This window comes from Ipomoea nil, unplaced genomic scaffold (genome assembly GCF_001879475.1).
Source record: "Ipomoea nil cultivar Tokyo-kokei standard unplaced genomic scaffold, Asagao_1.1 scaffold1576, whole genome shotgun sequence".
NCBI lineage: Eukaryota > Viridiplantae > Streptophyta > Magnoliopsida > Solanales > Convolvulaceae > Ipomoea > Ipomoea nil.
The window spans coordinates 5,029,747-5,137,597 of record NW_017618004.1 but is presented as its reverse complement, the minus strand read 5'-3'; the positions used below and the strand labels follow the sequence as shown (position 1 = coordinate 5,137,597).

At 34.6% G+C, this 107,851-nt stretch overlaps 15 protein-coding genes across 22 annotated transcripts; 10 read left to right on the top strand and 5 right to left on the bottom strand.

Moving 5' to 3' along the window:
- Positions 1–12,947: 12,947 nt before the first annotated feature.
- Positions 12,948–18,051, top strand: LOC109190674. Of its 2 annotated transcripts, XM_019341227.1 has the most exons (9): positions 12,949–13,128; positions 13,368–14,795; positions 15,296–15,414; positions 15,909–15,951; positions 16,033–16,514; positions 16,618–16,921; positions 17,163–17,328; positions 17,448–17,547; positions 17,666–18,051. In XM_019341227.1, exons 2-9 carry the CDS (start codon positions 13,653–13,655, stop codon positions 17,781–17,783), a joined length of 2,475 nt encoding a protein of 824 aa, XP_019196772.1. In that variant the 5' UTR covers positions 12,949–13,128; positions 13,368–13,652; the 3' UTR covers positions 17,784–18,051. The 2 variants fall into 2 exon arrangements, with proteins under 2 accessions (XP_019196771.1, XP_019196772.1); XM_019341226.1 differs by having other exon boundaries at positions 12,948–13,128; positions 15,909–16,514.
- Positions 18,052–19,472: 1,421 nt separating this feature from the next.
- Positions 19,473–22,323, top strand: LOC109190835 (SEC12-like protein 1). Its single transcript, XM_019341461.1, has 10 exons — positions 19,473–19,811; positions 19,932–20,026; positions 20,331–20,463; positions 20,562–20,653; positions 20,758–20,857; positions 20,952–21,024; positions 21,119–21,239; positions 21,408–21,527; positions 21,770–21,840; positions 21,937–22,323. The coding sequence occupies exons 1-10, from the start codon at positions 19,650–19,652 to the stop codon at positions 22,128–22,130; spliced, it is 1,161 nt and encodes a 386-aa protein (XP_019197006.1). The 5' UTR covers positions 19,473–19,649; the 3' UTR covers positions 22,131–22,323.
- Positions 22,324–29,446: 7,123 nt separating this feature from the next.
- LOC109190757 (phosphoglucan phosphatase DSP4, amyloplastic-like) lies at positions 29,447–34,882 on the top strand. Of its 2 annotated transcripts, none has more exons than XM_019341343.1 (14): positions 29,447–29,661; positions 29,768–29,849; positions 29,971–30,015; positions 30,481–30,619; positions 30,872–30,948; positions 31,023–31,099; positions 31,556–31,636; positions 31,816–31,948; positions 32,132–32,191; positions 32,299–32,355; positions 32,773–32,868; positions 33,788–33,847; positions 34,059–34,166; positions 34,471–34,882. In XM_019341343.1, exons 1-14 carry the CDS (start codon positions 29,624–29,626, stop codon positions 34,603–34,605), a joined length of 1,188 nt encoding a protein of 395 aa, XP_019196888.1. In that variant the 5' UTR covers positions 29,447–29,623; the 3' UTR covers positions 34,606–34,882. The 2 variants fall into 2 exon arrangements, with proteins under 2 accessions (XP_019196888.1, XP_019196890.1); XM_019341345.1 differs by lacking the exon at positions 34,471–34,882 and adding an exon at positions 34,238–34,275 and having other exon boundaries at positions 29,545–29,661; positions 34,059–34,203.
- Positions 34,883–35,230: 348 nt separating this feature from the next.
- On the top strand, positions 35,231–36,979 carry LOC109190759 (non-symbiotic hemoglobin 2). Its single transcript, XM_019341347.1, has 4 exons — positions 35,231–35,369; positions 35,460–35,574; positions 36,504–36,620; positions 36,743–36,979. The coding sequence occupies exons 1-4, from the start codon at positions 35,275–35,277 to the stop codon at positions 36,908–36,910; spliced, it is 495 nt and encodes a 164-aa protein (XP_019196892.1). The 5' UTR covers positions 35,231–35,274; the 3' UTR covers positions 36,911–36,979.
- A 1,044-nt stretch (positions 36,980–38,023) lies between these two features.
- LOC109190758 (probable phytol kinase 1, chloroplastic) lies at positions 38,024–40,589 on the top strand. The gene is made up of 6 exons (XM_019341346.1): positions 38,024–38,577; positions 39,448–39,515; positions 39,645–39,776; positions 39,877–39,992; positions 40,073–40,187; positions 40,277–40,589. Exons 1-6 carry the CDS (start codon positions 38,278–38,280, stop codon positions 40,461–40,463), a joined length of 918 nt encoding a protein of 305 aa, XP_019196891.1. The 5' UTR covers positions 38,024–38,277; the 3' UTR covers positions 40,464–40,589.
- Positions 40,590–52,564: 11,975 nt separating this feature from the next.
- LOC109190703 (glycosyltransferase family protein 64 protein C5-like) lies at positions 52,565–56,293 on the top strand. Its single transcript, XM_019341265.1, has 4 exons — positions 52,565–53,133; positions 53,434–53,553; positions 54,092–54,259; positions 54,352–56,293. Exons 1-4 carry the CDS (start codon positions 52,840–52,842, stop codon positions 56,032–56,034), a joined length of 2,265 nt encoding a protein of 754 aa, XP_019196810.1. The 5' UTR covers positions 52,565–52,839; the 3' UTR covers positions 56,035–56,293.
- Positions 56,294–58,386: 2,093 nt separating this feature from the next.
- Positions 58,387–62,838, top strand: LOC109190841 (protein ACCELERATED CELL DEATH 6-like). 4 transcript variants are annotated; one of them, XM_019341472.1, is made up of 7 exons: positions 58,387–58,672; positions 58,821–60,105; positions 60,178–60,327; positions 60,554–60,685; positions 61,167–61,214; positions 61,297–61,730; positions 61,991–62,838. In XM_019341472.1, the coding sequence occupies exons 2-7, from the start codon at positions 59,475–59,477 to the stop codon at positions 62,603–62,605; spliced, it is 2,010 nt and encodes a 669-aa protein (XP_019197017.1). In that variant the 5' UTR covers positions 58,387–58,672; positions 58,821–59,474; the 3' UTR covers positions 62,606–62,838. The 4 variants fall into 4 exon arrangements, with proteins under 4 accessions (XP_019197017.1, XP_019197019.1, XP_019197020.1 ...); XM_019341474.1 differs by having other exon boundaries at positions 58,448–58,672; positions 59,410–60,105; XM_019341475.1 differs by having other exon boundaries at positions 58,448–58,672; positions 59,406–60,105.
- A 169-nt stretch (positions 62,839–63,007) lies between these two features.
- LOC109190714 (ankyrin repeat-containing protein ITN1-like) lies at positions 63,008–66,482 on the bottom strand. 2 transcript variants are annotated; one of them, XM_019341277.1, is made up of 5 exons: positions 66,393–66,482; positions 65,158–65,957; positions 64,840–64,989; positions 64,171–64,604; positions 63,008–63,953 (listed from the first exon to the last, which is right to left on the bottom strand). In XM_019341277.1, exons 2-5 carry the CDS (start codon positions 65,693–65,695, stop codon positions 63,330–63,332), a joined length of 1,746 nt encoding a protein of 581 aa, XP_019196822.1. In that variant the 5' UTR covers positions 65,696–65,957; positions 66,393–66,482; the 3' UTR covers positions 63,008–63,329. The 2 variants fall into 2 exon arrangements, with proteins under 2 accessions (XP_019196822.1, XP_019196820.1); XM_019341275.1 differs by having other exon boundaries at positions 66,326–66,465.
- Positions 66,483–68,126: 1,644 nt separating this feature from the next.
- Positions 68,127–72,312, top strand: LOC109190713. Its single transcript, XM_019341274.1, has 12 exons — positions 68,127–68,554; positions 68,694–68,846; positions 68,949–69,161; positions 69,238–69,327; positions 69,548–69,664; positions 70,065–70,334; positions 70,432–70,588; positions 70,732–70,809; positions 70,927–71,201; positions 71,318–71,392; positions 71,653–71,760; positions 71,884–72,312. Exons 1-12 carry the CDS (start codon positions 68,165–68,167, stop codon positions 72,217–72,219), a joined length of 2,262 nt encoding a protein of 753 aa, XP_019196819.1. The 5' UTR covers positions 68,127–68,164; the 3' UTR covers positions 72,220–72,312.
- A 30-nt stretch (positions 72,313–72,342) lies between these two features.
- Positions 72,343–74,470, bottom strand: LOC109190355 (protein LAZ1 homolog 2). The gene is made up of 8 exons (XM_019340820.1): positions 74,363–74,470; positions 74,187–74,243; positions 73,966–74,074; positions 73,452–73,636; positions 73,279–73,367; positions 72,923–73,172; positions 72,588–72,830; positions 72,343–72,472 (listed from the first exon to the last, which is right to left on the bottom strand). Exons 1-8 carry the CDS (start codon positions 74,468–74,470, stop codon positions 72,359–72,361), a joined length of 1,155 nt encoding a protein of 384 aa, XP_019196365.1. The 3' UTR covers positions 72,343–72,358.
- Positions 74,471–75,404: 934 nt separating this feature from the next.
- Positions 75,405–77,596, bottom strand: LOC109190715. Its single transcript, XM_019341278.1, has 3 exons — positions 77,151–77,596; positions 76,084–76,205; positions 75,405–75,901 (listed from the first exon to the last, which is right to left on the bottom strand). The coding sequence occupies exons 1-3, from the start codon at positions 77,275–77,277 to the stop codon at positions 75,569–75,571; spliced, it is 582 nt and encodes a 193-aa protein (XP_019196823.1). The 5' UTR covers positions 77,278–77,596; the 3' UTR covers positions 75,405–75,568.
- A 501-nt stretch (positions 77,597–78,097) lies between these two features.
- Positions 78,098–81,244, bottom strand: LOC109190214 (ubiquinone biosynthesis protein COQ9, mitochondrial-like). Of its 2 annotated transcripts, none has more exons than XM_019340664.1 (6): positions 80,855–81,244; positions 80,328–80,435; positions 79,684–79,845; positions 79,369–79,540; positions 78,736–78,809; positions 78,098–78,600 (listed from the first exon to the last, which is right to left on the bottom strand). In XM_019340664.1, the coding sequence occupies exons 1-6, from the start codon at positions 81,191–81,193 to the stop codon at positions 78,520–78,522; spliced, it is 936 nt and encodes a 311-aa protein (XP_019196209.1). In that variant the 5' UTR covers positions 81,194–81,244; the 3' UTR covers positions 78,098–78,519. The 2 variants fall into 2 exon arrangements, with proteins under 2 accessions (XP_019196209.1, XP_019196210.1); XM_019340665.1 differs by having other exon boundaries at positions 80,328–80,463; positions 80,855–80,947.
- A 631-nt stretch (positions 81,245–81,875) lies between these two features.
- LOC109190270 (pollen receptor-like kinase 3) lies at positions 81,876–84,900 on the bottom strand. Its single transcript, XM_019340746.1, has 3 exons — positions 84,063–84,900; positions 83,062–83,713; positions 81,876–82,770 (listed from the first exon to the last, which is right to left on the bottom strand). Exons 1-3 carry the CDS (start codon positions 84,726–84,728, stop codon positions 82,157–82,159), a joined length of 1,932 nt encoding a protein of 643 aa, XP_019196291.1. The 5' UTR covers positions 84,729–84,900; the 3' UTR covers positions 81,876–82,156.
- Positions 84,901–86,639: 1,739 nt separating this feature from the next.
- Positions 86,640–89,309, top strand: LOC109190242 (probable polygalacturonase). The gene is made up of 4 exons (XM_019340705.1): positions 86,640–87,319; positions 87,622–87,991; positions 88,099–88,252; positions 88,528–89,309. Exons 1-4 carry the CDS (start codon positions 86,894–86,896, stop codon positions 89,051–89,053), a joined length of 1,476 nt encoding a protein of 491 aa, XP_019196250.1. The 5' UTR covers positions 86,640–86,893; the 3' UTR covers positions 89,054–89,309.
- Positions 89,310–103,326: 14,017 nt separating this feature from the next.
- On the top strand, positions 103,327–104,848 carry LOC109190550 (protein TIFY 10A-like). Its single transcript, XM_019341053.1, has 5 exons — positions 103,327–103,591; positions 103,787–103,907; positions 104,024–104,250; positions 104,345–104,402; positions 104,514–104,848. Exons 1-5 carry the CDS (start codon positions 103,441–103,443, stop codon positions 104,647–104,649), a joined length of 693 nt encoding a protein of 230 aa, XP_019196598.1. The 5' UTR covers positions 103,327–103,440; the 3' UTR covers positions 104,650–104,848.
- Positions 104,849–107,851: the final 3,003 nt, after the last annotated feature.

The following is a 107,851-nucleotide window of genomic DNA, read 5'->3' as shown; positions in this document are numbered from 1 at the left end:
ATAATATTGCATTGATATACTTTGAAATACTTATTTAAAAATAAATATTGGGCATTATCCTAGCGCATAGAAAATATATATATATATATATATATATATATATATATATATACACTTTAAGAAAATATTTAATATATAAGTACAAAACAATGTAACAATGTACACAGTTTAGTAAGAAAGTATGGGAAGAAATCAGAATAAGAATAATATTGAATAAAGGGAAGAATTTACACTGATTTTTAATTCACGGTAATCCTGATTCTTAGGAGGATTTGGAATCACAAATTATTAAAAAGCTGTACACGGTGATTACCATATTTAATAATCTATATATTATAAACTAATTAATTAATTAATTACCTTAATATTCTGGCTTTCCATAACTAATTAGTTATACATGAAATATATATAGAGTATAATAATTATATATACACGATTATGTATATATAATTTCTATAATTAATTTAATTTTATAATATTCTTTATTTCCATAACTAATTAGTCAAACACAAAATATTTATAAAATATATATAGAGTAATTATATACACATGGTTTTGAATATATAATTTATATAATTAATTAAATTTTAGTCAACTAAACTTCACACATAATAAATTTTATTAACTAATTGATTAATTACCATAAACAAATATGTAATATGTATGGTAACACGTTAAAATTGATTTTATTCAATTGAGTAATTAGTTTGAATTACACAATCTGTACACAGTAATTACCATATTTAATTTAATTATTATAGTAATACATAATTTTCTATATCTCTTGCATGGAATATGTATGAAATATGTTAGGAATATTCCATTTTATATATCGACGTAATAGAAATTTCATACAAAATAAATTGTAGGAGTAAAAATAATAAAAAATAACATAACAAACATAAATTGTTGACATATTTGTCGTTTTTCATCCTTAAGGAGAATCCTCATTATCCAAATTTCTAACCGGAGGTTCAGCCACCTATCCATCCAGAGAAACGTGAAAGTTAGGAAAATTGAAATACGTTAATAACGCCAACAACGCTGCTGCTGCCACCACTGTCGGAGCCTACTGCTGCTACGGTGAATGCTGCCGACATACGGCTAATGAAATGTTTTGTGGATGCCGGATATTACCACGCCGTGAACTCTGCCTCGGTAGGAGCAGTACTGTTAGATGCCGACGGAGGGTACGTTGCGGCGTACAGTGCCCCTTTACCGAGTTGTTTCTCTCCATTCATGGCCAAGGCGTTCGCGTACAAAGAAGCTTTATCTTGGCTACAAGAGCGTGGTGAACAGGCCATCCAGATTTACACGGATTGTCATACGTTACAGTGCTATCTATCTTCATCAGGGGTCCCGCCCAGATCATATATTGGTTATGCTATTGATGCCTGCAAGACCTGCATGTCTACTTTTAATTTCTGCTCAGTTAATTTTATTCCTAGATCACAGAATTTATTAGCCCACAATTTAGCTTCTACAGTACAGTTTCAGAACATTCCACAACTATGTATTGGGACTCTGTTCCCTCCTAACTCTATTTCAGTGTATCTCTAAATATAACCACATTGGTTACTTTTAAAAAAAGAAATACGTTAATAAAGTTATATATATAAAAAAAAACAATGTAAGTAAGCAATAGACCACCTCTTCAGCAAAATCGTAATCTTCTCTGTCATAAACATGTGTTGGGAAATCTGCACCTCAAATCTATTGATTCGATAAACTTTGCCTTCTTTAAATTTGTTGAACCACTATTGAACATACAATCGTGGAATATGCATATGTATAGAAGTTTCCTGAAACTACAAAAATAAAAAATAAAAAATATAATATGCATCAACTAAAATTTTAGAAATACAAAATATAAAAATTAATATTACACTAAAAAAAATTACATCTACATCATGTACTACACACTCTATAGAATTAATTACCAACAATCTCAGAGTCCAGTTCAGCTGCCATTGAGAATCGGTGTAAAAAGGAAAGTACAAAAGCAGAAATACATTTGTAGGTGACAACTTTGCGTTTAGCAGAATGGTGGGTTTAAATAGCAAATCCTTAATTATTACTATATTTAATTATTTAAGTATTACACTACTACCTAATTTATAATTCATATAAAAATTATTATTATTGATATATATTGTTATTGATATTATTATTAATATCAATATATACATCTAAATATATATATAATATCACACGGAGGAAATTGTTAATAATATCACACGAAATATTTATTAATGACCTAATTATTCTTTCTATAAACAGAATATATATATATATATATATATATATATATATATATATATATATATATATATATATATATATATATCACGTTGTTCTTACCCACTTTTTTTTTTCTGATATATTTTGATTGTTTTGAAAAGCAACTTTAGGCCTCATCAAGATCTTGTGCGTTCATCATCAATTCATCATATCATTGTTTGAGTGGGAAAATGAAGATGATGGTGAGATTGTGTTGAGACGGCGTGGTTTTGATTAGATTACTTAGGTGTTTTAAGTTTGAAGAAACGTACGTACACCAAATAATTTGATGGAAAAAGACGAGGAAAAACAAATTGAGCAGTGCGTCCCAAGGGGAACACACGTAACATGTCCCCTTCACGTGAAATTAACATTCCAAACATATAAAATTTGGATTTACACAATTGTACTTTACGCTTTCTTGGGATCTAAATCAGCCCCACATTAAAAAAAAATATTAATTTCTTTTGCCTTTATGATAATAAAATTAAAATATAATATATTTTTTTAGTTATTGTATTTATAGTAGTATTGTATACTTAGTGGTGAAGTTATATTATATTATGTGTTTTGTTAGTGATATAATAGAAGGAGAGCATAACTTTGATGAATACAATTAATTAAATTGGTGAATACAAATGGGTAATTATATTAATCTCATAGTAGCCATGATTAGATTTAAATATTTAATTATTCGTAGTGTATAGTAAATTTAGTTTTTTTTTTTTTTAAAAAAAAAAAAAAAAGCAAAGTAGCATATTGATCTTAGTCTTGTATTAGGCTTTGATAAAATCCTAAGCACCAGATTTGTCACTTTTAATAAAAATTTATAGTATAACAACAACTAAACCATTAAAAGTACGTGTCAAAGACCATCCATCATATATATAATTCACAATTCTTCACAAATCAATAATACTATACACTTCAATTTGTTGTTTTTACTTAAGTCGCTAATAGTGAATTAAAATCTCCTTATATCCAATAGATCAAACTAACAATATAATCATATTCTTTCAACTGAACCACTAAAAGTGCAAATGCCATCGATCATATATGTCACATTATATTTCTTCACAAATCAATACTGTACAATATACACTTCAATTTGACATTACTTAAACCGCTAATAGTACAATAAATTAAAATAAATATCCTTCTAACTAATAGATCAAGCTAACAGTATCATATCTGATCCTTTCCGCTAAACCACTACTAAAAGTGACAACACCATCAAATCATCAATCATGTATGTCACATTATATTTTTTTCACAAATAAATACTATACATCACTTGAATTTGATATTACTTGACCCGCTATCCGAAAAATCTCCTTAGCTTATAACCAATATATCATATTTTTTCAATTGAACCGCTAAAAGTGCCAACGACACCATGATCATATATGTCCCATTATATTTCTTCACAAGTCAATACTATACACTTGATCGATTGATATTATATTACTTGAACCGCTAGCTGAAAAACTCCTTCTAACCAATATATATATATCTGCAGGCTAATAGTATCATATTCTTTCAGCTAAACCACTAATAGTGCCAATACCATATTGATCATGTATGTCACGTTAATTATATTTCTCCACAAATAAATATTATACACTTGAATTTGATATATTATTTGCACCACTATCCGAATAATCTCCTTCTAACCAATAGATTAGAGATAACAACATCATATTCTTTCTCTTGGTACTTGACATTTGCTAACTGCTAAAATTATTGAATAGCATATATCAAATCCATGAACAGACCCCCTCGTCTTCTTGAAAACTCTTATCAACAACATTGGATCCCGATCTTGCATGACTCTTGGATCACATATCTTTTTATCCCTCCATGCAAGCTAAGGTAGATCAATAATTATGATAATTGTTTCCACTGAAATAACCATCTTCTTATTGGCTTCTTGGGGATGGAGTTTTGCTAAAACCCTAGCAGATTATATTATGTGCACGGTATAGTGGGGGACAGGGACAACACTACCCACCATGGTGAATTGGTGATGATGAAGAAATTAAATTGAGTTTGATGATCTGACTACCAACTCAACATGACTGCACTATTTTCATTCTCCATCCCAAAGCATTTGTCTACAAGGTAAAGGACACACAGACCATACATTTCAACTTATGCTCAATCTAATCCTCCATTACTACTTTTCTTTTTCATCTTTCCATTTTAATGTTTATCGATAGTTGGCTACACCTAGTCATGAATTATATTCATCAAATTGACTCACACAAATATATGCTAGCTAGTGTTGGAAGTATCTAATATTTTATAATTCATATCAATGATAGATTTATGAAATCTAACCATATATAGAGCACAAAGCAATCGTGACAAAAGATTTTTCAAATTTCTCTATGATTATTTTATATCCAAAACTATAGATTTCTGACCATTTTTAATAACTAGAAATCTCAAATTTTCAACTGTGAATTTAAACAACGTTTGGTTGGAAGGAATTGCAATTTCGCGAAATTAAAATTCTCTCATTTTCAATGAATTAGAATCCCATGTCCCCCGTTGGTATTTCAATTCCATGAATTTTAGGAAGAAAAAATATAACTTTGAGATAAAATTACCCTCTCTTTTTTTAAAATTAAAATTGATGTTTGACATATCTCTTTCGATTATAGTGTTCTTCTTCCACTCTCAACACAGAACACTCAATAAGTAGTCTTACCTAAATCAAACATGTTTTCTCAAAACTCTCTTATCTATTTTATTGCTTTTGTTATGCAATTCTAAGGTTTATTTACAACGTGTTAAATAAAATTTCAAAACAAATTTTGAATTTGGCCATTTAGGAATAATAATAATAATAATAATAATAATAATAATAATAATAATAATAATAATAATAATTTGGCCATTGCTGTTGTTATTGTTGTTTTTATTATTATTATTATTATTAGCATTTTGGCATTTATACTACTTATTCCTTTTTAATTTCCATATATACTAAACATTGGAATTGAAATTCTCAGTAATTCTATTCTTACAAACCAAACATTGAAATTTAAATTACCACTCTATTCCATATAATTGTTCTCCTATGAAATTGCAATTCTTTTTCCACCTAATTCCCTCCCTACAACCAAATGTCATGTTATATAATATAATAGGAACCCAATTTCTTCAACTCCAACCATAAAAAAAAAAATTATAAATAATCATTCTTGCTACTATTCATATATGTGACCATAATATTAGAACATGTAAAGTTAAACTATTTTGTTATCTTCACATGGTGTCTAAATAAAATATAAGCAGTCTAACCTCCACCATGGGACTCCATTCTATACCCATACGATAATAGATTTATATGGAGTGTAAACAAGATGATGATGAACTAATATGGCCCTGCCCCTCTAAAAGATTGAAATAAAATTGAAGAACAAATTACATAATTTCATTTTTTTTATTTGGAAAGTTTTATAAATATCGATTATCAAGAATATAATGTTGATTATTATAAATAAATAATGATGAAATATTTTTTGTAAAATTATTATTTATTTTTTAAAAATTATTTCATTCATATATTTATAATATGATCGACATTCTTATATTTAACATTCCATCTTAATAAATAAAACGAATTTTAATGCAAACATTTCACCTATTTGTTTTATTATTATTATTATTATTATTATTATTATTATTATTATTTTTTTTTTTTTTGAGAGGGGTGGGTTGGGGGGCGAGGGTCAATCATATCACTATAGGTTTGGATAGTATTGATGTGAAGACACTAGTGTTTTATCGTACAATTTCTATTTGTCAAATGAATTGGATATGTCCTCCTGGCAAGGAAATCTTGTGTTATTAATTTTAGAAAACAAAAAGTGCAATCTTGCGAGGAAAGCTGACAACCTTAATCATCAAATTTATATACTTAAACATCATTATATTATTTATATTTTAGCTTCTTTCCTTTTCTTTTTGGTCGGAAACTGCTCATCATTTGAAACAATTTTATAGTATAGGCCAACGGCAAGTGTTAATCCACGCTATCTCCTCCATTCCAACCAATTATTACATTTTTTTTTTTTTTGCTACTTAATTATATATACTTTCCTGACTTTGAGAAAAAGGCTACCATATATAAATTAACCAAAAAATAATCTTTGCTTAATTATCTCATCAAATGGACAATGTTATTAGTTGTACTTAATTTTGTTAACAATTTTTTATATAATGTTTTATTTAATTACTTCATAATGAATTAACTTGTTGATCGAGTATTTAATCCATTGAATATGGCCCATCAAGTTTGGTCTGACAAATTATTATGTGGACCCTTGCAAGGTAGACTCCGGTATAAAGATACACAATTTATATACTAAATGTACACACTTTACCTTTTAAAAATTCACAATTTGTAATGACTTTGTAACAATTTCAATACTAAAAATACATAATTTATAATCATGGTCTATCTTGCAAGGTGGACCTTGATCCATAGTATAACTATAAGAACATGTTTGGTCTGGCAACGTGTGACACTTGGTGCACTTGGTTTATAATGATCTAACTCACGCAAGAGGTAAATTTTTGTGTGTAGCATAAAAAAATACATTTTTAATATACTAAAAGTATATTATTACTTTAAGCTTCAGAATGCAACCATGAAAGAGTTATAGTTCGATGACCTGCATACTTTTTTTTTTTTTTTTAGTACTTTCTTAATTTACTGAAACACAAAAAAACAATGCCTCCATTGAAATTTAAACCTATGACCTCTCATTTAAAAAAATAACAGTTATATCGCTTGACTAAAAGGTATTTCACAATGACATGCATACTATGGAGTCTTGAGATTTACTACTTTGGCGGCCTTAGGTGCTCTAGTTGTCCAACCTATTTAATTAGCTTGTGAGCCAGTACAATACGACCAAATTGAGGTCTAGTTTCTTCTAGACCTATGTGCCATTATCATGCCTAGCAAACATACAACCTAACCTTGTTAGTTTGTGGCATCGCTCTAATGCTATAAATCTAATCACTTATCTATCACATCAATTTGTTAGGGTAAATTGACAAGTTCTATAACTAGACATTTTTTTTTTGTTGCTATAAATAACAATTTACAAGTTTACGGGTCGAGAGGATTTTTGACAGCTAGACAACAACTCAAATCGAGTTGATCCCAATCTCTTTTATAAGAACATTAACCTTATATTTAGCTATCTCTAGAGATTTAGTTTTGTACTTACACCCTTGTAATTTAGTTACTTGGCTAATAATAATACTAAGATGCCTCTTATCTCTTCCACATATGTGGTGATAATTGCCCCCATTCACTTTATATTACTTAACTAGTTACAAACACGTATAATGTGTGACAGAAAAATACTCACTAAATAAAAATGAAAGTGAAATTATATAATCAAAATAAATATAAACGTATATGGATCTAGAAAAAAAATATAGAAGTATAAAGAGAAAAAAGATAATAAAATAATGAATACATTATATAAAGAAAGAAATATAAAATTGAAAAAAAAAAAAGAAGAGAAGAGAATAAGTGTAGAAGAAAATAAGTGTAATATACAAGTTATTATATTTATTAGTGTTAAAAACTTATAAAGGGGGGAAAAAGAAAAGAAGAATTAAAACAACATTGAAAAAATAAAAAGTTGTGAGTGTAAAAAAATAAAGTACAATATTCAAATTAACACAATATAAGATTACACCAACACATTTTCTATATATTTTCGGTAAAACCTTACCATAAATGAGTTCTATATAATTTTAACATAAGATATTGCATAACATTGATCTAGGACATTGGGCTGACTAACACAACTAATTTAAAGGTAGTTAATGAATATGAACTTGTTATGATTTTCATTTCTTTTTTTTTTTTTTTTTTTTTTTGGGTTGAAATATCATTTTCTCATTAGATTCTTTTTTGCTTCTTCTTCCTTTTTTTTTTTTTAGTTTGAAAAGACAAGAAAAAAACAAAAAGCTTCAAAGTTCTAATATATGTATTTTTTTAAAAATGTAATTGTATTTTGGTTTATATCAATTGAATTGATAAAAATAAAAGGGATAAGGGTCAAATAGGCCATTCTTCTCTAAATAATTAGCCTCATAAATTAACAAAAGCTCCAATTAGGCCTTTCATCTCTTTATTTGTATGCAATTAAGTCCATAACTTCTTAAACTTGTGCAATTAGCTCAATTTGCAGGTAAACATAAGGTAATAGCAGGTAATTTTTATTTTTTATTTTTTTGAACTGGCTGGATGACCTTCTTCTCCGTCCAACTGGACGAAGAAACCAGGTCGGCTTCTCCGTCCAACTGAGCGGAGAAGCCAGCCAGTGGCTTTATATATATATATATATATATATATATATATATATATATATATATATATATATATATATATATATATATATATATATATAAATTTATTTGAATTAAAAATATTTTTTTATTTTAATTCTTTTTTAAATTGTTTTTTTTAAAGAATTTACTGTAACTTAGATGTAACCCGTTAATTAATTTAATTGCATAAAAGTGAAAAGATGAAGGGTCTAATTGGAACTTTTGGTAGTTTAAAGGGCTAATTGTATTTTGTCCTATAGTTGAAGGGTCTATTTGACCCTTATCCCAGAATAAAATAAAACAGAAGTAAGTGACAACTATTTTATTTTATACGAAACTATTGTAAAAAGATGTATTATGAATGCTCTCATATCTAGACCCAATAAAGTTAGACCTAAATGAGAACTAAAAAATGTCCGTCTAATTATCCATTCACTCCGTCAGTGTAAACTTTAATAACGGAATATTCTGATTTCCGTTAACTAGTTATTATTCTTAACTTATTGATTTTCATAAGGAAGGTCTTATGTTCGAACACCATCTCAATCAAAGTTAGCATAATTGTTGAACATATACTCTGAATATGTTAGAGTGTATTAAAAATACAATATAAAATTTAACATGATTTTTTGTCAATTAATTAGCCAGACTATAAGAAACCTTGAAATTTATTTTCTTACATTTTTTTTTAAAAAAATCTATGTTAAAACTATGTAAATTTGCATTGATATACTTTAAATACTTATTTAAATATAAACATTGTGAATTAGCCATCTACACAATGCGTGCTTAAAACTAGTATATACACAAGAAGTAGTAAATAAAATAACTTGAAGAAGATGTTAGATGTGAACATATATACTGGTAAATTCTTTGCTTGGACTTATAAAAGCTAGACACAATTTGAACAAACCATATGCTGGTGGCACCAACCATTACAACTTTGTGTATATAAGATGATAACAGAAATTTGTTTCAACAAGAAATGTGTCATGTTAGGGTAGACACAGCCCTCATTGCACTCCCCAATTAGGCATAGGAGTAAGACAAGGGCCTGATTTCCCTCTCTTCCTCCATGCCCAAATCAAGAAATATCATCTCAATCATATCCTTTATATATCCATGATGCCAATTCACAAATAACAACACTCAAATTTACCACTTTTTACCTTTTATTGCAATTTTACTGCTGATGACACACATTTATTATCTTATATGTAAAAAAAAAAAAACATTTTTAGTTCTTACTAGCCGTTTTAGTCCATAACTTTTTATTATTGTAATATACATCTCTAATTCTTCAAAATAGAGTTTAATAGTTTTGTTACTTCAGGGATTAAAATTATTACTTTTTGAAAAGTTAAGGATGTATATTGTAACGGTAAAAAGTTATACTAAAGCAACTAGTAAGGAACAATTGAGGGATTAAAAATTCATTTTTTCTAATTTATATTAATTGTTAATGAAATTTGAAAAGAAAAAAAAAACAATGTTATTATTCATGACAGATTTACACAAGCTAAATTAAATTGACGAAGGATAATTCGATTGTCTTGTTTGACATGCACATGTGCTGTTTTTTTAATGGATGACAATAATTTTTATTGTAGATTATAAGACAGAAGTATGAATACACTCTACTCAAAATGAGTGAGTATATAGTCTACTTATTAGAATTACACTTAAAATATCAATTATTTAACGAATACTTTCGATACAATCAACAAATTATGCACTATAATAACTAATCACAATATTACAATATCTTAAAAGAATAAAATACCAACCACTTTATACATAAAAACTAATATATAACTCACTAGCGATTGGTTTCGGTAAGATTAAAAAAAAAATTATTATTATTATTATTATTATTATTATTATTATTATTATTATTATTATTATTATTATTATTATTATTATTATGCATCTTAGATTTAATAAATATTGTATATTAAAATGTTTCAAAAAAAATATTGTATATTAAAGTAGTAAAATTTTGAATTTGCTAAAATTAAGGGGGTATATATATATATATATATATATATATATATATATATATATATATATATATATATATATATATATATATATATATATATATATATATATATATATGATACTTTTCAATTGTAATTTTTCTGAAACACTCAATTATTTATAATGTAGTAACTGTTTTATACTTTCTCAATCTATTCTAGTCTAAAGAATCAATGCCCCCACCACTCATTAACAATCATAATTAATTAAATTAAAAAAAAAAATCATGTTGTAAACTTAATTTTTGACATTTGTTTTTGGAACCTTAACTAATATTTTTGTTTAAAGATAAAAATTTTAAAGTAAATCTCCTGGAATTTATTTAAATTATTTTCATAATAATCAAGTGGTTGACATAGATTGTTTACACAATATTAGTAAATAATTTGAATAATTATTGATGATATTAAGGAAGTTGCCTCCGCAATGCACGGAGTTGATTTCTGTTTTGTGAAGCGATTTGTGAATCGTGTTGTCCACTCTGTTGCTCGGGAAGCCGTTTTTGTATTAGGTTGCGGTGAGTGATTTGATGACCCTCTTCATTATCTTGTTGATTGCCTACTATTTGATTCAATGAATTAATTCTTTTCTCTCAAAATAAAAGATGTTGAGCCTCTTTAAATTACCCATCAAATATACGTTTGAAAATACTTTCCAAACAATATAGTAATATTCATAATTATTTTTGAAAGTTAATTTTTAAAGTGAATTAATTTTCAAAAATTCCAAGGATATATGATATTTAGAAAATTATAATAATAATTACTCCGTATTATTTGACTAAAAGTTATCATATCTTTGGTATATCCTTCAAACAAAAATATAATACTATATCATAAAAATATTGACAAAGTTGTCAATTAACATATCGACTAATTTGATCTTATATTAACTATCTTTTTATAAAAGTATCATTATACTATTATTTGCATATCTTGATTAATATGGTTTTACATTAATTACTTATATTTTTTATATGGCGATAAATTTGGTGTGATTTTTTTAATATTTAAAATTTATTTATCAATATAAAAAATTAATTAGATCGATATGTGGCTAAACTAACTCCTGAAAACAATAAAATTGACAAAAACAAGTGAATGGAGGCAGCACTAATTTCACATAATAATGTAGTGTGATATAATGATTCAAGAAGGATATTTTTAGCTTCAATGATTGGACCACCAACCTAATCGAATAAGGAAAATAAAACGAGAAAATGTATAGAAAGCGATACTCCCCTAGGCCCCTACCCTAAACAACATAAAGAAATGTCGAAGACGTTATGGTCAAATGGTTTGACTGTGATTCTCCTAAATAGAAATTTACATATTTAACTTTTAATGATACATTAACTTTTTATGCTTCAATAGTCAATATTACATTCTAGCATAGTCATATTACTAAAAGAACAATACAAAAAAATAAAATACTATTCTTAATGTGACAACATATTAGTAGTAATTGTGGATATCTAACATTTTTTTCACTTTAGTTTAATTAGTATAAACATGTGATAAAAATATTACTTTCTAAACTGGTATAAATATCTTTTGAAAATAAATTATACTTTATTTGCCTCATTTTATGTGTATGGTTTCATTAATAAGGTTTGACTGCGTTATTTTTACTTTAATTTTTTGAAATATTAAATTTAGTATTACTATATAAAATTTATATATTTAAAAATTAAATTAAAAGTATTATTATTAAAAAAAATAAAAGTACTATTAGATATAAATAATTAAATTTAAAAAATTCTAAAAAAACAAATATAAATGAATTAATTTCACTAATGAATATTAAATATGAAATAAAATGAACAAAGATAAGCAAAATTTAATATTATGTAATTCTTTTTAGTACTATTGACTCTATTACAATGTAGTATCTGAGATAAAGAGTCAATACATCTCACTACGGCTTTAACCCATTACCTCCCATTTGAGAGAGTCACTCCAGGTCACTAGATTCGTATTATGTATAAACTAACATTTTTATTTAAAAAAATAAAAGAAAATACAAAAGAGACGTTGTTACAAGGAAAGAAGTATGAACATAAATATAAGCGTAAATAATGACGTGTCAACTTTAAAATTAGACCGCCGCTCCTAAATATTTCTTTTCGAACAAAAAAAATAGAAAAAGAACTCGCGGTACTTTTAAAATCCAATAAAAAATAAAAAAAATTTTATTTCGTAAAACAGGAAAAAGAAAAAAAAGAAAAAAAAAAGCAAAAAACTCCACTCTTCTCTCTCTCTGCTTCGTTAATAAATTCAGACCTTCACTTCATCGTTCTCTCTCTTCCAGTCGATTTCCCATATTTCTCTACCTTCTATTGCTTCTATATCTATTTATATAAGACATTTGTGTGCATATAAACAAAAGATAATATTATTGTTTCGGAAAATAGATTAGGGTTTTGATTCACACACTTCACAGGTACGTCTCGTGCTTCATCAGCATTCAATTCTGTAAATTTTCAATTTTGACCTAGTTTTTTTTTTCTCTGTTAATTTCTCTGTTTTTTCCAATTTCACGTTGTAATTCACCTCTTTCATGGATCTTATTTGTGTTGATTTTATGTTTTTTTTTTTTTTTTTTTTCAATTTTAATTTGTGGATAATTTGATTGTATTGATGAAATTTAGGTTTGCTGTTTACTTTTTATAATTTGATCAGGTGATGTGTCCAACGAGTGATTCGATTGTATCGAAAAAGCACCGCTTATGTCGTAATTTGATGATATTTGATGATGTTAAATTATGTTTAGGTTTTCAGTTAGCTTTAGGTTTTTCCCTTTATTTCTTTTTTATTTTCTTAATCAATGGAGTTACATGTGAAAAATCTCCATCTCAGTAATGGAGGAGTGTGAATTCTTCTGTAGTTAAGGTAGTCTATTTTTAGGTTCATTTAGTGGTGGTGATGTTTGCTGAGTGTTAGGTTTTGGGATAGTCGATTTAAGAAATGGCAGATGTTCAGCAACAGCTTCAACAGAAGCCCGAGAGCACGGCTGATAATGCACGTGTTGAATTTGAGAGGGGGCTCGAGGAGCTGATGCGTGGCCATTTGGATGGATGTATGTCATATGAGTCATGCAGTTCTGCTAGGAACACGGAGGATGATGATGATGAGGGTGAGCAACTTGTCAGGAGGAGGAGGAGGTCCGACTTAGAAGGTGATGATCTGGCTGAGTCATCTGCAGCCAGGAGGCGCCACTCGCGGATTTTAAGCAGGTGGGCTGCTAGGCAAGCACAGGAGATGATAACAACAATGGAAAGGAGAAATCGTGAGTCAGAGTTGATGGCACTTGCTGGCTTGCACACAGTTTCCATGCTTGATTCATCATTCTTGAGAGAATCACAGTCTCCTACTTCAAGGCACCAGGGTGGTGTTGAGAGAATAAGCAGTCGGGCATCAAGCATCCTGCGGATGTGGCGGGAATTGGAGGATGAGCATGGCTTGAACCGTGCCCGAGAGAGAGTGAGGGGAAGACTGACACAGCAAAGGAGTGTGGATTCTAATACAAATGTCTCCAGTGTAAACATGTCTGAAAGCAGAGAAAGTGATAATCAGGGTAGTTTGGGGGATGCTAGTGAGAGTGAGAATGACTATGGAAATTGGACTCATGATCCTATTAGACAACAAAATGAAAGTAGGGAGCATAACAATTCTAGCCGGGAACAATCTCCTGATCTAGGTGAAGTTGAGAGGGAGAGAGTGAGGCAAATTGTACGGGGATGGATGGAAAGTGGCATCACTGACCCATCATCTAATGTTGCTGAGAGGAATGGTGTTCAAAGAGGGGAATGGCTTGGGGAAACTGAGCGTGAAAGGGTTAGGATTGTGAGGGAGTGGGTGCAAATGACCAGTCAACAGAGAGGATCACGTGCTCAAGTTGGTGCTCAAGTTGATCGGGTTCGCGAAGGGTCTGCTATTCACCATGAGGAAGGTCAGCCAGAGCATATTCGCAGGGACATGTTGAGACTGCGTGGAAGACAGGCTCTAATAGATTTACTTGTGAGGATTGAGAGGGAACGGCAGAGGGAATTAGAAGGACTGTTGGAGCACCGTGCTGTTTCGGACTTTGCTCACCGCAATCGTATTCAGGTTAGTTTGATATCATTTATGCTTGTGTGCTCATCTAGATGTTTGTTTGCTTTCGTATGGTACTTGGCCTTCTGAGTAATTTATCTGATTTTTCATATGCTTGCCTTCAATACTTTCTTTTCTTGGAAGTTGGCTCCACTTTTTAGTTTGAGCGCTGTTTTTTATGAAATTATACTTAAGTGTTTATCTGTTGCTAGAGCTATGCCAATGATATTTTGGATGTGAATTCTGGTATTGGATATTTTAGCCACTGCACCTGATTTGTTATTTGACATGCAATGATGAGAGAAGCAGCATTCTTTCTTTGCCCTTTTGTGTATTGGCAGGGCTATCCCATTACAATATTAAGACTTCCACAGCCCCTAAAATAGTGTTTCCATTTAGTTCAGTTCTTTTGCAAAGTTAAAGCTTGAGAATGTCTTTTGCAGCACTCTTTTTGTCTTACAGATATCATTATGATTTTAAATATACTTCTATTTTTATTTTATTTTATTTTCCAGTCATTACTCAGAGGTAGATTCTTGCGGAATGAAACGCCTGTTGAGGAGGAGAGACAACCGTCAATGGCAGCAAGTGAACTGATTCAACTAAGGCAACGTCACACTGTTTCTGGATTAAGGTATTTGACAAGTCATTTTGCAATGCATCATATGCTCTGGTTCTACTTGTTGATATTTGTGCACATTGACCTTTGTTCTTTGTTTGGTTTTCCTTTCTTTCCCTCCCCCCTGGTTTTGAAGTGTTCTTTCGTGTGATAGTTTTATCCCCTTATCATTATTAGGGGGTCCTTAAAAAATGATTTTTTAAAATATTACCATCTGAAGGATTAGATGATTTTTTTTGCATGCTTGCTATGCCAATTATTCAATTACAATACCTGAAAATTTCTCATATTCAATTATCATTTGATTTATGAAGAGTTGCTGAGTTTGTCTCAAAATTTACCTGCTGGAACATGTGATGGTTTAGGATGTATGGGTTGTGATTCTGTAAAATTTTGACTATAGCTTTGCCTGTCATGCATGTGAATTCATTTTCTGCATAATTTTGTTATCCGGATTTCCTTTTATTTTTATATACTAAATCAAGTTGGTAAACTTTCATCTCAAGCAGGGATGGATTCCGCTCCAGGTTAGAAACCATAGTTCGTGGTCAAGTAAGCAGCCACTTTGAATCTTCATCTCACAGTACGAACAATGATTCTAGAAATAACCAGACTCATGCAAATGCTTCACAGGAGGTTCAAAATGAAAATCTTGAGCAGCCACAGATGAGGGATCAGGAAGATAACGCTCATCAGTTGCATGAACACAGAGAAAGTTTCAATGTTAGCACAGCTGATCAAAGTACGAGTCAGCAGATCCCTCACAATCAGGGAACAGATCGGGTAGTGCCGGTTGCTGAAGCTGAGGCAGGAAATCAAGGGAATTCAACTTCTGATGAAACTGCTGAAAACACAAGTAGAAATTGGCAAGTCAATTCAGTAACTACTCGGCCCCTTGAAACAGCAGGGGATGCAGTTACAGATGAACAACCTGTGCGTGAAACTGAAGAAGTTTGGCGTGAGGATGGTTCACGAGAAGCCGTGGAGAATTGGTCAGTGGGGCCTTCTGATCCTCCTAGAATGCGGCGATCTGTTCCAGTTCGGAGATTGAATAGATTTCACCCCCCTGAGGATGATAATGTGTACAGTATGGAACTCCGGGAACTTCTAAGCAGGTCAAAAAAAGATCTTTTTATTTGATAGCTTAGTTTTCACTCTATGGTTCTGAATATTTCTATTCTCTATAGTATTTTTTTGAAAAATTTCAGTTTATTGCAGGAGGAGTGTTTCCAATCTTCTTCGAAGTGGCTTCCGGGAGAGTTTGGATCAATTAATTCAATCATACGTAGAAAGGCAAAGCCGTGCGCCCATTGACTGGGATCTGCATAGAAACTTGCCTATCCCCACTTCACCGGATAGGGGTCAGGATCAGCAGAATGAACAAAATGAGGATCAGCATGATGGTATTGTCAGACCTTCACTTGTATTGCCGTCTCCTCCAGTGCCTCCACCACAACCGCTTTGGCATCAGGATTTGCATCAGTCTGGCTGGTCTCGTCATAGTGTCCATCGCTCTGAACTAGTAAGCTCACATGTTTTTCACATGTCAGGCTTTCAGCACTATATTCTGTTATATTAAATCAGTGATGTACTGATGCTAAGAATGTTTTGTATCTTAAAAGGTCGCTTAGTTATCTCCTCTTTCTTCTAAAGTGCTTAAGTTTGATATTATGGCCTGCTAGTACTAGCGAACTATGGATATCTATGCATCATTTCGTTTGCTAGTTTGAATTGATGACCATATGCATTCTTTTATGGAGCAGGAGTGGGAGATGATAAATGATCTGAGAACAGACATGGCCAGATTACAGCAAGGTATGAACCATATGCAGAGGATGCTGGAAGCCTGCATGGATATGCAGCTGGAGTTACAGCGCTCTGTCAAGCAGGAAGTTTCAGCAGCTTTGAATCGATCAGCCGGTGGTCAAGGTTTGTCTCCCATTTCATGTGCAGTGTAATTGATAAAATGAAATGTTAGTGGTGTTCTTGAGCAGCAAACGTCACCCTACGTGTTTCAATTGGGTTAGCTGACTCAAATATGTTGTCAGGGGTTGCAGAGACCTCCGTGGATGGGTCTAAATGGGGCCACGTGAAAAAGGGTACCTGCTGTGTTTGTTGTGATAACCAAATCGATTCCCTCCTGTACAGGTATCTTACCCAGCTTAGCATGCCTTGAAAAACAAAAAAAAAAAAAAGAAGAAAATATTATGCTAGTATCAAATATTGAGTTAACCAGAGGAGGAACTGATTATTTGGTGATTTGCAGATGCGGACACATGTGCACCTGTTCAAAATGTGCAAATGAATTGGTCCGAACCGGAGGGAAGTGTCCACTGTGCCGGGCACCCATTGTTGAGGTGATCCGAGCTTACTCCATACTGTAGAGAGTGATGACTGAAAACCATATTATATATATTATAAGTTGATAAGAATGGTAAGAGTGGGGAGTAACGGAAGTCAGTGTTATCTTATATATATATATTCACTGCTATGCTGTGCTCCTCAGAATGTAGTGTAGAGTATTTACTTTGCCGATGTTCTTCTGATTATTTGCAGAATGCTTTGCATTTGTATAGTTGGAAAAACAAGTGGCCCCTTTTGCTTCATAATTCGTTCGTAAATAAAAGATCAATTCTTTGTCATTGTTTGAAATGTGTGTTGTTATTAATAATCCTTCATTCTTTTGGTACTTTGATTGGAGATTTTGCAATTTTTAATTCAAAGTTCTAGTTGGACATTAAAGGTCAGTTAGGAAATTTAGAAAATGATTTTCCAAAATTATTTTATTTTATTTTTGTGTTTGGCGATTTCAAGAAAAAATAGTCAAATTGAAAATATTCATTCTGACCAAAAAAGGAAAAAAATAATCTTTTATTCAGAAGACTTTGTATAATATGATTATTTGAAAAATAAATTAAACAGAAATTATTGTTTGGTTCAATTATAGTGGCAATTATGTTCATAAATAATTATTATTTTGGTACATTAATTTTGGTCAATTAGTACATAGAATTAATTTTTTAATTATAATAATATTATATCTTAAAGGAAAGTGTAAGTAAGACAATTATATCAGGCAATTATGTTAATGAATAATTATTATTTTGGTACATGAGTTTTGGCTCGTATGTAAATATATTATATATATTAATCTAGGATTATCTATTTTTTTGATACCTAATATTTTATGAGAATCGTAATATAAATAGAATTTTTTTGAAAAACGTGAGATCTATAATATAAATAGAACTGTAAATATATTATATATATTAAAATGTATAACTTTGCACTGTAAGGTATTATATATATTAAAATGTATAACTTTGTACTGTAAGGTGCATAACTTGCACATTTGAGTGCACAGAGTTTAGCCTATGAGTGTATAAATTTTCATTATTAGGTACATAATATTGTTGCCTTAGTGTGCATAACTTTAACCCTTCAAGTGCATAACTTTGAACTTATGAGTGCATAACTTCAAATTTTCAAGTGCATAACTTTAAATCTTATTGTTTCAAAAAAAAAAAAAACTTTAAATCTTATGATGCATAACTTTAACCTTTCAAGTGCATAACTTTAAATCTTATGGTGCATAATTTTAAACCTTATGCTGCATAACTCCACACTTTAATGGGGTACGTAATTTTAAACGCACAAGTGCGTAACTTTAAAAAAATATTATTGTTGCCATGCCATGCATTTGTGCTCCAAAGTCATCAATCTTTTTTTTTTTTTTTAAATTTTCTTTTATTAGACTAGTTAATTTGAACTAGATCAATAATTAAGATCTCATGCCATATTTTATTTAAAAATTCCTTCCTATGTATATATATAATAAAAGTCAATTTAGTAGCTACTAGCTAGTATATATTTGAAGGAATGCATATATATATCATATATGGGTAATGGTATATGTGAAGGGAATATCCGGCGAGGTTGTTCGGAATGGGGAGCAAAGTTGCGTTGACCTCTCTACTTGGTTCCTTGCGGACCCCACCCGGCACATTGACATTTGACGTGGGGTCCACTCCCAATTCTCCAAATCCGATGAAAATATCCAAACCCGATGAAAGATAAAGCCTACAGAGTCCTAAAATAAGTGTGAATAAATCCTCAAGGAACAATCTTTTTCTTCTCCTTCTCTGTCTCTGTGGAAATTCCCAATATTTGCTGCTTTGCTTCTGAGTTCTGTCGTATAGACATAATATCTGATACTTGGGTATTGGGGAGTTCAACCGACGACGGGGGAGATGGCCGGCGGAGATGCGTCGGAGCAAGGGACGGTGACGTGTGCGTCGTGGATCAGACGCCCCGAGAACGCGCATCTCTTGGTGGTCGGCAAGTCAAGGCCTTCCTCGCTCGAGGTTTTCTCATTCGATCCCAACACCACTTCTCTTTCTCCATCTCCCAAGGTTTTGTTTTTCTTGCTCTGATTATTTTCAGAAAATAAACATAATAATAAAGCAGTGTCCTTTATTCATTTGCTCTAAGTTTACTCGCCATACTGAAATTCTTGGGAACTGGGTTTTTAGGCCAAGTATTTGTTTGAGGAAGGAGGTGATCCTGTGAGCATTGCAGTGCACCCCAGTGGAGACGACGTCGTTTGCTCAACCACCTCTGGCTGCAAGTCAGTACCCTCTCTATCTCCCCTGATAAAAATGCTCACTGTTTGGTGGTTTTGATTTTTTATTACCAAAGCTGATGTCTTTTCGGGTTTCAACTCCCTCACTTTTTGGAGATTGTCTAAAAAGTTCTAAACTTTTTTTTTTTTTTTTAATAAATAAATCTGATTAAGCTTGCCACTGGGATAAGATGAGGAATGCATTCTTGATCTTTAATTATGGAGTAGTTCTTACTTCTTATGCTGTTATGCATTTATGTTTCCACTGTGGTCTACTCAATCTGTTAAAAGTATGCCCTTCTGTACACAGATTGTTCGAGTTGTGTGGTCTGGAAGATAACCTAAGACTTGTGTGCAAAGAACTGGTTCCTCTTCAAGATGTTGGTCCTCAAAAGTGCTTGGGGTTTAGTGTTGATGGATCTAGGTTGGCTTCCGGTGGAGCTGTAAGCATTCTTGTGATTACTAAAAGGGTCTTGAATAATGAATTCTCGTATTTGAATGCTTTATCTATTGTCGTATGTTTCCCGCTTTATACTTGAAGGATGGACATTTTAGACTGTTTGAGTGGCCAAACATGCGGAGTATTGTAGATGAACCAAGGGCTCACAAGTCGTTCCAAGATATGGATTTTAGGTAGACTTAACTGTAGTTTTAAGGGCATCTTCTTCACATGTCTTTCTACTACACCTTGGAACAAAACTGAAACCTTTTATCCCTCGTGTTTTGCTGTACTTCAGCTTAGATTCGGAGTTCTTAGCATCCACATCCACTGATGGTATGGCGAGAATATGGAAGACCAGTGATGGTGTTCCTGTGACAACTCTTACTCGAAGCCCTGTATGTCTAATATGGACTAACAACTCCTTATATGTAGTACTTACCGTTATACTTTTCAAGGTTTTGATCCCGTATCCTGCCTTTTCTACCACAGGATGAGAAGATTGAACTTTGCCGCTTTTCTAAAGATGGGACAAAGCCTTTCTTGTTTTGCATTGTTCAAAAGGGTAGGCTAACAGGTTGATTGTAGTTTATGAAGTTTACCCTTCCTTCTGTTTGTTTAAATAGTTGAATCTGAATCTTTTTTTCCCCAATAAACAGGCAATAAGACATTGATTGCTGTTTGGGACATTAGTGAGTGGAAGAAAATTGGACACAAAAGTCTAGTTAAAAAGCCAGCTTCCATTATGTCAATTAGTTTGGATGGGAAATATCTTGCTGTGTAAGTCTTCTTTCTTAAATATCACCTCAAATAAACTATGCAGCACCAGTGCTAGTCAATAGGGAATTTTCACTGATTTCTAATGATAGGAGGACATATTTACACTCATGATGGGTTTTTTGGGATGTGTATGTGTTTAATTGCCACCTATTTCTCATGAAAATGCAGGGGAAGCAACGATGGTGATGTTTGCATTATTGAAGTGAAAAAGATGGAGGTTTCCCACTATAGTAGAAGACTCCACTCAGGCTCAAAAATCACGTCTTTGGAGTTTTGTCCGAGTGAAAGGTATGGCTGCTCTTCTATAGTTCCATAGGCTAAGAAAGCTTATCAAATCTCAACACATTGTGTAGCTTCTCAATAAAGCAGATATCAAATTGAAGAATGTGTTCTGTCTCAACTAAAAGTTTAACCTATTAGCGAGACTGCGTGTTTATTGTTTTGTATCTGTTATGCTCAACACTATCTTCTGTGAACAGTTTTGGAACTTACAACTTCATTCCATCATCTTATAGTTGTTACATCTGCAGGGTTGTTCTTACCACGTCTGCTGAATGGGGACTAATGGTGACCAAGTTGAACGTTGCAGCAGATTGGAAAGGTATCCCTCCCTCTCTACGTGTTAATTGTTTGCGTCTTTCAATTCCTGCGTTTCAGAATCTGAGATCGAGTTTCTTTTTCCTTTTGCCCGTTTCAGAATGGCAGATATATCTGTTACTGCTGGGATTGTTTTTAGCATCAGCTGTGGCGTTTTACGTATTCTTCGAGAATTCTGATTCCTTCTGGAACTTTCCCGATCCATCCACGAGACCAAAGATCGACTCTGTACTTGGAGACTCAGCATCTGATGACCAAAGTGTGTGGGGAAGTTTTGGACCATTAGATATGTAATGATCTGTTAAGCCTTCTCCAAGAACCAATGATTGTTTAAATGTTAAGTATTTGGGAGTAGTTGAATGCAGCAATGATCAGAAGCCAAATTCCTTGTAGCTCTGCAATATTCCACTCTAGTTTTGGACTGATGAGGTGATTGACCTTCTAGTTTACTCTCTTGGACAAAACAAAATATAATGTTTGGTTTACATATTTTGCATCTCATTTCAATTTCTTTTTGGGCGCATATAACACCTGGTAGCCATCCCCTTCTAATACTCCATCCCCTTCTAATATTTTGATGAGGAGGAAAATTGTAACCACTAGTAAATCAATTTAGGTTGCTTATAGCTTATTAGTTGAAACTACGATAGTCATGGTCCCTCCTACTCAAAGTCGGTTGCCTAGTTGGTTGGCTAAATCCATGAAAATTTGTAGCAATAGAGTGATTAATTTGGCTGAATTGTCGTAATACTTTTAATAATCTTCTTCCTTACTCTCCTCGTTCAAATTATAATACCTCTTTAGAAATGAATCACTGAAGTGGGGTTTGAATAATGGGTGAAGTGGGGTTTGAATAGCGTTAAGGGTTGTTCTGCCTTAGACACTAAGGTCTGGCTGAGTTAAGCACGCCGACTCGATTTAGTTTGGGGAGCCTGTCGCTAGTTTTAGACTTGATTATGGGGAGCCTGTCGCTAGTCTTGGACTTGACTATGAAGGGAACCGATGTGATTCGAATGGCACAATTGGTTAGAAGCTATTGTCACTTCCCTGATGAGCCTATGACAGGACGAAACCAGTATGGCACGTATGAGGGTAAGGCTGGTCCGCGGGGTATGAGGGGCCCGCGACGTCTCACGGGTGTTGTGCGCTGCGCCGGATTCTATACCCCTGACAAAGTGGTATCAGAGTGGGACATACTTATACTGCTCCGCTTTATGGTGGGGTCCTAGAGGTAGGACTATGTGAGCACGGTGGCGCAGAGTGGCACACGTGCTGATGACGGCTCCACCCCAGTGGTCCGCAAGGGGCGGAGGGGTCCTAGCGTTGAAAGGGGACTCGGGTGGCCGCCAGTTTAGTTGGACTGCTTTGTGAGAGTGGTCCATGCGATTGTTGTGCGTATGCAATATTTAGTATGTTGATCTTTGGGCAGAGGCCTTCTCCCCTACGTCAGAGTCAAAGGCAACATGGGAACACAAAGAGGATTTATGACAATTCTAAGACGTTTGGAGGCATACAAAGCGACGAGGCCGTCACCGAATTAGGTGGGGAGGACGTAACACGCGGGGCACATTGTTACACATATCCGATGTTTGCTACGCCACTCTAGAATTTTCTACCATTTGTACATATCATTTAATACTTGGTAGAATATTCTAGAAGCATATACATTACACTAGGGGTAGTAGAAATATATAGAATGTTCTAGAACATTAGAGAACCCTTAGTTTGTGTAGAGATTTAGAGAATGTTCTAGAGCTAGATTATTAGCCATTAGATCAAGTAAATCTCCACCATCCATTGAGGAGGTGGAATGGTTATAAATACCCTTATGAGGCTCATTTGTATCCATCCATGAGTTCAAGTAATCCAAGTTCATTACAAAGCTTTTGAGTTCTTTCCTAAGCTTCTTTGTGAGATTCTTGTTGTAGTCACTTTCTTAGCCATCCCATCATTCAATTAGCATCACCTTCAATGGTTGAGCTAGGCTAGCTTAGCTATTGTGAGAGAAAGAGCAGCTAAGGCAGCGCACTTTTTAAATTATGGGTCTACAACCACACTGTAATTTGAAATTTGGTTGTATTGTGATTAATTGTTATATCGCGAATTAATATTCATTATGAACATTATGAACTCAGTCAAGTATTGTGAACCCTAGTCTAAATTATATACGGAGTATATGCAAGGGAAATTGACTGAAATGTGAAACTAGTTTCGGATAATTCTCAAAATATGATGATGCTGAAAATTGGACGAAATTATGAAAAAAATGTTTGGGAAATGCATTTTTCTTGTCTTCTCCGGCTAAGGACCAGCAGGGAAGCCCAAGAAGAAGATGAAGATAGCACCTCGATATAACATAGAGACTAGCAGAGGGACTCGATACAGCAGAAGACACGTGACCAACAGATGATATAACATAGAGACTAGCAGAGGGACTCGATACAGCAGAAGACACGTGACGCTTGACACTATACTGACCCTGTAAATACATGGATGCTAATACTGACCCTGTATCTAGTAAACCAACATAAATTTCAATATTTTTGGATTTAGGACCCTGTAAATACATGGATGCTAATACTGACCCTGTATCTAGTAAACCAACCTGAATTTCGACATTTTTGGATTTGGGATTATAGGATTATGGAACTGTGACATGGAATGATTTGGTAGAATATTTGAATAAAAATGGACACCAAGAAGCCCAGGAAGAAGATAAAAAAAAAAAAACGCATTTCCCAAACCTTTCCCAAACCTTTTTTTCATAATTTCGTCCAATGTTCGGGGCCTCATATTTTGAGAATTGTAGGGAGCTAGTTTCACATTTCAGTCAATTTCCGGTATATGCAATTAATAAACTTTTAATTATATGGAGAAGTGTCGCATTAAATCCGTGAATTTATGTATTCAATTTCAACTTCTTAAAAAGTTTAATTTTATATAAATTACATTGATGTTGTAATTAAATATTAATGGTGGCCATTATTTTGTAACGTTTGTAACAGACATATTAATGTATCATTATGTATGCCATTATTATTCTATATTATATATGTGTGTAATCCTTTTGTAAGAGGAAGCCATGGAAATGAAATCATATCACTCCCTTCTCTTTGTCTATTACTTCTTAGTGTTGATTCAATCCTGAAACTCACCGGTTAGGAGCTATAGGCCAACGGGCACAAACAACAACATTACAACACGTTATCAGCCGCTCAATCCCGGTGAACGGTACTTTTATGAGTTTTCTAAGCCTTATTAGAGATGCCTCAAAATTGCATATATTTGCATAATTATATTCCATTTATATGCTTTTGGATATTATTTGATATGGAATATGTTTATGCCTAATATATATTCAAATTCTACCAGTTTTATATATATAATGGGATGCACCATATATGTTTTCTGTATGCATTCCAGAGATAAATTCATGATTTTTTTTGCAAACATTATCTTCAAGACTTGTATTATACAGTTCAGTTTTTCTGTAATACCTCAAGGCTTTTACCAAAAACAAAACAAAGATTGTTTTTGTCGTTTCATCTGCTGAGCTATCGCTTTTGTCGTTGCAAATACAGTTCAATTTCATGGCCATTATTCACCGTGGCCGTGGCGCAACTGAGCTATCGCTGGAATCTGGTAGATTCTCGGTGGAGCACCCCATCGAAACAAATAATCAAGGGCTTTGATCAGAACTGATCTTGATAGCTTTGAAAATCAGAACAATTGTATTTAAACTCGCAAAAATGTTTTTGGACTACGTCTAATGATCGAAAAATTTCAAAAATTGCGACTAGTATACAATAATATTTGTATATTTTTCGAACAAAAATCAAAATCAAAAACCTGTTTTGGCCGTCGATCTACGTCCGGTAGTAGGCGGCGACGGCGGCCCGCGATCGCACGGCGCTCCGGCAGAGGGCTGGTGGAGATTGCGGCTCTGGTTTGAGCCGGAGTTTTCTTCTCGCTTCTATGGCGCTGTGGTGGCGAGCTTTCTGAGTCTTTGAGATGAGAGCTCTGCTATTTCAGATGTGTAGAAGCCAGGGATGTGGGTTCGATAATGATTGATGTGTGTCTCGGGCGATGGCGGTAAGAGGCGCTGCTTCCCCTCGGCCGACGACCTTCCTCTCTCCATGCGGTCTGCTTTCTCTCTCCCTCTCTCTCCCTCTACATCCCTTGCGTTTGGATGTAGGTTAAAAATATTTGATAAGGGATGAACAATTTGATTGTGTTTTTGACAGAATGAATCCCTAATTTTTGGGGTAGAGGGATGACTGATGATGAGGCTACGTTTTCCTCTTTCTCTTCCCATTTGCCATTTACATTTTTCTTAATTTTGGTATTTGATATCTATAAAGAGTTTTTGTTGAAAATATGCTCCAGTTATCCCAGAAAATTTTGTAAAGTAATTTTCTGCCTGGCGCAGTGTTGAAAAATTTTGGGAAAAATACTTCCACGCCTTGGATTGACATGAAATTTTTATATACTTTCAAGACTTGCTGAATTTCATATTTGCAAAATTTGGTGTACAAATGTGATAAGGTTTTTTCCTAAAAAAATTTTTTGCAATCTGAATGCTCCGTATAATTTATCGGTAAAGTATGCATATTATTGATTCACAAGAAAATATGTTTAGTATCACCCATGTCATGCATCCAAATTGATGCTTAATTGTTTTTTTTTAGAAAGCATGATAAATAGACAAAATTATGATATGTTATCTTGATGAGTTCACTCCATTGCATGTTGAGTACTCTACTTGTTTCTCTAATTGTCATGAAACACTTAATTAAGATACACAATATCATATTTTTTTTAACTAAAGCTCTAATTCTTAATAGAGCTTTGTTTGAAAAGTAATTTATGCAATTTTGGAGGAAATATGTTTTTTTGGGGACCTTCAAAAATTGAATAACCAATATCTTGATCCACTACATATCACATACGCTAGTACATGATGCATTTCCCTATCTGCGTTTAATTTTTTTTAATATGCAACCCTTATAGCTATATCTCATCATGAGAAATCAACAATGATGTTGGTTGCATTATAAGATCTTTTCTCGGCATTAGGGGGAGATTTGAAATTTCTAATTAATTAATGCCGAGAAATTGATAAAAATCTTCAAACCCATGTACTAGCCTTATAGAACCAGAAGTTCAGACATTGAACAAATTATCTGCTAGAAATCTCAAAGAGTGACTAAGTCCATAAAAAATATTTCATATATATTAAGAGTTGAAATCCCCAACTAGGACTAAATATTTCTACCATTATGCAAGAAGCATATATTGGTTTAAGAATTTACAAAACTAGATCTAGTATAGAAATTTCGTCACTCCAGAAATATAGAAATTTTATCCTGAAGATATTCGTCTAGAAGGCGAAAACCCCCAGTAAAATTATAGGTGCACCAAACAACTAAAATACTGGGGAAGCGGAACAACCAAATTCAAATAATCTTTGGAAATGCCATATATTTGGTTGATACAAAATTGCCATGTGTATAAAAGATATCTACAAAGTTGTTACAATTGTCGACAACATATTTTGCCTCTAATGCTCATAAATACTTAAGTCTGGATCCAGAAATGAAAATAGTAGTATAACGCCTGCAGCGTGCTAACTGTTTTCATAGAAAATAGCAATTAAGGCATACAAATCAGAATTCGCTAATAAAAGGCGAGTGGAGGGTTTTCGCAGAGACCCAATATTAGTTATGGCTTTATATTCCGCTATTCAATAAAACTAGCAGTAAATAAATTAGATATGTAGCTAATAGTTATAGTTATCACATATTTATATGGGTAACTTGTTACTTATATTTAAAATCCTTGATGGATTTTCTCAAAATGTGATGAATGAAAATCACAAAATAAGAAGTATAAAAGTTAGTAAGTTACTAACTATGATTTTTCTTATAGTCAATAAATTGATTAAAAGTATTTTCTCCCCCAGAACAAAGTATGAAAATACATTATCATCAACATGCCTAGTAATGTTATATGTGATTGGGAAACTCAAATATCGTTTCCTCTTGAAAATATCCTAAATATATCCTCTAGTTTATCTTGAAAATCCCTAATGGATTTATAATTCCCGAAATGATGATTTATTTAAAGTGCCATTATTTACTTTTTAAAGAGTTGCGAATGGGGTTATTATCCTCATATAGAAGGAATAATATGTACCATTATGTGCTCAATAAAGAGTTGATAATGGACTTATTTATTATCTCAGTCAATATTTATGGTGTAAACATCAATGAAATATATAAAGAGTTTAATGATGTTAAGTTATGAGATGAGATAACGAATAGCAAATCAAGGTACAAATACTCGTATTGATGCTTTTTGGCATGAAGTCATCATACTTGTTACAGATAAAAACGTATATAGTTTTTCATGATATAAAATACCTTGATCCACATGAACTCCAGAAGAGTGATAAAATATTTGTTCAGAAGGTTTGCTCTAGTGACAAGTTAGCAAATGTATACCTACAAATATTCATAAGATTGATATGTGTAGGTAAAGAAAAATTATTATATTTAGGGGGAGCAACAAAATATAAACTATAAATAATTTTATTGGTCCAGATGATCATGAGAAAATATGATAAATTCTAATGACAATCTTGAAGATTGTACCATATCCCTTCTCTACACCCTTTAGAAACAATGATTTTACAGGCAATGTAGAATTTGAAGATTGTTATCTTCAGGGGGAGACATGAAGTACATTCACTCGAGTCAATCCCGTAGATTGGGTTTTAAAATGACTAATAGTTATACCTTTTGCAGCATATACATACCATGTGGTTTTTTTTAATGAGGTATGAGTATGATATATTAATGGGGAAGTTGTATATAAAGACTTAAGTAAACAAACCCCAAATATCCTGAAGATTATGCCTTGAAGGCTTATAATTGTGCTCTTTTTCCCATTAACTAAGCTTTTCCCACGAGGTTTTCTTAAGTTAAGGTTTTTAACGAGGCAATCAGTACAATATATGAGTTTACAAATATCATGTACTCTTTTCTTCAAACTAGGTTTTTCCCATGGGGTTTTCCTAGTGAAGTTTTTAACGAGGCATGAATATATTTAAATATATTATACCTTGTACTCTTTTCTTGTATAGGTTTTTCCCACAGGGTTTTCCTAGCAAGTTTTTAACTAGGCAAGATTATGGACAAATAATGTCCAAGGGGGAGTGTTGTAATTAAATATTAATGGTGGCCATTATTTTGTAACGATTGTAACACACATATTAATGTATCATTATGTATGTCATTATTATTCTATATTATATATGTGTGTAATCCTTTTGTAAGAGGAAGCCATGGAAATGAAATCATATCACTCCCTTCTCTTTGTCTATTACTTCTTAGTGTTGATTCAATCCTGAAACTCACCGGTTAGGAGCTATAGGCCAACGGGCACAAACAACAACATTACAACAATTGACTTATTTTACCCATTCTTCTTACCTATTTAATTTAGATTTTTGTCTTTTAACTCAACATAGAACATCTCCTAATTTTATCTTTACACCTGATATTTTTTTAAATATAAAAATCTGCTTTGAAGTTAGTTTTTTTAGTAAGTGGACTGTGTTTGGCATCATGCTTGTGAAAAAAAAAAAAAAGGCGATCCCCTTTCCAGTTCCCATACATAAAATATCAGTGCTCACTGTAAAAGCTCCACTTTTCTCACGCACAAAATCCCAGTAAAAGATTTCCAGAATCAGATTCATCGTTCTTTGTATCCAATAACTTCCAAAGATGAATTGCCTTCACTATCCAATAACTTCAAGAATCAGGTCTGCACGAATCCACTCTCTTTCTTACTCATTTGTTGTTCATTTTACGGAGGGGATTGATTAGTTCTTGGGATTTGTTACGCCAAATTTCACTGAATTTTCTCAGATTTCATGCTTCACGGCTGCAAAGCTTCAAGGCCAGCACTTCCAGAACACCTTCATTACCACCCTCTGTCAACACCACTCTTGTAATATCGCTATATAAATATCGCGTCACCATCCAAGAACGCTTTATTTTTATTTCTATTTTTCTCTTAATTAAAACTGTTTTTGTTTTTGTTTTTAATTATGCATAAAATTTCAATCCAGGGTGTGGTGACAGCTACTGATCATCGCCTGAGGATTGTGGCACAGGTAGAAACAGAATCCATAGATTAAAGGCTCATTAAGTTCTTGCAAAAGTTCCAAATTTTAAGTCATCAATATGCATTTATGCATATTTACAAGTTAAATTTAGCATCAGTTGGTTGATGCATTGAGCTTTTAGTGAAAATCTTTCTTCTCAAGTTTGATCACTGTAATTGAAATGCAGGCTTTTGTTTTTGAAGTTGAGACCCCAAGTACCATGAAATCTTTCTTTCAGCCCTTTGAGGGTAAAGAAAGTGACTTCGATTTTCATTAATGTCTAAGTTCTTCGATTTAGTTGTACTCCATAATTAACTAATTATTCCATTGAGAGGTAAAATAAACTGAACATCAAAGCAAACCACTTGATTCCCCCCTGCTTGCTTACGATTATCAGTGATTTTTTATTCTGTCCTAACTAAATTTGTTTCACAATTAGGGATCTTTAATGCTTCTTCACCATTTTTCTTTCAGGCAATATATGGTTCTAAATCTGATATAGGAAAGGAAGATACTGCAATGGAGGAAAAATCTGATATAGGAGAGGAAGAGACTGAAGTGGAGGAAAAATCTGAAACGTATAGTCACGATATGACTAAAGCAATGGGAGCTGGTGAGTCAATTGCCAACTAAATAAAAAATAACAGTGATTCATAGACATCTTTTGCTGTATAAATTGTCAACTGTTAGCTGCTAACTCATTGTACTTGAAGTGGACATTCTTTTGTTGGGATGAAATCTGGATAATTATTAGCCTAATGAAGAATCTTTTCATGTATTAATCAATACACCTGCTTCATGCTTCAGCTTAGCATTTATATCTTGACTAGCTGCCAATCATTCTCTTTCTAACTTTATTTTACAGTCTTGACCTATAGGCACGAGTTGGGAATGAACTACAACTTTATCCGTCCAGATTTGATTGTTGGGTCATGCCTACAGGTGATGCACACTTCCTTGTGCCATTATTTCCAGAAATATATTCTGTCTAATTTTTATAATCCCTCCAATAACAGACGACTGAGGATGTGGACAAGCTTCGCAAGATTGGAGTGAAAACTATTTTTTGTTTGCAACAAAATTCTGATCTTGAGTATCCAAAAGATTACAGTAGTTCTGATCTTCAAACACTTGCCAGACAATTTTATCGAGTTAATACCATCTAGGGTCCTTCGAGTATAGTGGTTTTGCCACGTTTAGTCCTAAACTTTCAAATTACCACCTATGGTCCTCCGAATTTCAAATTTTTACCATCCGTGGTCGAAGTTAACCACACAAGGTCCTTCAACTATCAAATTTTAACCACACATGGTCCTTCTAGGAGGACCGCGACTGGTTAAATTTTAAAAGTCGAAGGATCATAGGTGGTTAACTTGGACTACAGATGGTAACAATTTGAAACTCGAAGGACCATAGGTGGTAATTTGAAAATTTAGGACTAAACGTGGCAAAACCACTATACTCGGAGGACCCTAGATGGTATTAACTCCAATTTTATATATTTCAATGCTCTGCCATTTTATTCAAGTCCTTAATTTGTCGTCTTTAGATACTTTGGGGTTGATATCAGTGCCATTATTGAGTATGCAACCAAATGTGGTGACATTCAACATGTGCGTGCTGAAATAAGGTTGGTAATAGAATATGGTAATTGTTTGAATTGTTTCGTGATGGTAGGCATCATATGAAATTGTATAAAGTGCAGTTTCTTAATCCCACTTTCCCCAGCAACTTTGTTTATTGAAAAGGAATAAATACTTAGAAGAGACCTGGCAATAATGCAAGATTATCAATAACTTGATGAAGCAGGGATTTTGATGCATTTGATTTGAGGATTCGGCTCCCAGCTGTGGTTAGCAAATTGCATAAGGCCATCAATAAAAACGGCGGTATAGCTTACATACACTGCACTGCTGGACTTGGAAGAGCACCTGCAGTTGCGGTATCTGTTTCTTTCTTACCTCAAGGAATGCAATATCTTTTGTGAACTAATCACGTGATACAAATGATGGATATTTTTTTCTGTGAACTTTAAATAGACTGATTATATGAACATCTTTAATTTATTTGACATGCAAAGAAGTCAGATCGCACTAATTCTTTTATCTGATTATTTGAACTGCAGTTGGCGTACATGTTCTGGGTTCAAGGATATAGACTTAGCGAAGCTTACAATTTGCTTATGGTAAGTGTTTCTCTTTCTCTCTCGCTCTCTCTATCCTCATTTGATTATGTATTGGAATACTTTGTGTTTGCTTGTGTTAGTATATCTAAAATCCGTCTCTCTTACAGAGCAGACGTTCATGCTTTCCAAAGTTGGATGCCATAAAGAGTGCCACTGCTGATATTGTGAGTCCGAATTTGCTTTCAGTTTCTCCTCATTTTCATCACCTTCCTTGCCTGTGTAGGACTGGTTCTTTGTCTTTGTTTCGATACAGTTTCTCTATCTATCATTTCTCTTCTCCATCTAATAAGAAATAAATTCTTTATTTTCACCGTACTTTTAGTTTTATTGTCACAAGATCACAGTGCCTACCTCCCAAACTGCAAAAACTGTCACTTTGAGGCTGTGCTAAACTTTAGCATAAAAGATCCACATAGAGAATGAAAAAAAAAAATGCAAAATTAATTAAAAGGACACCCTTTAAAATTTAGATTCTGTTTCCCGTTTGGTGGCATACTACTTCTCACTGACACCCTGATCGCAAAAATTCTAACAATCGTATCTTTGATCATTCTTGAAAAGAAGTATCTTTTTGGCTATAGCTTACAGGTCTGAAGAAGAGTCCTATAACATTGACATGGTATGGTGAGGATTGTTCCAATGTAGAAATCTCTGGACTTGATATCGGTTGGGGCCAGGTAATGCTCAAGTTTCCCTGGTGGCAAACATGGTTCATTTTTTGCAAAGTCACAGTCTGATTTCTCCATGTCCATTATACTCCGTGTGTGTGTATTTGACGCGTGGGGTGGGTTTGTACCGTGCATTCATGTAGTAATCTTCGGAGTTAATACCTCCAATGGTCCTCCGAGTATTAACGATTTACCAGCTGTGGTCATCCGAGTTTTAAATGACCTCCCATGGTCTTCTATGTTTTAAAAAATAACCACCCGTGGTCATTTTAAACTCGGGTTTTTTTAAGAATTAGGACCACGGGTGATTATTTTTTAAAACATGGAAGACCATTGGAGGTCATTTAAAACTCGAATGACCACAACCGGTAAATTGCTAATACTCGGAGGACAATTGGAGATATTAATTCTAATCTTCATGCAATCATGTAGAACATACCGTGCATTCATGTAGTAATCTTCGTGCAATCATTTAGAACTTACCGTGCATTCATGTAGTAGATGATGTGGTTCATTGATGAAGAACTTACCGTGCATTCATGTAGTAGATGATGTGGTTCATTGATGAAGAACTTACCGTGCATTACTGAAGAAGTCCGCATGTTATCACGTTAAGAGGTGTTCTCACCCTAACGGGACCCTATATATATATATATATATATATATATATATATATATATATATATATATATATATTCTTATTCAAGATGTGGTCTCTTTTAGCATTTGATGTGGCATGAATATAAGTAATCTGGGTTCAGTCTGATGTTAAAGATGGATAGAACATTGACTTTGGATGAGTATGTTCAAATAGAAATACATTTTTGCAACTGCCACAAATTTATGGTTTTTATTGTAATTTACATTTGATCTTATCCAGAACACTGAGCAAGAATGTTATAAATACTCCTTTTGAAATTATTTTCAGAGAGTACCTCTGGGATTTGATGAAGAACGAGGTTCGTGGACTCTCCATAGGAAATTGCCAGTAAGTATAAAGTATTTTCTATTATAATTAATGATGCTTATATTTATTAAACTGTTTTTTCCTTCTCCCAAATTAATGGTATGTAAATATCTGCTATTTTGCTTATGCAGTTTGACATACTGATATATCAAAGATTCTATTTTGCTATTTCTTATGGTAGAAGCTCAATATATTTTCATTGTCAATATTCCTCGACTTAATTTTTTAACAGGAAGGAAGTTACGAGTACAAGTACATCGTTGATGGTGAGTGGGTGTGCAATAGCTTTGAGCCCGTTACTTCTCCAAACAAAGATGGGCATGTCAACAACTACGTGAAAGTGAGGCTCGATTTAATTTATTTCCCGTTACAGATAATTGATGCATATATGCTTATCAAAAGATGCATATCTTGTTCTTCGGTTCTTCCCATAGTCTATTTGTGCCTATATCTTGCCATAGCGAGAGCCATTAACAAAAAATGGTTTTTCTCTAATGAGCATTATATTAGGATTAAGTACTTGAGCCTTTGCGGTATATATAATAATTCCTTTCAACATCCATTACTTCATAAAACATACATACGCTTTGTCAATCCATCCTATCTCTTGTTATTGTTAACCGTCTTTATATATTTATATATAGGTTGTCGACATTAACACTGATAGCACAAGTAGTGCTGCAATCCGGGAAAGGCTGTCAGGCGATGATCCTGACCTCACTCAAACGGAACGTGCTACAATTAGACAGTTCCTCGATGCATTTCCAGTTGAAGAGTAGCATGTTGGATGTAACAAATTAAAGCTGTTGCTAACTTCTTGTGCTATACAACATATATATATATATACATACCGTTAAGTTGTAGATGTGCCCCTAGCTAGGCCATATATATATAGTTGTTGATGTTCTTAGATTCGGTTGCAGCCGTTACCTTAAATGTGCCATTTCCTAGTACATCATATCCATCAGCAGATGTAGCAGAAGTATATGTTATAGCTTACTGCTCCCTTTATAGGAATAATAATGTGAAATAAAATATCTTTATGTAGTAGAAATATATGACCCAAAATTAGCATCCAGAGTTCTACATTGATAAAATAAGAGAGATCATATGCTTTTAAAAGATTATGAGTTAGATTAACTAATTTATTAGATTCAATTTTGGTTTGACCCATGTGTATTATAGTCCAATTAAGTAACTCTAGTCCAATTTTAATTTAACATACGGAACCCAATACAAAACACTCACATGTCAACAATAGTAGAGGGATGTAACACTCACATGTCAAGATACTTTATACATATATTTTATATACACAGGAGAGAGGAAAAGTCTTGTTTGTCCTCGGGATTGAGTACAAATATATAAGAAGAAGAAGAAAGAGAGAGAGAGAGAGAGAGAGAGAGAGATAGGAATTGGTGAGAAAAAGGAAAGAAAAGGAAAGATAGATGGGGTTCTCAGAGAAGCAAGAGGGTCTGGTTAAGGATTCATGGCAAGAAATGAAGAACAACATTCCTCAACTCAGTTTTCGTTTCTTCAGTCTGTTAGTATCATCATATTTATTTTCTACGAAGTATTATTTCTTTATTTATTTATTTAATTGGAGTATATACATACATATATACATATATAGAATCCTGGAGATAGCACCAGCGGCAAAGGATATGTTCTCGTTCCTGAAGGACAGTGATGAAGTTCCTGAGAACAATCCGAAGCTCAAATCCCATGCTATCATAGTCTTCAAGTTGGTCAGTTCAATTCATCTCTTTCTTATATTTTCCTGCAACAATAATAATATTTTCTTCAAATAATAATAATACTATCTTGCTATTTCTAAAAATAGTAACTAGTATGTATATACATAGTAAGTTTAATATAATATTATAGACAAATTTCACTAGCACTGAAAATTAAAGATATATCCTAATTAAACTATTAATGGAAAGAGATAGTGATAGTGATATTTCCGGAAATGCTGCTCCATTATTAATTTTGTTGATAAGGAACGTGGCGTTCAGATGAAACTTGAAATTAAAGCATTCATTGGAACTATATATGTATGTATATATCTTCATTTATTTATTTTTGGATAATGTTGTACATTTATCTGGCCTGCTTTCATTTTATTTCTCTATCTCATTTTATTTGTGATATAATTAATTATTCACTTATTTTATTTAACATATTGTATTTACTACTTATTGTATGTATAACAAAATCTTTATTAATATATAAATTAAATTTGATTCAATAATAAAAATAATTATATATACTCCCTCCGTCTCATTTTATGTGTCTGGTTCGATTAACGAGACTTGACTAAAGTTATTTTTAATTTAATTTTTTACAATATTAAGTTTAGTAATAATATACAAAATTTATATATTTAGAAACTACACTAAAAATATTATTAAAAAAAAAAAAAATCAATGAATAGTAAAGTTTGACCAATGAATAGTAAGTATGACAAACAAAATGTCGACCAATAAATAGTAAAGTTAAATTGTAAGTAACAATTTTTGTGTAACATATAAATATAAATTAGGGTGGAGGAGACCGGGAGTGAGATATCCCAATTCAGGGTCGGCATAATTTGTTGAGCATATACTATAAATTGGTTAAATTGTATTATTAAAAAAAAAAAAAAAAAAAAAAAAAACGTTTTGGTTGAGTGCAGACGTGTGATTCAGCGGTTCAGCTGCGAGAGAAGGGTGAAGTTGTGGTTAGTGGCACAACTCTGAAGCATCTGGGAGCCGTTCATCTTCAAAAGGGAGTCATTCAACCTCACTTTCAGGTACTAATCTTAATTCTCAAATTTGTAAGATCGATCTATCGTCCAATTCAATTCTCTGCATTATATGCATATTGAATAATATAATTAAGATGATGATGAATTGATGGTACATATGTATGTAGGTTGTAAAAGAAGCTCTACTAAGAACAGTGGAAGAGGCAATGGGGGAGAAATGGAGTGAAGAGATGAAACAAGCTTGGGCTGAAGCCTATGATCAGTTGGCTGCAGCTATCAAAGCTGAGATGAAGGCCCAAACTCACCTTTCTTCCCAACCCTCTGCTCCGGCCTAAAGTTTTATTATTATTATTTTTTCTGTTTTCCATAAATTGAAGGACATGTTCTGTTTTGATTGCACATTATATATATATATATATATATATATATGGGATGAGATCTTAGCAGAAAAAAGACTGATGAATCTGGAGCGCGAAGCTAACGCGATAGAGCTAACCAGAGAGTCTTAGCTTCATCTAGAGAAGCTGCCATTCTTTCCTACTTGGAGAAAATCACTAGCCAAAAGATCACCCAGCAGCTTCCAACTTTCCCCTAAACACCCTCCATTATAAATTGACTAAAAGAAAGAAAAGAAAAGTGGAGTAACATCAAGAAAAATGATAGAAAGCTCACACAAATTAAAGTTGGTAGTTACTTGATAGAGTAAATTGTTTTGGGTCGAGGTGAATGTGATTGGGAAATCAATGAGAAGATTGAATGATGTGGTTGGGAAACTAGATAGCGATATGATCATATGAAGTTGGGAAACTTTGAGTCATGTGGTAGGTGGGATGGAAATGTCAATAGTCCCCCCCCTTCTGCACATTTAATGAAGCTTCCAAGTTTCAATATCGGAGCTATTTCAAATAAATTCAACGTTGTTCCCAACATAAAATAAAGGATGGTGTGTTACTTTCTGCAGGCGTTTGATTCACGGAATGTTATATTACTTTAGGAAATGTTAAATTATTGAGAATAACTAATGTATGTAAATAAGACAACGATAACAAGACAAATTGATTAAAATGCCAAAAGTTCAAAATTAGTAGTAAGACAATGGAATGTCAGATTATCTAAAAAAAATTGGAGGGTATTTCACCTTCTTTTTCAATAGCTAAAAACTTAATATAAAGGTTATGTAACATTCTTGGGAAAAATTACATAAATGAACTAAACTTGAGAATCTTATATTCACAATCAAATATAACATTAATTATCTTATATAACTTGAACCAATAGTCCAGAGACTTGAATGAGGCGCATCTTTAAGCATAAGGTAAGGTAAAGGGATGTAGTACCCACTCCCCTCCATTCTACCAATCATATACGTATGCGTCTCATTTTAATGGATAATAATGTTCCTCTACCTATTTATAATTTTATATTACGTGGTCACAATTCTTGTCCCTTTTACTTCCAACATTATATTCATTTTTTTCTTATTTTTTATATTAATAAGGTCGCTCGTGAAATGGATTTGGAATAGATTCGCTATTTATTATTGTAGTTTGTTTTTTTTAACCACTCTATTGCGATGTAACATATGTTCTATATAATTTACAGTATTAATTAACAAGGATGACAATAAATTTGGTTAAGTTTATCTATTTGGGAGGGAGCCTAGCAGCCTCCAGAGGAAGAAGTGATAATAATAATAAAAGAAATGCAGACCGGCTATCTGACGGCAACGCCCGCCGCCGTCTTATTGCACTCCGACATCCGCCGGCGATGCCACATCGGCTCTTCAAAGTTCCCCCTCCCCTTGACCACACCTAAATTACAGTTACAGCCGCTTCACACTTCCCGCGGCTCCGTATGGACCGCCGGCGCCGCCGCTTTTGACGTTATGCGTGATTATGGCTCGGCGTTTCAGGACGCCGGAGCGACGGCGTTCACAATCGCCGGAGCATACGCTCTCGTCTCCACTTTCGACGGCTTAACGCAGCGCAATCTCATTCCGCAGGTTCTCTCTATCTCTTCACCGTAGACAATTGAATATTGATCTGAATCTGAATGCGCATATATATAGATATATATATATCTGCATGTGAATGATTGATTGTTGGCCGCCCAGCTAGCTAGGTTTCACATTTTTGGTATCAATTACAGGTTATATCTATCTAGACTATGGCACTACTTAGCAGATGCTTTCCATATATGGACATAATTGAATTTTTGGTCCTTCAAATTTTCTGAATTTTCATTCTTCTGAACCCAAAATCAAAACGCCACTCGCTGATTTTTTTGGTCTTCCTTTTAAAGTTATTATGCTGTTCCATTCTCATAATTTTGATGGATTGATTCAATATGTGGTCACTTTGCAAGGGTGCAAAACTTTTCCTTAATTTTCAAATCTCAATAGTGATATTGCAGAATTGCACTTTTTAAGAATTTGCAGAATCGTTTTTTAAAAAATAATAATAATAAAATAAAAAAATAATTGCAGAATCCAAAGTGGGATTCACTGTACGTATTGGGCCTCCCTCCAACTGTCGTACTACTGTACTAGGATTTTTTTAATGTAGCAGTAAAAGCTGGCAGCTAGGCTGTCTCCTTTTTTTTTTTTTTTTTAAAAAAAATAATAATTGTTTACTCTAGACTGGGGGCGATAATACATTTTTTTTCTGCTCTTTTTGCTAAATCGGGAGAAAGTATACAGCTTTTCTTTTTTTTAGGGGACAAAAGTGTTATTTTCCTTTCTTGATATATATAATGCAATGTTTATCTCATCAACAAAATAGTTGGCAGTGAGATGCATTTATTCAATTCATTACCTTTTTAGTTTTGGGAATTTATGTTGTTTTGCAATGTTGCTCCATTTTTTTCAAAACAGAGTTTAAGCAGGAAGCTGGTCCATATACTATCTGGGCTGCTTTTCATGGCATGCTGGCCTATTTTCAGGTATCAACTGTGTTTTCAAAAGATGGTTATATAAAATGTAAACTATGTATTTATACTATCAGCTTAAGTTTTTAGTTGAAATATAATATATCCTTCAATTGTCTACTAACGATTTAGAGCTTAGGTTAGCACGTCAAAAGGGGCTCGCTACTTTGCTTCCATTGTCCCCATCCTAAACTGCCTTAGGCTGCTTGTCAATGGCCTTCGGTTCGCTGATGATGAAGGACTCATTAAGTCTGTCACTCGGGAAGGAAATCCAGAGTAACTTCAATCTATCTTTTACGGTCAAATTGAAAGTCGTCCCTTGTAAATACATGTTAAAGGGCACATGTTGAAATGTTTTCACTCCTTACATTTGCAGAGAACTGCTTCGGGGCCCGTTGTACTATGTCATGGTACTGATTTTATGTGCAGTCGTCTTCTGGCGCGAATCTCCAGTTGGAGTGGTTTCACTAGCAATGATGTGTGGTGGAGATGGTAAGATCAAGATTAGGCTCTCGATTCGTGTACTTATTTGAACTGCTCGGGTAATTTTCTTTTCACCTTGGCATTTACAGGTGTTGCTGATATCGTTGGAAGAAGATTTGGGTCGGTGAAAATTCCTTACAATCAACAAAAGAGTTGGGCTGGTAGTATCTCCATGTTTGTTTTCGGTTTCTTGATATCACTCGGGTACTGTTAAACATATAGTCTCATGCATTACTTATCTTTTAGTCAAGACCAAACATCCTAACACATTCCCTTTTTTTGTGTGGTTTAAGGATGCTGTGTTACTTCTCGGCCCTCGGATACTTTCACTTGGATTGGATCCCGACGGTTGAAAGAGTGGTGGTGGTTTCGTTGGTGGCAACCGTGGTGGAGTCTCTCCCGACCAACGGAGCTGTGGACGACAACATCTCGGTTCCTCTAGTAAGCATGATAACTGCTTCTTTGAGTTTTGGTTTGTAGAGTAGGGATTCAATGCCAGAACTGAACCTCCATGATTAATGAATTGAACCAGTGAGAATGTCTTTGGTCTTCATGTGCTGTCTCTACAAGCTAATTAAGGTTCCCATAAAACCAGTTTTTAAGGAATATGTTTCACTAACTACTTAGAATGCAAGATATAATTTGACAAAGTTAGAAAGTCTAAGTTATTCAAGAAAGAATGGCATGTTTAGTAGGGAGGAATTTCCTTTCCACTAAATTTCAAGAAGTGAAAACTTCCAGAATTTAGTTGGGATAAATTGCAATTCTATAGAATTATAATTCCTCAAATTTGAGGAATTGCAATTTCATAATACATAGGAATACAGGTTTGTGGTCAGATTGCCGTAAGAAATACATTGTAGTCCACTGGCACCAAGTTGCTCCCTTATAGTGGGGGCGGTATTCACTCAAGGAAAAATCCAAATTACCTTCCAAATAATCGGACATCTTTCCATAGAAATTACAATCACATAAGCATTTTGATTTTTATACTACTTAGTACTTATTTCCTTTCAATTACTATATACATCAAACACTATAATTAAAATTTTGAATAATTCTATTCATGTCTATTAAAAATAAAAGGAATAAGTGTCAAATAGACTAGGACAAACCATTATTTGGGGCTAAAGTGTCTCTTTCATTTCTAAATGTTTAACTGTTACACACGTGTTTAAAAAAAAAAACTGTTACACACGTACACGGTACGCAAGTACATAACACATGACCTGTCTTTCTCTATCTCCACTCAAATAAAATCCGGAATCCAAACAATCCAAAATATCAATTTGTAAAAGTCTTACATTACAATAATTACCAATGCGTCATGAATCATGACTCTGAGTTTTTTATCCTTGTAAATTGTAATAGCACTTTCTTTTATCTTGTTTGTCTTTTAAGAGCATCCACATTAGTGAATTCATTGGTGATGTGAAGAAGTGAGGGATGAGAGAGAAATTTAGGAATGTCATGCAATGGGTATTTTTTGTGGGATTCGTAGGAGAGAGAAAAATAAAAAAGAGGTGCTTAGTTTTTGTGCGTTGAAAAATACTTGATGTACTTTCAAAACTTTACTCCGAACTTTTACTTTCACTTGTGTCTAAATTTGATTGAAGGATGAAACAAAGAAATGGATAAACATCATGGCCCCTATAAAATTGAGCAATCAAAGCATGTCAAATCATAGGGAGTACAAAATGGGAGTATGAATTGGGAGTACATGTAGAACTACTCTTGTGCGTTTTGCGCACAGACATTGCCCAGTCGGGTGCTGCAGTGCACGCGCCGACTGGCGCATCGAGAGGCTTGCTTCTTCTTCTTCGTTTCTGCAATGCGTCAGATTTTTTTATTTTTTTTATTTTTCCTTCTTCTCTCCCTCCTCTCTAACGTAATTGACATCTCAAAAACCACTACTATTGAGGATGCCATAAGCATAACGAAATTTCGTCCTACCAAATGATTCTTTTTTAAATTCACACCACACATACAATTTGCATACTTTCACCAAAATTTATTACCATTATAAAGTATTTGATTTTCATTCTGATTCTGATTTGCACATGTGCGAACCAAATACACCCTAAGTTTTTAAGGTTTCAATTTGTACATTGCAAATGAAACAAGCGTTGGAAAACTTTTATAATTAAGTTTAACAATATTTGAATTTTTTTTTTTTTAAAAAAAAAATCTGAACAAGATAACTTAGAAATGTAAGTACTATGCACAACTCTCTGCACACAAGGGGGCCAAATCAATTTTTATGTAAAATCTTTTCAAGACTATGTGATGAATCATTGAACAATCACAACCCCTCTCATGCTGAATTTTAATTACTTAAAGTCTAATGTAATTATGAGATATGAAGAGAGTCAAAAATAATAATCCATGTGTCAATATTTTAAATTCACGTGATTTACCTTACAGCACGTTTGGTTCACGAAATAAATGTTGAGGTAATAGGAATGCTTTACATAAGGAATGGAATAGGCAAGCAATAGAATATGAATTGTATTCTATTGTTTGGTTCGCGGAAGGAATAGATTTTAGGATTTATATTACAGTGTTTGGTCGGTTTAAGGAATAGAAATGGAATATGTTTTAAAAGACATAAATACCCTTATAAAAATATGTGGTGGTGGTGGTGGCTATGGTGGTAGTGTTGGTAGCTGTGGTAGCGGTGGTGGTGGCGGCGGCGGCGGTGGTGAAATAGAAAATAAATTTAATTGAGAGATAAAATAAGAAATAACAACTTTAGGCTATTCCTAAGAACTCATGAATAGCCTAATACCAGGGGGCCTCTAGGAATCTCTATTCCCCTTGCAAGGGGAATATGTCATTCTCAGGAACAGACAATGTTCCTGGGAATAGATGTTTTTACCAAACAAAGGAATAGACCTATTGGAAATGCTATTCCATTCCACACCTATTCCGCGAACCAAACATGTCATTAGTGTTTAAAATTGATTTGTTGACTTAATGAAAATGAAAGTAGGAGCATGGCTATGTTTGACAAATCTAGCTGAAAAGGTAGCTAAAAGTTTAAAAGGAGTTGAAAGCTGAAAAGCTATAAGGTAGGAACTGAAAACTGAAGAGTTGTTACTAAAAATAGAAAAAATCATAAGATGGACCAAAAGTGTCCAAAAAACGATAGCATGAGATGTAAAATGACAAAAAAAAAATAGTCTGAGACTAAATTTGGAATTGCCACCAAAGACAAGGGACCTCTGGTGGAATTAACTCTATTAAAAGTTGACATTTTGTCTTTAAAAAAATGACATTTTGAAATAAAATTATTAGCATAATCATGATCTAGCATCCCATAATGAAGTAGCAGTATTGTTGCGAATCTCTTTCATCTCATAATAATAATAATAATAATAATAATTATTATTATTATTATTATATTAATTATAATTATAATTGCGGTGAAAGTTGCGGAGAAAGGAGATGAGAAAAAAATTTAATTGGGAAAGATAAAGGATGTCATTTTTTTTTAAAATAATAAGGATAAAGATGAAAAAAAAAAAAAGTTAGGAAGCTACTAGTTTATTTTGAAACGCTATCTAAGGTAACGTTCAAAAATAAGCTCTTATTTTAAGCTACGAGTTTAACTATTCCCACCTTCTTTATCCCACACATGGTTCTGTTTGGCAGAGCTTATTTAAGAACTTATATCTTATTTTAAGTTATTAATAAGCTATAAGCTCTGTTTAATAATGTTTCTAATTTCTAAAGAAAATAGGAATAGTTAAATAGCCAAAATATCATTTCTTTGCACGCCAATTAAGAATCCTTAGAAACAAAAAAAAAAAAAAAAACAAAAAAAAACAAAAAACAAAAAACAAAAACTTAATAGTTAATCCGACATGTGACTTTCCTTCTTTGTAAATGTACACTTTTGTTCTGATGATGTCTTTTCCAATGCATTTTTGTATTTTTGCAAAGTGGACCAGGGTCATAAACGGCGTATAAATTGTGTATTTTTAATATTGGAATTGTGAACTTTTAAAATATAAATTGTGTTTCTAAGTTAACATACGTAACAATTGTAGAATGGAATTTGTGAATACAATATATGGTCATCAAATCCTAATATGTTAATATTGTGTGACTGCAGTATTTAAAAGAAATTTATGAATACAAAACAAGGTAATCAATTACATATATATTAATATTGTGTGTTCGTAATATATTTTAAAAGGTAAATTGTGAACATTTGGACCCGAATCGACTGAATAATTTGCGTTAAAACTAAGCAATTATTGGGCCAAAATGGAATGCCATCATCCCAAAATTATACATCTATATGTTTATTATTGTAAGAATTTTTTTAAAAAATATTTTTTATCTTATAAATTATATTTCACTATTAGTATGGAGTATAAGACTATAAAATTTGTTATTATAATTGCATGACTTGTTTCTGGGTGACGAGAAAATTTTGCAATCACGAAATATGCACTAAATAAACCCTTTTATATGTAATTGCTTGCAAAGTACTAAATTCATGGATTGATTTGCAATAACTCACACTCATAATGAAGCATTGGAATGGGATTGGTTAGGGAGGCAATTGGGTCATCATTTGAATATTTAATTGTACAATGCCATTACATTCACGCCACCAATATTATTTGCCCAAGTACTTGCATTTTAGCCCAATGATACCCTCTTTACACTCAACCCACTAAAATAATACCATATGGACCATATGGTATTCTACCTAAAACCCCTAATATAATAACTTATTTTATATTCTTGTTAGTTGTTAATTAATGGAAAATAAAAGGGCACTCCCTAAATTGTACTTAGAGATGTTCTATTCATTCTTTCAGTTAATTTCAAATTAATTAAAAATTCATTTAAAATATTTTACGTAAGAAAGTTCTCTACATTTTATTAGTTAGTTGTTTAATCTTTTGATTAAGCCATTAATCAATAAAAAAAAATGTCGTGTAAAATTAAAATCATTTCAAAGGAACTCATAATTTTGACATGAATTACAATGTCTATTGTCTTTGCCCAAACACTTGGAATTAGTTGATTCATACTTATGTGAGGGGAGTTCGTTCCACTAGTTTAACAAAAAATTTAAATACACCAAACTAATAAATGTATTATCATACGTTTGTTTAGGTATATTAGTTTTAGTATTTTATTATTATTATTATTATGATTTCGTGTCTTAGTAAATATAATAAATGAGTTTACGACGTTTTATTTAGTTTATATATATGCATACCTACTCTTGAAGTATAGACTAGTGGTTGAAAGGACGAATAAGTATAATAATTTATACGACTGCTAATTACAGAGTGAAGATTTCAAACCTCAATATAGGTATTAGACTTTTATGCGTGCAATATTTAGATCATCTACTGATTCACTAGCACATATTTCTCAATTTTTTTCTTTAATTCGTCTTTGTACTTGACACACCCGCTTTATCGATTTTTTTACAGCATCATCATCTTCGTGGTCTTATCATAAAAATCATCCATATTCAATTATTCATTATGCATTCCAATGATACAAAATACAATAAAGAAAACAATGATGCCAAAAATTAAAAACGATGATTGTTAAGAAGAAACAATGTGTTGAATTAGTTATGCTTAGGATGCTGATATGATATATACAATGCCAATAGGGGGACAAGGGATAGGCCAACGCCCAATTATATATATGGCTTTCTATTATTTATTACAGTTTATACTTTATATTAATTTATTTATTCCACCACCTGATATGATGGGAAGCTAATGAAAGAGTAGAAAATGCAAAAAAATTCACTAATTACTTTTTAATGACTATATATCCCAACAATAATTAAGTTATACCGATGGAATAAATAAGTGTGGTAGTTAATTCGCGATCACCTTACTTCTTCTTTTCCTATTAGGAGCATCATCATCAGCTATGCATTTCGCAGAATTTTTAAAGTGCCATTAAGAAAAAAAGAGGAAAGGAAAAAAAAATGACAAACTTCATTTTAAAAAATATGTCTCTAAACGCGCCCAACGTAACATGGCGTGTGCATTGCGAAGAGTTCCTCTGACCGCACCTCCTGTGCGTTACTTTGGTCAACCAGCGGGCCCCACAAAAAACATACTATGTAATTTGCAGGACCCTTCCCCCTCCCCCCCCCCCAAAAAAAAAAAAAAAAAAAAAAACTTATCTTCCTATTTGTTAAAAACCCCTCTTTGGTTTTTCCTCAGTAAAAATTCCCCAAAAATATATTGTTGTAAATGCTCTAAGTGGTTTGACAAAGACTTCTAAAAATTTCAAATTAAAAATCTTGCTCAACCAGTGGAATGTATAGATACTCAAACTAATTTATCCAAAACATTAACTGAATTTTAGCAATCACATCAATCAATATTCAAGAACATAACTACAAGAAAAGAATCTTTATCTCATTTACAAGGGTAAGTTAGCCACCCCTTGACTTTTCCAAAAGCTCCATTTGTACGCATATCTAATAGAAAAATTTTACAAATCATTTTTACTTTTTCCTAAAAGTATAATTATCAAAAATCTAATTTCTAGATGATGATTTTTTAATTTCAACTTGATTATTAATTAAATTAAAGAAAGTGATGTTTCCAATATATCCTTACTTTCTAATATTAAACAAATAAAGTTAAAAACTTTACGAATATAATTTATTATTGTTAAAAAGTCATTTTTTAACTATCATTTTTATCACTTAAAAGTGGACGAAAATTTTTAAAATTTCTTTAAGTTTTCTATTATAAATAATAAAAATCTTAATTTAAAGAAATTTGTTCTAGTGTTACTTTTCCAAATCTAATATTTGATGTGTACGGATGAATACAATAGTTTTCGTATATTACATGATTTTTTTTAGTACTACTGACTCTGTTGACCACAAGGTCTTTCATGTTAGATAATTATATTATTAAACTTTTTAGTAACAACTAACAATAATAGTTCATCAACATTTAAGAGTACTTGATTTTCTTACTTGAAAAAAATGTGTACTTTTGTAATGCTTTAAAATGAAGTTTGGTATGATAGTTGCTTTCACGAATGAAATAAAGAAACTTATGAATCAACCCAAACACATGATGAACAAAGAAAAATGAAGATAAAAAAGTACTTGGTATATAGTAGGAAATGATGTTTGATAATATAGCAAGTTTTAAAGGAAGAAAGTGGTACAATTATGTTGGATTGTTATAAGGGAGTTAAATGTTGGATGGAAATAAATTGGATTGAATCGATTATTTAAGTAACTCAATATAGTATATGTCAAGTTAAATAGAATATTTGTACGATATTAAATAAGAAGTGTGTAAAATTGCTTTAATTTATTGCTACAAGTTCACTTGCCAAATTGGTACACCATTACCAATCACTTGTACGAAGGAAACCTCTAGCACACATCATGTCACAAAATTGCATATAGTCATTGAATAAAAGCTTTATAGTGACGAATAATAGTACAAATTTAGAGGGTAGTAAATTATATATTTAGAGAAGAGTGACTTAGCCGCATAAGTTTCCTTGGATTAGTACAATATCTTTTTTTTTTTTGGATAATATATATTTGTTGACTTCGTCGAACTATATAGTATATATCGTGAATTCACGAACCTGTCCCTAGGTCCATAAGAATATAAATTGACTCAAAACCAAACTATACACTTATGTACCCAACGAACCTTACCCAAATTCAAATTCCAATGTTTGTGGCAGAAATCAAAATCTACCATGTAATTGGAAGCAAGTATTAAGTAATATTTCTCATCCACTACGGGTAAATTGGTATAGAAGTTAAATCAAACGGAAAAAAAAAAAAAAAAAACTAATGTAAAAACTAATCTTAAAAATGAATAAGAGATTAATTTCATTTTTAAATTTAAAATTTTAAAATTACATACAAATTTTTTTAAAAAAAAAAATTGTTTTTTTTTTTTTGTTTTTTTGTTGGATTGAAAAAGATGTGAACCACTACTTAAATAAGAGACTACTCGATACTTGATTGAATAAGTTAAGTAGAGTTTTATAAATTAGGTAACATTCAAACCAAACAAGCAAGGAAATAGTATAGTATAGTAGGTTGAGGATAGTGATGAGGGAGAGGACCATCTATCTCCCATTCTCCCGGCCTCCATATTTAATGTCAACAAATATAGCTGCAATGCATATTTAATTATACAATGGGGATCATATCATGTCATTTCATATCCAAAACTGGCATTCCACTTATATTGACACCTTTTACCATTAAGATTTTACAATGTTAAATAGTAAAAATATGTAATAAAAAAATAGTATCAATTTTTTTTTATATAAATAATGAAAGTAAACTAATTATTGTATTTGTAAAAATATTGTTAACTTTTTTATTTATAGTAATATGCAATTTAACTATTCAAAATTTTTAATTCAGTTCTTTCTATTTATAACCAAAAGTAGTACATATCAAATTTGTGAATGTCATGTATTAAGATGTTAAGTGTCATATTAATTTTAATAAAACATATGAATAGTTTATGTATTATGACAATACGAAGTATGTGTGTAAATATTAGATTTTTTACTCACCACAAAAGTAATAGATATATATAATGGATATGAATGGTAAAGACTAAGGACAGGGAATTTGATAATGATCAAGACATCAAGTAGCTCATATCATTCAAATTTTTTAATTTGAATTTATACTTTTATCAATAGATAATACAAAACCTTTAATCTATTACATAATAGCTTGATTTCATATATAGAGATGTCATATAATGATAAATCATAAATTCATAACAAATTTTTATTCTACTACCAAAAGCTAAGCTATGAGATTTGGAATGTACCAAACTACCACCCCATGTCCATGGACGGAACCCGTATCCGGCAGCTACTCCCCTCTCGCATCCCATCTCACCCCTTATATATAGAGAACCCTTATATATATATATATATATATATATATATATAGAGAGAGAGAGAGAGGGAGAGAGAGAGAGAGAGAGTAAATGTTTAGATATAAGTAAATAATATAGATATAATTATATAAATTACTTAAAGATGGTTTTCAAAAAAAAAAAATACTTAAAGATGAAGTAGTTTAGGTAGTTAAGTATGTACTATGTGCTATAGTAGAATTCAAGAGGTCAAATCTCTTTATTGATTAATATTTTTCTTTCAAAATATCTCATTTATTTTAATACTATGCAAATACGCATTATATGTGAAATTTCTACAATCCGTAATAGGTGACTTTTATGTATTGTAGGATCATCGTCACAATAGGTAATTTTTCTCAACGATTTGAAACCTAGAGGAGAGGAGAGAAATAATAAGGCCCTGCTTGATCAAATATTAGCCTATTAGTCAATTTTGACTTATTTGATCACACTATTAATTGTTTGACTTGGTTAAACAATCAATATTAGTGTTTGATTAATTAGCTTTTGTAACAACTTATTGTTCTAAAATGCTAAAATTCAGAAAGCTGGTCAAAGTAACTCTTTCTATATGTAATAATCAACTAACAACTAACAAATAGCTCATTTACCAAATACTTGTATACAATCAGCTAATGCTATCTAGTCAAACCCGATAACCAATCAACTAACAACTAATAATTATTTACCAAACACCCTTAAATGTTTTTATGCTAAATACTTGATTTTGCACAATTTTTAGGAAAAACATATAATCGTGGGTTTGACTAATATGGACGTCAATTGATGATAACTCGAACTTTTATACTTTTAAAATTTTTTCCTATTCCAACTAACATTGCAATAAATTTAACAAAAGGTTAAAAACGCACCAAAATCTTCAAATCATTTGATGCTCTAAAATGTAAATACTCCGTAATCTATAGTTTTATATTTTTAGGATTAATCAATCACGCAATAAAAAAAAGAATGTTGTTCAGAGGAATAATTGTAGAAACTGATGAGTAGTACTGGAATAATTGTAATTATGAATATGGAATTAAGGAAGTTTCGAAAGAAAACAACAACCTCAAACAAGTCGAGACGCCAAAAAAAAAAAAAAAAAAGTCTTCCCGCGGCGGCGCTTGAAAATTGAATGTTCAAAGTCGTTAGCCCAAATTTGAAGGCAAACCCACTCCGCCCTGCTCCGCGGAGCGCGGCACGCCGGCACGTGAACCGATGGCTACGTGCTCTCCCCTGCGGGGCCCACCTTCACAAAACCACTCGCCAGTCGCGAGTGCCCCCCACGCTCATATCTCCGCCAATGGGATTCACTGAATCTTCATTAGCAGACTTTATTATTACTCCGTTTTTTTTTTTTTTTTTATAATATTATTATTATCGAAATCAGCAGACGTTGTATTAAACGTTTTTTTTTAATAAATAAATTTTGAATGTTGACAATGTCTTCGGCAATCCAATTCTGACCATTGACAATTGGAGATGTGATATCTTCTACATATTTAATCACAAAGGATTATATTATATTATATTATATTATTAACCCAAAGTCCAACCTTAATGGCAAGTGTAATTTGACTTGTGTTTCTTAGTCATTCAAAATTCATATCGCAACATTAATAGCTTCGCCTCCAAGGTAATTCACAACACAATATAATGGATAATCTTCATTCGATTGCTATCCACACCAACTTTTATATAAAATTTGATGCGATATAATTCCTTTTTAGTATATTTAACGAGTTGATGATGTGAGAATCTAACATAATTGATCGAGTAGTGTCTTGGTAACCACATGATTTTAAATTTAATTTTCAGTTTGAGCCATTCACAAAAAGGATCAGAAGTTTCATCTAAAAATGTTGTAAAAATCCCGCCTAAGCACCGATTAATCGGCGTCTAGGCGCTGGCCAATGACCTAGCGTATCACCATAATCAGTGGTCTAGGTGGCTGGCCGGCTAGGCGGTTGACTAGGCTACCTAAGCGCCACCTAGGCCTCCTAGACATCGACCAGGTCGCCTAGCCGACCGATTAGCTATTGTTCTTTTCGTTTTCAAATGGCTTATTTCATTCACAGTGATATCGTTTTGAGCGAAATAATCATAAATTGTTCAAATTCTAGATGTTTTAAATTAATATTTAATATTTTAGTATTAACTATTAAAGTATTAAATAATTTATAATTATCAAATTTTAAAAAATTAAAAAATTTTAAACAAATTTATAAAAAAATAAAAAATAATAAAAAAATACACCAAACACCTAAGCACCGATTAATCGCCACCTAAGTCCCCGAACGCCGGATAAGTGCCTAATAATTTTTTCAACCACTATAATACACCCGATATATCACCAAAAAAAGTTGATGATTGAACTTGATGTCTTAGTGTGTGATATATTGATTGGTTGAGAAAATTATGATTTATGAAGTTGTGTATTAAAACACATATAATCTAATATTTTTAACATTGAAATAAATTATTTTAATAATGTAATTTAGAGAATGAATAAAGAATGATCTGAATGGTTTTCTAGAATAACACAGGGTGTCTACAGCCTAGTCATAGTGGAATATGCAATGACAACATGGCCTACCTAGCCAACAAAAGCTGCCCACTAGAGATTTGATAATATTAACTTGTAATAAATTAATATATTAAAATTATTTTGCATTCTCTTCATTCAATTTAATTGGCACACAATATTAAGTCTAAGGAAGTATTCTCAAACACATAATATAGATTTTAATACTTAACTTTGTGCTTCATCTTCATCAAATTGTGAGATGTGTGTATGTGTGATGTTACTTCTGAAATGCGTATTTTTAAAATTTTGAATTTTAAATATTGAAAGTATTGATAAGATTTTGTTAATTGAATACTGCAAATGGAACTTATGTAATAATTACTTTTTATTTTACAGAAATGTTTATTTTTTAAATTTTAAAAGATATAACTTTATTAAATACTATATAATACGTTGTGACATTTAAGACTTCATACTTTTTAAGATTCATGATATATAAGTAAAAAAAGAAAGAAAATTTAGACTAGTTTTTTTATTATCAAAAGACTTAGTTTGTAATAAATTAATGTCACATTCTAGGCATTTATTAATTACTTGTATGTTAATTAATATCAAAACATTCCATTTACTATACCATAAATTTCAACGTATAGTAGTCAATCCATCCAAAATGGTATTTTCATTATGCTAACTTATTCAGTTTAGTCATATGTTATACAGAGTACTAAATTGAGAAAATTTTATATAAGTGATAAATAAATTGATAGCCGAGTATCAAATTGAAAATATTATAATATTATAGTAATAGATATTTTATTTTTGTTGGGTAACGAAAGGAACATGTAGTTACTAATTGATGGTATACACTTCAGTAAATAGTCCGCATTAAAAAGATTAGGTGCGATAAACTCGACAAATGTTCAAAACTTGACAACAACAATGTAAGAATTTTAGTCACACTGACTTTGTATACTGAATTACTATAATTTACATTATCTCAGATACTCTGTTGGTGAGAGTGTGAACATATATGGGCAAAACATTGAAACAAACGAATTGGAAATGCAAAAAGACAATTTACATAGGAAGTTTCAAAATCAAAGGAGTAACAAACAAAGCATTGCAAGTCTACTTCCATCGCGGAATCTTCTCTAAAACCCCCTACCCACTACGACTTCTCTCGTCTTCGTCTTTGTCTTGACTAATCTCATTTCTTTCTTAGGAGCAGATATGTTATATGTATATAGAGGTCGGGAGGTGGACACATGTATAATTCATATAATGCTTTCTGCAAACTCACCTCCAACTCAGCACAACCGGTGAGAGACTTTTTTTTTTCCGGCGAAAATTGTCTTCCATTCCATTTCCCCTCCGACATCCCATCATTTTCTGGGTAATGGGTTCTAACCCAATTCCGACATCCTCCGCCCACGGCGGCGCCGGCGGGTGGAGAAATAAAAGCGGCAGCAGCAGTAACAATAACAGCGATTCTCGAGCTCTCCCATCCCCTTTGGCTTTCTTCTTTTTCTCGTTTGTGCTGTTGGGCTCAATTGCGGGCCTCTATGCTTGCCTCCTACTCACACCTAACGTCCATGCCTCCACCTCCGGCTGCCACGAGGATAATGAGGGATCATGGGCCATCGGTGTTTTCTATGGCGACTCTCCTTTCTCTCTCAAACCCATTGAAGATGTAAGCTCCGCATTCTGAAATTTTCTTCTTTGTTTCGCTTGTTTTCAGTCAAAGGTTTCATTTTTGATAATTCCCAGATTTCATTCTTCTTCAGTTTGAACTTTCACACTGTTTTAGATTCCCTGATTTATACTTCACATTGCAGTTTGCTCAATTTATAATTTCTGGGAATTATTGACTTTGCTAAACCATGGTGATTTGTGGGTTGATTCCCCCTTTGATGGTTTAAGGTTTTTTTTTGAGTTTTGTTGGAATTTATGTTGTTGTTGACTTCTGAGTGTGGTGGAAATGGATTTGCAGATGAATGAAGAGAGGCCTAAGGCTGCAGCATGGCCAGTTGCCAACCCAGTTGTGACATGTGCTTCTGCTTCTCAGGCTGTTCCCAGTAATTTTGTTGCTGATCCATTTCTTTATGTTAAGGTAATTTTTTCTCGCCTTATTTGGTAATTCCAATCACTTGTTTTAAAGCTTAAATATAGTATGGTTTATATAAAATTGTGCAGTGATTTGGATTATGCTTAGTCAGGATGATGTTAAATTGTTAACTGTTCTGCTATTCATATATTCAAGTTGGGCAATACATAATTAGGCAGCGAGTATTAATAATGTAAGGACGCATCATGGAGGGATTCGTGAGCAAGTTTACTAATATTCTGTTTTTGGTATCTGCATTATTAAATCGACAGATGAGGTCAGGGGATTTGTAATTAACGTATCCAGTTGGTAAACATAACTAGAGAGCTTTTAGTTTATGGCAAGTGGTATTAAATAGGAAGGGAAAAGGTAGATTAGTTCATTTCTTAAAGATATTGCCTTGGCTCTTTCCTAGCGTTCGTTTCACCGTGCTATAGTATTGCCTATACATCAGAAGCGCATCTGATTATAGTTTTTATGTTCGAAATTTGAAAACTTTAGTGACTTAGGATGTAGTGTCTGATTTTTGTTCGAACGTTTCCAGGGAGACGATCTTTTCCTGTTCTTTGAAACGAAGAATGCGATCACGATGCAAGGGGATATTGGTGTTGCTAGAAGTACTGATAAGGGAGCGACATGGGAACAGTTGGGCATTGCTTTGGATGAAGATTGGCATCTCTCTTATCCATATGTCTTCGACTACAACGGGAATGTAAGATATGAATTCGATTATGTGACTCTGAATCAAAGTGACAAAGTCTACTTTTGATTGCATCGTTGATTCTATTGTATTGTTTTTTGCAGACATATATGATGCCTGAGGGGAGTGCAAAAGGGGACCTTCGTGTATACCGGGCTGTAAATTTTCCCACCGAGTGGACACTGGAGAGGGTGATAATCAAGAAGCCGTTGGTAGATTCTTTTGTGATTCCACACGATGGGAAGTACTGGCTTTTTGGTTCAGATCACAGTGGTATTGGCACGCAAAAGAACGGACAATTGGAGATCTGGTATAGTACCACTCCGCTTGGTCCTTGGAAGCCACATAAGAAGAACCCCATTTATAACACCGATAAAAGCATGGGAGCTCGAAATGGCGGTAGACCATTTGTGTATAATGGGAACATTTATCGTGCTGGTCAAGACTGTGGTAGCACATATGGACGGCGAGTGCGCCTTTTCAAGATAGAGGCTCTTACAACTCACGAGTTTAAAGAAACCGAGGTTTCGTTGGGCATCAAGGAGTCTCTTAAGGGACAGAATGCCTGGAACGGTGCTCGAAGCCATCACCTCGATGCTCAGCAACTGAGCACGGGAGAGTGGATTGCTGTTATGGATGGCGATCGTGTGCCTTCGGGAGACGTAAACCGTCGGTTTGTTCTGGGATGCACCGCGATTATTGGCGTTGCTGCACTTGTTATGCTGTTGGGAATGCTCCTCGGGGCTGTGAAATCTATTGTGCCCTTAAGTTGGTGCCCCCACAATGTGGGAAAGAGAAGCGATGTTTTATTGACTTGGGAAAAGCCAAACTCGTTATCTTCAAATCTGAGACTGTTTTGCAGTCGGTTGAACCGTGCCAGTTTGTCTCTCCGTGCCATAACAAAATCGAACAGCTGTACCGGGAGGTTAGTTATCGCTTGTACATTTGTAGTGGCAGCTGTACTAATGTGTTTGGGAGTTAATTACATCTATGGAGGCAACGGTGCTCAGGAACCATATCCGTTGATCGGTCAGTACTCTCAATTCACTTTACTAACAATGACCTATGATGCTCGGATGTGGAATTTGAAGATGTACATTAAGCATTACTCGAGATGTTCTTCGGTCCGTGAGATTGTCGTAGTGTGGAACAAGGGGACACCTCCCGAGTTGAGCGAATTCGACTCGGCTGTGCCCGTGAGAGTAAGAGTGGAGGAAAAGAACTCGCTCAACAATCGGTTCAAGGTGGACCCGTTGATCAAGACTCGAGGTGTTCTCGAGCTCGACGACGACATTATGATGAGTTGTGATGATGTGGAACGGGGGTTCAAGGTGTGGCGTGAGCATCCCGACCGGATCGTAGGGTTCTACCCCCGACTTGCCAATGGGGCCCCGTTGAAGTACCGGGCTGAGAAACACGCCCGCAAACACAACGGATACAATGTGATCCTGACCGGTGCAGCCTTCGTTGACAGTCACCTGGCTTTTGAGAGGTACTGGAGCGAGGCAGCCAAGCCCGGGAGGGAGGCCGTGGACGAGGTATTTAACTGCGAGGACGTGCTGTTGAACTACTTGTACGCAAACGCAACCTCTTCCACCACGGTCGAGTACGTGAAGCCTGCGTGGGCAGTCGATACATCAAAGCTTTCTGGCGTCGCGATCAGCAGGAACACACAGGCTCACTATGGCGTCAGAAGCAACTGCCTGCAGAAATTTTCGGAGATTTATGGGAGTATAACACACCGGAAATCAGTATTCGGTAGCCGGACTGATGGCTGGGACGTATAGCCGGTAAAGAATTCTAACATTCGGGTCGAAAATTTTTCATTTCTCTTGATTAATACTCCTGTTAAGGTTTATGTTGGTATAGGTTTTGCTCTTCTGTTTTTTTGGTTTGTCATTTTACCTGCTGTTGTGAATACAATAGGTAGTTGTAGACTTGTAGTGAGTGGGAAATGTAAAATGTACATTGTCTTTAATTTGATAAAAAAACATGTATTTAAGGTTCTTTGGCATCCTATGTTGTCAATCAATACTAGAACACCAACACCCACTCTTCTATTTTCCTTTTTATAGCATATTCCGAGAAATATTATAATGTTGTACGTAAAAATATTATGTTTTTGAAATAAGGAATAAGGGTCAAATAGGCCATCCAACTGCACCCGTTAAAATAATTAGGTCACTAAATTAAAAAAATCAACAATTAGGTCCCTAAAGGCCTAAACTAATCAATTTCAAACAATTTTTTCAATTTGAAGGTTTCCAACCGGTTAACAGGTCATCCTTCCAAATTAATTATTTTTTAAAATTTAAATTTTAAAAATTAATTAGTTTTAAATTAAACTTTAAAAACAAAAAAACTGGTTCCGGCCGGAGACGAAGAAACTCTTCGTCTCCATGGCCGGAGACGAAGATACTCTTTGTCTCCGGCATGGAGAACGAAACCTTCTTCGTCTCCACTGCCGGAGAGTTTCTTCGTCTCCGGCCATGGAGACGAAGTTTAATTAATTTTAAATTAAACTTAAAAAAAAAAAAAAAAAAAAAAAACTGAAATCCAGCCGGAGACGGTAGTCTCCGGCTGGATTTCAGTTTTTTTTTTTTTTAAAGTTTAATTTAAAATTAATTAATTTTTAAAATTTATTTTTTAAAAAATACTTAATTTGGGAGATGACCTGTTGACCTGTTGGAAACCTTCAAATTGAAAGAATTATTTGAAATTGATTAGTTTAGGGACCTAATTGTTAATTTTTTAGGTTCAGTGGCCTAATTATTTTATCGTGTGCAGTTCGATGGCCTATTTGACCCTTATTCTTTGAAATAAAAGTGAAATACGATATCTTTACATATAGTATTAAAGATATTGTAAAATTGTTGATATTGTCAATTTCTACTTTTAACGTTTTAATTCAAGTCTGGGGAATAAAAATTATAGACACAATATATATAAGAGTATGTATATTCAACTCCAAATATCAATGTAAAACCATGCGGGTACAAATCTCTTATTCTTTATTTTAATATCTTAATCTTCAATAGAAGAGTGTGGAGATATTTAAAATAGATATTGATAGGGAATATATGCACGTGATCCGCACTTGACCGCATCGTACAACAGTTCGACATACACGAGCGGATCGCTGAAGGCAATCACTATCGGCTATCAGTCAATTTAGAACAACTCGGACTGACCTCCAACGAAGTGCCGACCTGAGATAAGATAATTATCTTAATTCCCATAACTCGGATCCTTTCCCGATCTATTTAGGTCGGGAAAGGAGAGATGACCTGACTTCCATCACTCCGACGATGGGCCAACAATTGCACTAGCCTAATCCTAGGGCACGTGGAAAAATCTGCATGGCCTTTGGTTTGCCCCTTGCATGAAGAGCACGCGTCACACATGCTGAGCTTTCGGCATGTGTTCCCTTCAACTCCCCTATAAATAACGCATTAAATACAAATGGAGAGGTACTTTTTGGCACTAGCTACATACATATCTTTAGCTCGGGAATCTCTGACCCACTGTTACGTAATCAAACTTAAAGACTTAAACCAACAAGCATACTGCTATACTAAAAGTCTTGAACAGGATCTCCATACGATCCAATCCTTATACTTCACATTTCGCATATTTGTAGGAATCCCCGTATTTACTACCTAAGATATTCTGGTAAAATTTTGGAAAAATTCAACATGATTACATGAATTTCTCCCTGTTGTCCAATTATTCAAATGAAGACAATGGCGAAAAATAAAAGAATTGTAAGTTACCTTTTGTTCAAATTTTACCAATTCTCTCTAGATCAAGCATGTTATACATGTTTTTATAATATAATTTACATATCTTGTCTTATATAGTTTGTAGACTATTATACAAGATTGAGATTTACTACATACACACATTTAAATAGTAATTGCAAATTCTATTGTCATGAAAAAAATAAAAATTTCATCAAAAAAATAATCGAGATAAAATAGGAACCTTCAAAAGTAAAAAGTTTAATTTTTTTACTAATACTTTCTATCAAAACAATTAATTCAATAATCAAACTTCAAATGAGATCTAAAAAAAAAAGAGGCAAAATTAATTAGAACTCAATATACGGACTATGGAGGTATGGTGAACGGTATTTTTTTGAGAACATGTTGACTAACATGTTCCCTCAGCATTTATTTTCTTGTCCCTTCCTTAACCAACCATTTTTTTGTTCTCTTCCTTTTCCTATTTCTTCTTCGTATTTCAATTTCTAGTTTCCAATAACAATCTTCATTCACACCGAACTAACTGGTCAGTGTCATTCAAGAATGATGTCTAAATCAATTGGGATTTATGCCACCAAACAGTTGATAAAATCTCTGAAATGGCTTGAAGTAGAAGGAGAGTGACACAGATCAATCAATCCCATGTATAAATACAGAAACAGTAAGTACTCACTTCAATGATTCTACTTCCTTTGTGATTCCCTAATGATAATCTGCACTGGGTTTCTTCAATTTAATCCCCTTTTCTTCTTCTTCAATACCTTAATTACAACACTTGTTTATTAAGGGTTTCTTTGGCATCTTCTCAGTTTTCTTCATGTTATGTCGGTTGCCTCTGGTGGTTCCTGCAGCACAGTAAGAATTAAGAAAGGAGAATGTTACTAGTAGTGTGTCATTTCACTGGTAGCAAATGGATATGTAAGATTTTGGCATCTGGCTTAGTCATATTAGATGGCTAGATGGTGTAAAATTTAGTACAAATTTCATTTTTTTGGGAAGAAAAATGGAAAATGTCTCTTTGCAGATGATAAAAGAAAGACTTGCCAGCAAGGCTAGCTCAGTTTAGTTTGACCAATCACCTTAAAAAGTCTCGTTTCAGCGACAGTGTGGGAAGATCACCCTTGTGGTTCGAATCTCATGGGAATCTTGAGGGTCATTAGGAGATCTTAACTCATCAAAGGTGATGAAGACCCTTGTGGTTTGAATCTTGGGGTCATTGGGAGACCTTAACTGATCAGAGGTGATGAAGACTCCTTGTGCGTAGAGTGTACAGGCAAGGGTGGGGACTGAACCTACTGAAGGTAGACTAAGGCTCGAACTCACAACCTCCCATATAGGAGAGCAACTTGGTGTCACTGGACCACAAGGTCATTGGTTGTTCTGATTACTTGTAGCCAGTTTTGGAATAGGAAAAAGTGGCATTGTTAAGAGATAGTTGAGGAAGGATTTAGCCAAGATACAGAATGGCTGGCTCTTCATCACAGCCTGAGTTGGGTGACAATGTAAAAAAGGAGCCAGGACCATTGATGAGACTCATCCTACAAGCTGGGAGAGACAAAAGCGTGGTGAGTCAAGGTTTAATGGAGCCAGTGGAGAAAAAGGAACCAGAGAAGGACCTCAACTGGTACCTTCCATTGTACAAGGCAGCACTAAGAGGTGACTGGGAGAGTGCCAAAAATTTCTTCGACCAAGACCCTGAGGCCATCACTGCTAAGATCACTAAAGTCTCCGAGACAGCGTTACACATTGCTGTTGGGACACAAAGGGCGACAAGTTTTGTAAAGGAATTGTTGGAGTTGATACCAACCGAGGCTTTGGTAACTCTAAAGGATCAAGCTGGTCAGACGGCCCTCCACTATGCTGCCATATATGGAAACGTTGAGGCAGCCGAGCTTCTGGTGACTAAAAGTCCTGAGTTGACTAACTTATGGAGTGGCTCAGGATTACTGCCTATTCATTTGGCTGCTGGCTATGCCAACAAGGATATGATTTCGTACCTCTTAACTGTCACCAGAGATGATGTAGAGCCCAGCCCATTTGCTGACAGATCTGGTGTAGAGCTTCTAAATCTTGTAATATCTGCCGAATTTTATGGTAATGATTTTAGTTTGAAAAGAACTATGAATTGCAGTCTAGTTATTCACATTATCTTCTCTAAATGTGCAGATTTGGCTTTATATCTGATCCAGCTTTATCCAAAGCTGGCAACATTGCGATCACCTGCTGGTAATACTGCTTTACGTGTGATTGCTGGAAAGCCTTCTGCATTTCCAAGTGGAATTAGACTCAATGTTTGGCAGCGGTTCATTTATTCATGTTCGTTTATCATCTCCATCTCTCATTTTATGTCGCACTTTCCCTTGCGTAGAGTCCCTTGCGTAGGCCCTTGACTTAAAAAATAGCTTAATGCACAAAAAACATCCTGGAGTCTTTCGTTTCTGAAAGAAACCTTGCCTATGAACATAATTTAGATTCTTTAATGATCATAATTGGTTGGGATAATTTTAATGTTGTAGTCCTGATAGTTACTCTTGTTGTGAAGGTGTTCCTGTGAAGTTTGGGAATGTGTATAGTCCTGCTAAAATTGGAGACATGGAAAATCCAGCTGCGGGGAACCAAAGGTCCATGCTTATATGCCGCTGGGTTCATTTCTTCCGGGAATTTGGCTCTTCTGGTTTGTCCATTAACATGAATTATATTTCTTGGAGTCTGCATTTGTTATGGCCTAGAATGTTTTTCAGAGAATGTTTTCTTTGAACAATTGATTCCCCTAGCAATTTTCTGGTGTCATATATTGGCCCTGTTTGGTAAATGACTGTTAACTGATTGGGTTAATTAGACGGTATAATTAGTTGATAACATTAGCTAAAATATAGAAAGGTGTTTGGTAAATTAGCTGTTAGCTGATAGCTGTTTGATATAATTTCCTTTCTCAAAAAGCTAATTGAAAAAGTAGCTTTGGGCAGCTTTTTGATTTTTAGCATTTTGGAGTTTCAAAAAGCTAATTAACCAAACACTTATATTGATTTTTTAACCAAATCAAAAAGCTAATAGTGGTCAAATAAGCCAAAATTGGTCTATAGGCTAACTATTTTACCAAACAGGGTCATTATATATAGTAGTTTGGTACATCTTAATCTTCACCTGTATGGCAGGGTGCAAGAAATGTCATGAAGCAACTTGGGAATTCATTGAATGGTTAGGTATGAAATGAAATTTAATCATCTACGGGCACGTGGGACTTGCATAAAGACGTATAATAACCGATTTGATTTTCAATCGCAGTGCCATACTTTAAAAGTGTAAGGGACACCAGATTGATGCATCGGCAGACTCTTCAACTCATCAAGCGCCTATGTGCAGAAGTTGCAGGACTAGATTACTCATCAGCTGCATCAATATTCGACGGTCCAATCCTTTTGGCCGCAGTTTCAGGAATCAGTGAACTCGTTGAGGAGATTCTGGAATCATTTCCCCCGGCAATTTGGTCAAGGAACCAAGAGGGGCATAACATATTCCTACTGGCAGTTGAAAATCGCCGAGAGAATATCTTCAACATCCTGTACCAGATGAGTGAGCACAAACAGTTAGCCACACAGCTTCGAGATGTAAAGAGGAATAACATTTTGCATCTGGCTGGCAAACTGGCACCTCCGCCTCGACTGAGTCTTGTTTCTGGTGCAGCTCTGCAGATGCAGAGAGAGTTACAGTGGTACAAGGTAATTATAAGTGATACCAAATTGAAGCATGTGCTCCATCTCAACTAAAAGCTTAAGCAACACGTGGACCGTAGTCGCTTATCGGGTGACGTATAAATTCAAACCCATGACCTTTGGTCTGGCTCTGATACCAAATTGAAGCATGTACTCCATCTCAACAAAAAGCCTAAGCTGATAGTTGGATTGCACATTAATGGTTATATGCTAAATAAGTATTTAAATTATTGTGTCTTGTCAATCTCTGAGCATCTCATTTGCAGGAAGTCGAGAAATATGTGCTTCCTGACTCTAAAGACACTAGAAACTCGAATGGGAGAACGCCAGCAGTAGAGTTCTCGGTGGAACACAAAGATTTGGTTAAAGAAGGGGAGAAATGGATGAAAGACACGGCAAATTCTTGTACGGTATCTGCAACTCTCATTGCAACGATAGGATTTGCAGCATCGATTACAGTGCCCGGGGGCAATAACAGCGATAGTGGCTTCCCCATTTTCCACAAAAACATGGCGTTTACTATCTTTGCTATTTTCGACGCCCTTTCCTTGTTTTCATCTACAGCTTCTCTACTGATGTTCCTGTCCATCCTCACTGCACGCTATGCAGAAAACGATTTTCTGTACTCCCTCCCAAGGAGGCTAATAATCGGCCTTACGATGCTGTTTCTCTCCATAACATCAATGATGGTAGCTTTCAGTGCCACTATCTACCTTGTATTTGGGGAAAAGAAGGCGTGGACTCTCGTACCAGTGGCCGGATTGGCATGTCTACCAGTGACTTTGTTCGTGACGTTGCAATATCCCCTTCTAAAGGATATGATAACTTCCACTTACTGCCCTCGCATTTTTGGTAAGCGCAGTAATCGCCTCCTCTTTTAGCTTAATCAAGCCTGCTAGTAGCCATTATAGTATGGAAGCTGCTTTTAGGGTACATTCTTAGGCTTTCAGGGTACATTCTTTATGCTTAAATACAGACTTTTGTATGGATTTGTAATATCTGATTGCTCAACATTGAACTTTCATCCAAAGAATGGCCTTTTTTGTACTTGGGTTGTCTTCAATCCTTTGTAAAACTTTGTTTATATAGTGGAAGTTGTGATTTCAAACTTTGATGGCATTGTTGGATTGCACATTTATATTTATATATTATATATATGCTCAACACTCCCTCTTACGCATCCTGACATTTGGCATAAGGTTGGTTTGATACCAAATTAAAGCATGTGTTTCATCTCAACTAAAAGGCTAAGCTGATAGTTGGATTGCACATTTATGTTTATATATTATATATATGCTCAACAGTACTCTTTACATAATAGTGCAAACTAGGATACCTAATGTACAACAAAGAATAGTCAAGAGAGAAAAGATTACTAATGTACAAGAATTCTTTTTTTTTTTTTGGGATGACAAGAGAAACTCGTAGCTATTACTGGAAGATGTGCATGGGGTAAACCCCAGATTGTGACCCTAGCCGGCAAATGATCAAAAGAAGGTAAACCAACTTAGGTTACTCTTAGCAGACTGGTTCAAACCAAGAAGGCCAATAGGCCGCTCCCACTGAAGTATATGTCTATCTTATGAAGTAACACACCGTAGGCCTTCATTTTGTCACAGTCCAGAAATAAGATCTCTGTTGCTTGTAGAAAATGCCCGGGCCGTATGTTGATTTGATCATCTCTATAAGGAGGGGAAGTTGCAATGATGCAAACAATCCCACTGGAAGACAGGCAAATGCAAGTGGCAGAATAATCCAAGACTTCTTATGCCCAAAAACGATATAAATTGCAGAACTAAAGGCTACCATCATGAACATTATGGAGAGGAATAAGTTAACAAGGCCAATGATCAACTTATTTGGCAAGGAGTGGAGAAAATCTGCTTCTGCAAATCGCGTGTTCAGAATCAACAAGAACATCAACACTGAAGTCGTAGAAGAAAACAGAGAAAGGGTGTTTGAAATGGCAAAGATTGTAAATGGCGTCTCGCTGTTAAAGATTGGGTATCCATTGTCACCATTGCTACCACCTGGCACGGTTATGGCTGCAGCAAAAACTACGGTTGCAATGAGGACCGCGACCAGTGTGCATGAATTTGCCGTGTCTTTGAACCATTGTTCTCCTTCTGCAATCAAGTCTTTGTGCTCCTCAGTAAACACCATTGCAGGCGTTTTTCCACTAGAATTCTCCTTCACTTTGTATCCCGGAGTTACAAACTTCTCCACTTCCTGTACAGGAAAAAAAATTCTGTAATATAAAGATAATGGCATGCTCAAATGGTGAATAACAAATATCTGATCCTGACTGTTAAGAATCCTACATTGAAAAAATATGAGAGAATATATTAGTTTATAAGGCCATGGGTTATACTAACTAATTGAGTATGGTTTGACCAATGTGCATTATGTCTATAACATGGTATCAGAGCCTGTATTTCAATCTTACCTTGTACCATTGTAACTCGTGTTGCATCTGCAAAGCTGCACCTGTGACAAGATTAAGCCGGTGGGGAGGTGCCAACTTTCCAGCCAAATGTAAGATAGTATTACCATTCGTGTCAATGTTTTGAGTTACCAAATGCGTATGCTCATCCAGTTCACGTAAGAGATTGAATATATTTTCACGTCTGTTCATCACTGCTATTTGGAACAAATCATGGTGTTCCCTGTCCAACGACCAGATTGCACTGGGAAATGTCTTTAAAATCTCTTCTACAATCTCATAAATGCCTAAAGTAGCTCCCAAAATAATAGCCGGTTTATATATCAAGGCAGACTTTAAGTTATTCGTGTTTATGACTTCAGTACATAACGCTCTGACAAGTTCCATTGCTTGGCAGTGCATCAGTTTTTCTTCACGCAAAGACTTCACAAGAGGCACTGCAATAAGAATCTTCTCATGCATAAAATAACTTTAAAGAAAAACTGGAATGAGAAAGGGTAACTTGCACAGAGATCATTCATTCTTTGATAATACTATAGTTAACAAAGACGGAACCTTAAGAATACAAAAGATGCCACTCAACAAAGATAACTAGTCACGAATTGACAATTTTGCAGAACAAGGCAAAATTCAGATTGCTAAGGGTGAAGTTCAAGGTTTCAAGAAACTCACAGGAGTATATAAGCTTTTGCCAGAAATTTAAGCAACTTCCACTTGGAAACGAAGAGGGCTTTTGAGCAATAATGCTCAATGAAGTATTCCCACCGGGTGATACAGTTGAAGCCAACTGGGGATGATGCAGAAGCAGATCCAGTGCCACATCTGTGAATGCACATTGACATGGTATAAAAGTACGGAGAGAAATAAATGTGAGCGCATATAACCATTAATGTGCAATCCAACTATCAGCTTAGGCTTTTAGTTGAGATGTAGCACATGCTTCAATTTGGTATCAGAGCCATGTCAAAGGTCTGAAAATTTATTGCTCACCATAAAATCCAGAATGCACAAGAAGCATCATAAGAGTGATCCCGGGCTTATCAGCAAACGGATTAGGTCTCACGTGTTCTCCAGTAACAGTTAATAGATATATAACCATCTCTTTGTGGCCAAAGAGAGCAGCCGAATGTAGAGGCAAACAATTCGAATCATTCCAAATCGAAGGCAGACCAGGATCTTGGGACACTAACAGCTTTGCTGCCTCAACATTACCGAATTTAGCAGCAAAATGAAGAGCTGTTTCGTGAAATCTATTTGTCGTACGTAATGCATCAGAAGGCATCACTTCCAGTAGCTTACTTACAAAATAAATCGCCTTGCTTCGAGCAACTGCTACATGGAGGACTGTCTCCGAATCCTTGGTGATCTTAGCTGTGACTGCATCTCGATCACGATCAAAGAACCTCCTCGCACCTTCCCAATCACCCCTAATAGCAGCTTTATAAAGGGGCAAGTAGAAATTCATATCCTTCCCTGCCTCGACTCCTCTGCCAATGTTTAGTCCCGACTGTGAAGAAGACGAGGCCATTCTTTCTAGAGCAAACTGGCAGCCTTATGCACTCATACAGCTTGCCAAAAGTGACCACGTTTTTACAATTTCGACTTCCAACAGGAGCGGCCTATTAGCCTTCTTCTTGGTTTTAGCCGGTCAGCTATGAACAACCCAGACTGATTTACCTCCTTCCTTGCAGTTCTTTCAGAAGACAAGATTTATCCAGTGCACACCTCGGGTAGTGGGTGCGGGTTTCCTCAAAAGTGACCAGCTATTTGCCCTTTAGATCGACTAAAGTCTGCAATTTTAGGGTTCCATTTACAAATTCTCTCACAGTATTTAACATAAAAGAGCAAAAATAACTAAAACTACCCACAAACTACTACAAGGTCGCCTATCTACTAACAGCAAATCATCAAAAAAAGTTCCCATCTTGGCCATCTACAGATACAGTATAGCAAATCTTCAAAACCCAGTTTCTTAAACATATGCAAAAGCCACAAGTACATCAACAACAATATACATAAATGATGATAACTACTTTAACTTCAGGAACATCAAACATCTTCTACATTAAAATAAAACAGTAAAATTACACGAAGAAACATAGAATGGCATATCTTTCAAGAGCATCATTAAACAAGCAGACAAATAGTAATGCCTTACTGGTTGACAGAAAGTAGCTGCCTGCAAACTATGAAGAAAGGCAAATGAGTTCTTGAACAAAACTTACCATTTCTAGTGGCTTCAACTTGCATGAATTTGCAGAAATTGAAAAGATAAAATGCTAATCGACTTGATTTACTGTGTTTAAAAATAAAATAAAATTAAGGAGACTAAGACACAGAAATGGAGACAAAAGAAACAATGTTTCATACTTTTATATTATCCCTTCCCTATCCCTCTTGGTTGATATGAATTGTCAACCTTGCCCCTGCTCAGTGGATATTAAAAATTAGCCATTTAAAGAGCCAAAATAGTTATTTATAAAGATTATATTTTTGGTCCCAATAAATCACTAGATGACGAAAATAATTACTTTTGTGGCCAATTAAAAATCATATTTATTGCCAAGACCTTGTGGTCTAATGGCACCCGGATTTGACTACCAAATGAGAGATTGTGACTTATGAGTTAAAAAATTATATTTACTCCTCAAAAAAAAAGGGTCATATTTACAATACCTTTTTTTTAAAAAAATATATATAATGTGGGAATTAAAATTATAATTTAATTTTTATAAAATTTAAGGAAAGTGCTATGTTCCTTCACCTTATTTTTATTTTAAAATACAACATGTGAAATCTTTTAAAATTTATTTATTTATAAAAAGGTTACTAAGAACATTGATTATTTTTATTTCAAAAATAATAAAACAGTCGTCAATGATAAAAATATGAGTAAATACCCAAAATAGTCCCTCGACTATAGCTAAATTCACAAATTGGTCTTCGACTTTCAATTTCAACTAATTAAGTCTTTAACTTTGCAATTTTAACACAATTTGGTCCTCCGTTTATTTAACAGTTTGTTGACCGTGATCTTTGAAGATATATATGTAATTTCACGATTCTGCATCATTCGTCGTGATTCTGCATCATCACCAGCGGCTGCGCCGTCATCGACGGTCTCCAGAAGAACCTGCAGCTCTCGTCGGAGCACATGGAGGCCTCCAGGATGACGTTGCACCGTTTCGGAAACACGTCGTCTTCTTTGCTCTGGTACGAACTCAACTAAAGTGCGGTCGAAAATGCAACCGGAACCTTAAAAAACCGACGATGGACCATGAAATTACATATATATCCTCAAAAATCACAGTCAACAAACGGTCAAATAGACGAAGGATCAAATCGTGTTAAAATTGCAAAGTTAAGGACTTAATTGGTTGAAATTGAAAGTCGAGGACCAATTTGTGAATTTAGCTATAGTCAAGGAACCATTTTGAGTATTTTACTCTAAAAATATCGTTTATAATAATGTATTATGATTTTTATGATAGCAATTACCCTTGACATAATTAGGGTACAGAGTATATTATATTTGGTTATACTTACGGACAATTGAGGTGTCAAGAATATTCATAGAATTAAATATATAATATTTAATTTTATACATGATATTATTGGCATCGTAAAAATAAAAAATTAAAAAAAAATAGTATGAGTTACTATAATAATTTAATTCACTCCATGGCTAATTGATAAGAAGCTCCATTTAAGACTTGCTTATAAATAGAAGTGTATAATTTGATATTAAGTAGTTGATAAAATTGAAAAATTAAGTTATTATTATTACTAAAATATTAAATGTGACCAAAGTTGTGGAAGTATTCTGAAATGCCGGCACCCGGTAGCTTACGCGTCAGGATACCAACAGCTGTCCGTTTTAAACAACGGATACTTTTTATGAATCAAAATCCACTCCCTCTTCCCCATTTTCTAACGTTCATAACAAGAAGAAGAAGAACAACAAAAATCCCATCCACCCTTTCATCTTTGTTAATTCATGGCGGAAGAGTTCGTGAGAGCAGTGGAGGACGGCCTCCGGCTGTCGAGGCGGGTATACTTAGGGAAAGACCGGGCGGTGGCGCCGCCGAGGCCCATGTCCGCTATGGAGAAGGCTACTCACTCCTATCTTCCCACGGCTCCAATGCTATACGCCGTGATTGAGAATCCGGCCATCGTCGATAACCCGGACATTCCCAGCTACCAGCCTCACGTGCACGGCAGATGTGATCCTCCCTCTCTGATTCCGCTCCAGATGAACTCCTCTTCTCTCGACGCCGACTGTTATCTCGACACCGCCTTCCTCACCTTCACTGGATCGTGGCGAGTGCACTGCGTCAAGGGGAGCAAGTGCTGCGATTGCCGTATTGCGATTCCGATGGGCGAACAGGTGAATACTAAATATGAACAACCAATTTTAGTGTTCTTAAATTCATTTATTTTCCCGATCCTAAATGGTTCCCCTGTTTAGGTTTTGTGATTAACAGTTAATTTTTGTTCTCAACTGGAACAATTTTGCTCACTAACAGGGTTCAATCCGAAGTGTCGAGGTTGAGGTACCTGGGGGACTTTACCGTACTCAACTGCTTGCCATTGATGACAAAACAGAATCCGAAAAGGCAGCACAATTTGAGGACGGAAGCTATTTGAAGCCTCATATCTTTACACTCAAAATACCTCAGGTAATACTTGAAAGATTTGTACAATTCATTTCAAACAGAACATGGTTTAGTAGAAGTTTAATCTGTTCATTTTAACAATATTATGTGAAATTCCCTTTTCAGATTGACGGGGGAACCAATCTATTAGTCACTATCAGCTGGTCTCAGAAGTTATCCTACAATGATGGGCAATTCAGCCTGAAGATTCCATTCAGTTTCCCGGAATATGTCACTCCTGCTGCCAAGAAAATCTCAAAAAGAGAAAAGATAAAATTGAATGTTAATTGTGGTTTAGGGACACAAGTTTTGTGCAGAACAACTAGTCATCCTCTAAAGGTGCTGCTTTTATACATAATAATTTCTGATTGAAGTTTTGAAGAGGAGTGTGATCATAGTCTGTGATGGTGTGCAGGAACTACGGCGACAAGCTGGGAGGTTGGGCTACTTGTATGAAGCAGATGTTATCAATTGGTCCAGTAATGATTTTGTTTTTACTTACTCGGTACAACCCTATATCTGCATTTGTTCCTCAGTGCACCTTAATAAGACTAACAATCTTCTAGCAAGAATAATAGTAAAAATAATGATCATTCCTATAAAATTTACTGATGTTACCAAATTATCCTCCAAAAGAGAAGTCACTTTTCGAGTTTCTAGTACTCTGTAGTTTGATGATTCTGCAGATATGATTATATGACATCCTTGCCTCTTCATGTGTTCAGATTTCATCAAGCCAAACCTTTGGTGGTGTGCTTTTACAATCTCCATCAACTCTTGACATTGACCAAAGAGAAATGTTCTGCTGCTATCTTTTTCCTGGAATTGAGCAGCGTAAAATGGTTGGTTAATCCTTTGTTTTGGAATTTACTTGTATCTCTGAAGGTCCCCTTGAAATGGAATGGCCTATTACAACAAAATGATTGTTTTTTTCTTAGACTACATGACTTGCAAATTTTGGGGTAAAGAAGAGTGTGCTGCGAAGAATGTATCTTATTTACATACATAACTTCTGTTTTGCAAACATTTTGTAAAGTCTTGAGCAACCAGCTTGGTGCAATTCTTTTGTGATTAAATGAATTACTTGTATATTAAAAGAATGATGATCACTTGCAGTACTGAATTTCATGGAAGTTCACTTATGGTCATTTTCGTTTCTTTGTCATTGTATTACCTGCTCTCTGTTGTATGACAATCGGGAGGTGTGGTCCCCTAACTTAAATTTCTTATATGGCTTGACAGGTCTTCAGGAAGGAAGTGGTATTTGTTGTTGACATAAGTGGGAGCATGAGAGGACAGCCTCTTGAGGATACCAAAAGTGCACTCTTTGCTGCACTATCGAAGCTCGACTCTCAAGATGCATTTAGTATAATAGCATTTAATGATCAAACTTATCTGTTTTCATCATCCCTTGAATTGGCAACAAAGGAAGCTATTGAAAATGCAACTCAGTGGATTAACATGAATTTTGTTGCTGGTGGTGGTACAAATATTTTGAATCCACTAAATCAGGTTTGTTATCTGGTGCACTATCAATCTATTATTAACTTATCTTAGTCTTCAATGCCATTAGAACAGACTCTGAACAGAAATTCTTTCACTTGTTCAGGCCCTTGAGATGTTTTCTAATACAAGCAAAGCGATTCCTCTCATTTTCCTTATCACTGATGGGGCTGCTGAAGATGAAAGAAACATCTGTGATGTCCTCAAGAGTCATCAAACAAAAAATAGGACAATGAGCCCACGAATTTGCACATTTGGCATTGGTATGTATTGTATAAACATACAAGGAGATAAATGCTATCTTTCTGACTTGTCATTTACTAGTGGCTTGGCTCGACCTTTTTAAGCTGAAGTTCGTTTGTTGTTCCAGTAGTTTGATGTTGGTTGGTCACTTGAAAATTTTCAGGGCGGTTCTGTAACCATTATTTCCTCCGCATGCTTGCAATGTTGGGTCGTGGCTTTTATGATGCAGCTTATGATGTAGGTGAGTTCTTGAGTTCTGCAGTTGATATGTTGTCTGTGCTTATCTTATGCAAAAGCCATGTACTGTCCAGTCATAACATGAATTTTATGCATATTTGGCTAATTGGTTCTTGTTCAGATTCAATTGAAGCTCGAATGGAAAACCTATTTGCCACCGCATCATCCATCATTCTTGCAAACATTTGCATTGACTTTGAAACTCTTAACCTTGAGGACTTTGAGGTATATCCATATCAAATACCAGACCTTTCATCAGGAAGCCCACTGGTTCTATCAGGCAGGTACTGTGGAGTATTTCCCAAGAACCTTGAAGCTAGAGGTATCCTTGCAGACTTGAGCAATTTCTCTGTAGACCTGAAGGTGCAAGAAGCTAAGGACATACCTCTTGATAAGGTAAGAGGTTTACTTTACAGATTGATATATCCTCACAGAGAGTTTGGAGTATGAAATGTTGTATATGCACAGGTTCAAGACATCATTCAATGATATACTAATGTAATGTTTCACAGGTACTGGCAAAGCATCAAATTGATATCCTCACAGCCCAGGCATGGCTTACTGAAAATAAGAAGCTTGAGGAGAAGGTAAACACTTCTCACAACTCTATTATATTGTGATCTGTTAGGATCAAGCGCTTACTATCATGCCAAAAGCTATAGCTCGTAGCGAAGGAGGAATTTTATTTCCTTATACCGCCACAGACGCAAGGTGCTGAACGCCTGAATTTGACCTTTCAAGCCAACAATCGCCTAGCCACCTGGTGTTGAACTTGGCACTTCACTGGCCCTCCGCCCAACATATTGTTTCCCAGTATCATTCATTAAGCCATTTCCTTCATTTGCAGATAGCAAAAATGAGTGTACAAAATGCTGTTGCTTCTGAGTATACTCGCATGACAGTTATAGGGACTGGGAGAACAAAAGGAACCATAGACTCAACCAAGACAAAGAAGGTACCAAAATTTCAAATAAATAACAGGAAGGAAACAAAATATACTGGAAAGATCTTTTTTTTTTTTTTTTGGTTATACCTGATTCAAACTGCTTTTTTTAACCAAAGCCCAAATGATAATCAGGTTCATGATCCACAAAATCTGGAAGAACCTAAACAGCACAAGATTATAGTACTCCAAAATCTTGGATTGGGTTTCGGCAACCTTACTGCCACGGCTGAAAACATCCGTCCTGGTGGTTCAGTTGAATCAAAACCCGATGCAGCAGAATTGTTTGTGAAGGCAGCATCTAACTGTTGCAGCATGGTCTGTGAGAAACTCTGCTGCATGTGCTGCATTCAGACATGTTCCAAGATGAATGACCAATGTTCAATTCTCATGACCCAGTTGCTTGGCTCGTTAGCTTGTTTAGGTTGTTTTAGTTGCTGTGAACTATGCTGTTCCGGAGATGAGGGATAAGGACAGTATATAATATACATATGAGAGATGTAAGATTATTGTATCATAGAACCTGGAAATTTTGTTAATAGTTAATGAAAATGTCTTTTGTCAGCTTGACTCCCTTCTCTTGTTAGGCGCTTTTCTGTCTCCTCAAGCTTTACTTTTCATTAGAAGACTCTGATATTTGGTGGATTTTTTCTTGGATCTTTGTCATGCCCTTCTCCACTGGTCCAATTGCCTGGTTAATTGTCAACACAACATCCTCAACCACCTGTGACAGATGTTTCAATAGAATGTAAGCCAAATGTTTTGGAGAAAGAAAGACTGTTTTGTCTCTTTTCTTCACTGTTGTATAATGGAAGCTGAGGCTGGAAGAAGGATCTTACTTGTTGACCACCTCCAACAAGAATGTCCTGAACACTTTTCTTCACACTAGTCCCTGGCACCTCGACCTCGGTTTCTGTTTTCTCAATAACAGCTGCCTTTTTCTTATCTTCAACATCTTCCACATCTACTAATGTTTTTGTTTTTTGAGTTGTGATCTTCCCAATCCCATACGCAGGTAATGGCAAGAGACGATAAGGCTTGGCTGAGAAAACAAAGAGGTGAGCAATGGCAGCAATGGCCATCTGTGGAAACAATGAAAAGGAGTCGTATAGTTATCTCAAAGCAACATGAATGCCACTTATACTTCACAAGAAACAGAGAGACTGGATGATACCTCTATGCATATCAGAAAGTCCTGCAACCCACCCCGGAATTTTTCTTCCCTGGATAGCACACCACAATAGCACGCTAAGGCAATACCCACACCTTGCCACCACGTTGCAAAAACGATAGCTTTGAAGCTAATAAACTTGGCGAGCGGTTTGATTGCCCGAAGTCTCTGATGAGTTGCGTTATAAAACTGCACCAGACAGTACAGAGCCCACATCTGGCTGAAGAACAGAACTGCTGCAATATAGGGGTACCTGAGAGAATCGAAATACATTCAGGTATGTGTACTGGAAAATGAATAGGCAGTTAACTTTGTAGCTAAAACTATAAAACAGAAAATGGTGCATACTGCCTGCATACCCGTAGTACCACTTAAACTCGCCATCCCCATATACGCCTAACAGCTCCAGTACCAGGGCTAAGAGTGCACAAAGAGTCTTCAAAATCATCTGAACCGTAAAACCCGAAAGAAATTAGCTAGTGTGCATGCATCCTAGCAAATTAAAGGGAAGGAATCATAATTGCTTTCTTACATACTGTACAAGACCAAATTTCTGTATTGTAAGCATACGCTCTCCAACAGCACAAGGGTGGAACATGAAGTTGTAGAATGTTGTTGTTTGCTTTGTCTTAGGTTTCCCTTCCCCACCAAGCAATGGCTGCCTAGTCTGTTTTCTTGATTCTTCTTCAAGTAATTCCACTGCTTTCCTTTCACCCCCTACCATAAGTTCACTATCCCATTCATTTGCAGTAACAGCTTGATGATACAATATAACTAACTAGAATTAATGTACTCCTTCCTAGAACCAGTAAGGCAAGTTCTGGCTAGCCAAATTGGTTAGACTGTTAACTCTTTGCCGGCTGCAGTCACAAGCCGGGGTTTACCTAGTGCACACATTCAGATAGTGATTGCGGGCGTAAGGCCGGTTCTCTTTTTGTTTTTTAATGATTTCACAAAATGTGGCTAAGGTTGTAGTATGCTAAGTAGTATTTCAAACTTTGATGTAAGAATGCAGGAAGATGAGTGTTTTTATCTGCTGAGCGTACCAAGGCATGCAACCAAGTAAGTGCCAAAGGAATAGAGTGCAAAGGCTTCATATAGATTTCTCAGAATGTCACAGGCAAGAGAGAGTTTGGAGTTCCACAAAGATAAAATCTGGGGAAAATATCACCAAAAATGACAAGAGACTTAATTGAGATCTGTGTAATCAAGATGGTATCATGTAATCGGTATTGTTTTAAACTAACACAGCAAAACTGCAAATTACTGAGTCAGTAGCATAGACAGGAACCATGAAGATGACGGCAACAATCCATTTTTGTTCCTGAAAAAATAAACCCAAGAAAATAAAATCTGGGATTCTAGCAAGCATATGGAACAACGAGCCTAGTAGTCGAAGAGAAGAGCAATATAATATGTATAATAATGAGAATGAGTAGTGACCGCAGGATTGGTGTAAGATCTGAGATGCTGAAAAATCAAGAACATGGAGAGAAGCAAAGCAACAAAAACAAAAGAAGCAGCAGCTATTAAGAGGGAGATTGATGCCATATTACATGCATCCTAGGCTCACATAATACAATTGTTATGTTGTTGGTTAACCATCCATTAACATGCAGGCTGCTGGTGACACGTACGCTTCACAAGTGATGCAATATAATGCTTACTCATATATATGATACATAAAGATACAGTTGTTGTTGGTTAACCATTACTGACACGTTTCACAAGTGATGATGATGAGGATTTCAACTCTGACACTTTTTTGGCAAAGGGATTGTGCTTGAGTATTATTGGTTCTTTTCATAATTCCTTTCTCAACTTATTAAAGTACAAAATATCCACGGAAGCTCAAACCCATTGACTTTCTATGGCAGGAGAAATTTATTCATGGTTGCATAGGTGCTAGGCACTAGTTAGGTGGTAGGGTAGCACCTAGCGTGTAGACGGCTTAGGCGTGCGCCTATATGGCTAACTAAAAATAAAAAAATAGTGCACATGTGTGAGTGTATGTATGTCATATATATATATATATATATATATATATATATATATATATAAAATGAAAAAAATTAACAAGGTCGAGCCGACTAGGTTAACTTAGCTAACTCGATAGAAATGGATGTGTTAACTCGGTCGAATTTAGTTGAGTTAGGCACTAGGCAACTGCTTAGGAGGCCGAGTTAGACACTAAGCGAGCGCCTAGGGGTGAAATCGCCTACGGTATAGGGATTTTTGCAACAGTAAATTTATTATGATTGATATTAAAATTAATGTTTAATTTGTACCTTTCTAAGTTTTATTAATTTGCTTTTGGATAGATTTAGCATTGTCTTCGTCTTTATATTGCTTGTCTGTTATTTTTTTTATTGATAGTGTTTCATATACAATTAAGATTGCTTGTGCTAGTTTGCAAAAAAAAAAAAAAAAAAAACAATTTGGTCTAATTAATTTTGTTAAGACTAATTTAACTAAAGAAGAAAGAAAACAATAATACTGAACAATAATTGCAAAACCTGCGAGTTTCATTGTCAACAAATGACACAGTTGAAGCGTTCACAAGGATACCAAGAAACATTTCAAATCAGAGTTCATTATGATAAATCTGCAATGGTAAACATACTGACATGAAATAAGAGGAGATCCAGACTAGGATGTCTCAGCAAAGGTGAGCAAAGATATCAGCGACTCGTATTCTGGGAAGCATGATACGAGGTAAGATCGTTTTGCAAGCTCGAAATCATCAAACTGGAAGGCAGGAGCACACGTACATCCAACTAACGCGAAGTCCTTCTCAGCGTCTCTTGGAGGATTTTTGACAGCTTTCTTCTTGTCAGCAGAGATGTCGATATCCTTTGTTGGGAAAGCACCAAACCATACATTTGGAGGAACTGTGTACTGCACTTGTTGATTGTCTGCCAGGGGATCAGGCCCGATGCCTGTTAACTTCACACTACCATCAGTCTCGTTTAGCTCTACCACCTGAAAGCCATTGTAGATCATATCAGATAAGACCGAGAGAAAAAAGATAACGAGTATCCACAAACGGGGAAACTAGCAGGTATCAAACAAGGAAGAGCTGAAAATTGCATCTCGTATATATTATGTGCTTTACCAATGCTCATGAATGCAATAGAAATGGAGCATAGTAAAAATGTAATCACCGTAATAGATTCTCCTGTGTAAAAGTGCCATGTTTCTGCCATTGGGATTCGGTGCAAGTGAGAAACACTCCCAGAAGGCAGCAAGAAGTAAATAGATGTACTCACAGGTCGATCAACCTTGTCTGCAAACAAGGACTGTACTAATCAGGGATGGACGAAATACAAAATTACAGGTAAAAACAGAGTTCCAATCACCATATGCAAAATAAAGAAGTACGAAACTGAATCTGCAAGATATAACTTATCCTAGTCCAACTCCAACACGTTAGCATGACATTGATTAGGTGATAGACTTACTGCCAAACTGTGAAGTTTCAACTTTGAATTTAGAAGTCATAGTTCTATACTTCTCCTTGTTTCTTACCAAATGATCTCACATCATGAAAGATAAACATCAAGAAAGTAGGAAAACAGGGGCAACCCAAGCTAAGTTAAGTTAGTCAGGTCGTTGACTTGACAACCACAAGATTATAAGTTCGCCACCCAGCGGAAGAGCTTATTTTCCTTCTTAGTTTTGAACCGAACAGTTATGGGCAACCTAGAGTGATTTACCCCTTGTGGTCCTTCCTTTGCCGGTCACAAGGCATGGTTTACCGGCCTAGTGGCTGCGGTTTCTCTGGCAAAAATTACTATATATATGATTTTCAGATTTGGTTCTGCCAATATTTGCTCCCCAATATTCACTATTTTAGTTCTACATACAATTATCCGAATTTGAGCTTCTTGGATTCACTTCACCAATTTAATCAAACAATCTATGTATATATAAGAGATAAATGGACAACCTAGCCTTGATGTCTGTATCCTCCAATACCTTCTGTATAGCGATAAAATCCACCAACCCCAATCGATCATAATTAGATAAAGAAAAGAAAGGGGGGAAAATTTTAATCTTTATCCACGATGATGAAAACCCAGATGCTATACTTCAAACAATAACAACATTAATTAAATAGCAGCAAATGGATAAAAAGGATAGCTTTGACCTAAGAAAATTGAATAAATTGGAATGATATATGAAACCCATCAGGCCATGAAAGAGGAAAAGGAAGCAATGAAAGACTCACAAGTAGGGGGGAGATGAGATTTAGAGAGGTGCACGGAGAAGTCTCTGAAGGTTTCAGAATAGAAGCCGCCTTCTGGGTGCGACTTCAGATCCAGTTTAGCTACAAGCTTCGAGACAGTTGAATCCATTTGATTGAGAATTGAGAATTGAGAATTGAGATTGCTTCTGACAGTGTAATCAATCAGAGGACAAAGGTTTCACTTAGGCTTTCCTAGATTACCTTTACCTTTTTTCTTACTCCTATCCCATCCTATCCTATTCTCGGAGTCTCAGGTTGTTCCTTGTTGGAGTCCAACAATGCGGCTTTTCGGGTGGTTGGAGAAAATGACGGTTGGCAAAGGGCCTAATCACTGCACAATTTCTTAGTACACTTTTTTCCGATACGAGGTTGTCTTCACTCCCATTTTTCTACTGTCAAAACCAAACTCCATGACTTTCTGACCCAAACTCCATAACATGACAAACGTTAAAATAACCCGAGTTTTCGGGTGAGAACGAATCAATATAACTTCAAGACTCAACACTAAATTGTATACTTTTGCACAGCCCAACGGCAATTCACATCAAGACAATTGGGTCCAAAGAATAAAATTTGAAAGTTGATGTAATATTTTTTCATAAGGGGTTGTTTGATTTGGCCAATTGTTTAACTTACCATAATATTTGTTTTCTCCATTGATATTTGAAGGTTGGTAAATAATGAAACTATATAACACTCTGTAGTAGTGGATGATGAATAATGCTTGAACAAAACAGGGCCAAGACAACAGATTTCAAGAGGAGCTAGAAGCATGCAGTAATGTATGTAAGCCTTTGGCATTATGAGTGATTCAACTCAAAAGACAACAATGGGTCTTTGCCCTACCCACACTAAGACAAAACATCATACAATTTCTGAGTGACCATATGATCAGGTAGTTTCTGTTTCTTCCCTAACATACAACAAGGTAGACCAAATCACAATCTGTACCCATTTTATAAAACAGAAGAGGAATTCACAAGCCATAACATTTTCTTTTCAACAATAACAGCTCCTATTGTAAAGGGAAAGGGAATTATCAAAAGCCATCAGAAGCATTATGTATATGTACACAGCCAGGATTCAGTTGCACCATCAATTTGCATAATAAGTGCACTACTGGCTAGTAAACAGTTTAATAATTAATATATCTTTATTCAACTGTAAATGAGGGAAGAGGAGGAGAGAGAGAGAGACTAAAAGAAACGTAAAACTGTTATTCTTGCCCACAAAAGGCAAAATTTTCTCAAGCCTAAGGCCCCTACACCTTGGCCCGACAGGAGTAAAACTGTTATTCTAAAGAGGAAAATGTCCAATCCAAGATTCCTTTTAGTGAAGTTGCCAAAAATTTTCAACCGCGAAAAACACTCTTCATAAGTCCTTGTAATGAGCCTCCCATTCCAGCACCAACTGCTTCTGCCAAATTTTTTGCCTGCAAAAGTTGCAATCTCTTTTCAACATCCAACTTTCAAAGAGAAAAATCCTCTAAACAACGCTCTAGGTAACCATGTAATAGGATTTGTTTGAGACCAAAAAAAAAAAAAGTGACCAAAGCCTAGATACTCACCTCATTAGCAGTCTTCCTCAGGTCAAAAGCATCTCTAATTCGGGCATCCAAGAATTTCCAAGTATCACGAAAATCTGTAAATAGGAAATATATAATGAAGATCTGTATAATTTCCAACAAGTACAGCCAACTTAGGCTGCATCAGGGGCACTGGCAAATGCAAACAGGTGATGGTACTCTATGGGCATAGGTGGCCATCTATATAGGCTGTGCATTTCAGTTTTTATGACTTGTAATATGTATATATCCACTCACAGCGCACAAAGAAATGAAGGAAGAGCATGAAATGCTTTTTAGGTAAATAGGTTCAATGAATTTTTCTCCGTATTAAACAATCAAGAGGGATATCCCTCTGAATTTCCAACTCAATAAGGGAAAAAGATTATTGAATGTTTTTGGAGGCATATTTACCAAAACCATATATTTTTCCTTGGCTTTTTTGTTTTAAAAAATGGACAAAGAAACAGGTAGGACACATTCTAGGTTCAGACTAGGTTTTATTTTGCAGATTGAGCATGCCATGGTCAATGAAACAAGCTTTTACTGATCTCAGGGCTGAGATGGCATGTGAAGAATGGATAATGTGCAAAAAACATTCAGACACAAAGTGCATGGGAAGAAAAGTCAAAGAACCTGGTGAGTGATCAGTCAGCATATATAGCTCGGTTGTAGAGTACATTCCACCCAGGACTGTGCGCTTCACATACCAATCAATATCATCAGCTTCATCACCAGCAGCATGACAGATCTCATCAATCAACATTGCTCGCTGCCTAAAGCTTGTTGGTATATTCAATGGTTGTGCCTACAAAATGCAGTTGCCACTAGGATATTTAATAAGTTTCTGTACAATATATACTCCTTGGTTTCCTTCCAGCAACAAACAAACCAAAAAAAGGCTTCAACTCCTGTAACAAAGCAATGGAATGTAATGCAAGAAGATGATACCTGTATGCTGAGTGCTTGAGCCCACTTTGACAAGTAAGGAGCCTGCATTTCTAAGCGAAGTCTGATAAGTGTTGCAACTCGCTCACTGGGTATCATGGTTTTCAAATCCTCCCTTGCGTCAATAATATCAATGAGTCTTTCCAAACAATCATCCATGAAAAACTACAAGGAAAATTATAATGAGAAAAATAAATAATGACTCAAAACCATGTAAATCAATAATCTATCTAAAAATACTACATTTCCCAGGAGAGCAACACTATCAAGTAGAGAGTTCAAATTACAAACCAGTGGCAATGAGTTCATGCATCCATATAGTAAAGGAAAGCACAAACCATAACATTAAGCTTTCTAAACTGTTTTTAATTAGTTACATATAGTTTGGAATGAACTATCAGATGCCATAACTGTTTAGCTTTGACTTTTCTTTGACTTGTTCTAGTTTGCATGCATAGAAGACAGTAACATCACCACTCCACAAGGACAAAAAAGAAGGAAAAAGGAACAAATATGTATCAATATAAAATGAGCTGATTCTAGGCTTCATTCAGAAGCTGTTCATTTCATGGACTTATAAATGCCTGAGAGTGAGATTGCCCCAGCTCCTATAACAGTTCCTAAAGAATTAAAAATAGAGGCTTTACCTCTACTAGAGCAGCTTCTTTTGAAGCAAAAGATCCAACAATTGATGGAGAAACGCCAACATCCCTTGCCCCTGCAATCATGGCTGCTTCAGTCCACCCCAATCTAATCTGCATTCGAAGATCAGCCATGTCAACTCTGTTAAGGTGAAATGGGAAAAGGTTTAAGTTGGATTCACGTGATACGAACCACACATCTTTGGAAACACACATGAAAACAATATTTCCCCCACATTTGATTTAGAAACCTTTCAATTTGTAATTAAGCATGTTTTTATGGCAGCAGTTGGTATTCCTCAAGTATTAATCAGTGATCTACTGATCACCATAATTACTTACTCGATAAATAATCATCCGGTTCTACAATTAGATAAATGTAAAAAAACACATAAATAATCAACAAATAAATGCATCACACACGATATAAGCCGACATCAATGAATTCATACTAAACTAAATCCTCCAATTCGAACAATTCATTTCAACTAAACCACATTATTAAACGTCGATAGAGAGAGAGAGATGCGGACCACATGAGGGAGAGAGGCGCTGAGAACACGAGCCTGCTCGTCTTGGTAGTGAGCTTTAGGCCTTGATGTTTTGGTTCTGGAGCCCGATTTCCCGTCCTTCTCATAACCTCGAGCTGTCTCATCGTCGTTCCTAGCTGATGAGGCATTAGACGCGGTTGATGACGATGACGATTCATAGTGGGAATGGGTAGAACTCTGATTTGGAATGTTCTCAGAAACAACTGAATTGAAAAATCGCGGCGATTGAGTCTCACCAAGGGCTCGCTTGGAAGAGATATTGAGCTGAGCGTTGCAGCGGCGCACCGCCGGAAACAACCGTCTCACAGCCGTTCGATACATCTTCGTTTCGCTAACTAGACCAACAATTTCGTATACTACGACTACAATAATAATACAATCTGTACAAGTTTTGGCTCCACGTAAATACAGCTTGGTTCGCCACGTGTACGAAACTATCTCCACTAGGATTTTATGGGGGAAAATATTTAAATATTATATTTTCATTTTCGACATATATTGATTACAAAATCGAAAAATCATACATTCCTACAAGCTAATTAGCTTGTAATAATTCTTTTTATAGCTAGTAACAACTAACAATTGTACTTAACACCCTTTTTTGATCAAGCTAATTAAGTTTACACTCCTAAATATTATTTTGACTGGATTAATCCTGAGAACTTTTTAATTCAACTTTTGAATCACTATAACCTGATTTTTTTTTATTACAAAGGAAGGGATACCCCAACCTAGGGAGCAACCAAATACCAGTGGACCACAAAGTTCTTGGTCGCTATGATCTTATTTGGTAATTTAGTTAGTTTATCAGTAAATTTGCTAATAATTAATTTATCAAAAACTTCATTTTACAATGGGTTAATGTTATTAACTAGTCCAATTCATTGACCCAACCAATCAGCTAAACTCTAACAGCTATTTACCAAACACCACCTACACTTCTATTGTTAGGGCACTTATTGGACCATTGAGTTTATAGTATTATAGCAAATATATATGGGAATTGATCCCTCCCAAATTGGAGGAGACTTGATTTTTATATATCAGCCTGTAATTGTTTACATTTGAAAGCTCACAACAATATTGTAAAAAAATCAACACCAAAGTAGCCAACAAAGAATACTGATCTACTTTCTTTGATAATTTAATTTGATTAAGAAATCCTTCATGGCTTCATGGATGCATGCATGTTTAATTTCTTCAATTCGATGTGAGCAGGCTTTAATTTGGTTCTCAAGTCTCAACCCTTATGTCGCACTCCGTTTTTGGTCTTAAATCTTCAACTCATTCCGCCTCTCTGATCTCATCTGGGAATGGCAATTCATGAAAAACTTCAACATCTTGGATCTCTCGTATTCTCTTGATGGCTTCCTTCATGCTAAGCCGCTTCTCAACATCACTCTCCGTGCACGCCGCCCCAATCTGCAGAAGCTTCACCATCTTCCCATCGGAATCCTCGCCGGCACCAGCAATCTCCGGATCAATCACTTCCGATTCTTTGCCGTCCGCCACCGCCTGGCGTACCCACTGCACCACATCCGTCCCGCCTTTCTGGTTGCTCAGATACTGGGAAGGGAACTTCCCGGTCACCACTTCAAGAATGACGATCCCCAGGCAGTACACGTCGCTCTTGTGCGAGATTTGGTGGCCCTCCGGAGCCTTGAGAGCGAACATGCACTGCAGGGTTGGCGTGCCGCTCACCAGCGGATGGAAGGCGTAGTCTGTGAGAAGTGGCTCGTAGGTTGGTGTGAGAAGAATGTTGCTGGATTTAAGGTTGCCGTGTGGTAGCTTGTAGGTTGCAAATTCTGTGTGGAGATACTCCATTCCACTCGCAACTCCCTTGATGATCTTTATGCGTGTGGCTGCCTTTAGATCATTGTGAGCAGTCCCGCGATCACCTGCAAAATTAACCCCTCTTAAGTTTTATGTGTCTGTGAATTGACTAACTCACCATTGATTAAATTTTTTTTTTTACTATGTTGTCTTATAAGGGAGGGCGGAGGGGGGGGGGGGGGGAGTTGAACGAAAACCAATGAAGGACCAGTCCAGTAAATGATGACTAAGGAGATTGTTGGATGGAGAAGGACCAAGTCCAACATTCTGCGTGTTCAAAATTTAATGGTCTTATAAAGAAATAAAGTTATACTTTCAGGTATAGTTTTTGAAGTAATGGTAAACTTGTCACACACCATGCAAGAGGTATAACAGGCTGCCTTTGGGGCCAAATTCAGAAACCACCAACTTTTCCTGTTTTCTGTAATGGTAAGCCAAAAGTGGCAAGATATTGTGGTGCCGTAACATCCCCATCTTTCTCATCTCTGCATCAAATGCATCTTTGTTCATTTTATTGGTCTCTTTCAGCCTCTTAACCACCACCGTCAGTCCAATCACCGGCAGCGCCGCCTTGTAAGCTGATCCCAACCCGCCATTGCCAAGGACCTCAGCAGACGCCATCATCAATTCTGACAGCCCAAACATTCCCCTTTCCTCGTTCACCAGGACGAAATCCCCTCCTCGTGATGATGATCCCTCGGTGGAGGTGCTTCTCCTGGACGAATGATTAATGGATTCGCTCCTGGCCATGCTGGCAATCTGCACCACCAGAACCTCGTCAAGATTATCTTTTCTCCTGGTTTTGACGTTCTCTTCGTTCTGGTTCTTGTTGAAAAGGATTGCCACCAAGAGAAGGCCTGCCACTATGGATAAGAGTAGCCATCTCATGCCTGAACTATGGCGCTGGGCGTTTTCAGGTGTTTGAGCTTCAGCGCCACCACCCCCGTCTTTACCTAAATCCTCTCTGCATTGTCTCCCCACCGGCTCCCCACACAGCTCAGGATTTCCCTGGAAATTTAGAAGCGTTAGCGAACAGAGTTTTGGGTAAACTACTGTATTAATGTTCGGTAAGTGTTTATTTATTAAGGTAAATGAACAAATTTTAGAACTCGGTTCATAAACGAACAGAATCTGAACAGTTATAGACTCCTTTGTTAAGAGCTCGTGAACAAGCTAGTTTTTGTTCAATTATTAATGTTCATAAATAAGCTCGTTTGTTCGTCAACGTAGATTATTTCTTGTTCACGAATGAATTGTGATCAAGAACAGTGTTTAGTTATTAACTGTTCATGAACGTTAATGCTTAACAAACGAAATAACCTCGGTTCGTTTACGTTTGGTTCATTAACAGGCCTACCTCGAATGCCTTTGCCCCGAATCTCGCCATGCCTGATGGGATTTCTCCCTGCAATTTATTCCCCGACAAATCAAGAATCGTCAAGGATCGTTGCGCCAGAGGGGGTACAGCACTGGAGAATCCATTCCCTTCCAAATGGAGTTCAACCAGGCGTGGCAATTTCCCCAACGAGGCAGGAATATTCCCAGAAAACCCGTTGTGGGAAAGCCAAAGTTTCCTCAACCCAGTCATCTTCGCGAAGTAATCTGCAGAGATCTCCCCGGAAAACCTGTTCCCTTGTATGAAAAGCGACTTTAAATGCCTCAGCTTGTCGAAATCAGGGATGGGCCCTGAAAAGCTGTTATTCGCCAAGGCTATCATCCTAAGACCTTGAAGATTCGACAATGCATCAACGTCAATGTCGCCGGCCAGGCCCATATTGTAAAGACGGAGCCCTGTAACCGTTTTCCGGTGGCATAGAACGCCGAACCATCGGCGGGTCTTGTCGCAGGGGCTTTTACCTTTTACCCAGGTATCATCGAGGCCTTTGGTGTTCTGCAATGATTCCTTGAACTCAATCAGAACCACGTCGTCTCCGACGGAGATGGAAAGGGGTAGGCATTGCAGAATGAGGCAGAATGAGAAGAAGATTAAGGGGAACGTCGGAATGCGACGAACAGCGGCCATTTATGTTGCCGGAAAACGTTAAAACGCCTCCCGGAACAGGAAAACGACCGCTGTTCGTTTGTAGATCAGAGAAGAATCAAATTCTCCTCCCATCGAGAAACGTTTACACGTTTGGTTTTATTTGGGTTTGGGTAGGGATATTGATGTTTCATGGTGGGTGGGTGTTAATTTCACAAAGATTTAGTGATTGGAGTTACTAATGACAGACAGAAAATTTTCTCAGAAAATTTGACAATAATTCAGGATAATGGTTGGGTAGAAAAGAGAGGTGGACATTTACCTTTGAAGTCACTGGAAATTCCTTTGCCGGTTCATATCACATTGTAATAATCATACTTTTAAAAAAAAAAATAAATAAAAGAAAAGGGTCTAGGCAGCTAAACTTTTAAAAAGTGCAATTAAATCTTTAAACATGTCAAATTGGGTTAATGAAGCCCAAAAACCGGTAAATGAGCTGTTATTACAGGTCATTTCAATTCCGGCCACCGACGACAAAATTCGGTCGTCCGGTCGTTTTCTACTGGAGAAGACGGCCGGAATTTGTCGTCGGTGGCCGGAATCCGTCGCCTGAATTGAAATGACATGTAATAACATGTCATTTACCGATTTTTGGGCTTCATTGACCCAATTTGACATGTTTGAGAGTTTAATTGCACTTTTTTAAAGTTTAAGAGCCTAATTGACCTTTGAGATAAAGTTTAGGGGTCTATTTGACCATTTTCACAAAATATAATAATCATACTTAATTAAAAGTTAAAAGGACTAATATTAAATAATTAAAGATGCAATTTCTCCAACTAAACATAATAATCTCATTCATTGCCTACAAATGTAATCATTTTTTAAGTCGCTATGATGTCAGGTGTTTGAACTCATGTGTATACAATAGCACCTTTTAAGAGAAATTATTTTTGAATCAGTTAAATATGATATCAAGAGTTTGAACTCATGTATATACAATAACACCTTTAAAAGAACTCATCTTTTGCGAAAATGTTGTGAAGCATAAATTAAACCAAAGAACAAAATCTCATGATCTCAATGTGGTGTTCTTGATCAAACATTTTAGAAATGCCCCAATGAGAGCAAAGGGGTTAACATCTAAACAACAATTCAATCTTTTTTAGTGGTAACAACTACTGAGATTATATATGCTTAGTGGGGAAACTGGGATTCTGGGAATGTAATGGTTCAACTTCAACATCATCTTACCAGAACACTACTACACATATTATAATCTTAAACATGGATGAATGAGGATACCAATTTGCAGATTTTTATTCTTCTTCTTCTCCTCATCAACTTCCCAATCATTATTTGACCTTTATATTAATGTCTACTTCTGCATGTTCACTCATTATCATGCCTCAAACTGGTGCCACCTAACCTCATTTGACCTGCGGCAGATTTGTCAGATACTAAAAAATACAAATAAAAATCCACTAAGAATTAAGAAAGCTCAACCTCAACACTGATTGTGACCATCTAACCCATTAGTACCCACTTCGCCATAAAAAGAATCTTGGATGTTGCTATGCAAACTTCCTAATGAATGCAATGAAAATGTTATGTTCTCAATATATCAATAAATCTAAAATTACCTTTTAACTGAAATTTACTAAATAATCTCATCTCATTTTATTGATTTATCATCTGATTCTACCTAGTATGCAATCAATACGTTTTCCAACCCAAGGGCCCCACATCTCGGCCCAACAAAATATCTGGGAGTCTGCTCACTTAGAGAGATTGCTCTACATTATTACTGGTGAGATTCGATCCCGAATAATTGTTTCAAAACTTTATCCATGTGATTAACTGAGCTGCCTATGTGGTCAAATTGATTTTGTGTTAGGTGTAATGGATGTTTTCTTAGCATGGAATCATGGATCAATCATCCATTTACAGTTAACTTCTCTTTCTGTGTCTTTCTTCTTCCTTTAAATGTACTCTTCGTCTTCTCTCTTCCCCTGTCACTGTCGTCCCAACCACTCCTCATTCTGATCACTACAGTTCACCATCCATCGCCAAAGATCCTCAAGTTCCCAGAACGAGTCTTCATCTGTTACACCTACCCAACTCCATTTCTTTACGCTGTTGCGTTATTATAGTGATCAAAGATTACAACTTTACTCTCAACTAAGACCCATTTCTGTTACAGAACAATGGCGGAGACACAGACGGCGGCGTCGCATTCCTGGCGTAATCACCGCTGCATCATCCCCACCTTCTTCTCCACCCACAAGACTCTTCTGACGGTGCTTTGGGTCGCCGCCTTCTGCTCTGTGTTTCTGTGGCAGAGGGATTGCGCTGATGGACTCTTGTCTGCCGGCCGGCGGGCTTTTCCGGCTAGGGAACTGCCTAGGCTCCGGCCCGTGGCGTTTAATTTGACGGAATTTGGAGGGGTCGGGGATGGGGTTACTGTGAATACGGCGGCGTTTGAGAGGGCTGTTATGGCTATCTCCAAACTCGGCAAGAAGGGTGGTGGGCAGCTCAATGTGCCTCCTGGGTTATGGCTCACGGCTCCGTTTAATCTCACCAGCCATATCACTCTCTTCCTCGCTGAGGGTGCTGTGATTCTTGGCATTGATGTGAGTATTCATTCATTTCAATAAATTTCATTGCCAAAGATTTAAGCTTTTTTGCTCAACTAAATCAATAGCTTCTTGCCCACAAAAGGCGAAATTCCTCACCCCATAGCCCACACCTCGACCTGACATGATTTGTGGGGTTTCCGGGCTTGATTCGTTCTACTCACAATCTGTCATTCAAGAATCAACTGAGCTAGCCATACCGTTTTAATTCCAAACTTCTAGTTGGTGTATGGCAATTTCGAATTGCCATAATATATTTGGAATATCTCCATACTCATATTATGTTTTGTATTTAACAGGATGAGAAGTACTGGCCTCTGATGCCTCCATTGCCTTCATATGGACATGGGAGGGAACACCTTGGACCACGCTATGGAAGTCTAATCCATGGCCAAAATCTCAAAGATGTTGTAATTACAGGTCATAATGGCACCATAGATGGGCAGGGTCAAGGATGGTGGAAGAAGTATAGGCAGAGACTTCTTAACTACACTAGAGGACCCCTTGTACAGATTATGTGGTCTAGTGACATTCTGATCTACAACGTAACGTTACGTGACTCTCCCTTTTGGACCCTCCATCCATTCGACTGCAAAAACGTCACGATCAGAGATGTTACAGTCCTGGCACCCGTTTTTGATGCTCCAAATACTGATGGCATTGATCCCGGTGAGTGTTTCCTCGATCTGTATGTGCTCTTTTGATCACTCCAATTACTGTCATTGCTTGCAAGGATTTGGTTTCATAATATGTGAGGTGTTGTTGTGGCTAAACAGATTCATGTGAAGATGTGTTGATTGAAAACTGTTACATAAGCGTTGGTGATGATGCCATCGCAATAAAGAGCGGGTGGGATCAGTATGGTATAGCGTATGGACGCCCTTCCAAGAACATACTCATTCGAAACCTTGTGGTTCGTTCCATGGTCAGGTGAGCCCTCTTGTGCAACCTCTCCAATTTAGCTTAAAGTTTATACCTTTTTACTTATAGTGTAGTGTTACAGTAAAGACACAACTTTATTTCCTTATACTGCCACATTTTCAAGAGGCAAGTGCTGGATTTGGCCCGCCCTTCTGGCCTCCACCCAGCAATCCCCTAACCATCTGGTGCTGGACTGGCCCTTCACCCGAGATTACTAACAGCTATTCCATCATCATTTTGTGCTTAAAACTTACCCTAAGAAACTACATTATTATGTCTGTCAGTGCTGGCATTTCAATAGGAAGTGAGATGTCTGGTGGGGTGGCGAATGTGACCGTGGAGAACCTCCACGTATGGAGCTCGAGGCGTGCTATTCGCATCAAGACAGCAGCAGGGAGAGGGGGGTATGTTGAACAAGTAACATTTCGCAATGTGACACTCGAAAACGTGAGGGTAGGGATAGTGATCAAGACAGATTACAATGAACATCCAGACAAGGACTTCGACCCCAAAGCAGTCCCCGTTCTTAAGGACATAACCTACATGTCAATACACGGGGAGGGAGTGCGTGTCCCTGTGCGTATCCATGGAAGCGAGGACATTCCAGTGAGGAATGTGACTTTCCAGGACATGTCGATTGGGATAACGTACAAGAAGAAACACATTTTCCAGTGTTCTTATGTTCAGGGCCGCGTTATAGGGACTGTGTTTCCTGCTCCCTGTGAGCACCTTGATCTGTACAATGAGCGACGAGAGTTGATCAAGCGTTCAGATGTTCATAATCTTTCAGACATAGATTATGACCTTTAATTTGAAACAACAGTGGATTCTGATGTTCTGTTCTGGGGAAATTTTCCCAGTGGTTGAAATGTTTTCATGTGCATATGGGACAGTATGGATGGAGAGGGCTAAATGTTTGTCAATCCTCACTTCCTCAGTCTTTCTATACTGTGATTTCTTTTCTTTTTTTCTTCTCTGTTCTGTATATATACTGCAAATATTCACTTAGCAGATTCAAGATATACCTATACACTTGTATGAAATGTGAAGAAGAGTTTTGGCTTCATGGCATTATCTTTTAGGAAAATGCTAATTACCTATTGTTTTTTTTTTTTTTAGAACAGCTTGATCGAGATGGTTGACAACATGTAAAAAAATCATGTTCCACCCACTCAACCACTCCTTTTGAATTGCGTAAGAAAATAAAAATCGTATGATTACACATAATTTACTCTAGAATCTCTATCGTCATCTAGACATGCCTAGGAGTAGATTGTGTGCATTCATGTAGTAGATTGCGTGCACTCATGCAGTAATTCACATGTTCTTACGTAAGGCATTGTTCTCATATTAACTCTATAACGGATCAGGTGCGAAGAAAGCCTTAGGTGAAAATTAGGGTTTAATGTTAGCCATTGATCTTGCCAAAATCAACGTTCAAGATGCGTCATTTTGTGTATTGTTCAAACTTAAGGTGTGTATTTTTTGTGCTCAGGGTGCCTCGTTTTACTACTTAAGTGCGCCTTTGTAACACTTAAGGTGCGTCATTTTAACACTTAAGGTGCGTCACTTTAATACTTAAGGTGCGTCATTCTAACACTTAATGTGTGTTTTTATAACACTTAAGGTGCATCATTTTTACACTTTGTTTTTGCCTTCCAGGACGCGCTTTTTTTTTTTAAAAACAATTTCATTGATTTGAGCCGTTGATCTAGATTTGATCAACAGCGCATATCTCATCGCTGAGACTTCCGTTGCAGTAGATCTCATCCATATATACACACACACACACGCACACACACGAGGTTCCTATGAGAACCAACCTCCCCTTGAGTTCATGAGAACCAATCTCATTCATTAAAAAAAAGATCTATAGATGATATTAATTAAAGGATTAAAAACGCGTGTATGCATATTAAACATTATGATGAATACATATTAAACATGTGTTGTATGCAACATAGGGATATGCTTAATATGCACACATTATAATGCCTAATATGCACCCACATGTTTTTAATCTCCTCAATCAATCCCATCCATAGATCTATTTTTTTAATGGATGAGATTTGGCTCTCATGAACTCATGTGGAGGTTAGTTGTCATATGATTTCACAATGGGGTGAGATCTGAGCTATTGATCTAATTTAGATCAACTGTTGCCCAAAATGAAAGGTAATTTTTTTTTTTTTGAATAAAAACGCTTCCTAGCAACTGGCTGCAAATGATCTCCTCGCACCATTGTCGTTTTCTTCCTCATCTTCCTCTCTTGCTGCAGATTCAAACTTGTATTAGCATTACATTTTGGAAAGAAAGATGCTAGATGTATTTCCAAAGAGTATGGTGTACAGATTTTATTGTATAAAGTCATGCACTTAAAGTTTCGAAGTTATGCACTTTAAGCTTCGAAGTGATGCACTTTAAGTTTCGAAGTGATGCACCTTAAGTTTCAACCTGATACACCTTAAGTTTCAAACTGATGCACATTAAGTTTCAAAGTGATGCACCTTAAGTTTTGACCTGATGCACCTTAAGTTTCAAACTTATGTATAATAAATTTTGAATTGATGCATTTTAAGTTTCAAACTAATACAGCTTAAGTTTCGAACTAATACACCCTAAGTTTTAAATTGATGCACCTTAAGTTTCAAATTGATGCACCTTAAATTTTGAACTAATACACCTTAAGTTTCGAATTGATGCACCTTAAGTTTTGAACTGATACACCTTAAGTTTTGATTTTATGCATCTTAAGTTTCGAACTTATGCACTTTAAGTTCTAAGTTATGCACTAAATTATCCTAATGTCACCGCGTTTTTTTCAAAAAATTTTCATCATTCTGGACTGTTAATTTTGGCTAGATCAATAACTAAGATTTCACCCAATATTTTACCTAAGAGCTCCTTTGCATTTGATCTCTAGTGTGTAAAAGAAGCAATCTCAGCCTTGCATCTAGAAAAATTGAACAGATCATATCAAATTTTAAAAAATAAATAAAACGCGATGATATTTTCGTAATTATCAGTAATTTTACTGCACAACTTTTAACACAGGAATACATTTTTAGTTGTTACAAAGTACATATTTAGTTGTTATAAAGTGCAATTTTAGTATTAAAAATTGCATTGTGCAAAACGTTATCGCATTTTTTTATTAGAAATGCATATCTTTTTTTTTTTTTTTACAAATTTCAGTTTTAGTATTAAATATTGCACTTTTGTAAAATGTGAAAGTGCAGTGCATTTAGAGTTTGGATTTTGAGTTTATATTATGATTGACTTTTTTTTTTTTGAAGTCTATGATTGACTTTTTTAGTTTAGGAGTTCACTTTTTATTGCTTAGGGTTTAGAATTTATGATTTAGGTTTGAAATTTATTAATTTAGAATTTATGATTTAGGTTTGAAATTTATTAGTTTTTCATTGACTTTTTAAATGTTATCGAGAAATTTACTTTGTAAAACTAAATATGCGCTTTTGTAACAACTAAATGTATTCATGTAATATATATTGTGTTACAAGTTACAAAATAAAGTTGGTGAAATTACAAAAATGAGCAAATGCCAATTTTGGTCCCACGAGTATTAGCAAAATGACGGTTTTGGTCAACATGTTTAATTTCTACCAATTTTCATCCACGACTATTGTTTTAGTACAATTTTAATCCACGACTATTATTTTAGTACCAAAATTCATCACGTCGGTCACCCATCTATTTAAGACATCCCAAAATCTAAAAATTTTAAGGGCATTTTCGTCCTTTTCAACTTAAGATTTCAATTTGAACATAAATAAATGAATTTATAACCTAAAATCGATCCCAATTTGCAGTTCTCATCCTTATCATACCTTAATTTTAGGAGGAAAACTGCGAATTGAGATCAATCTTAAGGCTTAAATTCCTTTATCCATGCTCAAATATGGATCCTAATTTGAAAAGCACGAAACTACCTTTAATAATTTCATATTTTGGAATGTCTTAAATGAAGGGGTGATCGGCGTGATGAATTTTGACACTAAAACAATAGTTCTGGACGAAAATTGGTACTAAAATAATAGTCGTGGATGAAAATTGATAGAAATGAAACATGTAGACTAAAACTGTCATTTTGCTAATACTCGTGGGACCAAAATTGGTATTTGCTCTTACAAAAATACTAACACGTTTTTCTTAAATCTGATCTGATTCGTTTGATTTTTATTGATGTTAGACTGAAATTAATTCTTACTTTATCTTGGGTTGTGTGTGAGAGTGTGCGTGTATGTATACCCGACCCGACAAACCAAACTTTGCTGGCAGGTTTCAATATCAAAGAATCGGTCCTTGCTCATCAGCAACATAGTCTTTTTCTTCCATTTTTAAGTCGGAATAATCGGCACTGACCAGTTCAAAGAGCTTTTCTCGTTTCAAACTTTGAACACAGCATTGCCAGGATCCACTAATTGTCTATTTTATTAATATTATTTATTATCGTAAACAAATTATTTTCGTTGAAAATTCTCAATAAATTTTTAAAATAATTTATGATTTACAAATTTTAGTTGGTAAACAATTCATAAGTTGGAAATCGTGATACAAATAATTTATTACTAAAGAATGTTATGAGAATTTATATTTTTTACCATAGAAATCAATACTAGTGCCTTTTATATATTAAACTCAACTCGATTTGAAAAATCAAAACTTATTGTGATCGGTTTAACTTGATCGAAGTCTAATTTTTTGAGTTCAAACTCAACTAGACTTGACTCGATCGAATCGAGCTATTCAAGCTTTGCTTGAATACATTTACTTAATATTTGTAAAAAAAAAAATAGAATAATAAATATTTTATGATCAAATATCGTAACAAAATTTAATATTTTATCTCAATTATATTATATATTTTGAGATCGGGCGGTTGGAACGGTAGCTTTTCATACGGACGGCTCGGCCCTACATCGTTACGTCATCAATACAGGAGACACACCTAGATTGCACGTTGGAGTCGTTATTGAGGAGTGCAAGGCCAACCTGGCCACTTTGTTTGGTTGCTCGTTTCATTTAGTTTCTAGACAGCTTAATGTTATAGCTCATACTTTGACCGCTAAAGTCGCAACTCAGTCTGGTTCTATGTTTTCGGATGCTATTGCACCTGACTTTCTTTTGATGTTATTGCATTAATAAAAGTCTCATATTTGCTTTCAAAAAAAATTATTATTTTATATTATATAAATATAAATATATTAGCTAAATTTGTTATATATATATATATATATATATATATATATATATATATATATATATATATATATATATATGGTTCCTATGCGGTTGCTTAGGTGCATGGTTTTCCTTCTTTAAGTTGCATGATTTTTCTTCTTAAGGTCCGTGGTTTGTGTGCTTAAGGTGCATCAGTGTCGTTGAAACTTAAGGTGCGTCAACTAAAGCGTTAGGTGCGTGATTTTCCTTCTTAAGGTGCATGATTTGTATGCTTAAGGTGCGTCAGTTGTTGAAACTTAAGGTGTGCCATTTTAAAACTTTATTAGGTGAGTGGTTTTTGTTCTTAAGGTGCTTTGTTTGTGTGATTAAGGTGCGCCATTTTTAAACTTTAGATGCGTGGTTTGTGTACTTAAGGTGCGCCATTTTAATGCTTAAGTTGCGTCAACCGCACGGGAAGCTATACCCGCACTTGAACCCTTCCCTATATATATATATATATATATATATATATATATATATATATATGGTTAGGTTCCTGTGAGAACAGGTCTTCCCGTGCGGTCAGTGCGGCATACACCATTAGGTATGCATAAATGCATCACACAGTGTTCGAAAATACATCATTATATGTGGTGTATTTTTTGTGTGTGGTGCATTTTTTGGCATTTCATTTTGGTGTATTCTCAAACATTGTATGGTGCATTTATGCATACCTAATTGTGTATGCCGCCCTGACCGCACGGGAAGACCTGTTCTCACATGAACCAATATATATATATATATATATATATATATATATATATATATATATATATATATATATATATATATATATATATATATATATATATATATATAATTTGTGTGTTGTGGTGTTTGTTGGCAATTCAACAAACAAGCTGGTAATAGCATAGACAAAATGCAGAAAAAGTCAAAAACGGAGAAGAGAATATGGGGAAATGAAAGAAAAAATGATGTGAGGTAGAATAGCGCAACAATATTATGTTACGTTAAAAGTGTGGAAAAATAATAAGAAATGAAGTCCAAAAGAAGCACGCACGACTGCCCGACAAACAATTGTAGAATTTTTGTTAATGTAAATGTTGGTGATGGGTCGCTGTTTGAACAATTTCTAGGAAACATTTGTAGAGCATGCGTAGTTGAAATTATGAAAGACGAAACACATGCATTATTTTTTTTTTTTATTGGCAAGTCCATAGTGGAATGCTGGCAATATTTTTATATTTTTCTTATACTTGGAAAGTTCAGCATGTAACATTAGATGGGTAGGTGCTATATATTTCGAGGAAAACATTTTGTACTCCGCATATATATATATATATATATATATATATATATATATATATATATATATATATATATATATATATAATTAGGTCCAAATGAGAACCTTTGTTAATATATGTATCATTGTGTACCGCTGATCTTGCTCGTGGTTTATCATAATTTTGACATGATAAATATACATCATTGCACCATTGCACAGCTACACCAAATGCACCACTACACCACTTCTCAAATTTCGGCTGTCTAATCTCAAATCTCAACGATGTATAGGAGTTCACAGGTTCATATCCAAGCAGGGGTTAATTTTAATTGTTTATTTAGTCAAATCAAAACGATATTAAAGCAATGAAAGAAAAATTTTACAGTAATTTTGGCTAATTTTATCAAAGTTTAAAAATGTATTTTTAACATTAAACGGTGCACTTTTCAACATTATATTATGTATTTTAATCGATTTGATAGTGCAATGCACTTATGGTTTCTTAGGGTGCACTTAGGCGCCGTTTGGTTTAAGTTATATAAGATAACCAATGTTATATTTGTTTGGTAATATAAGATTTTCATGTTTGGTTTAAGTTATGTAATTTCTCTCGGGAATGTAACATAGCCTCCAAATAAGATTTTTAGTTATTGCAAGGGAATGTGAGATACTCTCCTTTTATTTAGGTATTCGCACATTTTCTTGTTTTATTACTAATTTTGTTATTTTAATCTATTACCTTAGTTAATTATTGTTCAAGTTCTTAGTTAATTAATTTTAAATTATTTACTTCTATATTTCACCGTTGCCTTATTTATTTATTTATTTTAATTTTGAAATTTATTAAAATACATAAAATTAGGTTTACGGTATTCAAGTAAAAGAATTATCATAACATAAAACAAAAAACTCTTTAACCAAACATATGTATATTACATACCTCAATATTAAACCAGACAAAAAAATCTAACATTCCCAGTAATCTAATATACTCTGCAATCTAATATTCCCTAAGGTAATATCACATTCCGTGAACCAAGCACCCCCCATTTGGGTTTAGTATTTATGATTTAAGGTTTAAGTTTTAGAATTTATTTAAAAATGCACTCTATACTGTTAAAAATTGTACTTTTAACAACGTTGGAGAAAATTATCAAAACACAACCATACTTTTTTCTCAAAGTGCATATAATTCATTAAATCTTTTCAAATAAACGGTTAAGATTAGTTTTTAATTTTTCTCATATAAACAAGTTTTTGTGTTTGTGTGTGTGTGTGTGAGAGAGAGAAAGAGATTTATACGATTAGGTTAATTGTATAGTATTTGAGGGTGTACACTAAGTAAATTTTGTAATATAATTTTAGCTAATAAATTATTAAAATAATGTAAACTGACTTAAATTGTTTATAGTTAAACACGATTCAAATCAAGAAAATCAATGAGATACTTTCGTTTAGAGATGAATTTGTAACATAATATTTATTACATTAGTTTTAATGGTTAGGGACATTGAACCTTAATTAATGCATGTTATGATTCGGAGAGAGCTTTCGGTGAGCTAACCTCTCTTTCCTTAATTATTTAATACCAAATCAATAAAAACGTGTCACCGAAATACCTTAACATTAGGACCAAACAACAAAAGTTTAGTACCCTACTTCACTACCTGGTTAAGGAATCTATGTCTAGTAATAATTTTTTAAATTTTTGTTAGGCTGTAGAAATGAAACGAAAAAATAATGAAATTTTGAAGAGCCCTATTAAACTAATTTCAAGTCTTGTAATTGCTTAGTCTAGTGGATGGTTAATTTGTAAAGTTAGTACATTTTAAAAGATGTGTTATGTTATGAGTTTATCATATATAGTAAAAGATTCATTATCAAATTTTAATATATGACGATTTACGTATGAGTAAGAATCAAACTCGATTTGTAGACGTGATTCAAGTAGTTCATAGTGTTAGAAATATTAATGTCATACAAAAAAAAAAAAGTTTTATTTGAGACCACTTCACAGATTTTTATATGTGAGATGAGTCAAATCAATATGAAAATGTAATACTTTATGCAAAAAAATGTAACACTAATCAATGATAAATTATTTATTACTTATAATGGGAAGTGTAATAGTTTCATTTTAATTAATCAGTTGATGCTTTCATTTACATTCCTAAGATGAATAGCTAGATTCAATTAGGGATTGGAATAATTAAGTATCTTTTGTGATTGATGCTATGTGATCGAATTGAACTATGAGCTAGTGTAATGACTTGATGAATAATCTAGTTGTGAGCCTGATGTTTTGTATTGACTCTTGTATAGTTGTGGCCAAATTATGCAAGGGGTACATGAACAAGGTGTTGTCACTATAAGAATAGAGTCATTAGTTTTATTATTGATTGTTAATCGTTATTTGATCTTTCATTACAATTTGTTTGTCATTTCCTTTATTTTTGTTCTTATAATATGAATCACATTTATTCTTTTGAACTAGCTTCCAAACACTATACACTATTATGCTTAACCACCTACATACTATTCAAAATAAAAAATGTAATATTTAGAGGTTGAACAGTTGCTTATAAGAAAAAAGTGTAATACTTTTGAAGAAAAATATAATACTTTTAAATCAAAATGTAATGGGTTGAATCGTTACTTATAAGAATAAGTGTAATACAAATCATGAATAAATTGATTGATTGTTATTTATGGGAGGAAATGTATGGTAATAGTTATGACACTATGATTTTTTTTTTTTTTTTGTTACCTAAAGATATCCCTTCGCCGATCCTAAATTGATTATTTTGCTCCATTCACACGGATAGGAATTGAACCCTCAACCTCATGCTTAAAGAACGAGGTGCTGAACCACCACGGCAACCATGTTGGTTCTTATGACACTGATATTTGTTTATGAAAAATATAATATTTTAATACAAAATGTAATATTATGAACTGAAAAGTTACTTATAACGAAAATTACAATAATTATGATTATGGTGAAATGTGTAATGTTTATGAAAAATCCGATTCGGTATATTATACACACACACACACACAAACAAAAAAAAAAAAAAAAAAAAAAAAAAAAAAAAGATTGTCTTGACAACTATGAAATTATTTCCAAATCTTTGTTAAAACTTACGAGCTTATTATTATTATTATTGACAGGTTGATATAGTTTTGATATAAAATTGGGGAAATTGACTCTTTTGTTATTTAGTTACTTGGGGACCAAGAGTAAACGACAGAGATGGACTAAGTCCACTAAAAATCTTTTTTTTTTTTTTTTTTTTCTAAAATAAATGTGGTTAAAGAGATGTTTGGATGAGTGAAGCTGTAACTCTGTAAGGAAATAAATCTGGGTGAAGAATTTGGATAGTGATTTTTTTTTTTTTTTTTGAGAAATAATATTTTTTATTTATCAGTTATGATCCTGATATATTTAGTATTTTAATTATTTGTAATGTGTATTTTGCTAAAAAATTAAACATTGCGCACATCAATTAAACAATATAATACTTCCTCTATTCAAGTTTATTTGTCTTATTTACTAATGAGTATTAATTGGTTGAACTAATGACTCTAGTAAAAAGTAAAGGTAGACAAGTTAAGCACTTTGTATTCAATTGATACCTCTTTAACTTTCTTCGAGTATTTTACTCTTTGAGCTGTAACTGATTGAGAAAACATATTCAACAGATATTACATTCTAATAGAATCAATAGTACTAAAAATATTTTGAGGTAAAACAATGGTGCAAAAATTGACCTTTTTTCATAACCAAAATAAATATTTATTGTCAATTTTATTTTCTGAATAGCTACACACCAAAAATACTTTCATCAAAGGTTTTCTTTTTATTAAAAAAGATTTTTTAAACCAATTCTGGAGTAACATTTGTAAAGACTAAGAATTATATACAAACTTAATAAGAGCCATTAAAATTAGACTATTAGTAGGAACTAAAAAAAATGTTGGTGTAATTGTTAGTTGAAATGAATGATTTACATTATTTTGATTTTTTTTTTTTGAATGCACATTATTTTGATTTAGTTTTCTTTTAAAAAATATTTTTTATATTTTACCCTATATTATATGATTTACATTTTCTAAATACTATGCATTCTGTCAGTACTTAGTGTGTTAACTTTATTAACCGAATATTTCGTTAAATATTTATTTTTGTTAACTTACTCATTAATTTTTATGAGGAAAGTCTTAGGTTTGAACCCCATTTCAATCAAAATTGACATAATTGTTAAACATATATTATGAGCATGTTAGAGTGCACTAGAAAAACACAAAATAAAATTGAACATGAACTTTGGTCAATTAATTAAAATCACGCACTGAGCAATGATTAAATGGTAGACCTAATTTACAGTATATATTAACACAAATAAGAAATTATGCATATTATCATAGTCTTTTTGGGAATGATCGAGTAATTGATTATGTTTTTTGAAGGTGCACTGCGTCAAAACACTAAAATTGCAGTGAAGCACACCAGGATTCGATGAAATCAAGAATTCATTTTTGGCGGAGGTGGCAACAAGAGGAAGCATGGATCATGCCAATTAATAGGATTTTGTGTTGCAAAACTATATTTGGATACTATCAAGTGAGGCTACTTCCCTCTAAAACTGTTATTACACCCGTTAATCCAACATTTCGGTCATATTTTATAATTATGCATTTTTGAAATAGTTATTTTATGAAAAATTTGATGATCTTGCATCGATATACGCCAAGGTACTGAATCATACTTTGATAAATTCTGAAACACTAACTTAAAAATACACATTAAGTATTATACTATTCGTGTAATGCGCGTGTGATAACTAATACTTCATAATAATAATTAAAGTGTAAAATAATTAGTCACGAAAGCGAGCAACGCGAGGCGTAAACACGAAGATAACGTGACGAATTTGTTGCGGGACCCACCCAACGTCCCAAGTTGATCGCCCCAGGATTTACGTTACGATTATTTCGATAACAAATTTCTTCACATGCTTCCCTCCACGTCACATCGCCATTCACGAGAAAAGCGTCACCGCTTCTCCGTCAACCCCTTCCCAGATTGCTCCACGTGTCGCCGAATCCGTTCGGAACGGACAGCATGTGCGCGTAGCCACTTGTTCGTGAGCTGCACCCGGCTCGGCTCGGCTTCACGCGCATTACGTACACATGGAGGAATGTGATTGGGCAAGAGGAATGTGGACTTGTCGATACCAGCTTTTATTCAAACAAAATAATTTTTTTTTTAAAACAAAGAATAATTTTTTTTTTTTTAAATACGGAGAAATAAAGTTTTATTGAGAATCGAGGAAAGCATGCATTGGGGGAGTGGTACCCCACTTCCGGTCGTACTTTGTAAAAGCCGACTTAAAATATACCGACGAAACTTAACGGAAGATGAGCCCTGATAACGCCGTCAAGTCGTCAACGTCCAGATATTTTTTTTAATATTCTACAATTATATATATTCATAAATAATTTTCATTCTATTTATAAAAATATAACCACCTCTTTTATTATACATTATCGACATGGTAAAATTTGTATTAATTTTATATATCTTAATAATAATCAATATTAGGTGTTAATATTAAAGATTTACAAATTCAGAATTAAGTTATAATTAAGATTTACTTCATATATAAATTTTTTAATTTAGAATAAATGTTGTTTTAAATAGTGTGAGTTATAGTAAGTATTGTAATTTTTATATTAATTAACTATTGGTAAAATGAAGACAATCAAATTAAAATTTTTATTGGTAATAATTGAAAAATTAAAGCAATTATGTCTTGTGAGAATTATGTAAAAATTACAAATTTTTGATAACTTCAAACACAATTTTTGTTTTTGATACTCTATCTAATTATATCATCTAATCAAGTAAATTCCTATTTAATTCGGTGTTACTAACTTGTCTTAGTTGGAAATAAGTTGATTACATCTAAATCATATATTCACGAGCACACTAAATTAGAAGGTGTCTGTTTTTTGAGATTATGTGCAATATTAAATAAAATTAGTTTAATATAAAATATAAAATTTTGAATAAGACTGAACGGTTAAAAATTATACCAATAAAACAACTCAAAAAAAAAATGAAATCAATATTGTTATTGATGAAATATTGAGTATTTACTTAATTCAATCGGTCTGTCGAATCCACTTGTATTGACATGATTACATTAACTCATACTAGCTAGTCAAATTTTGATATTATGTGAATGGTGACAACTTTAAATGCCATTGAGTATGCCATAGGCTTGTGGAAGCTATAGACGCAACCACACTATGGAAAAACTCAACGATATCATGATATCATGGGCCTAATAATTATGTCTAAAAACTCTTAGAATTTCAAGATACTGTAATATAAATAATATGTATTTGCATTGTAATCGAATTTAAATTTAAATTTTTGTATTATTATGGCATATCCAACCAAGGAGAAAGGGGGAAATAGTTGTTGAGGGGAGAAGAGTTTAATCTCCAGCGAGAAAGTTATCTCCGGAGAAAAAGCATAGAGGTGCGTGGCGCGTGTCACTCACGTGCCATGCATACTCCGAGATGATGGGAGACAACTTGTCCCCCACCACCTGCTATATATTATTAAAAAAATAAATCATGTTTTGAACCAAAATCAAGCATGATTTCCTTTTTATGTAACTGAAATCAAGTCGTTTCAGCTTGATTTCCTTTTTATTTAATTGAAATCAAGTCAGTTCAGTTTTTTTTTTTTTTTTTTTAATTTGTTTGTTATTTTATATATTTCTATAATAAAATTTATTTTAATTTATTATATTTTTTATTAATTTTTGCTATAATATAAAATTTGTTTTTAATTTTGTTATTTACATTTATTTTTATTTAAAATTAAAATTATAATTATAAAGTTGAAATTATTAATTATAGAAAAGTGAATAAAGTAATATTGCATAGATGATGTGTTGGAGTTTGAATGCCACAAAAAAAAAAAAAAAAAAAATGAGAGAATGATTAAAGAGAAAATATGATGAGAGATTATAAGGTGATGTGGAGGGCAAATTATGCCCTGGACCCGTGTTCACAACGAATTGTGGACACGGGCGCAAAATGACGTCGTTTTTCAAAAAAAAAAAAAAGGCGTCATTTAGTTAAAAAAAAAAAAAATCGCGCGTGTTTTGCTGTTAACGGCGTTATTATTATTATTTTTTTATTATTATTATGAATGTACAGTTATGCAATTATGAAATTATGAACACAGAGCTCTAACATTATGAACTTACAATTATGAACATATAGTGATAAAATTATGACCATGGAGCTTTAAAATTGTGAATATAGAGCTTCGAAGATTATGAATGTACAGTTATGGAGTTATGAATGTACAGTTATGGAGTTATGAATCTACAGTTATGAGATTATGAAACTACAGTTATGAAATTATGAATGTACAGTTATTGATCGCATTATGAACAAAGAGCTCTGACATTATGAACTTACAATTATGAACATATAGTGATAAAATTATGAAAATAGAGCTCTAAAATTGTGAACATAGAGCTTCGAAAATTATGAATGTACAATTATGAAGTTATGAATGTACAGTTATGGAGTTATGAATGTACAGTTATGCAGTTATGAATGTACAGTTATAGAGTTATGAACGTACAGTTATGGAGATATGAATGTACAGTTATTAACATATAGTAATAAAATTATGAACATATACTCATATAACGAAGCGGTTTGGAATTAAAAAAAAAAAAAAGAGATAACAGTGCCTAACGGCACTGTTACCCGTGTCTAGCATGCATGCTAGACACAGGTCCATAGCATAACGATTGGATGTGGAGGAGTTGAACCCACAATTTGAAAAGAAGCAAAAAAAACCATTGTGGATGATCTTAGTTTGCTAATTTGACTAAAATGTTTATACTCAAATTGTTAAAAACTTCATAATATAGTAACCATATATGGTTACACATTAATTGACTTTCATTAAATATTATTGGTATCAATAATTCTTAGCATCCAAATGTGACTAAATCTGTCAGTTTATTATGTTTGAATGGCGTTTAGATATTTTTTTTTATTAATAATTAATTTTAAGAATATTATTAATCCGTATAATTTAAGTAGTAGAATACAATTTTTTTTTCCTCAAAATATCCATTAAAAACTTGTGAAATGTTGAACACTATTCGTCCAAGTTGGCAAGTTCCAACATCGTGAGCGGGAAGGGGAATAGACGGAAAGATTAACGGAGTGGCAAAAGGCGTAAATTCCAGGAAACACAGGGGCAGTTATTGGAAAAGGAAAAATACACACGCAACGCACAGCGCATGTCAGAACTAAACAACACGTGTTTGAAATGCCTCCTCGTCTTTTAATGAAATTACTCCGCAATTTCAAACCTATTTTTGTTTAATAATTTTTCAAACAAACACGCCCCGACATTTCATTTTCTATTCGAAAATAAAAAAAATAAAAATTAAATACGCATGTGGGCCATTAACCCGTCGGAAGCCGCAACCGGTCAGCCGTTACATACAGACTTTACACACACACACATATATATAAATATACATACAGGCATGTGCTTCATTATGAGCAACAAAGTGCATCGTGGAGGAAATATAGCATTGATTATTAGAGTTTAAAGAAGATTGGTGAAAAGGGTTTTTATCGTTCGCCGGGAAACATGAGTTCGTCGGAGGTTTCAGATTACGGCAGATTCGCCGGCCAGAAGTCCAACTTCTCCCACACTTGCAACCGCCTGAGCCAGTACTTGAAGGAGAAGGGCTCCTTCGGTGATCTCAGCCTCGGCCTTTCCCGCAATTTTGTTCCTTCAGGTGCGCATCTAATCACTGAAATCTATGCGCCTTTTTACTCTCTCTGGGTTTATTTCCTTAAAATTTGTTGTGAATGGTGGTCTTTGTTTGAAGATTCCTAGTTTGCTGTCGTTTTGTCTGTGATTTTGGTTTTCGGTTCTTGTCTTCATGAATGTATGTTGAACTAGCGTTCATTTTTTTGGTTTTTGGAAACAGGAAATCCGAGACCCACAATGGATCTGTTGCCAATGATTGAGAAATCGGGTCAGAACTCAGTTCACAAACCCATGAACTTGTTTCCTACCAGAGAAGAATCCACAAAGAAGATGGACACAAGGTACCCCTTCTTTTCTTTTCTTTTTGGTTTACCCAAAAAATAAAGATGCAAACTTTACCTTAATCTTGTCGAAAACTTTGCTGACCGACAATTAACTGGGTACATTTTTGATACAGTGTGACCAAGGCTGGCCCAGAAAAGGCACAAATGACGATTTTCTACGGTGGGCAAGTGATTGTGTTCAATGATTTCCCAGCAGACAAGGCTAAAGAAATCATGCTTCTTGCCAGCAGCAATGGAGGCACAACCTCGGTGGCTCCGAAGCTACCTGAATCTTCAGCTCCTGTTCCAAAGGTTGTCCCTTCTTTTGTGAACCAAAGACCACCCCAGCAAATTGCTTCTGGTAACTTTTCCTATTTCTTGCTTCTTTAACTTCTTTCTTTACTCTGATTCTGGGAAATATACTTACCTGATTTAAATCTTTTTGTGTATTGCAGAGATGCCTATTGCAAGGAAGAAATCACTGGCCAGGTTCTTTGAGAAGAGAAAGGATAGGTAGGCATCATATCTGTGAAAATTATATTCCATGGTTAAATTAATTGGGGTAATTATTGCACCCAAAAACTGTAAAAATTTGTGGTTAAATTTGATTGTTTTGATTTGCAGGATTGTTTCAAAGGGCCCCTATCCATACCAGATGATGAGCAGTCCCAAGGCAGGTTCTTCTTCTTCTTCCCAGGTTGAAGAGAGCAGGGCATGGCTAGGATTGGGAGCCAATTTTCCTGTCAAAATTGAGCACTGATATAATTATTGATTATTATATTATTATTATTGTTATATAAAATTACTATTAGTGGAGGATTAGTATTGTTGTAGTACATTAATTTTGGTAGTTGTCTTTAATCTTGTGTTTTATCTTGGCTCCAAAGCCTACTCTGATCTAACTCTTTAGATCTGGTTTGATTAATTACTGATTATTTTAACTGTTGTTATTATTATTATTATTATTATTATTATTATTATTATTGATCAACTGTAGTCGTCTCAAGTTTAATTTGTTTCTTACTCAATGTTTAACTCTTCTCATAGCCATGATTGGATGAAATTGTTAAAATTTAGGGAAAATAACACTTTTTCCCCCTAAGTTATATACTTATAGTACTTTTTCCCCCTCAATTATTTAAGTGGCCCTTTTTCCTCCTGTAATGTTAAATAGACATATTTACCCTTAAAATAAATATTTTATTTATTTTTATTCTCTAACAAATTATTACTATAATTTGGTTCAAACCAAACAGATACTATAGCAACCAAACCAAAATATTTCAATTACAATTTATAATCAAAACGCGATATTTAGAGTTTATTAAAATCGCGAACCGGAATGACCGGTTCATGTAAATAATTTTTACTGAACCCATAAAATGAAAATATCCTATTTGTTAAGTTTTGGCCTTTTCACTCGTTAGTCCCCGCGTGATGCTTGCACAATTATACACCCGGAATTGCGTATATATATATGTATGTGTGTTTGTATATGTAAAGAGAAGAAAAAGGAGGAGTAGAAGAACATCAAGTTATAGTATAACCATCATGTAAGTGTGTCCCTTTCATTCATCTTCACTCACTTTATATAGTGGTCATATACAACCTTTCAAGTACACAACATCAATACATGATTAAATGATAAGCAAATGAAAGGTCTAAATAGTTTAATGGCCATAAATATAAATATTTACAACACTCCCCCTTGACCATTAAATAATTATACTCATGCCTCGTTAAAAACCTCGCTAGAAAAACCCTGTGGGAAAAACCTAGTCGAGGAAAAGAGTACATGTAGTATCAATCATGTGTTGCATCGGTTGCCTCGTTAAAAACCTTAGCCTAAGAAAAACCCAGTGGGAAAAAAAAACTTAGCTAAGGGAAAAAGAGTACAACCATAAGCCTTCTGGGCATCATCTTCAGGATTTAAAAGTCTCCTAGACCGAGTTTATCGCTCCCCCTGAAGACAACAGTCTTCCTAGACTCCGCATCCCAATTTTATAAACATACTTCTCAAAAGTGGATGTAGGCAGGGACTTAGTGAACAAATTTGCCAGATTTTCACTAGAGCGAACCTTTTCAATGAGTATTTCACCACTCTTCTGGAGTTCATGTGGGTAAAAGAACTTAGGAGCAATATGTTTAGTAAGACCTCCTTTAACGTACCCATTACTCATCTGTGCAACACATGCCGCATTGTCCTCATATAGGACAGTCGGGGAATCAACATTGCTCATTGTTCCGCATGAGCGATGAATATGCTGTATCAGTGATCTCAACCATACGCATTCGCGTGCGGTTTCATATAAAGCAATTATCTCCGAGTGATTAGATGAGGTAGCAACTAAGGTCTGTTTAATGGACCTCTAAGATATAGCTGTACCTCCACAAAGAAAAACATAACCAGTTTGCGATTTAGCAGTATAAGGGTCAGACATATAACCAGCGTCTTAATACCCTTTCAAAGTAATGTCCTGGTTGTTTTCAAAATAAAGACCAAGGTCTTTTATCCCTTGGAGATATCTAAAGATATGCTTTATTCCACTCCAATGTCTTATGGTCGGAGATGCACTAAATCTAGCAAGTAAATTCACTGAAAAGGCAATATCAGGCCTTGTGCAATTAGCCAGGTAAAGCAAGGTTCCAATAACACTTAGGTAAGGAACTTCAGGTCCTAGAACCTCCTCATTATCCTCCTTAGGTCTAAATGGGTCCTTTTCCGCTTCAAGGGATCAGACCACCATTGGGGTGCTAAGGGGATGAGATTTATCCATATAGAATTTCTCCAATAATTTATTAATGTAGTTGGCTTGGTGAATGAAAATTTCATTTGGAAGATGCTCGATCTGCAGGCCGAGGCAGAACTTGGTTTTTCCCAAGTCTTTCATTTCAAATTCTGCTTTTAAGCATGAACATGCTTCTATAAGGTCTTCCTTTGTTCCAATAATGTTCATGTCATCGACATGGACAGATATAATGCAGAAGCCATTAGATGACTTCTTAATGAATATACAAGGGCAAATATCATTTTTAACATATCCCTTCTTCAGGAGGAATTCACTCAGATGGTTATACCACATTCTACCAGATTGCTTCAAGCCATATAATGACCTTTGAAGTTTGATGCTATACATGTTTCGATCTTTATCCCTCATATTGGAATTTTGAATACCCTCGGGTATTTTCATGTATATATCAGCATCTAGTGACCCATAAAGGTAAGCTGTCACTACATCCATCAACTGCATATCTAATTTCATACTTACTGCCAATGATATTAAATAGCGGAATGAGATGCCATCAATAACAGGAGAGTATGTTTGATCAAAATCAATTCCGGGTCTCTGCATGAACCCCTGAGCTACCAATCTCGCTTTATATCTAACCACCACATTGTTTTCATTCCTCTTCCGTACGAATACCCACCTGGATCCTACTGGGATCACATCTTTTGGGGTAAGTACGGTGGGACCAAAAACCTTTCTTTGATTAAGCGAGTTGAGCTCTGCCTCAATTGCCTGTTTCCACTTCAACCAGTCAGAGCGCTTCCGACACTCGGTGATTGACTTTGGTTCTGGATCCAGATTATTTTGTGGAATATTACAGGCAACTGCATAGGTAAAAGTGTCGTCGACGACTATTAAATCTCTGTTATATGTTTCTCCTGTATCAACAAAATTTATGGCCGTTTCTATATTGACATCAACCAGATCATCGTCATTTTCCAAAATATTTTGATCTGGATGTTCCGCATTCCCAGTGTTCGTATTATTTAGAGCACGTGCAGGTTCACTGGGTTCTCCGTCTTCGGGACGGTCGTCTTCAGGACGGTTAACTTTTTTCTGGAGTGACTGAGATATTTTACCAATTCTCGTCTTCCGTGGATTTAAATCTTTTGCACCAAGTGGTCTCCCGCGCTTCTGGCGATGGGGAGTGTCAGTGTGCATACTTGGTCCCAC

Coding starts and splice junctions, on each gene's coding strand:
- LOC109190674 (XM_019341226.1), top strand. CDS start 13,653: ATGGCAGATGTTCAGCAACAGCTTCAACAGAAGCCCGAGAGCACGGCT. Junction 14,796..15,295: donor CTCACCGCAATCGTATTCAG/GTTAGTTTGATA, acceptor TTTATTTTCCAG/TCATTACTCAGAGGTAGATT. Junction 17,329..17,447: donor TCGATCAGCCGGTGGTCAAG/GTTTGTCTCCCA, acceptor ATATGTTGTCAG/GGGTTGCAGAGACCTCCGTG.
- LOC109190835 (XM_019341461.1), top strand. CDS start 19,650: ATGGCCGGCGGAGATGCGTCGGAGCAAGGGACGGTGACGTGTGCGTCG. Junction 21,025..21,118: donor GTTTTGCATTGTTCAAAAGG/GTAGGCTAACAG, acceptor CCCAATAAACAG/GCAATAAGACATTGATTGCT. Junction 21,841..21,936: donor CGTTGCAGCAGATTGGAAAG/GTATCCCTCCCT, acceptor TGCCCGTTTCAG/AATGGCAGATATATCTGTTA.
- LOC109190757 (XM_019341343.1), top strand. CDS start 29,624: ATGAATTGCCTTCACTATCCAATAACTTCAAGAATCAG. Junction 32,869..33,787: donor TTGATATCGGTTGGGGCCAG/GTAATGCTCAAG, acceptor AATTATTTTCAG/AGAGTACCTCTGGGATTTGA. Junction 33,848..34,058: donor CTCTCCATAGGAAATTGCCA/GTAAGTATAAAG, acceptor ATTTTTTAACAG/GAAGGAAGTTACGAGTACAA.
- LOC109190759 (XM_019341347.1), top strand. CDS start 35,275: ATGGGGTTCTCAGAGAAGCAAGAGGGTCTGGTTAAGGATTCATGGCAA. Junction 35,370..35,459: donor AGTTTTCGTTTCTTCAGTCT/GTTAGTATCATC, acceptor ATACATATATAG/AATCCTGGAGATAGCACCAG. Junction 35,575..36,503: donor CTATCATAGTCTTCAAGTTG/GTCAGTTCAATT, acceptor GGTTGAGTGCAG/ACGTGTGATTCAGCGGTTCA.
- LOC109190758 (XM_019341346.1), top strand. CDS start 38,278: ATGCAGACCGGCTATCTGACGGCAACGCCCGCCGCCGTCTTATTGCAC. Junction 39,993..40,072: donor AATGATGTGTGGTGGAGATG/GTAAGATCAAGA, acceptor TGGCATTTACAG/GTGTTGCTGATATCGTTGGA. Junction 40,188..40,276: donor GGTTTCTTGATATCACTCGG/GTACTGTTAAAC, acceptor GTGTGGTTTAAG/GATGCTGTGTTACTTCTCGG.
- LOC109190703 (XM_019341265.1), top strand. CDS start 52,840: ATGGGTTCTAACCCAATTCCGACATCCTCCGCCCACGGCGGCGCCGGC. Junction 53,554..54,091: donor ATCCATTTCTTTATGTTAAG/GTAATTTTTTCT, acceptor GAACGTTTCCAG/GGAGACGATCTTTTCCTGTT. Junction 54,260..54,351: donor TCTTCGACTACAACGGGAAT/GTAAGATATGAA, acceptor TGTTTTTTGCAG/ACATATATGATGCCTGAGGG.
- LOC109190841 (XM_019341472.1), top strand. CDS start 59,475: ATGGCTGGCTCTTCATCACAGCCTGAGTTGGGTGACAATGTAAAAAAG. Junction 60,106..60,177: donor AATATCTGCCGAATTTTATG/GTAATGATTTTA, acceptor CTAAATGTGCAG/ATTTGGCTTTATATCTGATC. Junction 60,328..60,553: donor GCAGCGGTTCATTTATTCAT/GTTCGTTTATCA, acceptor CTTGTTGTGAAG/GTGTTCCTGTGAAGTTTGGG.
- LOC109190714 (XM_019341277.1), bottom strand. CDS start 65,695: ATGGCCTCGTCTTCTTCACAGTCGGGACTAAACATTGGCAGAGGAGTC. Junction 64,605..64,839: donor GCAAAAGCTTATATACTCCT/GTGAGTTTCTTG, acceptor TTCTTATTGCAG/TGCCTCTTGTGAAGTCTTTG. Junction 63,954..64,170: donor ACGAGTTACAATGGTACAAG/GTAAGATTGAAA, acceptor TTTCCTGTACAG/GAAGTGGAGAAGTTTGTAAC.
- LOC109190713 (XM_019341274.1), top strand. CDS start 68,165: ATGGCGGAAGAGTTCGTGAGAGCAGTGGAGGACGGCCTCCGGCTGTCG. Junction 68,555..68,693: donor CGATTCCGATGGGCGAACAG/GTGAATACTAAA, acceptor GCTCACTAACAG/GGTTCAATCCGAAGTGTCGA. Junction 70,810..70,926: donor TGATGCAGCTTATGATGTAG/GTGAGTTCTTGA, acceptor GTTCTTGTTCAG/ATTCAATTGAAGCTCGAATG.
- LOC109190355 (XM_019340820.1), bottom strand. CDS start 74,470: ATGGCATCAATCTCCCTCTTAATAGCTGCTGCTTCTTTTGTTTTTGTT. Junction 74,244..74,362: donor GATCTTACACCAATCCTGCG/GTCACTACTCAT, acceptor TTATTTTTTCAG/GAACAAAAATGGATTGTTGC. Junction 72,831..72,922: donor ACTTTCTGATATGCATAGAG/GTATCATCCAGT, acceptor TTGTTTCCACAG/ATGGCCATTGCTGCCATTGC.
- LOC109190715 (XM_019341278.1), bottom strand. CDS start 77,277: ATGGATTCAACTGTCTCGAAGCTTGTAGCTAAACTGGATCTGAAGTCG. Junction 76,206..77,150: donor ATCTCATCTCCCCCCTACTT/GTGAGTCTTTCA, acceptor CCTTGTTTGCAG/ACAAGGTTGATCGACCTGTG. Junction 75,902..76,083: donor ACACAGGAGAATCTATTACG/GTGATTACATTT, acceptor AATGGCTTTCAG/GTGGTAGAGCTAAACGAGAC.
- LOC109190214 (XM_019340664.1), bottom strand. CDS start 81,193: ATGTATCGAACGGCTGTGAGACGGTTGTTTCCGGCGGTGCGCCGCTGC. Junction 79,541..79,683: donor CTCAAGCACTCAGCATACAG/GTATCATCTTCT, acceptor TGCATTTTGTAG/GCACAACCATTGAATATACC. Junction 78,601..78,735: donor TGAGGAAGACTGCTAATGAG/GTGAGTATCTAG, acceptor CAACTTTTGCAG/GCAAAAAATTTGGCAGAAGC.
- LOC109190270 (XM_019340746.1), bottom strand. CDS start 84,728: ATGGCCGCTGTTCGTCGCATTCCGACGTTCCCCTTAATCTTCTTCTCA. Junction 83,714..84,062: donor TCGGGGCAAAGGCATTCGAG/GTAGGCCTGTTA, acceptor CTAAATTTCCAG/GGAAATCCTGAGCTGTGTGG. Junction 82,771..83,061: donor CCTGTTATACCTCTTGCATG/GTGTGTGACAAG, acceptor TTAATTTTGCAG/GTGATCGCGGGACTGCTCAC.
- LOC109190242 (XM_019340705.1), top strand. CDS start 86,894: ATGGCGGAGACACAGACGGCGGCGTCGCATTCCTGGCGTAATCACCGC. Junction 87,992..88,098: donor TACTGATGGCATTGATCCCG/GTGAGTGTTTCC, acceptor GTGGCTAAACAG/ATTCATGTGAAGATGTGTTG. Junction 88,253..88,527: donor GTGGTTCGTTCCATGGTCAG/GTGAGCCCTCTT, acceptor TATGTCTGTCAG/TGCTGGCATTTCAATAGGAA.
- LOC109190550 (XM_019341053.1), top strand. CDS start 103,441: ATGAGTTCGTCGGAGGTTTCAGATTACGGCAGATTCGCCGGCCAGAAG. Junction 103,592..103,786: donor CCGCAATTTTGTTCCTTCAG/GTGCGCATCTAA, acceptor TTTTGGAAACAG/GAAATCCGAGACCCACAATG. Junction 103,908..104,023: donor ACAAAGAAGATGGACACAAG/GTACCCCTTCTT, acceptor TTTTTGATACAG/TGTGACCAAGGCTGGCCCAG.